We start from the raw sequence: 141334 nt of genomic DNA on the forward strand, positions 1-141334 counted from the left end.
ATTATGCAATGGATAAACACAATATATCGAATATCCTGAATGTAATCACACACCGTAAGCATATATTATTCATTTTTTATTATAATTTAATTTCCAATACAGCCTGCTGTGGAGGATCAGGGTGAGATAAATGGCTGTTGTGATGTTTTCTAAATGAAAATTTCTTCTCACAATTGATTCCCAAATTTAGTTTTAGCCAAAACAAACAAGAACATGTATCACATTACCTTTATATACTCACTGTTTTATTACTTGTTTACATCTCTGTATATATATTCTCATTCACTGCACAGCCTGTTTTCATAGAGCATAGAGCATAGAGCATAGATACAGCTTGATTCTTTTGTATTACCATCTACCACTAATATGTTATATTATTTTATATATTTTTTTATAAATGTTGTATTTGTATCCCTTTATTTAACATCTGAACTATCTTATGTATTGGATTCTCATTTGTACTTGCCTGATTTTCTTTCTAAACATTTTGTAATAGTATTGTCGGAGGGAGCCTGAGATCTAACAATATCATTGCCAATGACAACTAATAACTTCAAACCTGAAAACAAAACAAGAGCATTTCATATCTTGGCATTGCATATTTTTTGGTAAAGAAGTATTTTGTGTTTATTATACTGTTACAATCAGTGATCAATCTAACACTTTACCAATAAACAGAGGGCTGGTTTTGAATTAAAAAGCAAAAAAATGTAAAATCCAAGAGTGTCTCTCCTTTAAAGTTTTAGACTGTGTGATCATTCAAGTGAGTTGGCCTATACCTCCACCGCGCGGCAAACACGCGTGTGTGCGTGCACGTGTGTCGTTGGGATGGATGTCTGTGTTTCGTACAGTGTACAGTGTTGTTAACATGTATATAGTATGAAATACAAAACGTGTTTGGTAGCGGTAGATTTATTCCACCGTAACGCGATCTTGTCGGCTCACCAAAAAAAAAACACATTTCCCATGTCGGACTCGGAATCACCTTCACGGAAGTGACGTACGCAGTCTTCCGTTGCTGTCAAGGGCATCGAAAACTATCGTTAGCCGAACCTAGCAGTAGCTGTCCACACGTGTATTTACAGAAGACCGACACAGCTACAGTTTCGGTAGCGACTCCGGTGGAAATGGACGGGTTCGGGTCAGACTTCCCAGCAGGTGGATCGGGTGGTAAAGTGGACACCGGTACGATCATGGAGCAGGTTAAGGTCCAGATCGCAGTGGCTAACGCGCAGGAGCTGCTGCAGGTAAATCAATGGACACAGCTGCTAAGCTAGCAAGGCTAACCTAAAACTTGTCTAACTTACTAAGTTAAGTGGCAGAGTAACGTTAAATATAGTAAATAAATTAAGGGAAGCACCTTTGTTAATCCTCTCACACTGTTGTATGAAGATGTCGTCACCACAACAATGAAATATGACTTATAGAAACAGTAGTCATCGAAATGCTGTAGCCTAGACGTCCCAAAACCTTGACTCTTTAACCAGATGTGTCTTTAAACCAGATTCATTGAGTGTTTTCACCTAACGTTACCAGATGCACAGCGGGTGATGTTGGGGACGGCTGTTGTAACTGAAGTTCAGCTGTTAGTAATCACGTGAATAACGTTTTTGTCTTTCTGTTTCAGAGAATGACAGACAAATGCTTCAAGAAGTGCATAGGTAAACCTGGGAGCACGCTGGACAACTCCGAGCAGGTATGCGCGGGTCCACAATGAGCAGTTTAAGATGCACAAAGATTAGAGTTGAAAAAACTAATCAATTGGCAGATAATCTCGAGTCAATTTGGTCATCTATGATAATCTCATGCGAAGATTTGCTACCTTTCTGGGATTTCTATGAATGTGAAGGGAATGTGTTTGAGTTTTGGATTGTCTGGACTGACATAACAAGCCATTCAATTTAAGTTAACCAGCTTTTAATACACTATAGACCAAATTATGAATTGATAAAGTAATTAGCAGAATGATTTATAATGAAAATAATTGTTAGTTGCAGCCTTTAGAAAAGATCATGAATTGTGTCTCTATATCTGCCTTTGTCCTCACAGAAATGTATTGCCATGTGTATGGACCGGTATATGGACGCCTGGAACACCGTGTCCCGAACATACAACTCCAGATTACAGAAGGAAAGAGCTCGTATGTGAACATCCCTCTCTTCGTCCTTCCGTTCCCTTCGTCGGGCTGCTGCTTACGGCGAGGAGGAGTACAGTGTTTCCACTGGAGGCCGTGCACGGGTGTGTCGTGGCAGCAGCAGCACACCGTCGTCATACCAATACCTTACAGACAGACAGACAGACAGACAGGCAGGCAAGTGGAGCCCGTGGACCCTAGCCACAACAAAAGTCTCTGTGGACATTTTCATTTTGCTCTGAGGAACAGTTAAGAAACAAAGTCTGATTATTTGTGTTTTTATGTTATGAATAATTCATCTTCTGGTTAACAAGTAATCATACATTTACACCTGCATGTTTAAAGACATATAGGTCACGAGAATTGAAAACTCTAAATACCGGTTGGAATGAACACAAGTGTGATTACGTACTTATTGCCCTGTGATAGACTGGCGATGTTTTAAAGGAAATTCAGAGTAATTATTGCAGTATTTGTTTACTTAATAATGCGGCTTCAATAGAAACACTGAAACCTCCCTGCCTTTAAATTATGGTTGACTGTTTCTTGTGTTTAAGAGCCTGTATAAATGGGACGCATACCTGTAACTAACCACAAATTCTCATAAAATACTATCGGCATGTTTGTTACCAATTCTTTTCATTGTGTTGCTGCACAACTGGAGCCCTTAAGGGACAACGCAGGCTTCACTTAACATGCTTTTACACTAAAAGACCTACTTCAAATCAAAAGGAGGACTCAAGGACGAACTTGGTGTTTTCATAACCGTGAACCTGACATTCACAAGCCTCCAAAAACAGTCCTATATCAAAGTACGCCTGGAGAACAAAACTGTTTTGTCTGATCTGTGTTCTAGTTGTCACTCTATCTGCCGCCCTCCACAGTAGTGGGCTTGTTTCAGCAGGGTCTGCCTTGCTGTACACGGGGTACTGAACCTTTCTCATCTGTATGTGCCCCCCCCCCCATCCTGCTGAAATGATGTAGGGAAGTAAGAGCCACAAAAGCTTGTGAACATTATTTGCAGTGTGTGTGAATGGTTTTCATGAAAAATCAATAAATCTTGTTTATCAGAGTCCTCTCTTGTGTCTCATCAAAAAGAGTGTATGCCAATGAAACATCACCATAGGTTTATCAAACTTAAGTCAGAATTAGATTAAAGCTGATTCCAGGACCACTTTCTTCATACAGAACTATATATTTCCCAGAAAACCCACCTTTCAGTAACACTTATTACACCGCATCTTTGTCTTATTTTCTTAGAATAGATTTTTTTTTTTTTAAAGACAAGGAAATGTACCCATAAATGAACCACATATATTCAGAACCCCACACAAAATGAAGAAAAAAAATACACCATGTACGGTAAGTTTACCGGTCAGGAAAATAAATAACTGAAATAAATACTTTAAATCATGCATGTGCGATCAAAATGTCCACAATCCAGTTCAGTATTCTCCTTATTTCTTCAGTACATTATGAAAGAGGATGGTCCCAGTTCAGATAACTGCACAGTATTACAAACAGCACCTAAGATCAATACCGTGGAAACTATGTATGTGTGGCTTTTAGCATGACTTTGGTCCTTTTACAGTACAGTTTTCTGGAGAAGATGTATCAACAAAATCCACGTGCTTTGTCATCTTTTTGTGGTTTCAGCTTCTTTTTTGGTCTCTTCAGAAAGGCAGGTTTGTAGATATCCATTTCCTGACGGACGTAATACGAGTGTAAACCCCCGGGAAACCAATTCGCCCACATCCATGTCCCCAGCTGGTCACTCCAGCAATAAACCACTGGCCAGAGGGCTCGCGGCAGGTCAGCGGCCCTCCAGAGTCTCCCTGGATGAGAGGGAAGAAAGAACAAAAGATTGGCTTTTAATAACTTGTAAGAAATTAAAATAACCTCAACGCAATGCAGTCTCCAGCATGTAAAGAGAATCAAACAATTAAGGATGAGAGAGGGATCAGTAGAGTGAAGTATAAAGAGAATGTCACTTGGATCGCTGCTGAGATGCCAGGTGCTTTGACCGAGACAGGAATGCATGTGGGTTTCCTTACATAAGGAGATTACAGAGAGGAAGCGGGTGGAAAGGGGGGCTCTGTGTTTTTAGGAAGGAAAGTCTGCTCTCTCCCATCAGATTAGTATCTCTCACTTAAGTGTTGCAATGTTCCTCAATAAGTAGCGCTTGGCTTTCTTCATCATAATGTCTGACAAATATTTTCACAACCGTGAACTATTCATATGCTTTTTCTTTTTTCCAAAGACAAGTCCTTGAAACTTCGAAAGAATGAAGGGCAATATTGACTTTGCTCTGACCTGGTTAACCATCCACTGTAAAAAGATGTATCGGTGCCATGGCCCTATTTCCCAGAGCACTTATGTTATCTTGGTCCACAATCTTACCGCTCAGATGAGGCCAGGACAGTACCACCCAGATGTCCGGCCCAGTTCCAGGCTGCGTAAAAGGTATTTGGGTAACATGGTAGAATGTCCTGCAACTTACCAAACAGGTGTCCTTCCCTCCCTCCATGTAACCAGCACACATCATGTTAGGAGACAGCACGTTCCCATAAGACTGCTGGCAGTCTGTCTGGTCAATGATGTTCACTGCAGCTTTCTGCAGCAGGTTGGTCAACGAACCTGTGCCAAAAATGATATTAGTGGGTAATGCATTTTCACAAAGATCAAGTCTGATTCCAACACCGTTTCCAGAAAGACAAGTTGCTGTTGCATTCTTGAAATGCTCTTTGTTTTTGTTTTTTTACTACTGTGAGCGCCACAAATCAAATTCCGTTCACCTCCATTGTTCTGGTGTAGCAGCAGGGGTTTCAGTGGTAAATAAGTCAGAACCTCAGCAGGTAAAAGTGAAGCTACGTGCATGGCTACATACCAAAAGAGTAAGTGAGAAACACTGTGTGAGCAGGCCATTTGGTAGTGTTTAATATTATATTTTATCATATTGTAAAGGTGGTGGGATAATGCGGCGGTAAGGACTTGCCTCAGTGCAAAAATCCCTTATTTAAAAAAACTAGTTTGGTTTTATTCATTCTTTAGGATCATGAGGATGTAGAACTTTTGCTCCTCTGATGTTTTCTTGCTTTTACTCCTTATGGAGAATGATGTCAAATTGTCGAATTTGTTGTAAATTGTAACATCATTACGCAATTGTCCAATGTTTTCTTGGAAGCTGAGCCCGGTGCCGGTGACATTTGAAATCCCTCACCTCCTTCCCTCATGGATCCCCAGCCTGTGATGTAGCACTCAGTAGTCTTGAGGAAGCGGTGCACCGGTGAGGGGAGACAGAGTGACTGGATGGTGTGGGACATGGCGGCTGGGACTGCCAGCTCCAACAGAGCCACGTCATGGTGCATGTTGGTGCCATTGAAGGCTGGGTGGATGATGACCCTCTGGATGGGGATGACCATGGCTCCTACCCCAGAGCGCAGCACAGACCCCAGGCTCACTGCCCAGTTAGTGGGGCTACGGTCACTGGGGGTTATAAATGAAGACATGCTCAGTACCATCTAGGCTCATCCATTATTATTGATATCAATATTATTGAGGTTCAGCAGCACCTTTTGAAGCAGTGTGCCGCTGTGAGTAACCATTTGCTGTGAATGAGTGTGGCGCCGCAACGGTGCAGTCTCTGGAACTGGAGGCTACCAATCCAAGGCCACTCCCCCCTTCGAGCTGTTACTCCACCCACGATCCTGTGGGAGCCCAACGCAGGACGCATGCCGCAGTCTGCAACAAAAACATGCATCAGAAATATGTTCTTTAAATCCAGTATGTGCATTCCTTTACACATATGAACTCACCACAGTGTCTTTCGTCAGCCTGGTTGGGGCAATCTGGGATGCTGTCACACTCTGGGTTGACCTTGCTGATGCAGGAGGTGGCGCTACACTGGAAGTTTCCGCTGCAGTTCAAGGCTGGAGGACATGATGGACGGATTGTGTGGCATGAGTGTACACAAGTATTTGCGATACTACATTTATGACTGACATCATTTTGTTTCTCTTGGTAACACATGAATGAGTGATCAATAAATCAAAGTGTAACCTTTTTTGAAATTGGTTCAGTATTGAGGAAGTACGCTGCAGAGAACAGCCACTAAACAGGCTGCAGTGTAATCGCTAAGGGCTATTCCTCACTGTCAATTTACATCCGCTCAAAGTACTTGTTATTGCCACTGACATCATAAAGACAAAGGTAACGCCTGCCCACTACTCCATGCCTCAGTTTTATTTACTATGTTTCGATCGTATTTGACCTGACAAAGGTCCAGGTAGGATCAGAATGCAATACAATTGTGGCACGGAGCAGTGTGCAGGCTTAACCTTTTGCTCATTACTCGCTTACACACAAAACATTGGAAAATAAGGTCCAGGTTGAAAAATACCAGTTAACTGCTCACAGCATGACATTACCAGTCAGTGTTGGTGCAGATGACACATCCATGGCTATGGTCCTGGGTACTGGCGGATTATAAAAGCTTTCTCCTGGCACAGTGACAGGCACAGTAGGAACGTACTGATAGTAATCATGGACCAAGCTGGGATCTGTGTGGCTTAAAATCCAGTTGCGGAGCCTGGTGATGCGGGAATAAACCCCAGGCTTGTTGATCTGGGCACAGCCAACACCCCAACTCACCACCCCAGCCAGGAAGAACCTCCCTGGGGCCCCTTGACACACCAGAGGCCCTCCGGAGTCACCCTGCAGGGGAAAAAACAAGACCTCTGATTCTGTGATGTGAGAACAGTTAAACTTGTTAGTGTCATTTTTGTGACATTCCTGTTTCAACTTAAGTTCAGTTTAATGTCAGGTGATCAGTGTTCGTTGATTAGGATGCGCACTGTAATTTCCATGATTTCATGAATGAATACATTTACTGCGGTTCAAGCATAGTTGTCTCTATGCAAGAGCATATGCCTTTTTTTTTAATCAGAGCATCAACATTCTGTAAATTGAGCTGTAATGGGAGCTAGATTGAGCATATACTGGGGAGGAATGTCATATTTTCTCTGTGTATTATTAACAGCACACATCATGTACTGCTGAGATGAAAAAAATAGCAACAGCTTTCAGGACTCTATTTTTAGGGTGGGACCAGTGTTAACATGCAGTTTTGACCCTACTTATAGTTTCAACATCATCAGTGTCTGTATGCAAACGTTGTCCTGAGAAAAGAAAGTATTGTAATAAAATGTAATTTGATAGCTCGTGCCATTGTAGTCACCATGTGTGAACCAAGTAAAACAGCACTGACCTGACACGAGTCCACCTTGCCCTGCAGGAATCCGGCACACATCATGTTGTGAGAAACAGCTCCTCTGTACACTGATGATTTATTGCACACCTTGGAGTCAATGATTTTCACCACCGCCTTCTGCAGTGTGGGAGGCACCTTGGCTGAATGGCAGAAGAGCACAAGACGACAGAATTACTCATACTGATCACACTTCAACATGCAGTCCTGCAATCATTTCCTCAACTGACTGACATCAAATGCCATAATTGCCCTGTTTAGGTCTTGTATCCACATTATAAAGGATTAGTTTCTCACTATCAACTTCTTATCCCTCATTTGCTGATGTGTTGAGGTGTACTCCTGCAGGCGGACTCACGATTATACTGGTGTAGCGCACCCCACCCTGAGACCACGCAGCTTTGTCCGGGGGAAAACACGTAAGACGAGGAGGGCAGGCAGACAGGCTGGATGTAAGAGTTGAAGGTGAGAGGGGTATCCAGCTCCAGTACAGTAACATCGCTGTCAGTGGTCTCAGTGTTGTAGTCTGGAGACACAACCAGCGACTTGATGTTAATTGTTGTGGAGTCTGACTCATCCCCGCTCACTAGTCTGGCCCCTACAAGGGCCGTCCAATCTTTGGGGTTCTTGTTCCTAGAAAACAGATTATAAAAAAAGATTAAAATGTGGTTGTCCCTTACATTTTTAATGCTGATGTGGGAAGTTTAGTTAATCTCACTGATTGGGAGATTCATAAATAACTCCTCAGTGACTTGGAAATGATGCCTACCACGCAAAGCAATGTGCCGCACTGACCAGCCAGCGTTCGTTGATGATGGAGGCTCCACATGTGTGGCGTCCATAGAGTCTCAGACTGACCTGCCATGGCAGCTCGCCTTTCCGGGCATCCTCCCCACCCACTATACGACTCCCCATAGCGGGACGTGTACCACAGGCTGAGGATAAATGTTTGATGATGTTTTTATTTTTCCTACAGGTATGTCAGTAACCTAACATATAACAGTCAGGGATAGTTTATTCTTGTTTACCAATAACAACTGAGAAAATAAAATTGAATAACGAGGCTTAAAAGGACAGTAGCAGTGTCAAGTAATTTACCGCAACGAGCTTCGTCAGATCCGTCTGCACAGTCGGGGACGAAGTCACAATCCGGATTCAATTTTGTGACACATTCTCCGTTGTCACAAGTGAAGGTGTTGTCAGGACACCTGGCTGGAGAGCCCAGGTGAAAGAAAAATGTCAGGATGAGAGTTACAGGATAAGGTAAAATATGAAAATAGTACAAGTATCATTTGTATTAATATTTGTATTTGGAATTTAGATAAAGTATCATTTGTTTTCACATAACATTTAAGAAGGATGGTGATGCTTAAGTAAAATAGTACAGAGCTTTATTAGTCCCTGTATTCATTCCTCCTGTTCATTCTGCATGAAGAGATCCATTCCTAACGTAATCCACAGTCCTCATTACATACAATAATATACCCCAAATTTCCACCAAAGTTACAAAAAGGCTTTTTGCAGTCTGAGTTAGTCAAATCGCATATTTCAAAGTTTTAGTTCTTCCGTGTAAAATTCCCCTTTTAGTGTCCCTGCTTTGTACCGCCAGTGGATGGACAGCAACACAAAGAGGGAACTTTCTACTAAAAACTAACTTTGGACGACACCTGCCTGATTTGACTTACTTAGACTGTTGAAGACTCATTTTGGCTTCAGATAAATATTAGAATGCATTTTTGCACAGAACGACGACTGTGAATTTCGTCCCCCACATCACATCTTGCAATTACGTAATGAAGGGAAACATGGGCCAACGTATTCACTCACCTATCATCTCATCTCCAATAGCATAAAATGACTTCCCACTGGCTCCTAGGAATGAGGAGAAAGACAAAGTGAGGACTTTGGAAGCCCTGACACACAACATCACACAGCTGTGGCCTATTTCTGTTACTCCTACTACTACACACATCCACCACAGACTGATGACAGTATAGTTTTACTACCAAGTAAGACGATAGCGTTGATCTCTCCGAATTCTGGCACCTCCAGTGGTTTGCCGTGCATTACTGAGCCGAGTCCTGCTCTCAGCAGGTCCTGAACAAAGTTGTCTGAATACTGCTGGACCTTGGACACCCTGAAGACCAGTCTGAATGTTGCCATCACGTCAGCATTAATGTTACTGGGAAGAAACAGACAATGCTGTTTGTTTCATCTTTGAGACGCTTTTTCGCTTGGATTAAGTCATCTACTTCAGTTCAGCTTTGACTCACCCATAGGCAACAACACTGCATTCAATGTAGTGATGTGATATCGACGAGGCAGTGAAGATATTTTTGATCTGTAAGAAGGGAAAATGTAAAACTTGAAACCTCTTCAAATAAAATATTGGGCTCTCAACGTGGCGACAGTCTGCACTAACCTTGGACTTTAAAACTGAGGTCAGTACTATGGAGAAACCAGAGTTTTCATCCTGCAGAACTGGATCATACTTCAGACCTTTCAGCTCCACTGTCTCCATAAAATTATGCTGCTCCTGCACCAGGTAGGCTGGCAACGACAGAGTAGAAGTGGTTCATTCTTACAGAACAATTACGGTTAGAATAGTCTGTTTAACAGAGCACTCGGAATAGCTCTTGCAACTATGTTTAAGTATGTGATTATGAGGTGAATGTGATACTCACCAATAAGCAGGCCTACAAAGACCCCGATAATGAGGAGGAAGAAGAAGAGGAAGGCTATGAGGGTGCTCTTGCAGGAGGAAGGGTTGGAGGAAGCAGAGGAGTCTCCTGAAGAAGACCACGGGCCTCCTCCTCCATCCTTCTTCACCTCCATGTTGTATTCACAGCACCAACCTCACAAGTCACATTGCACTGTATCCAGTATCATCATGCCCTACAGACAAAATGATCCAGTCCTGGTAAAAGATACAGTGACAATATTTGGATATTGGAAATAACAGCCTGAGATGTTATTGTAAGTGAGGCATTGTGTACTAATGCAATGGGTGAGGCTGTACAACAGGGTGGATATCAATATTGCGGAATAAATAAGAACACATTTATTATTTATTTTGATCGTATATCACAATATGAAATATTTTGTGTTCCACAGCTTTTCATTATAACAGACAAAACTCTGCACGTTACAAAACAAAGAACATCGTAAATAATAAAGTCACAGGGATAGTCGACAAATACCGAATGACATTATCACAAATCAAATTATACAATGATTAACACCATGGTACCCAAATAAATGAGGGACTATGGTCACACTAATGCAATTACCAAAACAATTTAAAACTAGCGTTACTTTACTGGGATAACAAATTGTTTCATTAAAAGCCCAGGTGTTCCTATAAGAAAACACTCATTATAAAGTCGTTATGACTACACAGAAAATTAAAGCAGCGACTCTGTCCGGGAGAGCTGGCTGAGATTATAGGCTACGGGACGTGCGTAAAACAGACCAGGCCATGTTGCATGGCGACCACAATTCAGATGTGGAAAACGGTAACACTTAAAACATCCCTTTTAATTCTCAGTAGATAACAGCATTTCACCGAAAAAATGGACTCTGTGAGAATACTCACTGCACCAGCAAATTACGCACGGTGAGTCCAGGTTTATTACAGCGTGAAGCATTACACAATAGAGGCTCTATGTTCTGAAGTAAACTCACTCACTTCTTTCCTCTGAACGCTGCCATTCACGATCTCCCGCAGTCCTTGGTGTATGACTTGGCGATCACAAGAAAAGATACATGGATGGAGGAACACAAACGAGAGGACGGAGAGGTCCGCTTTTTGTTCCACCTGCCACGGGGCGTGCCGCACGTAGCTCACCTTTTCAGTTTACTTTAGAAAAGTCGGCTCGGCTTCACAAATCCCCGGCCGACCCTCCTCCCATCGGTATTGATCCTTTCGGTTCCACCCCGATGTACACAGGCATTTATCCTGTCACCTCAGAGCTCCCATTATCTCCAGCTACATAATAACTATTAGTCGTTTATGCAACGGACATTAAAGCACAATGAAGGAAAGTTAAAAAAAACAAACAGAAAAACAGGCATAAATGTCTCCACAGTGGAGCCCAGTGCTCCCTCTAGTCGCTGCCCGTCGGTGCTCCATTGACACAGTAACTGAGCAGCAGAGGAGGCGCGAAGCCTCCTGGAAATCTGGCTGCATGTCCCGGGTTCACAATAGCTGGCCAAGTATTAGGGTCCTTTTACAGGGATTACAGTTTCTCTTAACTACACTTAGTTTGACAACGAGGGAGGAAGTGAAGTTAAATAAAAGTATGTTCAGGAGGTTTTAATTCGCAAATCTATGATATAAATATGTTTTACACTCAATTCAGGATGTAAGAAAACCCCTCCATCAATTATAAGTGGCACACATATCAGTTAACAGTCCGTTATTTAAAATGACTTGGACTATTTTAGCAAAAATACATTGCCTTGTCATTTTTAACTCAAATCAAATACTTACATTATCCCCCCCCACCCTGCTTAAAGCAGAGCCGAGTTAGAGCCCTTATTACCACAAATGCCCCTTTGTTTGTGTGCAGACAGGCTTGAGTGGCTTATCTTCACAAACACTCCCTTAATTCCTTTAAACACTGTCAAAGATAATAATCGATTACTTCTGTTACTGCAAAGGAACAAGAGGATGGAGCTGTGGCCAATCCAGTGGTTTGTCCACAACCTAAATGTATCTATTAGGTTGTGTGGTTATTAAAAGGACTACACGCGAAAATGATCTGTAGCTAACTCATAACTTTTTAACCAGGAAATGTATTTGTTTCTGGACAACTTAGGCAACAATAACACCGAGCTGCAGAAAGAACACAAGTGACAGTAACTCTGCTGAAAAGTGTCGGATGGCTGAGAGAAAGAAAACAGCAGCTCGATGTTCATTAAAATGAGTCAAATTAAGTTGCGTCGACTTTCAAAAAGTTTTTTTTTTATAAATCAATGAATTAGAACAAGGGAGAACAAAATGTACCCAACACTCAACATACATTTTCATTTTATTTTCTTATCAAAAACAACAAAGAATAGTAAAAAGTTTCTTATTGTGGATAAAAGGAAAATGGTACGGTTAACTCTTCCCAAACTTGTGGGCTCTATACAACTCAAATCTTTGCAAACTTGCACACCACAGACAGAAACAAAGCTGAAGTGCTTTCAAGTGCCCCTCTGCTGTAAAACTTAAGATATTTAACAGAAATTTGCTCTGAATGAAGCGAGTGACGGACTGTGTATTAGCCATCCTGTTGCTGTACGAATGGGTTTGGAATAGCCTCCATGCCGTCCTGAGGACAGATTAGCACGACGGAGGTTCCTCTGCAGACCACCAGACCCAGCTGCCTGGTGTCTTCTGTCAGCTTCAGCTGGTCATCTGGATCTGGATAGACACCGACGGATTAAGGTTAAAGACACAAGAATCCAAGTTCACATGTCACAGATGTGAAGATCAATTTAAATGACCCCTTTTTATAACGGTTTATTTATCTGGTGACAAAACGCTGACTTATTGGGCAAACATACAAAACATATTGTAATGTGATTAAAGATCACATTTTGCTGTCACGCTGCCTCTGTGCTCGCTGCTTTAAAGCCCAAAGCTTGAAATCCCCTTTCGACACAAATGGAAAGATAACGTGAAAGCTTCATCCGCCCATAACTAAAAGATAGCATTCGGAAATAAAACCTTGGAGTGACATTTTGCTCTAGGGAAAAGAGCCACCATCATGTAACCTTTGGTTTGGCAAAACACACACAACAATGGCATATTGCTGCCCATCTCCCTATAATCCATACTTCTAGTCCTCAGTTTACATGTCACAGTTGGTGTTCCTGCCTTTTAGTACTGCTCTAGAAGTCTGTTCCCCCTTTCAAATAGTATTTCCGGAAGGGCATAATAGGCTATGATGAGGCATTGCAGAGATAGTTTGATTACGTTTTTTTACAGTTACGGGAAACAGGATATATACGTTGGTGAAGTCTGGAACTGTGCATGAACCTTAGTTTTCTCCCAGTCCTCGACATCTCTCGAGACAGTTTCATGGATGTGATAGTGTAATTTGGAGAAGAACAAGTTCCACAGTGTAATGTTGGCAGTTTTTTTACTCACCACGCATGTACTCGATTGTTCCGTCCAACACCAGGTTCAACAGGGGGTCAAACCCCTTCAGGACACCGCTGGCTGAGAGGGAACGACACACAGTAAAGCTTGCATTAGCCAGGGAGTCCCAAATATGTACACTTTCCAACGGCTACATGTGTTAGCATTGCCGTTAGCTTATTATCTTCAGAACTAATCCACCTACCCTCTCGACCTCCTTGGAACTTCACACGAATTGGCTTGTCGATGTACTTTGACAAGTCGAAGATGCTCTCCTTCTTCTTCTTTTCTTTATCCTGCACAGAACAAAGGGACATGCATCTGTAAGTCAGACGAAAGCTAGCCGCAAACAAACACGGACCCAGCCTGAGGTTAGCTTTGCTTGGCTAGCCAAGATAGCGAACGTGAGAGAAACGCCACGTTACTTCCGAGTACTCCTCGGACGTCGTGTTCAGAATAAACAACAACTGGCTAAAGGAAACCACCGTTCTACTTTTTGCACCGAATGCGTGTGGGTGCAAAAGTACAACATATGTTTGAATGAAAGCTAAAACCATATGAACTCACCGCCATGTTCGCTGTGTGACACGGAAGTGAAACTGTGACCTCAGAAGTATTCCACCAATCAAATCGTTGAGCGCCTGTAGCTGACGTTTCAGTAGACGTTTGTAGTAGTTTGCTGACTCTATTATTAATTTACTAATAGGAGAATATTATCACAGTTTAATAATCAAACAATTAGTGTTTGATTATGAGTCCCTGTGTTATAATTAGCATCTGTTACGCATGCTGACCTCCTTTTCCTTGTTGTTTTAGCCAGCAGTCAGTCAGGGGGAAAGTCTATTAATAATACCACCAGTTGGTGTGTTGTACACCAGAACGAGGAGGAGGCACTGTGCAGAAGACGGTTGGTGTGCCTGTGTAATGGCCTGCTTAACCGACACGGAGCTGAAACCTCAGAGCTTTAAATTCACAGTTTTCTCTGAACAGATACACAAACTTGAGGAGGACGAATCTGCTTTGCATGTGACAGACTCTAACTCTGCATGTAATGCTATTCCTGATGCTATTCTACGAGTAGAAGGAGAGAGTTTTTATGTCAACCGTCAACACCTGGCCCTCCAGAGTCCCTACTTCAGGGCTCTGTTTTTTGGCTGTGGCCTTGAGAGCAGCAAAAGGAAAATTGAAATCAAAGGTGTGAGTCTGCAGCATTTCAGGGTTTTGATGGAATACAGCAAGACATCCAACCTAGCTCTGGACAGAGAAAACATTCTGGGGATTCTTGAGACCGCAGACTTTTTACAACTGGAGCGAGCCAGGCTTCTGTGCTGCAAGTTCCTGGAGCGGGAGCTGCACCTCAGTAACTGTTTGGGAATGATGGCCTTCGCCTGGCAGCGGGGCTGCACTCAGCTGTACACTGCAGCACGACAGGTGGTGCTCACACACTTCTCTGCTATTGTCGCTGAAGAGGACTTCCTATCTCTGTCTAAGGAGACTGTTGCAGACCTTCTTGCCTGTGATGACCTTGCGATCCATAAAGATGATCTGGCCGTGGAGGCCACCCTTCGCTGGGTGTCATTTGATTCAAAACGAGAGGAATATTTCCTGGAGCTCATTCAGCTGGTGAGGCCTGAGTCGCTCTCTTTACCATTTATCACTGAACTTTTGACCAAAATGAAAAGTTCCGACCCCAGAGCCAAGCTCATCTGCACGCTGAATGAACATTTCCCGACATCTTGGGCAATGGGCAGGTCAATGACGAGGACCAGGGCCAGAGAGACCCTCTTTGTCCTGGGTGGACCTCACGATCAGGAAAAGCAGTCACTGTACCAATTTCACCCACTCAGTGGTAGATGGCAGAGCTGTCCCCCTCTGCAGAGGAAGAACCTCACACAGTACTCGGTAGCTGCAGTAGGTAATGTTGGATGTGAATGATAGTGATGAAGATGAGGGTAGAAATGTATTTATTCCTCATGTGGTGTGTGTACAGGATGATGCATCTCAATCATCTGTCGTTGTTGTTACATTAAATTCCAATTAACATAACATACGTATATTGGACATTGGAATTCTTTTATTACATTTTCTTTATTTCCTCATTCTCTCCTTATGTAGGAGACAATGTGGTCGTGACTGGCGGCTACTTCCGGGACGTGCTGTGGTTCTGTGCGGACTGGGTCAGGATATATGAATGCGGGAACCAGCGCTGGGTGGACGGGCCAGCCCTGCAGAAGTCCAGGCACAGCCACTGCTCCATAGGGCTGGACTCCTCACTGTATGTCCTAGGGGGTAGCATGGAGGAAGGGCTTGTGGCCGACGTAGAAAGGCTAGTGCTGGGGTCAGAGGAGGGTTGGGAGGAGGTCAGCCCCATGGTTAGGGCTGTGGAGAGAGCAGCCACTGCTGCTCTGGGGTCGTGCATCTATGTGGCGTGTGGCCTGGATGAAAACGGCGAGGTGTATGGTGGAATTCAGAGGTACATGGTGAAGAACGATCAGTGGGACGTGGTCTCCTATTCTCCATTTCCACGGTGAGTGAATTTTCAACAGCGCACTCTCTTCAGCTTTGCTTTCTGACAGATTCTGACACAAACTGATATTTCTTAATTAGAATATTGTTGTTTTCAAAATAGCTGCTCCTTAGAGCATTGGTTGGCCTGGTAATTATGTGAAAATGAAACCTTCTTGTAACCCCAGATATGACCTGGTTGCCTCAGAGCTTAACGGTGCCCTCTATCTGTTTGGAGGCCAAGCCTTGCGTTTTGACGTGGAGACAGACGAGTGGACTGTGCTGGAGGAGGAATGTCTGGACAGGAAGTTCTTCTGTGGCGGCACAACAGTCAGCGGACAGGTATACCTGGTCAGCGAGAGGAAGAGTAACAAAGCATTCCCAAACATGGTGCTTCTGGACCCTTACATAGACACTTGCATTGAGGTGGATGATGCCATACCCTGCCCTGTGCCCCTTAGAGGGTGTGTCACCATGAGAATGGTCACATGATGTGACTGATGAAAAGGCAATTTACTGTAATCTATTTTAATATATATAGTCTCATAACGTAAATTGAAGTTGTGTATATTAGAAATGTCATTCAGAGAACTTCCCAAATAGATTTTTTTCTGTAAGAGGTCATGATTTGGGTGAAGTTAGTCTTGCATACCCAGACCTATCTCCACAACGCTGTGTCAGCGCTAAAGAAAGGTCTGGTGCCACACGTTATCATTCTGGTATAGGGTGCCATTGCAAAACAGATAGCTGCGGGAGGAGAATGCCATCTCACAGTCACTATCCAGTGAATCAGACTAGTGTAAAATAAATAAAAAGTTGTTTCATAAAGAACTATAACAAATGGATTGAATGAACACAATACTATTTAAGTCTTCCACTTAAAATAAGACAGCAGTGCTAATTAATTGAATAGAAGTCATTTATTAAAACTTTCCAACTGGCCGACCTATCAGCAATGCATCCACGTGCACTCACAAGAGAACAGTCTAGTGTTACTTTCATGGAAATGTGACATTACTAATGGTTTTATATCTATTTAAAAAAATGAGTGCGTTATTCAGTGGATCAGCCCTTTTAGTGTTCTCCATTAAATCCCCCTCGTGTTGTGGGCTGCAGCTATCCAGTTTCACACAATCCAGTTTCTACTCTACTCACTAATCCTAAACCTAACCTGTGGAAATGTAACATCTGTTATTGGTAGTGAATGAACTTCTGTGTATACTGTGAGTGTACTGTGGATTATGATGCTCTCCAAACACGATCTCGGTTGATTATGAAACCTGGAGACAGTTGAAAGACACTGAGCCATGTCTTTCACTGTGTTTGAATACATGTTCAATCCAAATGACCTCATTTGGATTTTAGTGGCATTTCCTGCTAATAAATGCCCTAAATGGTACACACTGGCTCTTTTAAATGTTTACATTTCATCTAAGCCATAAAGCATTGGACCTTAGTAAACAACTCCTCTAATAAACATATCACATGTCACTAATACTCATCTGTGTGTGCATACCTTTCATGGCTTACATATTCACCTCACCAACATTTCAGTCAAAAGATTAAAAGTGTTTTGTCACAGAATAGTGTAAAAACAGCAGCCAAGGCACAAAACTAAAGCCCAGTGGAGCAAACTTGAACAAAAACCTTGTTGAGAGATCATGCTTCCTGTCACAATGATATTCAAAGTAGAAAAAGAAACACACGGTTTGAATCCATATTTCTATGAGCAGTACATTTCTTTGGAAGGGCATCGTTTTAGCAGACATGGGGAGTGCCTTCTCTACAGGATTATGTTCTTCTTTGTACACCAGGAGGCGCCATACCTCTTTTAAGAAGGGAGTTTAAACCTTACAGACAAAATCAAATCCTATCACAGAAAAATATAACTTTATCACCCCTAAGGGACTTCTGCAGTAGCCTTTTAGATTCTGCCACAGATTACAACAACATAAAAACTACCTGTTGAATAAATGGTTCATAAAAAATAGATATATAAAGTGGTTTATCAACAGATTTACTACAATCAATGTTCTTGATAGTCTATGTACAATCAACCATACCGTGTATGTGGATACAAAGCTGTGGGAGTGAATTACTACTAAATTAGTTTTAGGTTGCTCTCATTAAAACATCATCATACCATGAATTAGATAAGCGCATTTTGATTTTGGGGAAAATATGTGGAATTCCTTGTTGACCCAAGAACGGATAAATGCATTATACTAAGGTCCAGGCACTTGGATCCTTATGTATTTACAAACAAGTTATTAATACAATAAAAAGAAACCGCAGGAATACAAAATCTGCAAGAACAAAATGATTTGTCTCCTTGTTTTGCCAAATATATCGTTACAGTATGCAGCGGTATGGGTGACAGTAATGATGGCATTTCCTCCTAACGTCACACTGGGTGAGCAGATTTACAATCATCTTCGCTTCTTCGCCCTCTGTTTTTTTTTTTTTAAATAAGCAGGATGCAGGCATATCCTGTTCAGAAATCTTCGATGAACCGTGTCGGATGTACACAAGCCATGTGTACGCATCATATGTAGGAAATTACTAGTTATTCTTCAACAGGCAGAAGGACAAATATTTATATTTTCTGGCAAGGATCAGTCAACGTGGAAGGAGGCCGCTCCACTATCTAGCTTTGGGTAGTCTGCTGTTAATACTCCTCTGGTTGGTCAGGTTGTTCAGGACACAGTTGTTAGCCAGCGATGCCAGTTTAGAGTTGATTGTGCCCTTTCTTTGCTCCCAGCTGCACTCGTCCCCTTCTCCCTCAGGCTCCTCCTCTTCATCGTCAACCTCACTCTCCTCATCGCTACGTTCATCGCGCTCCACCTATGACGAAAGACATACGTTTAAATATACAAATCCTGGTGCCAAAGTGACTCATTCCCCCCGTTCCCTTTTCATTTGCAATCTTCTCACCTTGCCCAGGAACACAAACTTGTAGACCATACGCAGGATGAGATACGCCCAGAAGATGTGCAGTGCTTGCAGCACTAACAGAAGGCCGTTTAAGAAATAATAACCAAAGAAGGGCTGGAAGAATTCTAGAGACACCACCAAGGTTGTGTGGACCACTCTGGAAAACAAACAGTAAGACACCGTTTTAGTGTTGGCCCAGAACCAACTCTTCAAAGGAACACTCAAATACCGTTTTTCAACTCTTTGTTTGGAACAGTAAACCTTCTGCTTTCAGGTTAAGAAACCAGTGATGTCAGGTTGGTGGGAGAGAGAGAATAGGGCAAAGAGATCCTCGACAGTTCAACATAAGTAAACGGACCTACAAAAATGTGGCAGTGCATGATGTAATATGAAAATCTGTGTGAAAGTTGACCTATTGCTAGGACACGGAGTTGCAAACCATATGACCACTGCAAAAAAAAACTTGTTGACTCCCAAGTTTGAGGCTAAGTGCGATGCCATGTGTTTGTTGCAAGGGAATTTCAACATCTGGGAGAAGTTTTCTATTCCACCATGACATTTTTACCTGCCAGGAAACACCAGCAGCCTCGTCACCAGGAACACCAGAGAGAAGATGACAAACAGCGAGTCGCACGTCCTCGTCCAGCCAGCATAGTGTAACATCTTGGCAGACTTTCAGAAGAAAAGGTGCCTGTTAGTTATTCAAACCAAACTATCTTACATTTATGATTCATCTCTGCATACAATCCCAGGCTTTTCTCTGTTATTGTTTCTGGAACGACTTACAGTAAGCAGCCAAAAAGGGGTTCAGTGCATCAGACTTAAAGCCTTTTAGCTGCACGATAGTATCCCGAACCTACCTGACCTCATTTCATGAATTTTGGTTTGTTGGGACACAGAAAATATCAAAATCATTTACTCAAAGAAAGAATTATCACAAAAGATGAATATTCTAAATGTAAAAAAAAGTATATTTTGACATTACAATATACATATTATCACATGAGTGGCCGGACAGAGAGGAATGAATTACAATATAATATTCATTTCTACCAGTTCCCTTACTCAGAAACACATGCCTGGCTGTACAGGAGTTGCTGGCTGAATATGAAACCCACATCATCCCCTTCATGACTTTTATGAGAGCCCAGATGACACCCAGTCACGCCTGAGGTCACATGACTAGCTCCACATATTTCCTCAGCTCTGAGATGAAAGTAACAATCGTTATTTTCAGATGCTATCAGTGAAAGGTCACAGCCAGGAAAATCAGCCTCATAAAACTAGGGATATCTCGCTGAGGGACTTGCAGGAAACAAACAAAGGGTATTTGTATTTTTACCATACTACAATGCTCTTCTCTTTGCAGTTCAGTTCATACCGGACGTAGGTTTATTATGTGTTAGGTGTAAGAAAAGGAAAACTTCCGCAATAAACACACAATGGCTGTATTCAAGTCAAGACTCTTGTGCAATGTTTCAACACCTTGCCTGTGAGTTGAAGTACATTTTAATGATACATTTTCTGCTGTATATATATTTTCTCCTTCCCTTTTCTCCAACTTTAAGTACACAATCAATTCACAGAGACTGTGTGGTGGTTTACCTCGAGAAGGAAGTCAGAGGAGTCGTGCACCAGCATCACCAGAGTGCCAACCCTCACATAGTTGGCACAGTAGGAGAAACCGATGAGGAATATGGTGGCGATGTGATGAATTACCTGCTCCTTGAAGTCCTGGAAGGCACACATGAACACACACAGACCACACAGTATGAAGAAGATGTATAGCGTCATTACCAAGCCTTTGGTCTGCGGTCTTGAGTTGGTCATGAGTTGTGTCCAATTATTGGAAAGGCAGATGAACATGTTGTCTGGAGTGATTTGTTGTTGTGTTTCAAGCTCAAATATCTTTGATCAGCAGCTTGGAGCCTGAATCACACAAAACCACCATAGTCTTTTTCTCACTGAAATAAGGACATTTCCTAAGAAAGCTGCAGCAGCAGCAGCAGCAGTAAGCATCTCAGATGGTTTCCTTAAGACACAGAAACATGACAAATGAATTACATTCATTATTTCATGTAATTTCTAGCATCTTAGCAATATAGCAAAGTCTAACTGCATATTTTAAAAGTTGGTGTTCCTTCACATAATTCCTGGGTAAATGCATTTCTTTTACGTCATTGGATTTTACAGTGTGTGCTATTAAGATTTAGAATGCTATAACACTCTAAAATGAGAGCAAACGCAAAGTACACAAAGTTATGATGTTATCGGAGATAATCCAGTGCATAATCCGTATTAGCTATAATCGTGCAACATTCGGATTACACTGTGCAAAGTGTTTGAGTGATGACGTTTAGCTTTTTGGTGTTATTTGACTAAAAGTAAAAAACTCAGGCACAAAATGAGAGGAAATGTAGAGGAAACAATGTGAAAACCAGCAAGGTGTTGCTCTGACGTTTTAAGTTTAAATCCTTGAAAATCAAGCTCACGCTCACTTTTCGCTTGACGTCCACAGAGACGCTCAGAAGCAGCGACGAATAGAAGCCCATTTCCAAGATGTAATACCAGTAATGAGCCTCAGCCACGGGCTACAGAATGAGAGGAAGAGAGAAACAATAAGTCACAATGTACATTCAGTGGTATGTGGATGCAACAGAAGCATTTACAGGCAAAGCAAAACAATCCAAAAACATTCTGTGAAACTCTTCCCAGTTTCTGTAAAAATATATATTGTTTAATAGTAGAATTAGCTGATATTTCAGAGTAACTTTGGAGCCTCCGGGATGTGTGTTTTGGGAAAGATCTGAAGGTTTTGGGGGAATGTACAGTGGTGATGTCAAGCTCGTGTTTCCAAAGCTCTTAATGGTCATATAATAACTCCCTCACAGTCAAACACCTCTTGCAGAACACTCAACATTGAAAGTTTGCAGCAACACAATGGTAGGAAGTTGACTGAGGCCTTTAACCCTTAAATACACATCCTTTCTTTCGGTCAGCGGCCACAAGACCTCAGGAAAAGGAAAAAGGTCAGCGGCCGTGTTGCCTGCAGGAGCTGTTATCAGTCAGGCTGCATACAGAGAGATGGGGCTTTGCATTTTTGTCTCGTGTTTTCTGTTCGCGGTCATGACCCCACAAGTAAAGGCTGGCTTCTGCAGAGGAATGCCGACCTGCAGGCATACTTAACTGTCATCAACACAGCAGAGATATTAGCTTTACAAACACAGGGTAAACACATTAAGTGGGTGGAGTGTACTGACAAAACTGTACTATGAACAAAAGGTCTTCCTGGACTACTTTTATACGGACAAAAGACTTTGTTTTGTTGGGTCCCTCCCAGCTGCTGCTTTTCCTAATCACTTTTCTTTAAAAGGTGTTAGTGTTCGGCCCAGTTGTACTTGGTTGATATTTTGTAGGGCTGTATCTAGACATCCAGTGATAGAGCTGTCATTTACTTTTCAAATTGATTATTTAGCCGATAAATCGTCAGGAAATAATAAAAGAAATGCCCATTGCAAGTTAGAAGAGTCTAAGGAGACGTTTTCAATACCAGTGTTTAGTCCGACCAACAGTCCAAAGCCAAAAATATTCAATTTACAACCACATACAATTAAGAAAAGGAGCAAAACATCACATTTGATAAGCTAGAACAAGCAACTATTTGGCATTTTTGCAATTAACAACCAATTAACACATTATCAAAACTGTTGATTCAACCCTATTCTGTATCTAAATCAAAAGACACCAAAATATCAAGTCTTTAAAATAATGTCAAGTTCTTACTGGCTTTTATGGAATGAAAGAAAAGACAAACAAGCTACCTGATTTATGAGGCTACACTGTCTCTTGAAATCCTGCCTGACAATGTTTGACACCAACAAAATCAAAACTTGAATTTCAAATCAAGCTGTTTCTTGCTCACCTGTTTGGGATAACCCCTCCAACACTCCCTATGATCCCACAACCACGGAGTCTGTAAGAACAAAGAATCATCAGCAGAGTCCTCACATGCTACAAGCCATGGAAGTAAATACAGTTATACAGTGTGTGAGTATGACACCATATGATATTGTGAAATTTGTATACATTTCTGCTCACTTGTATTATTGCTCATATCCAATGACAAATCCAATACAGTTTCATTCCCACACATTGTATAAATACCTGTAATGTGTTTGAAATATTTTCAAAATAAATAAAAGCCACTAACAGACTCACATTAATTAAAGAGCCGAGCCCCGCAGTGAAGGATATGAGGTAAAAGACAAAACGCCAGCTGCACAGATACAAATAAACACCATCATTTGTTAGAGGCTGCGGAATAAATTAAATTGGTGAATTAGCTGAATTAGGAAGAAATGTAAGAAATGTAAAAGAGGCATGTTGAGAAGCAGGAATGTATTGACACGAATATGAAAGGTTTAATTTCAACACGCTGGATTTTACTGATGGAATTCCCACAAATTGTGTTAAAAACATAGAAGGCTCAGGCATAACATGGCTGTTAGTTTTTTTCCCCTTATAGGTAGACGTCATACCTCAGTAACAATATGTAAACGTGTGAGTGTTTAGGAAAATAAAAACTCACGAGGCTTCGCAGAACTTTTTGGTGTTGCTGGGTCGGTCCTGGTTCCTTCTGTGTCTGAACCAGGTCTGGATATTTCTCTGAGAGATTCCACACTGCTTCCCCAAACTCACCACCTCAATCTGAATACAGAAAAACACAAATACATATTTACACATGCACGCATAGAGGGTTAGACTTTTGCACAAAGCTGCTGTCTCACTCTCTGAGATGCAATATGTCACATATGAGACATTATCAGTCAAAGCCAGAGCTCACCCTGTGAGTTGTGTTACTACTTCATTACAGGAAAATGAAAAAAATCAACTCTGGCATGTGTTTGTGGCCTGGTATTTACATGGCTGAACAACAAAGGCAACAGACAGGTTCTACTGCTCCTGCTGCTAGACCAGGCCACATGGAAATAGACGATGTGCAAATAAGTCAGGGCACACAAACTATTTCCTATATTTCCTATTGTAGTGTTCTCAGTCGTGAAACTGAAAATGTACCCATATACTCAGAACATTACCCTCGGTGCTCTCAGAGTCATCTACAACGTCTCTCCAAATTCATTGTCTGTGGAGCAGTTTCAGACTTTATACTTGATGAGTTTTAGCGCTCTAGCTTTCGGATTTGGGAGAGAGTTGTTCATGTTTACTAATATTTTTGGACTTTTTTTAAATGTGCGTTGATCGTAAAGGAAGTTTACATTTTTCACACTGTAGAAGAGAAAATACCAAACATTTTAGTTTCCTGCTTAGTGACCAATGGTTGTATCTTTGTAACACAATCACTAAGCTTCAGTCTGACTTGTGAAATAGGTGAATTTATCTTGGGATTCGTTTGTTAACAGTTCCTTGTTCCAAGACAGCCGACAACCCATCCAAGAAAAACCTGCCAAACTATCATGCTCTTCAGCCAAGATGCAACCATACTCAGCACACACACACACACACTAATAACACATTTAGTACTACTCTGGATTAGTCAATCAGGCATTTCCAGTCCCTGTCAATTACAAACACACAAAACATGTAAATTATGTTTAAACTGCTGCATTATTAAAACTATATATAAAAAAATAAAATAAAACTACTTACAATAACTTATATAATAATACAATGGTGCCCTGTATGATGCATTTCACTAGCTCTAATTAAATTTTTATTTTTTTTAGGATGACTTTGTAACCAGGAACTATAAGAAGAAAAACAGCTTTTTGGCTAAACCTGGCACATTTACAGAAATGTTTATTAATGTGCACTGTCACCGTTGAATAAACCAATGAAACAATCAGTGTGATCACTAAGAAGATATCCTCCTTTACTTATTCTTTGAATTATGTTCAGTTCTAGTGTCTTTTTGGGGAGGATATTACTGAATATTACTGTGGTAATGTTTCTATTTTATTTGTATGTTTTTAGTATGGTATGTTTTTTTTTGTATATATGGTATGTTTTCTTCTAATGGACTTTGAGTATGTAAATAAAGATGAATTGACCTGGACTGTAGATCAAAGTATATATTAAAAATAGTCCACAAAATATAAAACGTAACGGCTGAATAGATTTTAGTCAGTAAATCAAACTGAAGGAATAAAAGTATGGCGACCTGAAATAGGATTTGGTACTTATTGGTAGGAGATTTTCTGTCGTAACAAAGGGAAGGCAGAACGGTCATACGAACTTGCGATGGTTGCCGACTTTTCTGTTTGTAGAAGGTCTCCAGCTTTGGGACAGAAGCGGCTCGAATCCGAATCCGGTCCTTTACACCTAAATGTTTGCTTAATGGGACAGCGATGAGCCTGAGAGGACAGAGAACAGGAGAGAAAAGAAGACAATGTTTCTTTTCATAACAACTCCAGTCTTGATAGTACAACAGGCTGGAATATAATTCTTGAGAGATTATTGTGGATTACATTAACAACTGTCCAATGTGATCCGACCACAGTGCAGTACAGAGTAATTGCAAAAAAATCGCTCCTTATGGTGCTCCTGACCGCTCCCATGGGCGTATTGTTATGTTTAACCACACAGCCTTTGTTAGATATGGCATCAAGAGACACTTGATCCGCATGTGTTTGTGTGTGTGTGTGTGTGTGTGGTGTGTGTGTATATATGTGTGTTACAAAAAGATGAAGACAGAACTACAGAGATAGGACAGTGTGAGTGTATTAGCACTGGAGAGGCTAATACACTCACACTGTCCTCTCTCTCAGTGTTTGTGTACTTGTACATCTATCTTTACGAGAAGCGATTTGAGTTTTCTACCTTCAGAGAGAGGACATTTTTGAACATTGAGGACAATTCAGCCCGGCCTCACATCTTCAAAGGCCTGTTTGAGGAGTCAGACTTGGTTTTAAGGCTCAGGATAGAATTAAGGTTTGGTAGGGTAAGGGTTGGGGTTAGGCATTTAGTTGTGATGGTTAAGGTTAGGGCAAGGTTAGGTAATGCATTATGTCAATGGGTGTCCTCGCAAAGATAGAAGTACAGGGAGATGTGTGTGTGCACATGCATAATCACATGTAACTCGATCTCTGAAATAATCATCCTAAAGTCGGCAGGGAGGGAGAGATAATGAGAAGGTCAGGCCAGCTTCACACAGAGACAAACATTGTCTCTGGTTACAGGAACCTCAGACACACACAGATACCTCAATAGAGGAAACAGCTGCGACCCGGGATGATCAAATGAGGACACACCATGTAACCTTCCAGCTGACTGATAGCCCCTAAGACTTAAGCAACACCTTCATACTTCACTGTCCACAACAACAACCAACACACAGTTGGACCACAGGCTACACACATGCCCAGCACTAACGCACACTGGTGCATGCTGGTATTTAGCATATGCTACAATTCACTGAACCCTGTTGTGCTACTAATACATCTAATGTTACTACTCTGCTAATAAATACCTGATGAAGGTACAAATGAGGCTATAAAGCAAACAATGGTACTGATCTTACACAGCTCACGCCAAGCAAACTCACGTTGTTTATCAATTAGGACAGGTAATACAGTAGCCGATAAGGGAAAGCATGCAAACACAAGCCTCCTGTTCACCATCACATGTGTCCGTCATTCTCAACCCTTCTCCTGTTACCAGTAAAACTAGTTAAGTGTAGAGGCAAGTTGCCTTTTACAGCAGCCCTGTTAACTTCTCAAGTTGCAGTCCCTTCACATAATACTGCACAGCAATACATTAAACTGACCTTGATAATGATTCATGTAATGATCAACTATAGCAGCAAATTCTTACATTCAAGAACCTGTAAGTATCACTTTTCTGCCAATGTTGCTTGTAAAATAGATCGACTAATATTGATTCATCTCACTCTGAGTGCTTTAAAGGATGACTGAGACACACACGCACCACTTTGAATCTTGTGTTTACCAACGATTTGCGAGTCTCTTGGAAATAAGTAATTCAGCATGAAAAAACACTAAAGGAAGAAATCTTAGTTAACGTCGACCAAAATGAACGATTATTGGCCAGATCGACTAAGAGGGGGCAGCCCTACATTTTAAAAGGCAGAGCCCGGTCCCTCTGGGAGAAAGGAGGGCTTTCACACAGTCAGCAGCTAAAACTGTCCACTCATGATGCCTGCGTTTCACTGCATGTCTGTTCCCTCCACCTACCGGGAGCACCAATGAAGGGTAAAGGAGCACATGATGCTGAGCTAGACAGGCAGCTTAGCAGGCAGAACACCAGCCAGCCACCATGACCACGGCCAAGAGGAAATGAGACACACACCATGTGTTTAAACATTTGCTTTCAGCTGGGGACAGACTCAAAGAAAAATACAATTTAAGATCCCCACAAATATCCACTATAAATATCGAAAACTTGCTGCTCCAGCGAGTCAAGTACACACAGACTTCCAAGTCACAGTAATGACGACAATGAAAAGGTAGATCTTGCAACTGTGATTTCATGGTCCAGTTGTGGATGGAGGCAGGTGCGTCTCACCTTTCAAAGACGTATCTGAGGGCTATAAAAATAAAGGCCAGTGGCAAGGTGTAGATGAGATCCCTGGGTAGAGGAAAGCGGCCTTCGTCTTCCTTCATCTCAATGTCCTGCCAGCTGATGCCAGGGGGAAGCCAGTACTCCTCCTGCCACAGCCACTCATTTAAAAGGGCCTCCATCCTGAGGAGAGGGGGACAGCAGTGTTTTATGTGAGTATTTGTCGAGCTTCCGAGCAGACCTGACCTTCTAAAACATTGATGCCTTATTCATATTTATGCTAAAAACAGCTACTAAGACCCTCACGATTAGTCCTGAAAGGGCACAGGGAACAAATCAGCATGTTCACACACATTAACTACTTCATCTATAGTTTTCTAGATGTTCTTAATTGATTAATTGCTGGTCTAAAAAAAGACAGAAAATACCAGTAAATAGGGGAAAATTCTGTTTAAATTTCACGGAGCTCAAGGAGGCATTTTCTAATTCCTCGTTGTATCCAACCAACAGTCCAAAACCCAAAGATATTCCGTTACAATCATATAAGAACAGAAGCTGCAACATAGAATCTTTGGCATGTTTGCCTGAAAAACAATGATGCTTTTTTAGAATAGCTGCAGTTTAACTTTCTGTCAGTTGACTGATCGATTAATCCACCAATTGATTTAGCTCTACACAACACGTTCATTGGTTTGACCAGAAAATCACAGCAAGAACTGTGGGCAACATTACAGAACGATTTGCCGACATAACGAAACACAAGTCTATCCCATGTATGAGTCTCTGCATGTATCCCAACAAGACCTGAACAACGCAGCCTTGATGCATGAATGGCTTATACTCTCAAAAAGCACACTCGCGCTTATACGCACGCACGCACGCACGCACGCACGCACGCACGCACGCACGCACGCACACACACACACACACACACACACACACACACACACACACACACACACACACACACACACACATGTAGGCTACACATTCATAGACGCAAACACGATTATGCAATTATGTAACCACATGTTCACATCTGATCGATTTGAGTTTAAAAGCTGTTTTTACAGAGTCACATTGATTTAGGCGGTTCAGCATGACAGCGTATAAAGCCTGCAGACTGCTGGCAGTACAAACCAAAGCCACCTGCGCGAGGCGCAAGCAGAGACATACCTACAGAGACACATAAATCAGGTTATATGCTGAAAACACGCCGCAAACTATCCACAATAATCCCATTAAATCTGTCTGCCCACCTCTCACATTCCGCTGCAGCCAAATAGCCTCGAGCTAAAAGCCCCATCAACAGACAGCCAATCTATTGAATCACATTTATCCATGTGATATTCCAGAAACTCCGTAAAACCGACCGAGCATTGCTCCAGAAGAGAATATAAATTGCGGTTACCTGTCCGCTCTCCAGCGATGGAGATGGGAAGCGCACAGCAGCAAATGGTGGGGGAGGAGCTTGTTTGACGCAACCTGCTCCTGCTGAGGGAGGAGAGAGACGCGCGCTGTCATCGACGTCATCTCATTGAGTTTTGTGTCACCCTGCATGAGATATGGTTGTCATTTCTTACCAGTCACTGTGATATTTTGTTTTAGTGCATGTTGTCATTGTCTGTTGTGATAATCCTCCTTGTCACCGAGACATTGGAGAGCGAGAATAAAAAGGAAGCAGCGCTTTCATCAATGATTAAAAAAAAAAAAAAAAAATATTTACACATGTGTCATTCTTCAAAGTATCTCCTTACTGTAGAGCACATAAAATAGTAGTAGCAAAACACTAAACAACAGAGAGGAGTAAAGGAGATCACACAAATGTATCAGGGTTTTGCAAAACATACACACAGCAGAGAAGAACATAATGGGCATGTGTTTAGGGGAAATCATATATTTTATATAATTTGAGTTGTCTAAAACTGTCTTTATGACATTAGGGAATATTACCTGAGTACTGTTAGTATTTACCAAAACATGGAACTTTCAACAACCATGTGTTTCATATTGTTACTCATGGGCTTAGGATATATTATTGGCATACAGTTTAGTAATGTTCATTTTTAACTACACTGTGGGGATATTTCCTATCTCTGATATCATTCATCAACCAGAGTTCACGATTAGAAAGCTGATAAGGTTTGGAGACATGCTCACATGACACTGCTTTTCATACCAATCATACTCTAACAGTGCTTACAGAGAGGAGCAGTTGTTTATGTAGACATTCACACTCTCCTTTCTTGTTTCTCTTTGTATAACAAATTGAATCTATGAATCCTGTTATGGTTACGAGGCAGGTATGGGATATATGATGCTGTATGTAATAGACATTCATGTCTTTAAAACATTCACTAGAGGGTGTATATAAAGGTGTAGATGTGGTTATAAAGAAATAACTGCCCAATGTCACACAATCTTTAACCTCTTTAAGTAATACAGTCAGGAAGTAGTGAGTGTTATTCCAGGTATTTCCCTCTACACAGACAATGACTGGCTTTTTTGCCTCTGCCCAATGTTCTATATAGAGCGTAAAGGGCCAGGCCCTGAAGGACATTAAATGCAGAATATTCACTGTTACCCTCCATCTGTGGGTGCCAACAGATTCTTGTCACCACCACCTTCTGAGTTGTTCACTTTGTGGATGCAGGGCAACCCTGTAGAGTAGGCTGCTCTGCTCTGCCTGTGCTCGTGAGGGTAACAATGTGCTATTTGCTTTCATTTTCTAAGAATGCCTGGCTCTCTGCGTGTGCTTCTCTAAACCAACATGAGTCTTTATTTTCTTGTCCTCTGCTTTCGTTCTGCAGGACTTGTTCAAGTCTTAGTATGTGAACATGAGCAGGAGTCGAGCATGATTCAGACAGAACATTTGACTGATGCAGCAGCTGTGATGGAGAGATGAAGAGGACTGGTCCTGCCACAGGATCAATTACGTACTACAATGTTACAATTGATTTGCCGCCTTTAATTACCAGAGTTGCACCACAGAAACAGATAAGCATTCTGTTTGACAGGCGTAATTGTGATGCCGTGACGATATCATCTCTGCAGCGAGGACAGGGACACTTTCCGCCAGCTGAGTGAGTTCTGTTATCACTGCATGTTTGTTGTGTTGGCCAGCTGTGGTATTTTTCACATTCCAGAGCTAACGCTTTTTTTTAATGTCCTCATACCCGAAGCATTACCCGTTTCCTATATTCTCACATGAGCACACCTGTACTAACATGAACCGGATGCGGCTTATAGAGTGGTTTTCTCCTGGATGCTGGTGTCAGTGTGTGAGTTTGTGTTGGATATTAATTTGTATATCGAGCGGCACATTGGTGCCAAAACAAATGTGACAACCACTGAGTTCATTTCCTGTTTAGGTAAGGTTGTACATATTAATTAAATGCGAACGTACAGAGCGACAGTTTGAATTTGTTCATGTGTAAATGTAGCCCAGCCTGTATAAATATTCAATCTACATGTTCAGAAACATTGAATCCCTGCTGCCTTTCCCTGTGTGTCATTGGCATTCACATGCTTTATTTTGTCACCTTTTTATTATTCATCTCCGCTGTGATGAAGCTTTCTCTGCATTCTACTGACTGAATGCAGTTTTTTTTATTGCCGTGATCTGCAGCCACAAGGGAGGCTACACCATGCAAAACAATTAGAATAAAATATATATACAGACGATCTTTGACAAAGGTAAATCACCCCAGTGGTGGTTGAGCTAAATGCTATTATCAACAAGTTAACAAGCTGATAATTACTGATAACGTGCTGGTGTGTAGCAAGTATGCTGTTAGCGTGTACACCGCTAATTAGCACTAAACACAAAGGTCAGATGGGAATGACAATAGTTTTGATTTAAATAAATGTATTGGACTTGATGATGGCGCCTGGAAACTTAACAGAAACTTCAGTCATTATATAATTCATCCTGATAGGATCATGAATGTGTGTGCCACATTTTCAGGCAATCCATCAAATAGTTAATCAAGTAATGTTGAGGTTGCACTTTAACACACAGATGTGGATCTAATGATTGTAGATGAAAAGTCAGTGGGGTCACTGTATGAGTCATCACCACCACTGTGAGCCAGGAATGGCATGGCAATCCATCCAATAGTTGTTGAGAAATTACAGTTTGCACCAAAGTTTTGGACTGACTTACAGACAGACTGACATTGCCATCCATAGAGCAATCCTGTTACCAGGGCTAAGAAAAACACAACCACCATGTTCATCTACATCCGGCTACCTTTCCCCGGGCTCTGCAGGCTTTGAGGATTTCGGGCCTTGAGGAGTAGGGACCGAGAAGGCTTCTGCAAGACCCCCGGTCCTTGGCTTTGTACCTCTCTGTCTGGGCCAAGAATAACACAGCCGGGGAGGTGGGGAATGTGCACAGGAAACCAGTGCTTTGCAGCAACAGCAGCGGTGGCGGCTCTGAGCCTGCTGAGCTGAGCTGCTGAGGACCTGGATAGAGCACAGCCACGTTTCAGCTGGGGCCGGGGGAGCTCCTGCAGGAAGCACATACATTGCTTTCCCACAGGACCCTTAATGGAGATTACGGTGTGCAGAAAAGCACACATGCACATTTGCCCATTAGCTGTTTGTCTAGACACACACAAGCTTACACAGGCATATTTCTATAGACACACGATGATGTTCCTGCATTTCATCAAATTGTGTTCATTCCCTTTCTTTCTCTTTCACTAGCGCACACGCATAGACACACAGTCTCAAGCTCCCCTGATCTTTGTGTCCAGTATCCCCCTGGTCTCTCTGCGCTTTGACAATCCCTGGCATCCTCTTCTCCTGCTCTCTGCCAGGTGTTTTGTCGGCACCCTGTGGCCGCCAACACAACAGGGCCTCTGTTCTCTGCTCCCGGTGGAAGAATGCATGCTCTCTTTCTGTGTTTCCCCTCTTACCTCCTCTATTAATGTCTCTCCCGGAGCATTCTCGAGCTCTCCACTGTTGTCTCTCATTCTTTTGTCTGTTGATTTTGGCGTCAGTTCTCCCTCGGACCCCCAGAGTGAAGCCAGTTAACTCTCCAGCTCTAAGCTCTAAAGACAACAGTGCACGGGCCACCACTTCAACACAAACTCTATCTGAGACCAGGCTAACACAACAACTGGAGGCATGCAGTAAGAAATGGTGGTGGTCCAGGGGTAATTGGAAGTGTCCCTAATGAACAATTTGTGACCTCATTCCTTCACTGGACTAAAAAGGCATACCACCTCATTCCAGCAGAGGGTGCCAGACATTACAGGATCTGCAGATGTCTCCAGCATGCAGTACATGGATGGCCTAAACCTAACTGTATATAAAGTAGCCTTAAGCATCAGTATAGATAATGTAATTGATCTTATAAAAGGTATTTTGAATACAAGTACCTTTACTTTTAAAACTGTAAATTTAGCTCATACAACTTTACTTGTAATTAAATATTTTTTCATTGTGTTATCAGTACTTTTGCTTGAGTAAAGGATCTGAGTACTTCTTTCATCACAGCTATCCCCAAATGCTTTCATGTCAAAATGTACTTGAATTTTTGATAACGAGTTTCTGCCGTGGAAGCAAGAAGATGTGACACACTACAACCAGCTGTATGGGTATTCCTCACGTTGCATGTTTTTGTGTGTCTGCGTACAGACGTGTGTTTGTGTGTTCATGTGCTTGTGTGCTTTGTGAAAGCTACATTTCCATCCTGAGGAGGTAAACATCATTAAACTTCAAGTGAGCAAGTTTGAATGTCACGTATAAAGTCAGCTACAAAGCCTCTCTCACCCACCTGTTTACAGCCTTAATTAACAGGCAAACTTCAAGTCAGATGGAGGCTATGTCATCGGCTGTGTCGGGCAGGGGGTCAGTCTCTTACAGCTTCACTCTGGAAGTATTTAAGAGACCCTGAGGTCATAAGACATAACGTCCCGGAGGTTGTTACTCTTATAAACTGTACAATAGAGGAGGTAAAAAAAAAGAAAAAGAAACACAACATACAAGTTTAATTTATTTTAACTTAATTAGAGTTTTATGAAGGTAAAATGAAGGCTCATTTTAAATTGTATGTGCAGGTGTGTCCTTCATGTCAAAGTGAATGGAAACATTGTCTGAAACAATGAAGACTAGAAAAGTAAGTGGTTGAGAAAAACAAGCTACCACCAAAACCACGACACAACAAAAGACCATTTCAATCCATAAAACGATCAACCTTACCGAAATGCTCTGTATAATCTGAACCATATTTGAAAAGGGACAAATAAGAACATCAGGGGAAAGGGAATGTTTTGAAAACATAACTATATTTCAATAATAGCAACAGAAAAGAACAAACTTGAGTCATGTCTTGCATTTCTAAATACTTAGTATTGTTTATTTCAATAAACATGAAACACAGATGTGAGGTTTAAAAAAACGCCAGTATGAGACAAGTTGAACGAAGCCAAAAGTCTGAAACTTCTCAACCTGAATTATGAATACTTTCTTGTGATTCTATAAACATTTTGTTGTTTCATGCGATTTTCTTTGTGGTAAAAGTTTCCCATTCAGATCAATGTGTGCTCAGACAATATTACCTGACCCAGGTTTGTATTTTTGACATTTGGATACCGGCGTCTTCCACCCAACAGCTCTGAAACGTCTGTAAAGAGAAACCAGGTGAAGCTGAGCGGTAACATCTTTGCTATCAGCCATTGCCTCCTTTCCCAGCTAACGGTGCACCTCCCTAATGACCTGTTATTATGTCCAGCTGCTGTACAGCTACTTTTGTTCGGGGTAAAGGTCACAGGTATTCACATGTATAGGTCTGTCTCGTTGCATTCTTCAGCAGTGAATGCTGTCCTATATTTCTGCTGAGTTCTGTCCCAGTTTCCATTCAAAATCCTCAAATTCTGATCATTTCAAGATCAAATGATTCATGCAAATCTTTCAGAGAAAGATAAACCTAGAAAAAGTGGATTTTTTCAAATGGGACAAAGCCATGATTGACAGATTTAGAACATGCCATTCGCATTTTCCACCTTTATTTGTATTAGTCAGTATGATACATCTGAGACCTCTACGTATTGCAATAAGGGGTGGACAGCTGCAGAAAAAGAATGTTTCTGACAGGAAATAATTCAACTATGTCCACTTATTCATAAACAGTTAGAACCACTTAATTCAGAGGATAAGGCTGGTGCTCTCCTCTAATTGTCTTATTGTCAACAAAGACACCAAACAGACAATGCATTCGTCTCTCATGTCGTTTTTACTACCCAACCCTCTCTGTGGCTCTCAGACACAAACCAATGTGTTCCTACTGAAATCTGGCAAGCTGGGATTAATACACACTCACACTAGTATTTCTGTCAGCAGGATGATGCATGAGACCTTGACTCAAAATACTCCGCAGGGCCCATGTTTATTGTGATGAATAAACATGTCACCCAGTGCCAAGTTGTGGCTCACTGATGAGTTTTGAATAATGTTTGGACAATGATGGTATACGGGACCTTGAATAAGCTTCCTGAGGCTTTGACAACATAGGCCATACCTTTGAGTTGGATGTGTTCTTTGTTGGCGTTGTTCTTTTCATGGGTTTTGTTGATTGCCTTATCCTTTAACATTTCTTGAGTGTTTGTGTGTTGTTCATATTGTTTAGGGCAATCACACTATCATTTGGAAACAAGAAAGACTCTGTGGAATCCATGAACTAAGATGCCAAAATCAAATGGAAACCATCGCCGCTTGCCATGTTGAGTTTGCACATATTGTTCCTTTTCGCTTTAATTTCCAGATGAGCTTAATTTTGTCATAGTTTAAAATAAAAATGTGCCCTCATCCAGAGAAAATGTTCCCTGCTATCCCAGCAACCTTTACCTTTTTACTCAATCATTCTCTGTCTTGTCCTTCAACTGTCGGCAAGGCTCCAGACCTCTTACTAATAACATTCGAGTCTGGACAAATTTCTTAAAGATTGGCAAAGACACCCCCTTTAAAGTCTGGATTCAGCAAAAATGAACGAGCCGGCTAACTTCCGGTTAACCCTCTGCTAACTTGAATGAGGATAAAATAATTGAATTGTGTGGCCCTTCTAGACTTTCCAAATGTTATCGGACCGAATTGATCAAATTCTGATAGTGAAATTAGTCACTTTGTGGACATTGTGATGCTCAAAACCATTTATACACGGGTTAACAGCCTCAACAGTAGCAATGGAGTGGGCTACGGCGGAGCCTTTGGCATGAGCCCAAGTTTAACTGGAACACGTAGAAAGCACACTCTCATGCGCACGCAAAAGGAGAAATGTAAAGACACAGACAGGCGGCTAGACGGAGGAAACGTAATGGATATTTTGCCGGTCCACCAGACCAGGATTTGTCTTTGTATAACAGACGGCCAGTACACCCCTGCTAGCAAACTGTGGTAAGTAAGTGTTATAACTTGCAATCGAGCAGCAGCACCACAGATTCTCTGTGCTCTAGTTTTTATATAGTGTTAGGGCAGGAGTTACGCTAAGGATGGCTCCAGTACGTCAACGAGCCATAATCAAGGCCTACCTAAAAAAACTGTTTAACTCCATTATTCAGTACCATACAGTTTACAGTCTTTTTATTCGTTTTCAGTCATTATTTTTCGAACATTTCTGACAAATTTCAGTTTTCGCTCTTCACAGACTTTAATAAACCTCTCTGTAGTCCCTGTCGCGTGAGTCCGTCTCCATCCCAGCTGCCTTCAGCCTCGTCCCTCTGCTTTACAGGTCGGAACTTGCACAGCTGCCTCTCCCCACCGCTTCTCATTGTCTTCCGGTGACATCATTGAATTACTCACAGCAGCACATCTTTCATCATCATCTCAGTAATGATTATCATTATCATACCCCCATTAAGGCCTCTGCGACTGCATCATATTTGGCTAACTTCCCTCCTGGTCAGGAGGAAGAAAAAAAAACCTTCAGTGGGGATGACAAGGAGGATAGACTGGGTTTGGGTGAGGAGGCATGTGGAGGAAGATCGAAGACTGGTGGGGTTGGAGGAGCCTATTTTGGAGTCTAATGGAAAAACCTTGTAGCCAACCGCTGCTTGTACTTACTCTGAGGAAAGGCTGTGGCAGAATCTGCCACCTGAAGACTGTGAGCATGATATTACACTTTCCCTCATGATTACCAAGTAAATAATAATCACTTTGATCATCTTGTTACCATTCTGTCGTCATCATTCTCAATACAGACATATCACTGCTGTCAGACACATAACCAGGTGCTGTCTTCATTCCTCTTTCCACCACCTCACTTGTATGTCCTTTTGGTTTCGAAGTGGTTTAAGGCAATTACATACCGCGTCATTTACATTATCTCACGAGTTTGATTCACGGCCATTGTTCAAGTAGGTAATGACTGTGTTGTCTTCACAATGGGCTGCGCTGACCACTCACAATGACGGGAACGGTCACTCCACAGCGGCGCTCTTATCTAACATCAGTAATGACAGTCGGGAATGTGTTGCAGCAGTAACAAACGCTGTTACCTTGTTTTCACAACCCTCCTGTAGCAAGAGGGCAGGGCTGCTTTGGCTTTCTGATGGAAGTATCTGTCGTGTTTATGCTCATGACAGAGAATGATTTGACTCACCATATGTTTTGTATAAAAACTAGCTCCATGTGTTTTCATAATGTGTATTTTGAATGGGGTTTGGCTTTGACATTGCTTCCCATGGTGAAAATGTAATGTCGAGAATCAAAGCCAAACATGAAATGTCAGTGGCATATGTTACATTTCAATCTCATCACGGCAGTATACAGCAGGGGTGCTCAACTGGATGTTTCCATGATGTGGCCTGCGATCTCTGCTGAGGTCTTATGTCAACAAGACTTTGCAGATTTTAAACAATGTAAAACCTCACACACCTCTTGAAATGACTCTTTCTGTTGTTTTTTTTCACTTGTTCTGACTCATCCTGTTAATATCCCCTTAGTTTTTACTCTTTCTTCCCCAATACTTATCTTTGATTGTTGTCATAAAAATCTATCCCTGCAATAATCAGTTCCTCAACGACGCATTAGGTCATTATTTTTCCTTTCCTTTCCTTTGTTTGCTGCTTCATATCTCCTCATCTCCTCTCCCCTTCCCTTGCTCCATTTCTTCTCTCTTCTTGGCTCCTGACCCCTGCTGTGTGTATGAAACTTGACTGATCCCACTCAGGAATTTGCCCTATATCGCCAGAGTTGGGGCCCGTAGCTGTAAATCACATGACCAGTATGTGGGAACAGCCGTAATGAAGATGGACGGACTGGAGAGAGAGCTGACAGAGCTGACTGCATTCCTCAGCTTAGTCCTCTGATTAGGGTGATCACACCCACACCCACACACACTTATGTATATAAAGTCATTTCAAACCACTACCTTAACATAGCCTAATATAACCTTATTATGAAATATTTCCACCATAATGAGGGCCCTAACTTGACTTTCAGACTTTCAAACTTCGCAGGGCACATTCAAACCACCAGCCTTCAACTAGTACCAGATGCGGGAGACCATGTTATAGAAAGGCTTACACACACCTCCTACGCGAGACCACACACCTCCACAGTCACGTCTCGGCACTTTTCACTTCCAAGTAACATTACAGGAAGTCTCGGGAAATTGATGGCCAAGTTTACTCTGTGTTAAGGATCCGTTTTAAACAGGTTTTTTCACAACTTTGGAGAGGCAACAATTCAAAGAACCACAAATATGATGATGGACTGTCAGTTCAGCGACCTCACAGGCTCTCTCAAGAGTTCACTGAGTCTATCACAGACTCAACCAGACACTCAAAGCAACAAATATTGACTCTAACAGATCCTATGTCTTTCCTTGGTGTTGGGCTGGCAGAGCAAACAGCTGGACTGCTGCGGCACCGCCCTTCATCCTGAGAAACCGCCCTCCCACCCCCAGGCCTCTGTCTGCTCGTTCACCTACAGTACTGCTTTCTTCATGTGGGGTGGGGTGGGGGGCCCTCGACACTTCAAAGCGCCCTGTGTGGGAGCTCCAGTGGGGTGACAAGCAGCCACAGCCCAGCTGAGCAGGATCGCACATGCAACGCCAAGCAAACACATGTTGGAGGCTGGGTGGGAGGGACTTCTAGTTTTGAGTGAATGAGTGAGTGAGTGAGTGAGTGAGTGAGTGAGTGAGTGAGACCCATGTCTATAAAAATACAGATTACTGTGAGTAATCAGGTTGAGGCAGGAACTGCATCGATTTGTTGTATTTGTCAAACCCCTCCACAAAATCATTTGACATCATCATCAGCTTTTTTTTTTGTCCTCCTTTGCGTTGTTTAATTGGTTATTACACAAAGGAAATGCTATATTTCATTCCTTTAGTGTAACGTTACTTCCCCATTCTGAGGTTTCTCCATGCGCACGTGCACACGTAATAAACCTATAACTTAGTTGGCCGAATAATAAGGGTTTGCCTGTGGAAATCCAGCTGTTAGCTTATTCTTAATCCCATTGTGTGAAAAGGGAAAGCAGTCTAGCAGCAAACTGAATGAAGATTTACTCCAGATTTTTGGCATTGGAAGTGTTATCTTCATATCCAAATAAAATAGAAAGAAATAATCAAATGATTTGGTTGCTATTTGAAAAAAACTATTGAAAGCATTCTTGAAGGAGTTCAACATACTGGGAAATATGCTTTTCTCTTTCTTCCACTCTAGTCTCTTACCTGTCTGTTAAATATCTAGCCAGGATACAGTTAGCTTAGCATAAAGAGTGGAAGCAGGACAAGAAATATTTCGGCACATAACGATATTTAACGCTTCTCTTTTTTTACCGATTAAACAAACCAGATATGTGTTTATCAATGAGTTTGGCGGTGCTGGTAGTTTTTTGACATTTGGACACATCAGCCAGGCTAAGAGAAGCTAAGCTAATCAGCTCCTGACTGTCATATTGAGAGCGGTCTTGATCTTCACATCAAATGCTTGTCAAGAAAGTGAATATGTGTAGTTCCCAAAATGCCAAACTATTTCTTCAAAACATATGTAATCACAGTCATTAAAGCCTACTCCGTCTTTTTCCAGGAAAAGCAGCGCTTGATAACATGACTGATAACAATCAAAGTGAGGAGCAAGTAGGAGAAGTATTGAGCATGAACGTAGTGTGAAAAGCGGACAAGGCATTTGGGTAAATGGGGCTGTAGATGAATGCAATTGTCCTCGACAAAATTAGACAAATGAGCTCAAACATAATGTGTGTATGAGCGAGGGCGGGAGAGGGAAAAAGGAACTGGTGGTTGTATCATGATGTAACAAACACAGCTGGCCACCTGATGCTTTCAACCCAAACTGACCCTCAGAAAAACCCACTAGTGACCATGCAGCCTTTTATTGTGTACGTGTGTTGGGACCATTTGTATATATTTAGAGCGTGAAAATTGACTCATCATCATCTCTTTAGATCTTCCCTCTTGTCACAACGTATGTTCTGCTCTGTGTTTAGGCTAACCCCCCCCCCCCCCCCCCCCTTTTTTTGGGGTTTGTGTAAAACTCTTGGGTGGTCCATTGATACACGGCTTTAATAGGCCTCAGAGCATATGCGTGTCTTACAGCAATAGAGGTTTGACCCTAAACAAATGTGTCACAGACAGTCGCGGGGAACAACAGGATCTGTTTGTGTTGATAGAGGGACATGAGTTCAGTTTCCCATAAGGAGGATAAGAGAGGAATATTTCTTTATTTGTTTTTTTGGATCATACACAGAGTATATTTTCTTTTATTGTAGCATAAAGTGGCATTATCTTGAGGAATCCATCACCCTCTTTCTCCACACACACTTGGAGCAAAACAAACAGCTGCAGCCGAACAAGCAGCGAGCGTGAGACAACGGCAGGAAGGACCGGAGGGATGGATAAAAGGTGGAAGGAATGCTGACAGGCAGGTAGGTTAAGAGGATGTTCCAAGTATCTTAGCATCTGTTGCCCAAACCTCTAATGAGCATAGTGCAGCAGCAGCAGCAGAGCTGGCTGCTTGAGCTGGACATCCTGTTCTAACATTTGTCTCAAGTACACCTGCTTTACTGGAGTTTCACACTCATAAAAGGCTTTTTGTGGCTTTTCCAACCCCCCCCACACACACACACACACACACTGACAACACAAGGACACACTTGCATTTCTACATGTATGTGCAAAAACATGCGCACGTACACAAGCAAATGAACAAACGCACACAAGTGGATGTCCAGATGCCTGGCGGTGTCTTATTGTGCTCTGGCAAAGTGAGGTGAACCAGGACTTGCATGCTATTTGACCTGATTATAAATGATGGGCTTAGTGGGCTGGAATGATACTAAATATGGTTGAAACAGCTTGAAGGAAATCATATTCAACTCAATCCTTTGGCTTTGGTGATCAGATTATCTTCACCTGTTCTGCAGACGGCGAGCGAACATTTATGGGTAAACATTTATTCTCAGCTGACAGAGATGGAGACGCGTTTGTAACGGGAGACGTCGAGTAGCCAGATGGAGGAAATTGGCCAATCTCGCCTGCACTTCTTCTGAGGGTGTGTTTAGACAGAAATTGTACTTTGATTGAGTGTTTTCAGTGTTTTTGGGTTGCAAACGTCTGTAGATGTCCAAGAGCTGCCAGTTCAAGCTTTGATTGTGCTGAGGATCAATTGCCACTGCTGGCATTTTGTTATCAACAAATCTGTATAAAAGAGAAGGGATTTTATGTGTTTACCATATGCATTTCTATAGTCAGTAGCTTTTACTGCTTCTTCTAATTACTCATTTTTGAGTTGTTCCTTGGTATTTACTATTGTTGTAAAGATAAGTAAAGTATAAAGTACATTTGCTCAATCACTTTACAGTTTATGCTCCAAGGAAAATATAGCACTTTTTACTCCACTACATGTATTCAACAGCTGCACTTACAATTTGCTTTCATTTTCCATACAAGTATGATCAACTTATAAGATATAATGCTCTATTAAAGAATAAAGGCCCTGCACACAACCAACACAGGTGTTTTCAGTCGCTGCTCGAGTTGAATTTACGCAAAATGATGCCAGTATTTACATGAAGTCACTATGTACGTGTACCAGGGAAGAATGATTAAGTTGTTACTCGTCCCCGCAACAACAATAACTAGAGATAACGTGAAGTCCAGAAAATGATTTTTTTCTTTTTTTATCTACTATAATAATAAAATGATAGGAAAATAACTTGCTCACAACTTATTCTCTTTGTTGTAAAGTCCAAAATATCAACTTGTGGGACCTCGATAGTCACTGCTGAAACAGGTCGTTCCGTCTACGAGTGCTTTTCACAATATTGTATTATTGCCACGCAACAGTGATGGAGGTTATTGTTTTGGTGCATCATGGTAGCTCAGTTCCAGTTCAAAGACAGAGAGAAGACAAAAGTACTGCTTTAGATTTCAGCCCAACAAACCGCGACACAAAAAAAGAAACACATGAATGTGATGATGTCAGATGCTTATACTCAAGTAGAATTTAATGCAGGATTTTTACCTTCAACAGAACATTTTGACATTGTGGTTTTACTTCAGTAAGGCATCTGAACACTTCTTCAACCAAAGATGCGGATGGATTCATTCAATTTGAAATCAAATATCAAATGTTGTGAAACAAATGTAGTTACGATGATAAATGCAGAATTTTCACTCAAACCTTTGATCAAATGTCTGTTCAGAGGGTGCAGCAGGGTGAAGATCAGATGTGTTCATGGAAGAAATTGAGGATCAAATGGAAAACATCTGTTTGTTTGGACATCACTACAGTCCACCAAAGTTGCACTGGGATCCTCAACAATAACAGCCCAATGAATGCAAAATCGCCACTTGTCTTGCTGCATTTTGACAGCAAGGCATGACTCACTTCTTCTCAACTAGGAAATCTTGCAACGTTTGTCTTACTATTATTATTACTATTATTATTGTTGTTGTTGGTGGTGTGCAATCATTTGCAGTTGTCTCACTCTCTGGGGATTGTCAAAAAGGCATTTTAAAAACATTTAGGAAATCAGTACTTAAAAGAGTAATTGAGTAGCAAAGTTTACAGCATTTAAAGTGTTACAACATTTCATCACAAAATAGCATAATTGGTTGAGGATATTTAATGGTATAGGTTTACAAGGGTTGTCCCCAATACTTGTGGATTCAATGAGTAAATCTTGACTTTTTAACCGTTAACATAAATTTAAGCCTTTTAAAACATGAGTCCACAGGACATTTCAGTGCATACAGGTATAAACACAGTCAGCATTGGGCAAATTATAGCTCGGCTGCAATGGAGACGACAACTTTATGGCACGCTAAAGTGCAAACATACTAAGAGAAGGGGAGGAAGGAGATATCAAAGTTGTTATATTCAGGTTCTGCTTGAGGGATTGTTTCAAAATCCAGACGCCATTTACCATGGCGCTGCTGCCCATCCCCCCCAACAGTCAACGGCAGGGGAAAAAGGAGGAATAGGCCTCATTTTTCAACCTATTCCTTTTTAACTCAGTGACGTAAATCATTTTAAGTGGACCACACCTCGGTGTGGACTGCCTCATACTCACCACAGAAGCTGGGTTTGAGGAACATTGGTGGAGGGTTTTTATCAGAAATGGCAAAAACATATTCTTTGAGCTTAGTTATAGTAGTTACAGTAAAGAAGGATTCACACTGTCGACAGGCAACACAAAGATGAGATCTGCTTTATTGGAAGTGTCTTAAAATAATATTTTTCAGTTTTGCAAGCGAATGATTTCAAGGATGAAGACTAATTGTTTGGTTTAGCAAACGGCGTCTGGTTAACCGCCCCACCTGTGTTAAAGGGCAATGCACAGCTGCCTCCCAGCTCTTTTCTATGGGAGTTTCCAAGACTGTCTTCCACACAGGGCATGAGACAGTCCTGAACGGGGCTAGGGGGGAACTGGGACTTGGAGGAGGTGAGCTCATTTCTTAGTTGTTAGTCGCTAGTTGCCTGGCAACCAGCAGAGGTTCCAGGACCTACTGGTCCTTAGACCTTATATATAATCCTGGACATAAAATGGTGAATTGTTGGTTTTCCGTTATCAGTTTTTGTAAAGACTATACAAATTAGATGTAACCTGTTGGTTAGTGCTGGTAGGTGGATATTGTCACCTTTGGAGAACAAGGCTAGCCGTTTCCACCTGTTCCCAGTCTTACTATAAGTTAACCGTCTGTAAAGCTGTAAACGAGATTCAAACTTCTCATTTTTTACAGTACACGTTATTGACTGAAATGACATTATAATTGTGCTTATAAACGGTCTGATAAATGGAGCCCCTGGTCCAACACGGAGGAGCCATAACATACATGGGACTAAGAGGGGAACAACCCCCCCCCCCACAGTCAACTTTACAGTTGGAGTGAGAAATGACCTCACCTCGACCAAGTCCCAGCTCCCCCAAGGTTTGAACAGGAAATAGGGAAAACACCACCCCCGCCCAGTCCCTGCATCCACTTCAGCAGTCGCAAAGAGAAAACATCAACATTAAAGAAAAGAACCCAAAAATGAAAAAAGGAAAAGGCCTGTCTGTGGATGTAAAACACACAATACTTGTAACATGAGCGAACGTGACATAAACATTTAGTTTTGACCGCTGTTGTGAATTTTCAGCCCGGTGAATTCCAGCCGTTGTTTGGATTCCTCTGAGAGGGAATGTTTTATGCTCCTTTGAAAATACAAAAGACGTCGCGCACATCTGAAAGCCATTAGCCCCTCAAACTGTTAGCAAGCAGTCTGAGGATTCTTTCCGCTCTCTTGGAATCCTGCTACATTTCTTTCTATGCGTCTTTTTTCTTTTCATTTCTTTCTTTTTTTCCGGGGCCTCAACCTCTGTCTTTTGCACTTACAGCAGTAATGGAACTCTTATCCAGAAAGTCTTACTCCATGGCCCGCTAAAACCAAAGTCATGCACATCGACCTCTCCCTCCATCCCTCTCTACGCTGTATGTTTTAACAGTCATTTAACCGTGGCCGAACGAGCTTTGGAGCCTTACAATGTGCTCTATCTCTGGGGAACAACCTCACGTGTATACCCGCCTCTTCCTCTTCTGGTTCCCACAAAGCAGGCAGGCCCTCCTTCTCCTCATCCTCTGCAGCCTAACCTCGCATAAATGGACCAATGTGTGTTGTGTGCTGTTTTATGAGATCACATATTCTCATCCTTCCATGAACACTGCCATTCTTTGTCTCCGCTCGTGTTATACTTTGAAGTTCTACATTCCTCTCCCCCTGCATCACCGGAGCAGCGCAGCTGCACAAGGCCAGGTCTTTACAGAGCCGAGCAGAGCCGAGCAGAATAGCGCTTCGGGTAAAATGATGCAAGAAATGCCTGCCTGGTAAGTAGATGATGGAAAGAAAGATGGAAGAAGAGGTAGAAGGTGGAACAAGCATGAGAGAGGGAAAGGGGTTAGGCTGAGGAAACATTGGAGAAGGAGGCTGAGAAACAGGAGGAGGATATTGGTTGTTCCTGCGCTCCGCACGCAAGCACATGTTCATGTCTATCTATCTATCCTACAGTATGTTTGCAGTTTCCCACTTTATGTGGTCTTGCATGTTTGTTTTTGTATGTCTGTTACATAGATCATATTTTCATCCACCCAGGGAAAAACCGCCAGTGGACCACAGGATTCCCAGCTGCATCATCTCTAGACCCAGCCACACTCCACTCTGACCCCACAGGCTCCAACCACGAAACCCCCAAGACCATGATGACACTACAAGAAACAACCTCTAATCTCTCAGCCCCACCTAACCACACACACTTTGTATGCACGCGCGCACACACACCTCCACGCTCCCACAGGTTGCCCTCTGCCAAAAGATCCTTCGAGCTTGAGAGACAAAGTGAATAAAGTCAGTGTGGAAAATGGGAACCGTGACAGTCATTACACAAACAAGAGGATTTCGGGCCCTCAAATGTTCCAATATTTGAGGGCTTTGAAGCTCCAGTCCACCCTCATCATCGTTGCCTCATTTGACTTGCTAAGCATACAAATAATAAAAAAGAAATCCTCAAAACTATCCCCTCCCAATCTTGCGTGTCTTTTTCTTTAACTCTGCAAATTCAAACAAACAAACCTAAACTTTGGAACATTTCATAACTTAACACATCGTTGTATCACCACTGGAAATCTCAACGGTACATTGACAGCTTATTTCCCACAATCAAGTAAAACCACGAGCTCGCACTAGCCAAGCTGAAGCTTCGTTTCTTTGGCAGGGCATCCAGCTTCTCCGCTTGTGCGAAAAGGCATTAGACTTCCAGAAACGCCTATATGGAATATCTTGCATCAGATCTGAGGCGAGCTATTTTAGAGTAACCGTACATTTGAACACCTTATAAAAGCACACACTTTCTGAGCATTCATATCATATGACATCTTTTTTAGAGTGGTCAACCTTGTGGTCAAAGTGTCTTTTTATGTGTTTGTCAGAACGCTTTCTCAAGACAAATGGCTCATGTTTTTTTTAAAATATGCCTGTGGGAACCTGCATACAGAATGAATAACGATCTTACGTTGTGTTATATTTTATATCATGAGGGAGAATATGGCAGTGTGCATGTAATTCATGCTTGTTCCCCCCTTTGGGACAACCGGAGCTATAAATATAGAAAAAACAAGTTATGGAAACAAATTAAAGCTTTAAGCGTAACCCCCCCCTGCTGCCGACGACCCACATACGTACCGGTTTACCCTTGAGGGCAGCAGTACAGTATGACTAATTCTGTCCATGAATCTCTCCCTGCTGAGAGGCTGTCATGGAAGTGATTTGGCTCAGTGAAGGCTCTCCTGGCTGGGATAAAGACAGTCTGAAAGCCCCCATCAGGCTCTGGTGGTCTCTCCTGGTTCTTTCTGTCAGCGCTGGGAGAGATCCGGCACCGCTTCAAGAATTCAACTGCAGTACAGAGCAGTGCACAAAAAAAGAGTACACGTCATCAAAGACAAGGAGACTCAGTTGCATCATGACATATCCTCCTATCAATGGATTATACTGATAATCAAAGTTTACATATAGAATCGGCGTTAGGGGTGGGATTTAAAGGGTAGGTGGGTTTTATGTGTGTGTGTGTGTGTGTATAAATGAAAGATCGTGTGTGTTCATGTGAGGACAATGCAATCCCCATCTGGTTTTTGTACTGGCTTGTCATCTTTTATACCATGTGAGCTACAAGAGGGACCCCAACCTCGACCGAGCCCCCGCATTCCTGCTCCGACTGGGCCGGGCACGTGTAATAATACTGCAGTCTGGTCCGTGAAAGACGAATTACTTGCTTTTATCAACGTGAGCCCGCGTAGTCACCACAGCGCTCCATACAAGTCTCACTGGGATCATTTTCTGCTCCTGGGTCGTTTATCCTGCTCCTCAAACCATATGTACTGTACTTACCTTAGGTCGTGTCTGTGTGTGTAAGAGTTTACATATGTGTATACAACTGTGTGCGCTTGAAAGAAAGAGATGGGAAGACAAGTGAGTGAAGAGAAAGAGGGGAAGGGAGGGCTAGTAAAAGTATTTCCCCGGGCTCTGAAAGTACAATACGCACAGACAGTGGTGTGTTTTCACTGTAGCCAGATCACTGCTTGGTGAAATGTGGTTCTATTTAGAGGGGCGAGGGTGGGACTGCTGGGAGAGAGAGGGAGGACACGCACACACACACACACACACACACGCACGCACGCACGCACGCACGCACGCACGCACGCACGCACGCACGCACACACACACGCACGCACACGCGCACACACACATACATGAGCTCGAAACTCCTTAAGGGTTTAATTTCTTTGTTACCATCTATCCCAGTCTTTCGTGGTGTCCATAAGAGACAGTGAGATTCTTTAAGAGATTCTGCAGCCCACCACAAATCATCCTGCAGGACTGTGTTGCATGTTGAAGGCTGGTCCTACAGCACGCTGCATGTTCCTCATTAGAATGAACGGCCGTGTTCAACAAGAAGACGTGAGAGGCCTTGCGAATGTGCAGTCGTGTGTGTTTGTGTGTAGAAGCGGGCATGTCTGTGTCCACGCACACAGACAAGAATGCAGCAATGCTAAATTCTGATTTAATTGGAATTTTCCTTGTTAGTTTCACTGTTGTTTAAATCATGTGGTGGAAACAAAGCGGAATATTTATTCATCAATAAACACAATGTGGACATGTTCAGGTTCTCAAGTAAAATTTAAATGCATCCACTGATGATTAAAAGCGGTTTTACATCATCTCTTCTCCGGAAATTCTAGTCCCCCACATTCACTTTGGTATCGTTACATCATGCCAAGTCCTGCAGAGACAAAAATGCACATGGTTGTAATTACCCAACTATCCCAATCCTTTTCTTGAAAGCTTGCCGAAGACATTACAACAGAACACGATGACCTTTAAGGCTCATCATAGGGTGTTGGAGAAAATAAATAAGAGTATTTCCAGGTAGCCCTCAGGTCTACATATTACCCTATTGTTTAAATAACTATTAATGACCCCTACAAAACCTGTGTGTGTGTGTGTGTGTGTGTGTGTGTGTGTGTGTGTGTGTGTGAACAGACAAAGGAGACAATTCAATCACTGACTGTCGCCGGCAAACACTGACTCTTCTTGTTGTCCTTCGAAGAAGTTTCCAGTGATGAAGAAGGTCTCTCCACTCTGATCACCAGCGAGTCTTCAGAGATCCTTTGAGAACTTGACATTGTTCATCAATACTTAAACCTTCAAATGCTTCTTTGCTTCTACTGGCAGACTTATTAGTTGTATATTTTTGCTATCTTATTGCAGTTTTACAGAAGAGCTATGGCCCTTTGACATGTGAAACGTTTTAAAACACTGCCTTTCAAAGACCTTATTCCACCTGTGTTAACTTTCTGAGTCTTCATTGTTAGAACAGTGATGAACAACAAGAATTAAAAAAACTTCTTGAAAGCACAACAGGGTTTAAAGGTTTTTAATATTGGATACATGGAGACGTTTCTGATTTGTGCAGTGAGCAAAAAGGAACTTGACCGATGTTTGACACTGCAGCAGGACAGATGTTGCCAAGTCGAATAAGGTCTTGGCAATTTGTTTGTCACAAGTTCCTCTTGACAATCTCGCCTCAAAGTAGAGCAACTTCTAACCTACATTACTTCCATACATACTTTAGTAACTGTAACAATGAATTTGCATGGAGAGCATGGTATCTTTACTCAAGCCCAACGAGTCTCCTTTCTGGAGCCACACTGAGCTGTTTCTGTTGAGAGTGGTGAAGTCAGTGCAGTGGGGAGAAACATTTGAGATGTGCTCAGCTGTCCTCACCAATATACCACCCAGATGGCCGCTCTCTCAATGTTAACTTCCTATCAGCACTTGTGGCAACAAAGCACAAGGATGCGTCAATCACAAGCACCAGTGGGCTGAGGCAGTAAATAGCGGGACTATTTGAATAGCCAGCATCAATTTGACACTGTGACAGAGTAACATGCTCTTTAATAGGCTTTGTGGTTGACTTGATTTATAAATGGGCCGTGATCTGTAACAGAAGTGCGTTGTTAATATCGTAGGTATTTAATTGTTACTATTTAATACTTTTGCTTAGGAGCCAACACGACCCCTGCTGTTCGTTATCCCATTGATTTGTCATTATTGGCTCACTTTCCACATCCTGAAGTTAATGCAAATTCTGCTGAGCAATCATCAAAGATCATCCACTCTGGTGAGACTCTTATCTCGTCACCGAGGTACAGCCTGAAGGAGAGTGTTTTCGCAGAGTGATGATAGTAAAGCCTCTCCACAGTGTGAAGGTTTAGCTGCTTGGCCCCTGTTATAACAACTCTATGAGTCTTGAGGAATGTGGGTTTGTCCTGCAGTCCGCTACTACCCCCTCTCTCTCTCTCTCTCTCTCTCTCTCTCTCTCTCTCTCTCTCTCTCTCTCTCTCTCTCTCTCTCTCTCTGTCTCTGCCTCACTCTTGTGTCCCCTCCCCTCTCCCAAACAAGGCTTTTCCCTAACTTTTCTCTTTCTCTCACAAGGCTATAGTTCAATATTCCATTCTGGGGCACATATCCTGTCTCAAATTCCGACTCTGGGCTCCTCGACGCCAAGGCACTCCAATTGTCTCAAGGTATTGTGTGCATTAGGGATCTGTTGACTGCAGCTCAATGGAGTTATCAATGGCTTTGATTGAGACTATTGTCTAGGAAGCCCGTTGTTACGCGGGGGATAACCTCCCGATGCATGTCTGTTAGATAGATGGAGCTCAAATCACATGATTAAGATGCAGGGAGGTTAAAAAACGTTTAGCGTTTGTTTTTAAGCGGGTGAAGTTGCACTTTTTTCCCCCCGGCGTTTTAAGAAACTGCATGAGGAGAAAAAAAACCCGACAGGCTATAGTCACGATTTACAGTTTGATGGCTGCTGGACTTCTTGTAGTTTTCAGATAAGCTTTCTTTGCAAGAAAAATATCCCCCCATCTGGGATTAACTTGATGTTTCAGCAAGAAGGCGCTGATGTTGCGTTTTTCTCCATTCATAAAGTTGCGGTGACATGCAGAGCTCGTTTAACTGCTGCAATACAGTGAAAAACCCTAACGTGTCTCTCTGTCATCTTGCGACTGCGTCAATGGTTGTTTTATAGCTACTTTTCAAGTGCGGCAGATGGAACCTCAGCTTTTTGTGGGTCTATATATACTTTATATGAAGTGTGTTGCTCAAGACTGCATTTTCAATAGAAATGAAGCCTACTACAGACTACTAAGTTGTTTTTGCATCTCTTTACCAATGAAATGATATTCTGTGGTTTTACTTCTCATAGCACTGTGTGATTGCAATCAATCTTATGTCAGTCATATCTAAAGGAATAGATTCTAAATGGATTGATTGATAATGCAGACTGGATGCTTTACCTGCGTTACTCTGACAGCAGCTCGGTAGGAGAAGTGCTCAGCAGAGCTCCGATACTCGGTAATTGATCAGGCATTTCTTTTGTTCGGCATTGATCCCGCCTCCATTCACTTCTCTTACTGCAGGCTGCTAACTTTTTTTTGTGTGTGTCTTGTTTGAGTGGAAAAATCTACTGTTTTCTTATAACTCGTGCCATAAGAAGCTTAATATGCCCATCTATGGAGTGCACTACACCATTGCAGTTATAATAGGCCACCACAACAAGTTGTGCCAGACATAGTCACATTTAAATACTTTCATTTGTCTTTTCTTTAAGAAAGAAAATTGTTAATGCAATAATTACACGCAATTATGTTCTTAAAAATGATGTTCATTTCCATGTCTTCCTGTCCCTGTCTTGTCATCATATTTTGTCTTCCTCTGCATGCTTGAGTGAGTTCACTGCTCATCTATCTCTCATCTTCCTTTAAAATTAATCAGTCAGTGGGATGCGGGGCCGTATTTCTTTTCTTTTCTTTGTCCAGCCCAGATGTATAATGTGGTTGGACCCATGGCTAGGTCTGCTGAGTTTATATATCACCAGGGGCCCACAGTTCACTCTTAAACCGGTGGTCTATAATGAGGTGGACAAGAGAAAATAAACCTCATGGCTGTCCAGTTCAGTTGGACTCTGGATGGTTTTTCAGTTTAATGCAGTTAGGACGTGCTTGCAAGACTTTATAAGCTGTGCATGGGGTTGGCAAATCCAAAATAATCTGATTTAGAAAAGCCAGACTCCATAATGAACAATAATGGTAGTAATTTAATTTTCTGCCTTTAGATGGATGAGTAATTGTTTTGTGTTTTCTCCGATCATGGTATGTGTAATTGAGAGAGAACATTTTGAGTTGATTGATCATCTTTACCTCACCCCTTAACTCTCTCTCTGGCTCCCCCTAGGCACAGGGATACCGTTTGTAGCTGTAATTCCCAACCTTGTTGGCTTCTGACTCTTTAAATTGAAGCAATGTCTCTTAATGACCACTTGACACAGTTTGCATATATATGACATGAGTGTGATGTTCCCTCTTTCTTCTACGTTCAGCATTTTTCAGAGGCCTAAAGGGCTTTCAAATATTAATAGCTTCTTTGATTTCATATGATTAGAATCCATATTAGCATCCCTTTTAATGTTAATGTTAATTCTATGTTTGGCACTGGACATGTCTCTCTAATCAGTTGATTACTTTTCTCTCTGTAGTGTGTTGTCACTACATACAGTATTTGGTGTCTGTGGAGTGATAAACCACTTATGAGACTGCTTTGAAGTGCAGTATAGTGAAAACAGATTGCTGGAAGTCAGACTTTAAGTATCTCTTTGATTTCCTTGCATGCTCTTCTTTACCCCCCCCCCCCCCCCCCCCCCCCCCCCCCCCCCGCCCCCCCAAAACACTCATATGTTTTCACTTTCCTCAATACAACCACCAAACATGTCACAAACAGAAAACAATCAAATCAGTGGATAATTGTATTGTAAACCATTTCACAAGAGAATTGTACAGTGTCTGCGGGAGGTATGTGGAAAGCTCCACTAATAATCTTTGATTTTATATGATTCGTTACACCAGTAAGCTGTCCTGAGTCATCCTGAGTCTGTGGTAACACATTAGAAACACGTGTTGCAAATTGAGACATGAAAACTAGTTACCAAGTAAGCAGAGAAGTTGGAATAGTCAGCTAGCTAAAGTTGAATCCATACGCCAAGAGTAATGACATAACATGTGAAATAATTAGCCAGCCTTGGTTCATTACTGAATTGTCCAGCCTCTCCAAGCCACTCCAGGTAATGCAGACCAAAACATCTTCAACACAGATGCTTAATTGTATGAAAACTTGGAAGAATATCCACTTAAATATCATTAAACAACAGTTACAACTAAATAACGTCCACCTTATGATTCATCCAAATGATAAGCTTTGTAATTAAAATATGAGTGATGATGCTGATAAAGGAGCACATGAGCTCATCTGACAGAGACGTTTGGGAACCACTGTCAGATGAGCTGAATCAATTTCACCCTCAGAGTAAGTCTGATAAGTACCTCTGCATTTCAAAGTGTTTCTTAGCTTTCATCTTCTTCCTTCCCCCGTGTAGCCCCTGCTCTGGAGTGCGCACCAGGACTTTTGATCTGGATCCAGGTCTAGATCCCTCTGCTCAGCCTGGGTCCATACAGTGAGTCAGTAAGAGAGAGAGAGGTGACCCGGAGATACTACGTTTGGAGGGATAGCCAGATCGTCAAATGGGATCAGGGAACCTGGCCCAGGTGCTGCTGGGATGGGCGGCATTCCATGTGGCTTGCGGTGAAACCGGGAATGCGCCGCTCCAAGCCAGCCGCTTCACCGGCGCTGTGGACCAGAGAGAGGTGCAGCGGGTTCGACGCCGTGGCCAGGAGACATTGAGAGGGTAGGAATGACAATCTGTGTGTGTGTTTGTGTGTGTGTGTCACCGACTTTGGCAAATCCCAAATGAGCAGCTTAATTCAGTTTGGTATTGATTTCATTCATATTTTACTGCACAAGCATTTATATGAAGAGTGGTGAAAAGACGAGGGCATGAAGTTTGATTTTGCATACACAAGTTTGAGCATTCGTAGCTGTATCTGGAGAAGGTTTAAAACATAAATGGCTTTCCCCTCTCACTTTCCTGGCAGCTCTCTTTCAACTGCTGTGCTTTCTGGGCTGAGGCCAAGCTCGCCTTATACCAAATTATGCCGCTGAATACTACCACATTGTTTTCTCAAAAACAGCACATGTTTGACCTTAACAGGCTGCTTGCCCTACTGAAATCTCCCAGCGTATTTACAGCAAATTGACATTTTCATGGGAAAGGGAGGGAAAAGCCGCTTTCTATACATCTCATGAGGGGATGATGAGTGAAATGCATGACCCAAATTCCACTGAGTGTATTAGTTAAGCTGGAGAAAGTAGCTCAGGACTGCAACCAGGAGATTGCTGGCCCCGGTGTTTCAGGATGAGGCCCGGAAAATCATGTGTGTGTGTGTGGGTGGGTACAACAGACATGTACGTGTTTTTTTAAGGTGTTGTGCGTTTGATTGTCTTTAAGTGGGGAGTATCCAGTGAAATGAGCCACAGGGATCACCTCTCACCAGCTGCACCCCCCCCACACCCTCCTCCGCCTCCCTCTGTCCCGTCTCTCTCCTGCAGACCAGCGCTTTCACTTTGTTCCCTAAACACCATGAATGGTGGGTGTGGGATGTATGTCTGTGCAGCAAAGAGTTTTCACTGTAAATTTTGCCACTTTCTCGAAAAACAAAGGATGTTTTGTTGGGGCCCGTGTTCAGTGTCTGCATCAGTTATTCCAATCAGACTCCCATCTGTCCCAGCTTATGGTTCCCCCGGTGCCAAGCCACAGGAAATGAGGTTTTCGTATCACCCGAGGGGGGTATGAAAAGGGGCATTTGTTTCACTGCTGTAGGTGACAAAGCAGCGGAGAGAGTAACAAGAGAGCAGAAAAAGTACGAAAGAAAGAGAACGCGTGAGGAAATGAGGGATGAGATGAGGAAGAAATTGGCAGCGATTGTGAAATAGATAGAAATAAATAACTAGTGAATTCTATTCAGTTGTGGCATGTTAATAGTGCAGGTTAAAGCTCACGTTGAGTCCTAGAACTGGTGTTTTCTCTAAAAACATATTCTGTGACAGCCCCAACTGCTTAATAGAAATAGATTTGCCTGCCTTGTCACTCATTTTGCTTAATATGGAAGGAATTTGTCCATGTTAAATAAAGGAAATTGTCCCTCTGTATTTATTTTAAAGGAGACGTTTTACACCAAAGCGACTGTGGTGGTCCTTTGACATTTCTAGTCCATTGTACTGTTTACAGTCACCAGTACAGAGTTATTCTGTCAGACCCAGTGTTCCTTGAGCCACAAATGAGGTCATTGGCATTGAACCCAAAACATTAAATATATGATCTGACTGAACAATAATTCGCATTCACAGTTTGTCTTACAGACAGTGAGCGGCCCGGGGAGAGAGTGAGGAAACCAGGAGACGTTGCACAATAGCAAATGATTGCCATCGAGTTGTGTGTGTGATTTCATGAGAACATGTAACAGAAGCCTGCAGACTTTTTCCATTACATTGTTAAGTTCTGGAAACACTGCTGTGTTAGGAATGAAATGTAGTGGTCGTTTTGTTCATTGAAGTAAATAGGTGATGAGATTACACAACATCTCTGAAACTTAAAAAATCTGTTGAGGCTCAAAAGATCGGTTTGCACGCTGGGATCAGGGCCAGTACACGTTCCACAGATATTTGACAAAATGTTGACATCTTTGTGGTTATTTTTATTGTTTTTCTAGGCGTTGCCTGGTGAATGTCACCCGAACCATTCAGAAACTTTTAAGCACCTCCCATGCGCTGTGGCAGGCCGGCCAAAGCAAACAGATGTCATGTGTTGAATTTATCGTCAGTTTCTGTTTAAGTGTCGTTGGCTGAAAATGATCCTAGTTTATCTGTAATCGGGTAGAATTAGTCATCTATGCGTGTTTTCATCTAACCTCTGGACAGAAGCCGTAATGGGGTGAAGAAATCACATGATGCTTTGTGTAGTGACAGACAAATGTTTCCTACACGGGAGTTGTTTGTGTGAATTTTTACTTTAACTCATTCACCCCAGCAAACTGTAACTCAGGCTTGTGTATTACTTTCTTTCATGTGAGCGCTGCAGCACTCACAGTGGACTGTCAGTAACTCAGTATGGGTTTCACAGATTCTCTGTGTGGGAGAAAGAGGGAGGTTAGGTTAATGATGGTCATTACGTTGGCCTTGTGCTCGGGTGCAGTGTTTATTTACTGGCTAGAACTCCATATCCCCTGGTCTGTCTCTGGTAGTGCTGGGTCTGATGCCGACTGACTCTGATTTATTGGCTCCCACCGCACACTGCAGCCTGGCATCAGTCCACTTAAGGGCGGTATCTGATCAGAGTTGGCTGGCTGGCTGGCCTGCGTTCCTCGATGGGTGATTGACCATCTGGTTGGTCGAACGAAAGAAGGAAAGCTTTAGGAAGAGACAGAAAGTTTTTGCTTTTGATTTCTCTTTCTCGCTTTCAAATGCCTTACCGACTTAAAGAGTTTATCGGGTTTTTGTGTAGTTTAATAAGATCTCTTGTCTGTTAGTGTTGAAGAATTTTTGCAGCCACACATCTTATTAACGTAGCCCAGTTTAGCCCAGCTTTACCCAGATCTGCTGAGGAGAGACGCCTTGGATGCTGGCTAACTTGGCAGACAGTCAGCCCCAAAGCAGAGAATGACTTTCAGCCCCATAGGTCCATTCCAGGTTAATGTCAATAGCACGCCGATGGCCTGGACGGGGTCCTCTGTATGCAGTCTGCCTTGGCGTATGCCTAATTTAAAAGAGAATGGATGTCACAGGACAAACTTTACCTCAAACCTACAGTATCTGAGTCTTATAATGTCTTATGAGTCTCAAAATACTTGAGAAAAATGTATATGTGAGATGAGTGAACAATTGCCAGTTTCCCGTTCTGTTTTATGAGCATTACGTTCCCTTTCAAGGTTTTTATGTGTCTGCATTCTATGCTTACTGTATGTGCAGGCTAAGACTGAGCCATAAAGAAGGTGTTATCTGAGACAGCTGATTGGCATGTGGTCTGTTAATAAAGTGCTTTCTCCTAAATGTCAGACTGTTTGAAAAGGATTCAGCCATCGGTTTACTTACCACATTTCACAAAACATTTTGCGTTTGCATGTGCATATTTCTGCGCAGAGCAATTATTGATTTACAGCTACTTCTTCTAAACGACACGTGATTATAAGAAACAGAACAATAAACCGACATCCTCTGCGGTTTGTGTGGTTGACCACAGTTTAAGTTGTTGTGTATGTATCTCCTGTTGTCTGTCAGCCAGAAGGGTCCTCACAACACAATATTTAGTGATTCACTGGTTTTGTTAAGTGTCTGTCTCCGTTAGCCAACAATCTCTCACTCATTCCCTCTTTATCTTTGTTTCTCAATTCAATTCATTTTCTATTCTTTAATGAGTTTAACGAGATACTATTGCCAAGATTAGTCAGTATATCTGTCTGTTTCTCTTGTCGCTCTCCCTCTGTCTTCCTAGCAGAGGGTTAAAGTACGTTTTAAAACTTTTATTTTGGAGTCCTATATTGATTTTTGATCTACTTCATTCACTTTTACTTCACAATATTTCATATTTAAATGTTATACTCAAATATATATAACTTTTATCTTATGGGTGTACAGTTTCTCTGTAGATTGGGATTTTACAATACTTTTACCTTTGATGCTTTTGTACATTTTGTTTTGAGTAAATCTCCCACCACTGATTGACATCCATTTTTCCTTATCACCATCTGTAGTTCAGTGCTTTTCTATACACTGCATTCCCTTAACACCCCCACTCCTAAATCTGATATGTGAGCAACGGTCCCAGGTGTTGCTAGAGGCAGCAATACGTAAGAGTTTTCCTGAAGAGGGTCAGATACCAGGCAGATGACCCTTGACCAATGACCAGTACACGGACACACACATACTCACAGACACCTGACTTGGAGCCCTAGCAAGTAACTTCTGCTCTCGGTCTTTATGGAAACAGACCATCAGTAGTCACTTTCCAAGCCTGCCCGGTGCTGCCCTTCCTCGTAGGTCAGTGCTGTGAACTGCTTTGACATTTGACCCGCTGGATTCCTGCTTCGGAAGAGGACCCCCAGGCTACAGCTGCAGAACATGTTGATTTTGCTGTTTCTAATTTTATAACTCTTTGAAAAAAAACCCTCAAAGAAACAACGAAATACACTCAAAACTTTAAAAGACAAAGAAGAAAATTAATCGGAATTCAGATTAACTTTTATTTTCATTTTCATGTTAGTGGAGGCCAACATGACTTATTAATATTGCTGGTTTTATCTCACGAATAGACCAAAATCCTCATCTCATATCTTGAAGTTAGAATAAATGCACATTGCGATACCGTACATAGTCATTTGGCCAACCAAGTCTGGCTTTAGCTTTCATTGTTCATATTTCCCCGTGGATGAGGTGGCAGCCATTTTCCTTTTATTACTATTAATGGCAGTTAATGAGCGATCCACGGGCCGGGAGGCAACTTCAAAGGCGGCGACTTGGCCACAGAAGAGTTAATCTCCTTTAGATTCAGCCCTGAGAACAGCAGGACATTTCAATATTGAGGAAAACCCCTGGGGATTAAACTCCTTTTTTTATGGTCTTTCATTCTGTTTTACTTCAGTTCATCCTCTAAAAGCCTCCTCTCTGTGATAGGAGACCAGGCATTGAACTGGAGAAGAGAGAGAGAGAGAGAGAGAGAGAGCGAGGGAGGAAGAATAACAAACTAGAGCACCTCAGGGTCAAACCCCTATAATCCTTCATATATTGACATCCCCGTGGTCTGTAACAGTGGAAAATCTTCAGCGCTTTGTGGAGAAATAGATCAGGCAAGACGTTGGCTTCTCTGCTCATTAAGTGTTGGAATGCCGATGTCTCGCTCCACGCATTTCTGAAGTTTTCTTTTTCGGAGCTCAGTTTGGTTTGTGTGTTTGTCCCAGAAATTCAACCCCCGGCAAGGGTCTGGCCTCTTCTTGCTTATGCTGCTCTCGCCTTCGTTTCCGTATCTCTGTTTTCCGCTCCCCACTCCTCCTCCTGCTTCCTCCTCTTCTCAACATAAACTTGTTTTGCTTTCCCTCCCACTGATCCCGTTCCTTTCCCACCGTCCCGGGCCTCCACCATAACCACCATTCTTCTCACTCTCTTCACACTTTCCCCCACTTTCTCCCCCCTATATCTAAGGGGTTTCTGTGAATCCTCGTCTTTTCTCCGCTTCCTGTTTTATTTTTATCTCGCGTCTTTGTCTGACCACTACATCTTCCGACATGAATATCTCTCGTCTGCTTGCCCACCTGTTTGTCTCTCCCTCTGTCTCCCCATGCCATCTGGTAATGTGGTTGGAGGTGTTCTCTGCTCTCCAACCATCAGAGATTCAAACTCCAGCTGTCATCTCCCTGGTGACAGCCCTGGGGTTACAACGGATACGGTCTGGTGAGGAGGAGAGGAAGGTCATCTGTTCCACGCAGGAGGAACTTGAGAAGTTCATCAGGGCTAACACTTTAGCTCCGGTCCTCTAATCTACTGGTTTGGACTGCATATCCAAGAGAAAAGCTGCATATTTCTTGATATGCGTACATTTATGCATAAAGTTCAGTTTACTCGTTATGATGAGGCGTATCACTCAACTTTGCAAAGTCTGCAAAAAAACAACTGATGATGTCATCAGGGTTATCTTGAGTGAGGCTTGAGACTTCAAATGTTTGACAGACAACCTGTGTTATAAAATGGGGACATGTTTGAAAGATGAGGACATTTAACAGGCAAGGAATGTCTAATGAAGGAGGCCATTGAGTTGCACCATGGGAAATGTCACACTCTGCACTAAAAGTCTGAATATCTATTGAAGACTATCTGTCTCAGCTTTATCGAAGTGCAGCACAAAATCCCTGGTGTGTCCTTTAATAAGTTGTCTCACTTCACTAATCCTCGGTCATCTTAAAAACACAATGGGTAATCTACTTTAAACAGTCATGAATTATGTCCTGCAGGCAGAAAGTGTCTGGACTCAAGAGATGTGATCCCTGTGGCAAATGACTTTCCCATGAGCTGCTAGAACAGGCGTTTATCCCAATTTACCAAGTTGTGGTCCCTCAATCCTTGGTCATGCCATTGGCAAATGCAAACAACTAACCACCAACACAGATGGCCGCAGATATACCCGTCATTATACGCTTTGAAAGGTCACTAAGGATATCATTAGTACCACCACATAGCTGGAATCATCCCTTCAGCTTGTTAAATAGCTTTATGCAGCGTCACTTGAGTGCACACACTGACTCACACGCACTTTCTTATAGGATTTTGGTTTTGGGGTTGATGCATGTTGGGAATTTTACTCCGTTTCTAAATAAGCCGAGTTAAAAGTGGGTGTGTAATTATTCACGGAAGATAAAAAAAACTGAAGTGTTCTTCACATTAGTTTGTCAGGCAGCTGGCAGACCTCAGTCCCGCTGCATGTTTGTGTGTGTGTGTGTGTTTGTGCGTGTGTGAGCAGAAGCCAGTCGCCTCTAGATGTGGTTAAGCCATCTCCTCAGAGAAAATCGTTGTGGCTAACCTGTCAGGCTGATCAAGTGCTCTATAAGCTGTGATGACTCTTGCATCTGTCAGACAGGGTCAAAGTTCCCTGCAGGCTCTCCACCAGTAAGAATCCCAGCTGAGTGAGAGGGGCGGGCAGCGATGGGAAGCAGCACTGGATATTTGCCAAAGAACGGGACACCCAGGCCTTGAAATTGGGAGAAAGGAGGACTTTATACATCCTGTCCTTCCAAGTTTAAATTCAGCCTTGAATGAAAACAAAATGTTGCTCCTCATGTTTTAGGCCCCTTACATTTCCTTCCCCTCCTACCCTCCCTGAAAATACCTCCATCCATCACTCGAGGAGGCTTTTTATCGAAGTTTGTTTTGCTTACTCTAAAAGCCTAGGCCATGCAGGTCTTGGGCCGCTCAGAAAATAACGCATGTGTGTGTGTGTTTGTTGAGGGGTTTTTACTAAAGTTTGGGAGGTCTGGGTGAGTAGTGAGTTTGTTTGTTTTTTCTTTTTTTGTCTCTGTCAGGCCCAATGTGTGTGGCTCTCGCTTCCATTCATACTGCTGTCCGGGCTGGAAGACTCTGCCAGGAGGGAACCAGTGTATTGTTCGTAAGTTCGTCCCTCCTTAAATCCTCTTAGCGGAGAAGATGACAAATACAGTAGACGTGGGGTAGTTCCGTTAGTGTCATTGTGTATAGCAGAAGACATGTTCACTCTCCTCTCCTGTCCTCTTCTCTTTCTCCTCTTCCTCTTCCTCTTCCTCTTCCTCTCTCCAGCAATTTGCAGGAATTCGTGTGGTGATGGCTTCTGTTCCAGACCAAACATGTGCACCTGTTCGAGTGGCCAGCTCTCTCCCAGCTGTGGAGCAGGAGGAGGAGGTCAGTAACAGTGCCACTCATCACACACGTACAGTAACTGAAACGTCATCAAACATACCTCATCATCGGTGGGTAAGAGACAAATATTATATGACAGTCATTTGACAGTTTAAGCAAAAGCCCCTAAGATCTCTTCCCCCACATACTCATCAGATACAATTTTGGGTTCAGTGTCATGCTTGAGGACATTTTGATTTCTGGGGAACCAACCACCAACTCTTTAAGAGCTAAAAAAAATAGTCGATTATACAATTAGTTGATTGACTGCAGCTGCATTTAGAGACTCGATTCATCGTTCAAGTAAGCAAGCAAGCAGTGCTGCATGTGTGTTTGTTGGAAAAAACACTTGATGATATTAGGGAAGCTTGGGAAATACGCTTATTGACTTTCTGGTGGAGCCTTAGATTAGAAGATCAGTACCACTCTCACATCTGTCCATTGAATATTAGCCTTAGCTTCAACAGATACCCAATATCAGCCTTGTAAAATTCAGACAGATAATACAAAACTAAGGAGTGTAGACAACGGAAGCAGCAGAATTGTACAGTGTTTAGAGAGGCTTCTTCAACTGTGTTCCCAGATTGAAGCATCTCGCTGGAGAGCATTTGGTTTATGGGTCACATTATCTGTTTATTTACTGTACACGAGGATTGTTAGGATAAACAAACATATCTTTGTTGTAATGGAAAGTGTAGAAATAGTAGGCCCATAGTCTTATTCTTCTAAAAGACCTTACGCCTGACTTTACTGTGTGATCCTGCTGAGTGGCCCAAACAACTGATGAAACGATATTGGATGTTACACTGAGCAGTTTCAGTTCCCACTCATCCAATTGCTCAGCTTTTCCAAATGTAGTGATTCCAACCTTCTCTCGCGGGAGCCAGAAGAGTACCGTAGCCAGCGTAATATTAGTGTATAGAGTCCCAGGCCTGCTCTACAGCCTGCAGGTCACAGGGTTTGTCAGGATTAGAGTAGAGAGTCTGGCTGCCCCAGCTCAGTCTGCTGGGCTTAGTTACAGACCACTCAGGATGTGTGGGTGTGTGTGTGTGTGTGTGTGTGTTTGGAGCGAAGCGAGGTGTTTTACTGCACATGCCGACTGTGTGAAATCCCGTTTGTCTTAACGAGATTAGTGTAGCGCGTGTAGGGTTTAGATATGAAGTTAATATGTAGCGGACATGCAGAAAACATCGTCGTTGAGCACCACTTTGGGAGCATCCAAAGTACGTGTCGATGTGTGTATCAAGTAGCGTGCAGTGTGTTCGGCTTTTCTGCTTTATTCAGCTCGTCAGTCACGCCTGGCCCCTGCCAGACCCTTTACACATGCTCACATTCCATGAAGTCCGCTAACGCACATTTTCGCTCACGCAGCTGCACACACTGACAGAAACACAGACACTCGGACTTTTATACTAATGAGACAGACACAAAAAAAGAAATGAACTGGCACACGCAAACTAACAGGGAGCATCAGATGGCTGTGACCCAGATCTGGTCCAGCCATAAGTAAGGACGAGCCCTTAGAGGAAGGGCATTGAGGGTGGGGTGGAGGAAAATCAGCCTCCGACCTGAATTGGCAGGATGCGCACAGATCTCCTGCAGAGTCAGGGCTTTGGCAAGAGCTATGCTCTTGTTCCTTCGGGGCAGGAGTGGGGCTAGAAGGTGAAGCGATACATTCGAGTGAGAGCTTAGCCAGAGCTGGACCGAACCGATCGTCATACTCTGTGGTTCTCGGCTTTCCCCAGCAGGGATTTATTGGGGCTTTTCAACAGGTTTACAGGCAGTGGAGAGGCAGGGAAGGAGGCTACTGAGACACTGTATGATCTGAATAATCAGAGACAGCTTTATCGGTCTATGATTAGTGTATGGGGAATTTGTTTTAGTGCACCGTTAAGAGTGTGTCACTGCGAAAAGATCTTACCGTGGCAGCTTTCATGAAAGTCAGAGGGCAAACAGCTTCATGGCCTGAGATAAACATACAGCCATCAGTGAACGCTGAATGCTGTGGAGCGACCCCAAGTAAGCGAGGAGGTCACCTTATTTTGTAAAAGTTAGTTCGCTTCTATAAATGATTGGTCTCAAGCGGAAGCTATAATTCTAGTAAACCATGAAAAGTAATTCCCTCACTGTTCTGCATGTAACTACTCCCAACTCTACTGTGTCTAAATCTTTGTTATATTTGGGTGAGGTGTCTGCAATTGGCTTGTATTAAGTCGTAAAGCTTTGTTTTGATTTGAATTCTCACAGAGCAATACTGACATTTTTTAGGCATTAAACAAATTATTGGGTTTAAAACTGTTTTCACAACGTTATCTGTGTCGGATGCTTCGGGCCAGGAGAAGGCAAACCCTCCTCATCGTAGCTCTTTTCTGCCTAAACGTGCAGACTCCCAAATTCAGCTTTTGGACAGAGTCCACCATTTAACAGGATAATTTAGTGCAGTTGGAAACAAATTGCAGTTCTATCGAGATCCGTCTGGAAATGCCAATTTCCTTTGCCTTAATTATACAGCCTGATTCTAGCACCCTGGTTCCCTAAGTTATAGATAGCATCATTCTGTCTCACATCTTGCCTGTGGAATGCAGAGGTTGAAATAAATCAGCAACACATTTGTGCTCTTCTACATTTAATCCAAGTGTCAACTATGGATACTATGGATACTATTGTTTTGTCCACACACATGGTTTTCGATGATTTCTTTTTTTGACTCTTCCTGGAATCTTTGCTTTTTGCCAATGAACAATATTAGCTTGTGTTTCTGTGGATAGCCTGGGAGACCTTTCAAACATTTTCTTTAATTTCCTGAAATAGAAAAGTAAACAGCCAAAGTGGCTTTCTAACTGCACTGATAACCTGGAGTTACATGTCAGTTCCCGGACAACAAAAGTTCACGCTGCAAGTCTCCCTTGTAATAAATACATTGACAGTTTAGGGCGGAGCAGCTGTGCTGAAGATCGCACAGGGTCATCTTAATAACCTTATCCTCCCATAACCATAATTAGGAAATCATTACCACAGATGTTCTTGCCCTAATTCTGAGAAACAGCTGTCTCTATACTGACAGGCTTCCATTGGCTATTGACTAGGAGCAGAGTTAGTCCTGGGAATGCAGAGAGAGGCCTTTTTAATTAGAAGCCATGCCACTTCTTCAACATAGTCAAAACCGCAAAGTATTGCTTCATCCTGAGGTCTGTAAGAAAATAAATGGGTCTAATATACCCAGAAAATTGCTGATGTGTGTGAGGTACAGTGTTAACTAAGTTGGAGGGCTGTGAGTTTCCTAGAATGGAAAGAAATCTTTGTATGTGACTCTCAACCAGCGTTGACAGCATCTCATGCAGCCCTCTGTTTCACTTCATCGCCCATCCATGCCCAAACTGAGGCTGTCTTGTCACTGATCCCTGGGGTGTGTGTAAACCAGGACAAAACACAGCTATAAAGCTCCTCAGTTTTCCATCAGACACACACAAATGTGCCCGCTCGACACACAAGCCTGGACTTCCTGTGTTTCGCAGCCTCTCGTAAAAAAACACCCAGATGTGAGCAGCTCACTTGCGACACTACCAGAGTACAGAGGTGCATTGTGGTGCCGCAAAGCAGCACCCAACTCCTTTTGCTCAATGTCTGGAAGACACACACACACACACACACACACACACACATATGCACATCCCCCTACCCTATTGCTTTACACGTGCAGCTTTCCAGGCACGGGTCATTGGAGCAAACCATCTCTCTCCACCTGCGGGGGATGAAGTGCCATGAGGAGGGGGAGCGAGAGGCGAGGTTAACCTGTGAGATCATCTCCTTCTGTCTCCAAATGTGCTTGTTTGCTTCCTCCTCCTCCTCCTCCTCCTCCTCCTCCTCCTCCTCCTCCTTCTCTCGTCTAGTTTCCGTTGCAGACATGGTACCTTTCCAGCACCTGTCCCATTAGCCTCTGTTTCTGACGGACAGAGAGTTCATTGACTTTAAGAACATATCTTCTTGACCAATTTAGAAACACTGTTTGTGGGGTGGGTTTTCCATTGACAAATGGAAGAGTTAATCCAAGTTGTCCTCAGCTTTGGAATTTTTCTCTACAGTTTGCTCCAAGGAAAGGAAAGCTGAAATCACTCAGTGCAATCATCATTCAGGTTTCACATCACTGCTCCTATTATTGGCCTTAAATGAAGAAAAAGAGTCATTAGAGTGTACAGCGTTAACCTCGTGTCTTGGTCTCAGGAGAAAGACCTGACACATCTCCTGTGAAAGTGACTGCGATTAAGGGTGAGAAAGAGAGAGACAGCACACTAGTTCACTGAGAGATAAACCCAGCCTGCCCCAGAGTCCCAAATAATTAGCTTTAATTTATCACCATATGTTGCCATGAGACACAATCCAGACAACAAGTTGTTTCTGCCAAATCTGTAAGTAGAGTCTGCCAAGTGTTGCACATGAGAAAGTTAACTGGAATTCCTTCCAGACTTGAGATGCATTTCAGTGAATTACACCTCTGCCTCACATTTACTGAAACTACAGAGGGTCCGCATCCAAGATTCGTGCTATTGTGCTTTGACTCATGTAACTGAAGTCTGAAATGTGTAATCTGCCAGTAAGGCAGGCATGAGTAATCACAAGGAATGGCTACCAAAGAGTAGATTCACTCATCCTGACTCACACAAGTCATATTTAGTGTGTTTGGGTACAGTCAGAAGAAGTGGCTGCATTATAGTGGCTGAAGTACCTCCTGTTTGGCAAATGTGCAAACTCAGAAAGTCTCATTAGACAACCTCAGCTACGAGGAAGCTCAGTCATTTCCCTTCTGCTGCACAGCGCTGCATGCCAGAAATTTTAAAGAGCGAAGGATACACAAATAGACAGATGGAGAGAGAGAGAGAAAGAGAGGAAATTAATGTTGAACTTGCGATTAAGATATAGACAGAAGAGCTTGAAAGGCGCTGAGGGAATAGTGGAGCAAAGAAGTAAAAGGAAGGCACAGGGAGACTAAAGTACAATAAACGATCCTCTTGAGTCAGCATGAAAGAAAAACGGATGCAAGGACACATTAAGTGAATACAGTTCTTTAGCATCCAGAGCTGTAGATGTCTTCTCCCCTCTTGTGTTCACTAAAAGGCTGTCTGCCAGAAAGTTAGTCAATTAGTTCGAAAGCTGCTGCTACGTGTTTGAGTCCTATTGGTCCTCTCACAGTCTGTGTGGCAGTCTGCCAGCCAGGAGTCTCCTATTTCACATCATACTACCTGTACCACCTCAGCACAGCACTCCTGGTTTGTTTACCCACAATTCCAAGTTACTCCTTTTCTTTCTAATACTTTTTACTTTTTTTTTTGCCATTGTACCGTACTGCTTTCCCCCCCTCACCCAGTTTCCATCTCCTCTCAGCTAAATTCCTGACTGACTAGCTGACTGTAGCATACAGCTGGCTCGACTTATTGCCTACCCCAAATCTGCTTGATTAAATTTGGTTTTGTGGCCTGGGGGTCTTTGAGTCTTGTCTGTTCATCTAAAGCTGCCAAAGAAACACCGGACTTGTGCAAACCCGACTAAAGTGGAAAAAGCCTCTTAATTTGTTAAAGTGTCACTAGAGTTGGGAAACAACTCTTAATGCGTTTTTCCAATTAGGTCATAATATAATGAAGGAATCTGACCACTCAATCGATTCATTTTCCCATTTCATTTCCTAAAAGTTGAGGTTTGGTTGATAATACCTTTAAAAGCTTTTGAATAAAATAATACTGTCACTGTCTCAAAGCACATGTACTGTACATTCGCAGCGAGTGTTATTCGATGGAACAGCGGATGGGAACGCTTAATCATTTTTGAATTGCATCTTGTTGACACTTGTCTTTCTTTGTGCCATTCCCTCTCATCATTCCTCCCCATCACCCCCAACTCTCTCTCTCTCTCTCTGCCTCTCTCCTACAGTTCAGTCCTGTAACGTCAGGTGTATGAATGGAGGCAGCTGTGCAGAGGACTCGTGCTCCTGCACGAAGGGCTTCACAGGCAGCCACTGTGGACAGCGTGAGTGTAACCTGCTGCACACCTGGGTGTGAATGTGCGAGTGTGTGTGCGTGTGTGTGTGTGTGTGTGTGTGTGTGTGTGTGTGTGTGGGCGGGGGACCAAATGTCTAAAGGATGAAAAGATGATAGAAATTCGGCAAATTGTCCTCAGTTTGAAAGACTTACTATGCATGCAGACTATACTTATTCATATCTTTATATTTGGATCTCATAAATATGCTGTTGCTGTACAACGCTTTTGGTTTCAAACTTTTTAAGACTATTGGTCCGGCCTTTACTTGCTGCATGACCAATCAGAAACCCAGTGCACTCAGAGAACAGAGTCGGTGTTGACGTCATATTCGTCAACATACATAAGAGGTGACGTAATATACGTCAAAAATACAATACAGTATGGATTGATGCGTTGGTGATGCAAGTGATTAAAAGGGGAAATCATTTGAGGCTTCATGAAATAAATGTGTTAGCGTTTCTTTGAGAGTGAGTATGTGCTTAAGTGTGTGATTCTTTGTCTCCTGTAGCCGTGTGTGAGAATGGCTGCCAGAACGGTGGGCGCTGCATCGGGCCCAACAGATGCGCCTGTGTCTACGGTTTCACTGGCCCGCAGTGCGAGAGAGGTGAGTGCTCATCCTCGTTTCTGTGTTCATATGGTGATGCTCAGTTTGTTTCGACATGAAAGAGTCCTGCTGGTAGTAGACTTGGCTTGGTATCAAAGGGTGATGAAACAATGTATGGGGATATTGAATTTCTTCTACAACCTGGGTATTTGTTTTTTGGTATTTGAGATCTGAGATTGTCCGCTTTGTAAAAGAGCCCACAGTTTATACACCCTTTATGGAGATAAAAAACGAAGAAATATTATTGCAAATAAACTGTCAATTGTTTTGATTTCGTAGATCAATTTACTTTTAACTTTGACCTACTATTCTGAACACAGATGGGCCGACACAACTCTACAATCAGGGGTTATCACCTCTAAATGTGAACGGTTGTGTGTAGCTTGTGTGACTGCTTGCCTTTCTTGTCCTGTTATTGTCAGCAATTCATTTGGTGTGTGAAACTTTATCATAGCTGATGAATAATACTACAAGATGAAATTAAAACAAGGTTTGTAAAAGCGCTGAATTCTTTCTTTAAATGAAACCCCACCGTGCAACTTGACTAAAATAGCCTTTATCAAGCCTGGGAGACAGCGACCCTGCTTTTATCAATACTCCCCACTACCACACACATACTCTAGGGTTAAGGAAGATATCAAACCAGGGAGGCTTTGATGTGGTCATGCAGTCATGGGTGTTGCTCCTATCAGCACAGATATACTCTGTTAGTTCATTTTTTCAGTGCTCGGTGAGCGTTCAGGCTCCTTTAACGGGGATGACTTCATACAGTTCGCTCAGACAGACAGTGGGTGTTCGTCTCCTGAGCTTTGAACAGAAGGCTGAGGTATGTGTGTGGTGGGAAGTGATGGAAGGGTGTGGGAGTAGGTGGCACAGACCCGTGATTGCAGAAGGAAAAAAGATGATGGCTGCGCTTTCACCTCAGTTCACCTTTTTCCGGAGAAGGAGAAAACCTTCACACCTTCAGATATTCTCCACCGCCAAATTCAACTTTCTGTGACACTCACCTTCCAATTCCATCATCTTCCTCCTGCTGTTAATAGAGGAAAGTTCTTGTCCTGTAATTTCACTCACCTCATGCCTTTTACCCTTTCTTCTGCATTCCTTTTCCGAGCTATATACCGTAGTTTTACTGTATGTAAAAAAACGGCCTTCTGTTTTTCTTTAAATACTATCCTCCCCACTCGGCCTTTCTCCGGTCTTCTTTTGCAGTGTTGACTTGTTTTCTTCCCTATGTTTTACCACATTCAATTCTATAACTTTTCTAGCCTTCATCTTACTCTCCATCCCTCAAATTGTTTCTCCATGGCACTCTGGGGATTGTTTTCTGGGAAAATACAACATTTTGGCGATTGAGTTTGTAAGACGGAGCCTGAAAGACATCTGGCAATAAATACCCCCTCCCCCCCGACATCCCCACAGGACTGACAGAATAGACTTTCTTTGTAGAGTGATCGTGGACATTTCCTGATGAGGAGCGGAGCAAGGTATGAGGGAAGCAGAGACAGAGAGAGAGAGAGAGAGGGAGAGAGAGAGAGAGAGAGAGAGAGGGAATGAGGGGAGGAAGAGGGAAGGAAAAGGGTGAAAATGAAAATGGACTCCCCAGCTGTGTACACAAAGCCTGGTGGAAGGGAGTACAAACACTCTCCATGTTGCAGGAATGGGGAGACTGCTGGACCTGCAGGTATAGTCACAGGGGAACACTTATAAATCTTTGTGTGTGCGTTTTTGGTGCCAAGTATGCTTCAGTTGGGCTAAATTTGTCAAATTAACAGCATAATTGAGCCTAACGACGGATGTGGAAATTGAAAGTTGTCCCTATATCTTTAGCAAATAGGTCACTAAAGACATTTAAACATTTGTCCTTCAGTTTGCCAGAAAAGAGCTTAGAATTGTCAGCGCACTGATTCTCAAATTGATTAAACTATCCTCTGAGATATTCAATAATTTTGATAAACGACCAGTGTATTATTTTTATTATTGGGTTTGGCCTGGAATGGATGCGGTGTCCCTGGTGTGACCTCTAGTGTTCTTACAGCTCTGGTGTGTCTTGTGGTTTGAAAGTTTGTGCAACTGAGGCCATGAGTCAGTAGATTTAGTGTGTGATTCAGTGAGAGGACTGCCGATGAACTGTGATTGTGAAGGCAGTGAAAGTCAACCAGTATGGGCGAACTGGATGTGCGGGATGGAGTCATGGGAAACTCCTCTGTTTACGCGTGTTTGTGGTGTGTGTGTGCACGTGCAGCTGTGTGCGTGTGTGTGTGTGTGTGCATGTGCGTTTGCCTGAGGTTCATTGACTTTGGTTTACAAGAGAAAGAGTTAGATTTAGTTAATCCTCCTTAAATGAAAAACAATTCCCACCATCAGCCCTCTGTCAGTATTCAGCAGCTATACAGTATATACGTGTCACCGTTTGCTTCTTTATATGTGTGCATATACATACTGTTATGTTTTAGTTTCAGTCTCACAGAGCCACTATAGCAGGCTGTAGACTCTTGCTGTACAATGCAACATTAAGTGTGTGCATCACACTCCCAATATGAGCCCCATTGCACTTGTTTGTGTTAATGTATGTTTTCACATAATTTTCCCCCACATGTACACTAGAGCGATGCTGATGTATGTCTGCAGATCTTTGGCTCATTTATCGGGTCTCTGTTCCAGCACTGCTCAGTCCAGTCTGTCTCCGTGGACCTAGAAAGGCTCCGTGGTCGGGTCCCAATCCGCAGCCAGAGCAAATAAACCCATATTCGCTGAGGAGCAATTTTGCCCCCCCCAGCAGGCGGTGACGTCAAGGGCATTTCGAGGTGCTGGAAGAGTAGGAAGCTGTGCTATTTCTGCACTATGGACTCTGGATAAGAGTGGACAGAGCATGGCTGGACAGGATGGCTGTGCTGGTGGAAGGGTGGGACTCAGGGGCAGGCACAGGTCACTCTGTGGAAAATATTCCCAACGACAATTTAGTTTCAGTCAGCCAGTTCGCAGCCGTGCTAAATTTGATTTACAGCAAGTCTATAAATTATAATCTAATGTAGACCCCATATGTTGTGTGTTTTCCATATATTCAGTATCATAGGAATTTCTGCAAGACACACCCTATCAAGACACAAAGGAGCAAATACTATTTCAAGAACTGTCTGAGAGTGTTAAAATTCTCCAAGATGACGTTTTAATCCACGTCTGGAAATGTGTCTCACTGGGCTAACATAATGAGGCTTGCGCTTCATCCAGCTACTATGTGTGACTATGTGCTCGCAGCATTAAATCACCATGTTATGCATTAAGTGTAATTAGGAACGTCACATTTAACAAGCTGTTTTTAGCGTCTGCTTTTCATGAGGGTACTAAATTTTGATGATCCGTCTCATAAACAAAAGTGGAGGAAATTATTCACCAGTGCCCAGGCCAAATTTTGAGGCTCTGGTTTGTTCCAATCAATACTTGAGTAGCCTCACGGGATGGCGTTGAAGGCCGTCTTTGATCTGGCCTGATAAAAAAAATGGGCCGATTTACTCTCGCTGCACTTAAGAAAGCACTAGACTGCTCCCTCCGAAGAAGTAAGTCACGTCCCATGAGTGGTAGTTGTTGATGGAGCCTGGAGCCCACTTGCTCGACTGTGTTTTTGGCTGGCGGTGTCTGCGTTCAATAGAGTCTGCATTATTGTTCCACTGCTCGACATTATTGTGACGGGAAGTTTCCCAAAACACACCAGAAGAGCTGTAGAAGTCAAGATAGATTTACAGCACAATGGGTGAGAAACCATGTTCCTCAGAAACCATGACTGAGGAACGACTTGATGCCACAACATAAGACGTCACACAATTGTATTCTATTTATTTATGTATTGTTACAAAATGCCTGATAATTACTGGTTTTAATAACTATTTTGTGTAGATTTTTCCATGTCCTCATGTCACACACAGCAGTTAGCTACAGGCTTCAGACTTTCAGATCTCTGTAGATTGCGGAGCGCTTATCTCCCCCATTTCCATTCTCCCACAGTTGTTATACCCTGTGTGTGTGTGTGTGTGTGTGTGTGTGTGTATGTGTTAAACATTTAGTCACGTTCGAGCGACTGCTTTTGGTGTGAACGAAATGAAAAGAAGCAGACTCCTCGAGAAATGATAAGGGATAAAGGAAAAGAGTGATTTCAAGCTTGTTGATAATGGCGCTGATAAGACTCACAGAGACTGTTACGGTCGGCTACAATGAGGATAAACCTCCCAAACACACAGGCACACACACACACACACACACACACACACACACACACACACACACACGCACACAAACATATGCGCACATGCAAACAAACAAGCCCACACATTTGAATCATTTATTTAAATCCACATCAGGCGAGGACACACGTACACAAACGATGCAATCAGTTATTCCACAAGATCTGCCAGACATTTGCTCAGTCTATACACACCAACCAAACATGAACACACACACACACACATGCACAGAGGATAATTAGGAAATGTCTCTATTTTCAAACAGGTGAGTAACATTATGACGTTTAGGGTCAGAGTAAGTCTTCCAGCTGTTTGAAGTCTAGAGAGGATATCCAGTTTTAAAAATACACACACACACACACACACACAGGCAAGTGTGTCTGTATATATATTTCTTATCTTGATTCATTTGACCTATTGACCTCTTATAAACGATAATAGCTTCATTCTCATGTGATCAACTCATATTTCAAATTTCTTATCTTCCCAGAACTCCTGTCCTGGGAGGTTTATAAATACTTCAACAGTTATTAATGAATCTAAAATGGGATATTTCTTCTCTTCTCTGTTGCTCTTGCTATTTCCCTCTCCTTCCCTTCTAGTGCTCAAGTCAATACCCCCGCCCCATCTCTCCGATCCCACAGCTGGCCGAGGTTGATGGGAAAGTGTTTTCCCAGAAGGGTTTGCGTTCCAGACAGGATTAAATATTGTCTCACCTCAGCCTTTAAAGTATTTCATCTTCCTTTTATCCAACTTTCATGTGAGCAAAGAGTAATGGGCTTTGATGTCTGATAACATTTATTTTTTACAATATTAGATTATTATGGGGTTGGCTTCACCACAAAAAAACATCATCATAAGTGAAGGGTCGGACGCCATTAACGTCCTCTGATAAGATTTATGTGGCCTGATCTCGGTGAAAGGTTACAAGTGCTTTAAGCAAACTCCCGGGGCTGAGTTACAGCAATTCCTTGAAACATTCCTTGAAAAGAACTTTAAACTTGTTAGAATGAGAAGACTCCAGTAAGTCTAGCACAAAGTGGACAAGTTCTCATTGAAGGAAAATGACTTAATTCATAGTGATGTGCGCTGGTTATGAACCAAACCGGAGACATCTGGATGAGGGACAGAGGTTGCTAACAGTGGATAAAGGAGTAAAAAGTGGACCGCGGATAAAAGAGAGGATCTGGTGAATGTTTTTCATCTATTGAGCAATTTGAACACTAATTAGACCAAATTACTTCCGAATGTTGTCAGCAGGACCGAGTCACGATGTTGGATCGCTCGCTTGTCCTAACCTGCCCTAGCCAATGCTCGTACGTGTCCGCTGACGTTACATGCATAACATACAGACGTGTAAACCAAACAAAAGCCTGAACACTTGGAACACACATGTTGATTGGGACGCTGTGAGACAGGCAGCATTTCTTCACTGTTTGTGTTTTTGGGGCTTTTAAAGAAAGCTGTGTTGCTGCTCCAGTCTTTAGTTTGGAGATTTTGTGTTTTCTTTCAGGTAAAGACATGTGTAAGAGAGAGAAGAGTGGGGAAGTGCACATATATTTAATTTAGCGCAGATGCATAGTCTGCTGAACTTGGCTGCTGTGTGCTACTGTCTACTGTTGCTGTGTGGGAGGGTCCGGTCTCCTCTAAGAAGGGAAACAGTTCTTTCTTTTCTTAAATCAATAACTGAAGGGTTGGAAGCACCATTCAATGTGTCCTTTGCTTTTCTTATTTATTAGTCTTCTTTCTTTCTTCTTTAAAGTCCTTTGAATCTGTTTTCAGTATGATTATTTTAACTAGTCCCAAAACAAGATTGTCAATTGCTTCATTGCAGACGTGTAAGAAACAGTAACAGAAGTTGCTGTCGGAATATTTAAGAGCTTTGGTTTTAAAGGATAAGGCTAGCAAGACTTATATCTGATTTGTCAACAAATCCCAGGAAAATACCCAAATCACAAATAAACTGATCAACAAGTGTGTAACCAAAGCTTTTTGTAGCTTGTTTCTTTTAGTCAGTTGCACATTGGGCTACTGGTTGTGGTCCGCCTTCAATCAGAGGACCAACGTTCGAACCCCGGCTCCGCTAGTTCATGTCGATGTGTCCTTAACCCCAAATTGCTCCCGTAGGTGTATGAATGATTACATAGTGCAGGTGGCACCTGCATGGTAGCCCCTGTCATCAGTGAATAAGTGGGTGTGAATGGGTGAGTGACATGTAGTGTTGAAGCACTTTGAGTGGTCGGAAGACGAGAGAGGCGCTATACAAGTACAGTCCATTTACCATTTACATACACCTTCCTGCTATCAGACAAGCTGATGAGGAGGCAGCAGGAAGACGTATTATTAGAGTTATCAGAGTTCATTAATAAAGTTAATAACATAAATTACTTACAGCTTGGAAGTCCAAAAAGCTGGCAGGAAACAGAAATAAATCCCCAGAAATGCTGGAACCAGTATTCCTATTGGAGCGCTTAATACAAGGAACGAAGAACAATGATGAACTGGCACGGAAAAAGGAGCACAGAGATTAAACACATCTCTAAAGGAGGGTGTTAACGATGGACAGGTGTCAGCAGGGCAAACGAGGTGGGAGAACACAAGGCAGGAAGTAAAGTCTGCAACAAAAGAGACAGTACCTATTGTTGGTTTGGGTCTTTTTATGGGATTTGCTGAAGAGGAAAAATATTAAATAATGGTCTATGAATCACCACTCCCATGTGCCAACCAGGCAACAGAAGATCAAATAGCGTCTGATTGGCCGGCAAGGAGAGAGTAGGAGGCAGACAGACAGGAATACCTAAAGCAGGCGAAGAAAAGACAGATGAGGGAGAACTGGCGTGAGCCCCCAACCTGCACTCTGCATGCTCAGTTTGACCTACTTTACTTTCTTCTCGTTCTCTTTTTTTTCTTTCTTTCTGCCTCTCCTACTCTTTCTCCCCCCCCCCACCCCCACCCCGTTCTCCGTGATCCCATTTTATGTAGCACAAGGAACCAATAAGTCTGAAGAAGGACTCCCACCAGACACCACCACCGCTGATTCCGATCTTCCCATGTCATTCTGTCCTTCAGAGCTGGGCCGCTGTCTTTCTCCACATCTCATTGTCACAGCCTTGGCTAGCCAACCGTGCAGCTTGTCTCCCTCGTGATCTAACGATCTACTTCTTTTTAATGGAGGCTATATTAAGTTTGGCGCCACTGCAGAGGGTTTCTCCCACAAAGGAAGCCATCATTAGGCTATATGTGATTGAAAAAAGACGAACATCGTATTGCTGAAATGGTTTCAGCAGGAGGTCATTGTGCCTGATTTGTGAAGTGCATTTACCGAGGTTATGCCATGGTTTTACTGGCAAACGGCAATGCAGCAAGTACAGGCGAGATGATCACTGAAGACAGGGACGGTTTTTTCTCATAATGTGTTTACTTGCAACATCTGTTTGCTGTGTGTATTTACTTATCTTCACTGTTGTTATCATCCTTTCTAAAAAAGATAGGATCTTCAATTGCAACACATCTGTCTCGACTTCCATGAGACATTTGTGTTTATTGGCAACATATGTTGTGTGACGTGACGTCGTATGTGTTTCTGGACACACAAATGGGCATTGTCCTGAAGATAACATCCAGATGCGTTAAAATGTCATGATCACTTTTGGAGCGAATGATTGTCACGGGGTGATTGTTATAGACGACCACACTGCCATGAGCTGCTTGTGCTGTCACATAGATGGAAACAGAAACCACCACTGTTCAGCCCACCACCAACTCCTAGTTGAAGTACTGGAATGTGCTTCAGTCAATCCAATGGGTTAACTTATTATCACAGAGACTAAATGCATAGCAGTCATTCAAATCCTATTTCTAAATTCCTGCGGAAAGAAACAATCTGGCTGTGTTTTGCAGTTTAATCTGAGCTGGTTTAATAGGGAAATGCATGAAATCACGTGCTCTGACATGAGCCGCTATGCTGCTACCAAGTCTCATATTGTTCTTCTTAAGTCCTGGTAAAACCTGCTACTTGTAAATGCTGTTCCTTGTGAGCCAATTGTTGATTCAAAGACTGAACACAATTAAACTGTGTTTAAAGGTCTGGTGAGTCATCTCTCTCAAAATCATCCTCTAATGCTGTGCCAGTTTCTTTTTTTCCCAACATCCATTCCTCCATTTGTTGTTTGAGTGAAATCAACAACGAAAGAAAAGATCACTGACTTCGATATTACAGGAAATATGCCTTCTTAAGAAAAAGAAGAAAATTCTCAACTATGTACTTAATCTGGTTTCATTTAATGGTGTGCCAGATGTGTTGGAGGAACAGAAACGCTGATTCGCTGATCTATTTAAATCAATCAAAAGTGAAATAAGCCACTAACAAACAAAGGACTTTTGTCTCTTTCACTCCACAGACTACAGGACTGGGCCATGTTTCACCCAGGTGAACAACCAGATGTGCCAGGGCCAGCTCAGCGGAATCGTCTGCACCAAGACCCTCTGCTGCGCTACCATTGGTCGAGCGTGGGGCCACCCCTGTGAGCAGTGCCCCGCCCAGCCACACCCCTGCAGGAGAGGCTTCATCCCCAACATCCGCACCGGAGCCTGCCAAGGTCAGATCGGAGCACATACAACCACATACGTCTCTCTCTCTCTTTCTTGTACACACACCTGGCAGATCTTCTTTTAACCAGTGATGAAGGAAGACACACACACACACACTCAGACTCACGTACACAGCCAGAATTAACTACGATAGTCAGTGTAACCATTACTTCATCTGTCATCATCGCAACTGCGATTCCTGCCCACAACATCCCCTTGGTAGTGTTAACAACACAGATGGTGTTAACATGTACGCAAGTACATGTAGGACGAATACTAGCTTGTATTATCCTGTTAATTAAGGTGTTATTCAGCAGAAGCTGTGTACAAGCATCTCTTATTTTGGCTCATTTGATAGGGACAGAGCACATTAACGAACATCAGTATACAAATACAAGATTACATCCTTTGTCCCGTAGTAACAAAAACAGAAACATTATAAGGGACAATATACAGAGGCAAATATACAATACACAAGTAGAAACAAATAAATACATTATGCAACATGTGATGTTAAAAGTAATCACATTTCTGGTTTGCCTTGAGCATATTAAAAGTAGAATATGTAGGGCACTCCCTTATTGCATCCTTTTGTCCAAATGTGGTGCATCTCACAGTCCCATCTAGTGGTGACCCTGGTGTCAATGCTGCGGTCAGCCCTTTAATTGATTCATTAAAGGAGGTGGGGCAAGCCCATTTAAAAAAAGGATATTTTACATTTTTATAATTCTTAAAGCTCAATGAATTATATTTTTTCAGAAATGTTAAATAATTAAATAATAAATATTAAAAACGTTAAGGGCTTTCTTTAAAAGTAATTATATTGATTTAAAGCAGTTACATCTGTAAGTGACCAGTTAATAAATCAATACTCAAAATCATTGAGTGTAAAAACATCCTGGCATCTGTCAGAATTGGCCTGATTTGCATAAAACCTGTGGATAAAACGTTTCACGTGACTTTTAAAAGTAAAGGCAGAGTCCAATGTGACCACAAGGTATTTGAACACATATGTTCAAGAATATGTCACCTCTACTGGTTGTTTTGTGATTTAGTGAGCCAGTCCTGAACTCGGGTCATTGCAGATGTCAGAATTGAAGGCTTCTTGAATTGTTTTCAAAATACTGCATCATCAGTCTTTCTCTCTTTAAGTCAAAATGTGAGCTTGTCCTCGCCTTGCTTAAACCGGTATGTTCCATACACAGTGCATCATGTCACCCAATGATACCAGCGTAATAGCAGAATTTTCACTAACAAGGACCACGCCAATAACAGTATGAGTTTCGAGAGGTGTATTGCATAACGGAATGATTGATAGATTAGGAAGCGGAAGGGGTAAAGGGTAGAGGGATGAAGGGGAGTAGGGTAGAGGGATGATGGGATGTAGGGTAGGGATGCAGAGATGAAGGGATGTGGGGTAGGGGTCGAGGAAGAGGGATGAAGGGGAGTAGGGTAGAGGGATGAAGGGATGTAGGGTAGGGATGCAGAGATGAAGGGATGTAGGGTAGGGGTCAAGGTAGAGGGATGTAGGGTAGGGATGAAGAAATTAAGGGATGTAAGGAAGAAGAAATGAGGAGGGTTTGTAGAAAGGAGGTTAGGCGATCGATGTGGTTGGTGTCCCGTTGGTGTCCCGGTGGCTGGCAAGAACAGGGGGAACAGAGATGTTAGGATGGGGGCTATCTCTTCGGAAGCTCTGGCGGTGCAGAGTCCCCTGTCGTTTCTGTAATCCTGCAAGAGAGAGAGAAAATAGGAAAACAAAACGGGGTTGGGGGGAGGGATGAGAGAACAGAGTCGAAGAGGAAGTGAACGGGTTCGTTGAGCTTAAATACTTGTGCAGGGGAAATGAGCCGTGTTCTGGGCGTGGTCCCGTTCCTGAACAAAGTTTATAAAACTACATTTAATGTGTATGTATTAGGCAAAGCAAAGATACTTATAGCATTAATTGTATACACGTATTCACTCAAGAGTCAAGCAGCTCTGACTAAAAGGGGTCCACAAGAGTGAGATATGGAGGTTATAAAAGAGAAACTGAGGGAAATATGAACTGGAATGAACCTTCTTCCATCAACATTCCTGTCGCTGGTGTCCAAGAACCCCCTCTGATCAGACCAGACTCTCTCTGCATGCCTCTCAAATAACCTATGGCCCTGACTAGACTAAGGAATGAGACTGCATCAATATATGACACATGTGGAGGTCGTGTCCCTTGTTAAATGAGCCCAGCCAAGCTCTTTGTTGCCTCAATCCAGCTTCTCTCACATTGACACACCCAACACCACCCTGGGCACATTGTGATGGTTGACGTATTGCTGGAGCCGCCACAGAGGGAGACTGTGTTTTTGTTCCGAAGCTCATTGCACCTGGCCACACTTCAACAGTATCAGCGCTAAGGACATTAAATTCATGTATTTATGCTGGGAAGTTGGTAATTATAGCAAACTCACGAGTTGTTTACGATTGAAAGTTACTCATGGTAGGCTTATACCAATACTTGTTAGACTTCATTGGCAGATATGTTGAAAGGGTGTTTGTTAAAAGCCTGGTTCCAGTCATCTGTATCCCAGCCCACATCTTCCATTCATCCAGCGATTCAAATAATTAAAAAACAAAAAGGCCATTCAGTCTGTTTATCAGGCTAGTATGTTGAGGTATCTGGCTCTGTCTTAATGTAGGAACAAATGTAGCGGTGGTGAATATATGTACGGTCACATTGTTATTTATTTTTGTCAGGAGCAAGTCCATCTACCAACTTGTGAAGAATTGGGTGGAATGACCCGTCTGTGTTTATGCAGATCAAGTGGCACAATCCTCTTTTGGGCTCTAATTATAGCGAAGACACCAACACAACTTTATGTTGAGAAAGTGTTTAAATTGAGTTCGATGGCCATAAGAATTTTTCAATTCAATGTTTTACAAATCCTGCTCATTCTTAACTTTTGGACAGGGCCGTGGAGGAAGTAGTTTCCAAAGCTATTGGCCGTAAAATATGGGGATGTATTGTGATACCACAATCCATCTAGCTATATATTTAAGTGTGCAAAACATTATTTTTCTGAGGGTAATTCAGAAAGGTAACACATCTGGGATCAGTAGCTGGTTCGTATTTAGCTCCATGACTTCCTGACTTTTGTACGTGGCTGCCAGGCTGCTCATATGTTAGGGGTGAGACACTCACACATCTCTCTGTGACTAACTCCTCTCTTACTCTCTTTTTCACTCTTCGTCTGTTCATCCTTCCTTCTTTCTCTGAATCTCTGTTTCGATCTTTTCTCCTCTCTCTCTCTAACGCCCCACTGTCTTTCTCTCTCTCACGCACATGCCCCAAAGACCACTAATCCCTAGAGAGCCCAGAGCAACATCTCTCTGGCAGAAGTACAAAGCACACCTGACCATGAATCCAACTATGAGGATTGCATGCACTCCAGGCTCCACATCAGGTTGATGGCTGGTAGATCATTTATTTATTTTTCTCTCAGCCTTTTGGACAAAGCAGCAGAGATTGAATGTATTCAAATGAATAGAAACAGGCTGTTATATATCTATATCTATATCTGTACCAATGTGTATGTATGTGTATGTGTCATACGTTCATATCTCCAGGCCATGGCACACACTGACAATGCCTGGGTCATGCTTGGTGACTGGCAATGTGGTGAATATAAACCCACTGTGTGTGTTTGTGTGTGTGTGTGTGTGTGTGTGTGTGTGTGTGTGTGTGTGTATCAGAGGTATCCACAGTTTCTTACAGGAACCCGCCCTCTGACATATGCCCAATACTGGGGAAAGTGACTCACATTGAATGCTGGGAAAAACTTACATTTAAAAAGCCATTTCCTGTTGAAACGAGAGCTTGACTGGGTCTTTCTGGAAGTGGTCTTAGACATCACAGCCGGCGCCAAGTTACGTCTCGCTTTTTAAGAGGTTGAACAAAAAAATGAAGAACAGTGTTTTAGCGATAGAAAGTGTGCCAGAAACATGCTGTAAAATGTGCTTTGAGCCATATAACTAATATATACGTATATTTTTATAGAATAGCTTGATGCTAGTCTGAGTCGGTTTGGGGTGTAACTAACATACTGCAGGATGCTTCATCTCTCAAATCAATAATATGCAGACGCCAGTAATTATTAGAACCGTTATCCTTTTCTGCTTCGGCCTCTTCTCACAGATGACTATGTCTTTCTGTCCTTCTCTTAGATGTGGACGAGTGCCAGGCGGTGCCAGGTCTTTGTGCCGGAGGCAACTGCATCAACACTGTGGGATCCTACGAGTGTAAATGTCCCGCGGGCCACCGTCAGAGTGAAACAAGCCACAAATGTGAAGGTGAGTGGATTTAACACAAAGACATGTTTAATGATTAGAGAACAAACCTGCATGATGAGGACCGAGGGTATTAAAAAGGTATCAGAAAATGGATTAGATTAGCATCAGCCTGGGTAATAAAGAAAGCATGAAGACTAGCGCTCTTTGATGCGATGCCATTATTGTCTAAATTGAGTTAGGGGAAATATTATTAAGGGAGATAAAGCAGCGGTGTGTGAAGTGTGAATTGGGTCTAAAACACAGTTTTCACTAGAAAGTGAAGTAAGTGTCCTTGAGCTAGACATTGATTTCCTGAGAGCTTCATGGTTGCTGAACTGTAGCTGATACTCTAACGTCTTTATTGAGAATGAAAAAGAGAAGTTCACTCCGTGAGACGTTATACTATATGTAGCAGTGAGTGCAGCTGTCTCACATGTCCCATAGGCCTAACGACATTTTGGCTTATTATTATCAACGACAAATAACTAAAATGATAAACTTTACTGTCATTAATGCAAAACAATCCAGCGGAACTTAAATTAGATTTTGTTGACTTGCTGGTGAGACAGTAATGGACGATGCGCTTTATGATAACTTTGGGTTTGCTGGGTTCACTTTAGCAATCTCTACGGGCGTTTAAAAAGTGACGACATGTTCAGAGTTAAAGAAGTCTGGACGTGTGCACATAAACACACACACACACACACACAGAGTGGATTCACATTACAATGTGTTGATTGGATGGAATTTAAACAATGCCCAGGCTAAACAGTCTGATAGTTAGCCAGGCAGGGGCTGTGTCTGTTGGACTGAAGCCGATGTGTTCTTAGTCTTTAGGGAGGATTACAGAAAGCTCTTAAACAGTTTCAGCCAGATAATATCTATTCCACTGAACAAGAAGGCTGAACTGGCTATCGCAGTGCCTCATTCTATGAATTATTATCTAAATTCTAGTTTTATTAACTTCTAGCATGACTGAGGGATGCACGAGATACAGAAAGAAAACAGATTCATGGGAAGCAATTATCGTGACACACCAAAAAGTGATTTATGTCACAGTGAATAACAGAGGAAACGGGGAGGATGACTTCATTAAATTCAGTCCCAGTTTCAGTTGTGGTTTTGGGTGAACACCATCAACAGTTCAGGACTTACAGTCAGGAGAAAATATGATGCTGGGTGTGGATGTTGTAGCCACATTCCAGCACAGAGAGGGCTGAGCAGTTATACTACAAGGACGCTCTTAGACAAGGTTTCTTGTTTCCACCACTTTATGCACAGTGTGAGCTTCATTTTCCACAGCAAAGGTGATGAAGGTCAGAACAAGACTAGAGCTGCAACTAACGATTGGTAGAACGTGTGCAATCTAAAAAAAAGAAAAAGAAAAAGTGAAATATGTTTTTTGTATGTGCAGTTTCCCATTCTGATGTTGCCTGAGAAACAAAGAATGCAACAACAACAACAACATAAATGTGAGAAGAGAAAGAGTTCAGTGTTTGTAAAGCTTGTAAATACAAAAATACGTGTATCTGAAGTCATGGATCGGCAGGAAACCCATGTTTAGTGAAATCTCGGAAACAATCAGACATGGCCTTTTGGGGGAGTTTTATTGAAATGTTCTTCTAGCTAATGCACATACAAGCCTCACTTAGAGCTTTCACAGTGAAATTACTGAGGTTTTGGAGCAGTTAAGATAAAGTGCAGTTAAGATGTCATGGGCTTCTGATCGTTTCGGGCACAAAGCACCTAGTTTAACGGCCTGCTTTTAGTTCAGACTGCGCTTAACAGTCTCTCCTTTTTCCCCTCCTCCTCCTCTTTCTGCTTTTTTTCTGCTTCTCCTTCCATTTTCCTTCCATAAATATGGTCATTTGGCTGAAAACCAGCTGTTAGTGCTGAACAAAGAAATACTTACGACATCTGGGAGACTTTCTCATTACGCATGCGGACCTCCCTCTGACTCATGGATTCTCACGCACTCGCGCTGTACAAACACACACACAAACAAACAGTTTGACACATCAGAGTTTAGATTAGATGAAACAACGGAAACTGTATCTGTGTCTTTTGGGGAATACATTATAGGTATGTACACACAGTTAAATATGGCAGACTTGATGACTCAGTTGCAGACGTTTATCCAGGTGACACACATTTCCCTCCAAACACACGGTCGGTCCCAGAGTGCTACGTCTGTGCGGAGCGTAATGTCTGGCGTGTTGTTGTTGCTGCTGACACAAGGTTTATTTGACGGGGCTTTTTACAGCCTCACCGAGGCCTTCTGCCACTGTGCTGTCAGACAGGAGTCAGCAGGGGTGGAACAGCAGGCAACACACATAGATGTAAGCTACACACTCCTAGAAAGACAAACAATAACACACCCTTCACTTTTCCGCAGGTCACACACACACATATTACCTCACGCACTACGTCTGCTCTATTGCTGTAATTATACCCCGCAGTGGTGCAGTAATTACGTATGCATATAAATAAGTGTGACACTTAATAAAAACCCAATACCTTCTGGAACTCCACTTTGCGTTCCCCCCGTCATGGAGCAATGAGGCCCCCTCCCACTGAATAATACAGCTAAATGCCATCATAAAGGTGGGCCCTGCCAAGCACCGACCCAGGTACTCTCAGCCATCGTACACGTTTATGAGTCTACATGGCATGTTTAAAAAAAAGTCAGCTTATTCACTGTAACCTTGGAAGCTTTGTTGCTTTTAGCACGGCCATTTGTAGACTTAAAGCAATTGTAGATACCACAATTGCACATGTGATTAAGCCAAATGCTGAGTGGTATTATACATGTTTTGCCTTATAGCATAGCAGGTTTCCTTGCTACCCATATATTTGGTTTCTGTCCACATTTGGGGTCCTCATAAGACTGCTTCGTTTTTATCATGCTGTACAACAAGTAGTTTTCAGTACAACAATCACTTATTGTTGTCTTTATAGCTTCATACATTTGTCTCTTATGCCCTTTGATAGCGCTGGGTATCTTTCAATTTCATGATACCTTATTTTTAGATTTTACTTTGAGGAATAAAAGAAGCCAAACTTCCCAAATGTCACAAGCAGCAGACCAAAGCATTTGTCTGAATAAAACACAGTCAAAAAAATTGGCACAAAGATATTGAAATTGGTAGAGTAAAGAAGTAAAGAGGACTACCAAGACATTCAATGCCAGGTTTCACTTATTTACTCTTTCCTACATACACATATCGGTCAAACTACTTGTAGAACTAGACTCTTGTGTTTGTTTTATATATCGTTTGATTGGTTATCATATTGTGAGAGAGGTTAACCTGATATATAATACGTCAGAGCTATTTTAGCATCCTTCGTAGGAGCCATTCGTTGCTTCTGTTCTTCTCTCACTGAGCTTTACAGTTTTAGCCTGAACAGAACACACCAGAAGTATATCAATTCTACTTAAGTTGACTGCAGATCTATTTGATTTGCTTCATTATTCCTCAGGGAGAAACGGTTGCTCCAGGGCAATACAACTTGTACTGCAGCGTGCTACTGTATCTTTCCAAACAAAAAAACGTTTTGAACTTTGAAAAAAATGTAGTTCTGAGCTGGCGTGAGGAGTACTTGACGGATGTGTATTTTTGATGTAACTATGTTTCAGACATTGATGAATGCAGCACCATCTCTGGTGTGTGTGATGGAGGAGAATGCACCAACACTGCCGGTAGCTACGTCTGCACCTGTCCACGCGGCTACATCTCCAGCACAGATGGCTCCAGATGTGTGGGTGAGTCTCACACACATCAATACACACACACACACACACAGACATACACACAAGCAGATTTCCAACACTCTGAGCATTTCCTTACTCACCGGCTAGCTAAAAGCTACACATCTGGCTACTAACTTCCCTCCCTCCATCACTGCTTCCTGTGTGTGGAGTCCTGATGAGTCAAGCTGGCCGGTGGTCACCATGTGCAGACAAACACACTTGCACGCACTATTTGGCCTTGACAGCATTAGTCTACTCTAATGTTAGTGCCCCTCTGGCTCATTCACACACACACACACACACACACACACACACACACACACACACTCATGCCCATACAGTGCATACTTATCTGACATGTCCCATGAAACATGACCAGGTGTTAATGTATTCCTGCAATCCTCACCAATCATGGCAGCCACAGTGGAACACAACCAGGTGTTAGTACATTATTTCAAGATTTCACCCCAAAGCTGACAGCTCAGGGTCTGTCTGTTTCACCCTATCTGCATCACAGGCTCAGCTCAACTCTCCTCCAATAAAAGCTCCTGTAACAAACTAAAACCTCTTGATTGTTTCCTCCCGGTTATTTTCTAGTTTTCATGCAATCTGTCCTCCATCACCTGTGGTTTTTAACCGTTTAAGAGGAAATTGGTCGAAAAATACCAAGAAGACTAATGGACAGAGTCTCACATGTGCCCACACGTGAACATAAACAGAAAACAGGCTAGGGCTGATCTCACAGGTACTATGTGATTGTTTACCTTCAATGTAACAGGTATAGGGTGTATGTATAAAGGAAAAAGAGGAAAAAAAGATCAATCAAGTTGGTAATGGGAGAGATAACATATGGAAGAAGAAGAAGAAAAAGAGGATGAATAGGTGATGGAAGATGGGTTGTGTTTTTCCCCAACAAACAGGTGAAGCATTGGAAAGAGGAGTGAAAGATAGTGTGAGAAAGATCATGGCAGCCTGTTGTGCCTGTGTCTGTACCAATATGTTTGTATCAGGGAAAGTGGTTCTCCAATCAACCAATCCCAAAGGTTCTCCATCTGTCATCCGTTATGCGTGACCAAAATATTTTTTTTCCTCTTTCCACTGTTATCCCCCTTTTTTCCTCCTTTGTCCTGAAGTGATATGTTGCTCTCTCTCTCTCTCTCTCTCTCTCTCTCTCTCTCTCTCTCTCTCTACAGATTTTTCTCTCAGCTAACGGTTGAGTGATTTACAGTAGAAAGTCTCTATGTTTACTCTTCAACTGTGCATGTCTCCATCTCTGTAAGGGTATTTTCTCTTGTTTTCCGTCTCCTCTGGCTGTTGTGTTTTTTTTGTTGTTTTTTTAACTCCTAATCACCAAAACTGAAGCGTTCTCGCGCTCTCATCCTCCTTATCTATCTAACTGTTTCCTCTGGACCTTTTTTTTCCATCCATCCTCTGACATCTAGATCCTGCACCTTGTTTCCTTCAGTTGTGGTTTTCAGTTGCTCTATTGCAGCCTGCTGAAGGGAGAGAGAGAAAAAAAAAAGGGAGAGCAAATAAAACAGGTGCCAGACACAACCTTCCTCCGTCTCTGTCCTGCATCCAAAATGGACAAGACTAGATTGGTAGGAGACAGAGGTATAGATAAGTAAACCCAAACAAAACAAAACTAGACCGGGCCAGGGCCAAACCACTGATCACACTTAAATAACAAACCTGGGCCTAGAAACTCAGCTGGTTTCCTTCTAACGTGACTGACACACTTTTACGCAGTTTCCCTTACTGTCTGATCTCTTTGCCTTTTTTGTGGTCAGAGCATAAAGTGAATTAAAGAGAGTACATTGTTTTTTATAGGGCTGATCTCTCGGGCTGATCTCTCGCCCCCATGCTTTAGAAGCAGGACGTATATAGCTCTGGTCCTGGAGGCCATACTATGTGGCTATTTGCCTGTGTTTTGTGGGATGTACTGTACCATGGTAAAGTAAGCCAGCGGGAGCTGTTGGGGGCTGTGACAGTAATCGGAGCCCAATGCCCTGTCACACGGTGGACCTGTCCAGTCAGTCAGTCTGTAAAAACACCTCATCAAATGAAAGCATATGCTTGTGTAGTGGAGCAACACTAGCGAGCAAACCAAGGTCTGGATCCAATTTAAGTCATCATCCTCATGAGCCACTCCCCCCCCCCCCCTCCCCCCTTCTCTCCTCTCCCCCCTACCGGCCTCCAGCTCCGTCATTCCTACGGTATTTTTTTCAGCTTGCGCTTGTGTGTATTTGGGTACATTGATGTGTGTGTGTACATATTTTGTACAAGCATATGTGTGTGTATTTCTGCATGTTTTTGTGTACGTGACCGTGGATATGTATGGGAATGCATATCCGTGTGTCTGTGTGTCTGTGTGTGTAATTGCGTAATTGTGTAAATGTGTGTGTACTGTACAATATGTGCTCCCAGACACAGGGCCTCATGTTCTATCTAATTGGCAAGAATTGCTCCACATGGAACTGATTAATTCCAGACTGCTGGCTCATTAGTGTGTTAATCGACTTGTGCCCCTCCCTCCACTCCCCCCCCCCCCCCTTCATTCTGCTTTTCCCCTTTTCTCCCCCTTTTTTCTGTAGATACACTTTTAAATTCTCTTTCACACATGCTGCTCACTTTCTAAAATAATACTCATGCATTCTCTCCCTCTCACTCTGCCTTTTCCCCTTTCCTGGTATTTTCCTTAAATACCCAGAAACCTCCGGTCTTCCTCCTCTCCATTTACTCCTTACACACGATCTTTGAACCCCGGCCCCCTTTCCTGCCTCATTGACCCTGACCTGGAAAACTGTAACAAATAAGACCCCCTTTTGGAGGCCCTTCTGATGCTTGCAGTTATTCGGAGACCCCATGCAATCTTTCCCACTGCCAGCCCATAAAGAAGCTTCCTCCCCAGCCACCATGGAAAGGCCAGGCCAGCCCTCTGACTAACACAACTGCTAATTTAAGAGCAGCGATTACCTGTCACCTTTTCCCACATAAAAAGCTGTGTCAGTGTTGGTAATGGGGCTTAATTTGTTACATGGAATCCCTGCATTTAAAGAGTAATTTATAGCCAGCTGAAAAGCGGTGTTTCATTTTATTCAGGTACAAATTTAGCAACATTTGAAATTCAAAGATTTTTTTTCTACTTTAACACTTTGAATACATTACATGTTAGATGTTTTATTTCATCTAACGACGATATGACACTGCTGTTTGTAAGTTTAACCACTTTTAGATAGATATTTTGTGTACTTTTTCCTAAAAACGTCACAAACCGTTTTCATCTTAATATCGACATGAAAATACTCAACTAAGTACCAAAATATAGTTAACTTATAGAGAAAATATATTATGTTTTTTTCCAGGTCTGCATATTAATTTGATCCTTCATATGTCCATACAATAGAAAGCTTACATCTTAAATGATGTTGTGCCGAAAACACATGAGCCATATGTATTTATTTTTTTTAAAATTTGACTTCAGTTCTGATGGCTTCGAGCTTAAACGTATGTTGCTGCCTGCTCAATCGCCTAATTATGTTAATGCATCTCCTCTTCCCTCAGATCAGCGCGTGGGCACCTGTTTCTCCGCTCTGGCTAACGGCCGCTGTGCTGCGGAGCTGAACGGTCAGTACACCAAGATGCAGTGTTGCTGTGACACAGGACGTTGCTGGGCTTTGGGACAGATCCCTGAGATGTGCCCCGTCAGGGGGTCTGGTGAGTACACATGAAAACAAGATACACAGAACAGAGGATACACGTTTCATATGCTAGCCGTTCCCAAACAAAGTGACGGATATGTGCTTTGAATCCAACCATCACCTTCTTCCACTGCCCGAAGAACAAACTGGCAGTCTCCACAATAGATTGTCCATGACTTGAGATGAGCATAGGCGGTAAATAAAGCCATGAACATTTCACAAGCCAAATTAGTTTAACAAACACAGTGATGTTAAACTAGACAACACTGACGCCGGGAGCGCTTTGAGTTTGAGTGTGTGTGTGTGTGTGTGACAGTGAGGGAACAGCATCCCCTCAAACTAATGAGCATGATGTCATGAGCACAAACTAAACAACAAAAGATGGGAAAGGTTCGTGTGAAGATAATGACCCACCATCTCCTCAGTCAAGCTTAAAAAAAAAACGTTTTTTTGTGATTACAAACTGATCTGCTACAGAATGTTCTGCTGCTTTCTCTGGCACCGCCACAATTAGATGTGTGTGTGTTTGATTTAGTGGAACTGTAGACTGAAGAACATACAAATATACAGTACTGTGCATGTATACTGCGCACACATAGACATATAAACATATGACTACACAAATACGTAAATAAAGTACCTGCAGTGTACACATACATGTATTCATATATACAAACATACACTTTACCAATACACTAGACCTACTTTAACTGCATGCCAAGCAGAGTAGAGTTGATCATTAAGAATGCACATTTTTCTCTTATTACTTGGTCAGGCCTTGCTCCAGTCAAAGCATATTTGAAACCAGTAGAACAGTTAGATAGTCAACTTATTAAGAAATCTTCAGCAAAAGAACAGCAAAATGTACAGCAAATGGCTTTTGTATAATCTGCAATTCCAGGAAACATTGAGTACATTTCAAATGTGTTACACTGTAAGACTTTGAGTGATCCAAAGAACTTTTCTTGGTTGGCATAACTTGAGAGCCTATGAATATGTTCCTCCTCAGCTTCACCTGGCCGGAAACAAATGAAACATAACCTACAGTAGAATGCATAGACCGACTTCTACCCTGTGATCTTGGTCTCCCTTGTAGACGAGTTCAGGCGTCTGTGCATTGTGGGGGTTCCCCAAGGACACGGACTCCCTCAAGTCTACCCCAATGGACACTTCCCCAACACCAACGGTAACGGGTACAACTATGGATACAAGTTCCCCAGTGTACCAAATGGTAATGGTAACGGGGGCATCGGTGGCAACGGCGGAGGAGGCTTTAATGGGAACGGTGGGAGCTTTGGAGGCAACGGAGGAGGACACCAACATATAGGTAAGTCACGCTGTGGATTTCCATAAACCTGTACTAGATTAAAGGGCTCATTTCTCAGCACAAAAACATGTATTTCTGTGTTGCATTTTTGTTTTGTTAATGTGTCTGTCGTGTGTTCTCAGGCTCGGTTTCTGTGAACGACACCATTGACGTGTGCAGACATTTCACCCACCTGTGTCTCAATGGACGCTGCATTCCCGCACTCACGAGCTACAAATGCGAATGCAACACGGGCTACAAACAGGACGTTCGTGGAGAGTGTATCGGTGAGATACATGCTCTACGCTGTATAAGTGCACAATGCAATGTATGCAGTCAGTTCTCAATAACCCACCAGAGCCATTTAGGCAGACACAGTGACTATATGTGACACTAGAGCCAGACCAAACCAATTCCATGCACTGCACTGCCATCTTCAGCCGATTTAAGGAACTTAATACAAGTGTAGGTGCAGGTGAAATCTGCTAAAATGTGAATGTTGTTTTCTCTCCCCAGATGTGGACGAGTGCGTCAGTAATCCATGTAGAAATGGAGACTGTGTCAACACACCTGGAGGGTACCACTGCAAGTGCCATGAGGGCTACAGCGGAACCCCCACCAAACAAACATGCAATGGTTTGTCTCACTGTGCTGTCAAGCTATATTGGTGTTCCCCAATGTCTCTTTAAAATACATTTTGGACATACAGGACTGTCTCAGAAAATTAGAATATTGTGATAAAGTTCTTTATTTTGTGTAATGCAATTAAAAAAACGAAAATGTCATGCATTCTGGATTCATTACAAATCAACTGAAATATTGCAAGCCTTTTATTCTTTTAATATTGCTGATTATGGCTTACAGCTTAAGAAAACTCAAATATCCTATCTCTAAATATTAGAATATCATGAAAAAGTATACTAGTAGGGTATTCAACTAATCACTTGAATCGTCTAATTAACTCGAAACACCTGCAAGGGTTTCCTGAGCCTTGAAAAACACTCAGCTTGGTTCAGTAAACTAAATCACACGTATGGGGATTATCACAATATTCTAATTTTCTGAGACAGTCCTGTATGTGTCACTGTAGTACGTTTATGACTGGTGGTTAAGATATAATACACTAAGCCACCTCCTTCCTCCCTCTTCCCCCTTTCCCTTTAGATATCGATGAGTGCATTATGAATGGTGTGATGTGTCGCAACGGCCGCTGTGTCAACACAGAGGGAAGCTTTCAGTGCATTTGCAATGCTGGCTTCGAGGTCACTCCTGATGGGAAGAACTGCATTGGTAAGGAGAGAACACAGGTTGACCTTCACATGAACTCTCACCTTTTACACACGTGACCTGACTTTGTCCTCCTGTTTCCCTCCAGATCACGACGAGTGCGCGACCACCAACATGTGTCACAATGGCATGTGTATCAATGAAGATGGCAGCTTCAAGTGTATCTGCAAACCCGGCTTTGCTTTGGCACCTAACGGACGCTACTGCACCGGTATGAATTATTTATTAATACAAACACAGACCTCAAGTCTTGGGCCAAACAGCCTGCTGTGAAGACAGATTTGGTGTTCTTTGAAATCCTTCAGATCCCTTTTTAAACCAATTCGTGCACACTTGTGTCCGACTCTTTGAATCAATCCAGAAAGTCCACAAATAGATAGATGGATGAAGGTATGAGTCTCTTTTGAGTAGAAAGTATCAAGAGTAGCTACCAGTCTATTGAAGTCACACCGTAGCACCAACAGCACAGTATCCCAAATACAACACACATCAATGTAGTTATTGCTAACTCCCCATGACCTGGTTCCTCATCAAGCTCTCTGTGCTTGTTTTTTAGAACTGCATGTTGCATGTTTCCGTATTTCAGACAGAGCAGAGTTGTACTAGGAACTAGGACTATTTTATTTATTCTGAAAAGTGAAAATAAAAATTCCTTGCATTTTGCCATGTTGCTCACAAATTAGCTATGAGATTAGTGAAAATGTTTTCCTAAAAAAACAGTGATTTGCATAATCCAAGATGGCCGAAATGTAACTTTATAGACAATTTCTTGTCATTACTATTTGTTAAGTATCCAGAAAGATAAAATAAATCACCATTAGATTTATTTTTAAGGAAAACTCATGTCCTTTGCATATTTCTCCTTCAGTTTTCTTATAGAAATAGCCCATTCTGTACACACCTTAGCTCATAAACTGAAGCCGACATGTGATGGATACATTATGCGCTCGCTCTCTCCATCAGACATCGATGAGTGTCAAACTCCTGGCATTTGTATGAATGGACGCTGCATCAACTCTGAGGGCTCCTTCCGCTGTGAGTGCCCTCCGGGCCTGGCTATCGATGTAGATGGGAGAGTGTGTGTGGACACGCACATGAGGACCACTTGCTACGGCGCCATAAAGATGGGCACATGTTCGCGGCCGTTCCCTGGTGCAGTGACCAAGTCTGAGTGCTGCTGTGCCAATGCTGAACATGGCTTTGGAGAGCCTTGCCAACCATGCCCCTCAAGAAACTCAGGTACAATCTTTCATTTGCTTCATACTGTTCATTTCCATTCTTAAAAAAAATGCAATCCGGCTCATCTGATGTTTCTTTCAGCTGAGTTCCAGGCCGTTTGCAGCAGTGGTATTGGCATTACAGCTGATGGCAGAGGTGAGTATATTGTTCATGAATGTGAATGTTCCGACAGTGCTGTCTAGAAACACTCTAATCAGTATTAATCTACATAACACCTGTCCTCTCTTAGACATCAATGAGTGTGCCCTGGACCCAGACATCTGTCAGAACGGCATATGTGAGAACCTGAGAGGAAGCTACCGCTGCATCTGTAATATCGGTTACGAGTCTGACACCAGTGGCAAAAACTGTGTTGGTGAGTCAGAGTGGAGAAGAGTTTATTTTATGAAGTAAAACTATGTACCATTCTGTTTATAGAGGCCACTGTGGCCACAAGTTACACAGGTAATTACTGTTAAGACACAGCAGCACGAGGAAAGAAGAGGACAATACTGTAGATTTGAGTGATAGCCCTTCAGTTAGAAATGTCTTAAACCTTTCATTATTGTCCTCTATTTTCAAACCATTTCCTTCTCCTGCCTCCCTTCAGATATCAATGAGTGCCTAGTGAACCGTCTGCTTTGTGACAACGGCCTCTGCAGAAACACTCCCGGCTCCTACACCTGCTCCTGTCCTAAAGGATATGTCTTCAAACCCGACTCAGAGACCTGCGAAGGTGAGCTCTCACACGCACACATTCTGCCCGACTCACAAACACACTCACGTGTTTGTGCTGCCTCCCATCCACACGTGTTTTGTCATTTTTTTTTACCAACAATCAAGGTCATTACGAGGTGATATTATTACCAGATGTGTTGCATTTTGTTTCCAGTAAACATGTGGCTCATGGAAAAAAGTCACACACACTGTTTGTAGCTGCCAAATGAGGATAATGAACCATTCGAATCGGCCTCTCAGCCTCGACCTCAAGTGTGTGTTTGCACTTGTTTCAGACATCAACGAATGCGATTCCAGCCCGTGCATCAATGGAGCGTGTCGCAACGTGGCCGGGTCCTTCAACTGCGAGTGCACCCACGGCAGCAAGCTGGACTCCACCAACACCATCTGCGTGGGTAAGACATCCGTCCACCCTAGTGCCCGGCGCACATTACAGCAGCCCGGCAGGGTCCGAGAAACTGCTTGAGAGAATGATAACACACTGAGAATGTCAACCCGGAAATAATTGGTGCTGGAGTCTTTCTGTAATCTTTCTAATCGAGGTTTACTCCCCCCTTTTGTAAACAAAACACTGAGGCTGTTCAGGTTTCCAGGAGCCATCCATATACATTATCCTCCTCAGATGTTGGGCAAAATGGCACACACGTAATTTATTAGAAAAATACTTGCATGCATGGCCTTGGTTCACACGGGGATTGCTTTACTTCACGGAGATCCGCCGCGGATTCAAAATGACATGTGGTATGTAAGACTCTGTGCTGAGGTTAAATATTCCACTTGTTTGGAGGTTTGTTACTTTTTGGGAAATTCATTCTGAGAAAGCTACATGCTAATATAGAATACAGATGTTTTTGGAAGGGAGAATGAGTCATTAAATAAATACACTAATACATATTGCATGAGCTGGCTCCGTCAAAGATCTACAAATTCCTCTGGTTTGGTTCATTTCTGTTTCTGTTTTGGAGCCCATCACTCAGCGGGGAGAAAAAAGTGAGAGCAAATTGTGGTTTTGTGTTTGGGTGGTCTCGGAAAAGGTGTCACTCTCATGACTGTACACTCTTTCAGTTCATTAGTAATGGAAAGGCAAAGGATTAACTGTAATGACGCATGGGCTTTACTTTACTTAGCTCAGCGCGTAGCCACAGACATACGTTTTATGGCAGTGAGGAAAGTTAAAGGTGACATTTTGATTGTGTTTGTGGAGTATTTTGTTGCCATAGTTAAAGGTACCCTGTGGAGATCTTGACATTTTGGCCACTCGTGTTGCTGTGGAGTTATGTTTTCATGAGCACATAACTGTTTTGTTTGTATCTTGTGCTCTCCTAGCGCACGCATGTGGAAAATACTTTGCAAATGTTTCGTGAAGACGGAACTGCCCGGCCTGAAGGGTAATGGACGGGGTTAACGCTGAATGTTAACTGTGTTTACAAGGAAACTCCACAAGGTTCCTATAATCAAGTCTTCTCTGTTGTAACTTCGGCTCCACAGACAGCATGAAGAGCACATGCTGGCTGACGATACAAGACAACCGCTGCGAGGTCAACATCAACGGAGCCACGCTGAAGTCTGAGTGCTGCTCCACACTGGGAGCCGCCTGGGGCAGCCCCTGTGAACCCTGCGAGATCGGTCAGTTCTCACACAAGGATGCCGCTCACTTTTCCTGACAGTTTTAGATGTTCTGACCACTTTAAGAAAAACTTAGATCACATTGAAGAATGGTTACAGTTGCACGCATTATAATAAGTACATTATTAATACATAATCAAGAGAATAAAAGACCAAATTAAATGATATTGAAGGTTTTACACGTTTTCTGGCTGCATTGGTCAATAAGGAAGTACCAAATTTGAAATGAAGGCCAATACCTCCTTAATATTGGTGGCAATGTATGCATACATACTCTACATGCTCTCATTCATATAATGTCATTATTACATCTCTTCATGTTGTCATGTCCCCTCAGATACTGCCTGCTCTCGAGGGTTTGCTCGTATGAAGGGCGTCGTCTGTGAAGGTAAGAAAATGTGATAATTTGATGAATGGTGACAAACCTGCAGTGCTCCCTTCATCCAGCATCGTCACCTATGAAATCATCTTTCTGTCCTTGTAATGTGCCTTAATGTTCTCCCTGTAGATATCTTTTAAAAAAAAAAGAAATATCTGTGTTTCACCTAATTACGGTTCATAAAATGTCCCGCTCCCTTTAGACATTAATGAGTGTGAGGTGTTCCCCGGAGTGTGCACAAATGGCCGCTGTGTGAACACCCAGGGCTCGTTCCTCTGCGAGTGCGCTGAGGGTCTCACCTTGGACAGTACTGGACGCACATGTGTGGGTAAGAGGACTGCACAGCACGACAAAGACATCACTTCCGATGAAACTGTTCTTTCCAGAGACTATCATGTCACTGAACTATTAGGACAAAACTTAGAAAGAGAGTCGACTTTGCTTTTGATTGTTATCACAAACTTTTCCAGATACACGTAGTGAGCAGTGCTACATGAAGTGGCACGAGGATGAGTGTGGCGAGCCGCTGCCAGGGAGATACCGCGTGGACATGTGCTGCTGTTCGGTGGGTTCCGCCTGGGGCATCGACTGCGAGGAGTGTCCCAAACCAGCCACCACAGAGTACAGAGCCATCTGTCCCAGAGGGCCCGGCTTCGCCAACAGAGGAGAAATTCTGACCGGCAGGCCGTTCTACAAAGGTACCAAGATTATTTGACACCATGAGTGTGTACATTTGTTGGTAGAACCCAATAATCAAAGTGGAAAATATGTCCGAAGAATCTGATCTGTAATGTTCATACTTATCTGTATGAAAAAATATTTATCCAGTAAATCGTATCATTTTGACCAAATGAGTTGGTTTTTTTTGTAGGCGTGGCCATTTTAACTTTATGTCTTCCTCTCCAGATGTAAATGAGTGTAAGGTGTTCCAGGGCCTGTGTACTCATGGAACTTGCCGGAACACCATCGGCAGTTTCAAGTGTCGCTGCAACAGCGGCTTCGCTCTGACCACAGAAGAGAGGAACTGCACAGGTACGAGAAAACGAGTCGAAATTATTCAAACTAAATGAAACATTTTTGTCACGATTAGTGAGCAGTTAGTGAGTGTTTCTTTGTGTTTCAGACATTGACGAGTGCCACATCTCCCCGGACTTGTGTGGTCACGGTACTTGTGTCAACACACCTGGAAGCTTTGAGTGTGAATGTTTCGAGGGCTACGAGAGCGGCTTCATGATGATGAAGAACTGCATGGGTGAGTTGGGAACAAGTTCACACTCATAAATACACAATTTCAAATGATACACCCTGTTTGAATTCATGTCCATAGTTTGAAATTACAGTCCAGTTTGGCAGATCACCTGATCTTTCTGTTACTTCCACGTTCTTTTCCTCTCGTTATCTCCTCTTTCTCCTTCTTCCCTCTTCCTCCCACCTTCCCTGTCTTCCTCTCTGCTAACAGACTTTGATGAGTGTGAGAGAAATCCCCTGTTGTGTCGTGGAGGAACCTGCCTGAACACAGAAGGGAGTTATGAGTGTGAATGTCCTCCCGGACACTCGCTCAGCAGCGATGGATCTGCCTGCGAAGGTGGATCATACGTCATAATGCACAAACACACACACACACACACACAGGCTCACTTGGTGTTATTTATCGTACTTTATGCCAAATCTATTTTAAGAGCTAGCGTGCTTGAAGTCAGTCACAAACTGCTATGCTTCACAGAGTCAAACTTTTCTCCTCTGCATCTTTTAATTTCTATAAACTTATGTTATATCTATCATTCATTATTACCCTAAAGTACAATACACAAGATTGTATATACTGCCTATAACTTGTTTGCTTGTCCTGCCAGATGTGAACGAGTGCCAGCTAAGTGACAACTTGTGCAAGCATGGCCAGTGTGTCAACATGCCGGGAACCTACCAGTGCTCCTGTGACACCGGTTACCAGGCCACACCAGACCGACAGGGCTGCGTCGGTGAGTGGAACGAACTAACAAGGGGATTTTCTGTTTGTGTACTTCACCTTCTTATCTAATGAGACGCAGATGCAAACCGTAACCGGGGACCTTCTTTTTTGCAGATATTGATGAATGCACCATTATGAACGGAGGCTGTGAGACGCACTGTACCAACTCAGAGGGCAGCTATGAGTGCAGCTGTAGTGAGGGCTACGCTCTCATGCCTGACCTAAGGACCTGCGCAGGTAATCAAACACAGGATATATTCGGTATGCCTGTATTTAAATTAACTATTTTTACCTGAAACTAAAACTATGAAGAGATGCACCAATGTCATAATGTGATCGTTTCCATCACGTCCCATAGGTATCCCATGAAAGAAAAACACTGACGTCTTTCTCTCTGATCTTCTACATTGTGTTTCCACCTGTATCCCGTTGAAATGTATTTTCTGCCGTTTCTATTAGATATTGATGAGTGTGAGGAAACTCCAGACATCTGTGACGGAGGCCAGTGCACCAACATTCCCGGGGAATACCGCTGTCTGTGTTACGATGGCTTCATGGCCTCTATGGACATGAGGACGTGTATCGGTGAGAGGAAAAACAATACTCAGAATAAGAATGTAACTTGTAACTTTTCTGTCCGCCACATTCATTTATGCATTCAGTTCCTCTGAGCTGATCTATGGTGACTTCCTCTGTCAGACTCATTATCGTTCACTCTAATCTCTGAAGGCCAGAACATTCACATATTGTCTGCGTCTGTCCATCCCTGTCTGCCCAGATGTGAACGAGTGTGACTTGAACCCAAACATCTGTCTCCACGGCGACTGCGAGAACACCAAAGGCTCCTTCATCTGCCACTGTCAGCTGGGATACTTTGTCAAGAAGGGATCCACTGGCTGCACAGGTACACACAGACACACACACACACACACACACACACACACACACACACACACACACACACACAATCACTCATACACACAAACATCAGTGGCTGAGAGGTTTGGGCCTCTCTCATCTCAGACAGTTCACCCATGCATACACTAGTTCCAGGTCTACAATTTTTTTTTAAATGTTAATTATTGACTCACTACAAATAGAACTAGAAATCTGCTAATCAAAAAAGCTAAATTTGATTTTGTCATTGTGTTAACGTTTAAAGGGAAATGTGTGTTACTGCCTGCTAAAGGTATGGGCTAATGGATCTCTATACCTCTCCAGATGTTGATGAATGTGAGATCGGGGCTCATAACTGCGACATGCATTCTGCCTGCATCAACGTGCCTGGAAGCTTCAAATGTCGCTGTCGAGACGGCTGGGTGGGAGACGGCATCACGTGTGTGGGTGAGTACATATTCAGACCAGATAGTTTTATATTACAAAATACGTTTTTTAAGGCAAAATAAAGGCACAAAATGATCTTCTGTACCCAAGAATATTAGATACTTCTGACTGCTTTGATTGAGTTCTGCTATCAAGTTTACTTTTCTCACACCTTTTTTCTCTCTCTTCCTGCAGATCAGGACGAGTGCTCTCTAGAGGACCACAACTGCAACCCCAATGCAGACTGTGTCAACACACCGGGATCCTACAGGTGTACATGCAAAGAGGGCTTCAATGGAGATGGATTTTCCTGCTCTGGTAAGACTGCTGAAACGTCCTTAATAAATCATAAACTGAATACTTGCCACTGTGTGTGCCCAGTGAGCTCCATGCACACTAAGTTTAATACGCACTTGTCCGCTCTGTTTCAGACATGGATGAGTGTGCAGACAACGTGAACCTGTGTGAGAACGGACAGTGTCTGAATGCTCCAGGTGGCTACCGCTGCGAGTGCGAGATGGGCTTCACTCCTACAGAAGACAGCAAGGCCTGTCAAGGTGCTGCACTCATTCTGACACATTTTATTCTCTTTCCCATTCTTTTTTTGTTATTCGCGTAGTGTAACTAACATTCTTTCTCTCTGTGTCGCCTTTGCCACAGACATCGATGAGTGTAATTTCCAAAACATCTGTGTGTTTGGATCGTGCCAGAACCTTCCAGGGATGTTCCGCTGTGTGTGTGACGATGGTTACGAACTGGACCGCAGCGGAGGAAACTGCACTGGTTAGTGTTGCGCTTCTGTAACTTTAGCCCTTAAATCACTTAGTTCAGACGTAGAACAGACTCAAATAGCTTGGCTGAGTTTCATTGACAATAACAGCCTTCATTCATGCATCGTATTACCATTTCCATTACCAAGAATCTTTGATGAAAGATATCCGACATATGCAAAGACCAAAGTCTGTTTATACACCTTCATTTCTCAGTCGTTGTACAGATCGCCTTTAAATCATCCCTCTGTTAGTTTGGGACACAAGCACGATTTTAAATCTTTAAAAGAAGTATTTGTTTACTCTACTTACAGCAGCATATAAACGTGTAGGTTGATACATTTCAGAAAGGTGTCTGTTATCTGGTGTGTGTTGCTGAGCTTGTGTGTGTGCTGCAGACATCAACGAGTGTGCGGACCCCGTCAACTGCATCAACGGGCTGTGTGTGAACACTCCAGGGAGCTACCTGTGTAACTGCCCAGCTGACTTTGAGCTCAACCCCACAGGAGTGGGCTGCGTGGGTGAGTCACACTTAAAGCTGGCCTAACCACTCTTTATTACATTCCTGACACATGAAAGTGAGGCTCCCATGTATTGATAAGCAAATATTTGTCTTAGATACCCGTGTGGGCAACTGCTTCCTGGACACTCTTGATCGTGGTGATGGAGGAATCTCCTGCAGCGCGGAGATCGGCGTGGGCGTGACCCGGGCTTCCTGTTGCTGCTCCCTGGGAGGAGCCTGGGGAAACCCCTGTGAACTGTGCCCTGCCCCCAACTCCAGTATGTACCACAGGACCTCGACTGATCAATCACCTTTATTTACTGCAAATCCACATGTCTTAGCTAAAGTTATTTAATCAGACTTTTCTGAAATGGAGAGTCACACTAACTTGCTGTGTGTCTTGTCCGTAGCGGAATACAAGACTCTTTGTCCAGGAGGAGAAGGCTTCAGACCCAACCCCATCACTGTTATCCTGGAAGGTAAATCATCCAGCTTTCTCCGTTTTTAAGTCTTTTTTTGGCAATGGCAACCACCATTACAAAACACTAAATGTTGGCTTATATTTTTAGAATCAACTAACACTTTCAATTATTCTCTAGATATTGATGAGTGCCAGGAGCTGCCAGGTCTCTGCCAGGGTGGCAACTGTATTAACACCTTTGGCAGTTTCCAGTGTGAGTGTCCAGCAGGCTACTATCTCAATGAGGAGACTCGCATCTGTGAGGGTAAGAGCTGGAAGAGAAATCACACTGAATTAGTTTATTGAAAATTAACAACCTGCTCTCCCCTCACATTTTCTTTCATTATCTGTTATCATATCTTTACATACAGATATCGATGAGTGCTCAGCCCACATCGGGATCTGTGGGCCTGGTACCTGCTACAACACTCTGGGCAACTACACCTGTGTGTGTCCCCCTGAGTACATGCAGGTCAATGGAGGAAACAACTGTATGGGTGAGTGGGGAAAGACCTACAAGAAAATGGTCATCTATGTCTTAAACTTAAAAAAAAAAGCATTCACCGTTTGAAAAGGAAAAACATTTCTAAATGCTGGCTCTCAACTTTTGGATTTAAAGGCCTGTCTTCCTCTTTGTAATGCAGACATGAGGAAGAGTGTGTGTTACCGAAGCTACAATGACACGTGTCAGAACGAGCTGTCCTTCAACATGACCAAGAAGATGTGCTGCTGTGCCTACAACGTGGGAAAAGCCTGGAACAAGCCGTGTGAGGCCTGTCCAACTCCCGCTACCAGTGAGTCTCAAGAAACACGAGAGAGGCATATTCTGAAACAGCCGAAACGTCGCCAGACGAGTGCATTTTCATTCCTGCCGCTGAGCGTCTCCTGTCCTTGTCTGTTTCAGATGAGTACCAGTTACTGTGTGGTAACCCGGCTCCTGGCTTCATCATCGACATCCACACTGGCAAGCCGATCGGTAAGGTCAAAAGGGCTACGGTAGCAAAAGTGGTGCTGTAACAAGGTACACTTTGCATACTGACATGCTGGGGTGTTGTTTTGTACAGATATCGATGAGTGCAGGGAGATCCCTGGTATCTGTGCCAGCGGAGTGTGTATCAATCAGATCGGGAGCTTCCGCTGTGAATGCCCTATGGGCTTCAGTTACAACAACATACTGCTCATCTGTGAAGGTAAGACTCTCTCCCTTTTTCTTCCTCTTACTGTGTTTGTTGCAAGAGAAGAAACGGCAACTATCTGTGATTGGAAAACCACGCCCACCTATTATGAGACGATGAGCACATGGCGGTGTTACATAGATTTTACACACACAAAAGTAAGTACCACACACATGTGCACACACTTTTACCTCCCCACAGTTTATCTCCTCTTTTGACCCCGCTGCTGAATCATCGCATACGTATGCCTTTCTTGTACAGTATAGAGTACTTACTTCTGGGACCAACACTTACCACCAGTTCGACACTGAATCACGCCAACACACCCGACACACACACAAATACAGGTTACACTCAATCACTGGCCGAGAGGCACTTTTACAAGCAGTCCACTCAGTGGAGTTAATGCTGCCTTTCCCCACAGAGTTATGCCCCTGTAAAGACAAGTATAGTGGCTCTGAAAGAGAGCACCTGTCTGGACCTTCAATCATCCAGACCAGAACCTGCCAGCGACTGACTAGCGTCCGAACTGCACCAGAGCTAAAATGGAGCTGTTGTGTTTCCTCTCCTGCTGTCCACAAGCTGACTGCCTGCTTTGAACAGACAGTTATGGAGCCTGTGATTGATGTTCGCTGTTTCTCTTTTTCTTCCCCCCCTGCATAGATATTGATGAGTGCAACAGCGGGGACAACCTGTGCCAACGAAACGCCAACTGTATCAACATTCCAGGCAGCTACCGCTGCGAGTGCTCGCCGGGCTTCAAACTGTCCCCCAGTGGGGCCTGTTTGGGTGAGTGCAGCCTGTCTGACAGGCCTTACTGAGGTTTCCTATCTTAAGATGCCAGAGAGTTGGGCCAATTGTGTTGGTGATGTGAGGAAAATGTAAAACATGGACATCCCTTGTTGAGGGGAAATTATTATGATTTGCATTTTACGGGGCAGTGGAAAATCTGCTGAGTTAATTTAAACCAGCTTTTGAATTTGTTGTTGAATGTAATATTGTTTTAAATCTTTAATACGTTTATAATATGTCAACTTTTTTAATTTTTTTATAATAATTTGTTTCTTGTTCAGACCGTAACGAGTGCCAGGAAATCCCTAATGTGTGTAGCCATGGAGAGTGTATTGACACACAGGGAAGCTATCGCTGTCTCTGCCACAACGGCTTCAAGGCGACTGCTGACCAGACCATGTGCATGGGTGAGAAGCTCAACCTAAAAATACACAAATACACACAGCGGTGTGTTGCATGTAATCCTGCATAGTAAGTCTAAATGCTGTTCCTTCTGTGTGTATCTTAGACATCGACGAGTGTGACAGACAGCCATGTGGTAACGGTACCTGTAAAAACACTGTGGGATCCTACAACTGCCTCTGCTTCCTCGGCTTCGAGCTCACACACAACAACGACTGCATGGGTATGGATCATTTACTGTACTGCTCTACAAAGGTCAACAGCAGTCAGTGTCAAAGTCTTTATTTCAGAAGCTCTGGATGTTTCTGGTTGTGTTCGTCAATGGATATAAAAAATGAGAGGTATGTTTAGAGAGTCCTTATCCTCTTACAGACGTAGATGAGTGCAGTGCCCTCCAGGGCCAGGTGTGCAGGAACGGACAGTGTATCAATGGACTCGGCTCCTTCCAGTGTCTCTGCCATGAGGGTTATGAGAATACTCCGGATGGGAAAAACTGCGTTGGTAAGTCGGTGGCATCATGGGGTATTGATTGACTTTCATACACGACAGTTTGTCTGACATACACAGACATAAACACACATTCTCTGATTTGTACATTGTGCCATTTTTCACAGACATCAATGAGTGCCTGAGTCTGCCCGGCACTTGCTCTCCGGGAACCTGTCAGAATCTGGACGGATCTTTCAGATGCATCTGCCCTCCTGGCTATGAGGTGCAGAATGACCAGTGTATAGGTAAGACACACACACACACACACATATAGACAAGCTTCAGTCCAGACTAAATTCTCCACTCATACTCAAAACACACACACTGAGCCATCTGCTCTAACACACTCTCACAAATACAGCACCACAGTTTCCCAACCTCCCTCACTTCTTTTACGTTCCAGATATCAACGAGTGTGAGGTGGAGCCTAACATCTGTCAGTTTGGCACCTGCACCAACACCCCCGGTAGCTTCCAGTGCACCTGCCAGCCGGGCTTCGTACTCTCTGACAACAAACGGCGCTGCTACGGTGAGAGAAGCATCTTGAATGAATATGCTAATGTGACATATTTTATCTCCCTTACTAAGGTGGTGGAGGAGGTTTCTGTCTTTGCGTGTCACATGAATACCAGACCAATTACTGTCCATTATTTTTCCTACGGCAGATACCAGAGAGAGCTTCTGTTTCACCAAATTCGAGGCAGGAAAATGCTCCGTCCCCAAAGCTTTGAACACCACCAAGGCCAAGTGCTGCTGCAGCAAGATGCCCGGAGAGGGCTGGGGACTTCCCTGTGAGCTGTGCCCTCGAGAGACTGAGGGTGTGTAACAACGACACTCACACGCACACAGAGCTTTAATGAAGACATCAGATGCACCCAAAGACATTTGTGAGAAATAATAAAGCTGACCTTTTTTTGTTGCGTTTCCAGCTGCTTTTGACACTCTGTGTCCCTTCGGCCTCGGAGCCCTGCCTGGACCGGGAGATGCTCGTGAAGGTGAGGGCTGAAGCGTACATCAACTCTCTCGGATTTAGTGGCCGATGGTGGACATCTTTTATATATTTAAAAAATATGCACATTTCCTCCTGCTTTCTTTAGATATGAATGAATGTCTGGAAAACCCAGGAATCTGCCAGAATGGTATCTGCATCAATACAGATGGTTCGTTCCGCTGTGAATGCCCCTTCGGATACAACCTGGATTACACCGGAGTCAACTGTGTTGGTGAGATGGTTTCTGATATTAAAGTTAACAATCTGCAACATTGGAATCATAGAAGACGAACTGAGTGTTTTGAGAATTCATACTGAAACAGCCGCAATGGAGTAGACATCAAATCAATGACTGCCGCTTGCAGGACTTTTTTTTAGGGACTTTATTCCCCGTGTCTCAGAATATATAATTAAAATCAGCGTGGTGTTATTTTTTATCACCAGTAGCAGCCTTTTCCCGCATTAGAGCCTGATCTATTTTTGGACTAACATTTAAGCTGCTAATGAGTGCTTTCACAGTCTCAGGTATAGTAAAAATGTGTCATTGGTTTTAATTGCCTGCTCTATCTATACCCCGCTTCTCTCCAGACACTGACGAGTGCTCAATAGGAAACCCGTGTGGAAATGGAACCTGCACCAATGTGGTGGGAGGTTTCGAGTGTTCGTGCCAGGAGGGCTTCGAACCCGGAGCCATGATGACCTGTGAAGGTCAGTCACTTACTCAGTAACACAGTGGCACAGGTAAAATGAGAGTGAATTAAAAGAAGCTGTCTCTCTTCTTGACTCCAGACATCAACGAGTGCTCCCAGAATCCTCTGCTGTGTGCGTTCCGGTGTGTTAACACCTTTGGTTCCTACGAGTGTATGTGTCCTGCTGGCTACGTGCTGCGAGATGACCAACGCATGTGCAGAGGTGAGAGAGAACCGCAGAATTCATTTCTGCAATGTGTCACTTTTAGCTGCTTGACTCCTGCCGACTCCTTAATTCTTTGACGCCACTGAAACAGGATATAGTTTTCATTTTAGCTGACTGTTGTGGTTTTACTTAATGTCCCTCACCAGACCAGGACGAGTGCTCTGAGGGCCTGGATGACTGTGACTCCAAGGGTATGACCTGCAAGAACCTGATCGGTACCTTCATGTGTATCTGCCCTCCCGGCATGCAGCGCAGACCGGATGGAGAGGGATGTATGGGTGAGTGAAAATGTTTCAGCCAATGTGAGAGGTTATCCTCAGTCCTCTTCGCTCTCCTCATCCTCCCCGTCCTTTTGCTCTGTACACTGGCAGACCTGAACGAGTGCCGCGCCAAACCTGGCATCTGCCAGAACGGACGCTGTGTCAACACGGTGGGAAGCTACCGCTGCGAGTGCAACGACGGCTTCGAGTCGAGCTCCACTGGAACTGAATGTATTGGTAAGATCACAACTTGCTGAACAACATTGTTGTCTAACACTGTTAGGGTGAAGGTGTCGTAACCTCAATTGTGATTATACTCTTAAATTCAGTTGAAGTTCAGCAATACATATTTTTTTTCTTCCACCAACTAACCGCGAACCCTCCTCGTGTCCTGTTATCCTTTCCTTCAGACAACCGTAAGGGCTACTGTTACATAGAGGTTCTGCAGACTATGTGCCAGCAGTCATCCACCAACAGGAACAGTGTGACCAAGTCTGAGTGCTGCTGCAACATGGGCCGAGGCTGGGGGTCACAGTGTGAGCTCTGCCCGCTGCCTGGCACCGTACAGTACAAGAAGATGTGCCCGCTTGGACCTGGCTACACCACAGACGGTAGAGGTGAGTAGCGCGCTGAATTTAGATTCAATTTCATTACCACAATCTTTTACAGTAAAAACAATACAAAATAAACAGCGTCGAAATATAAATTCGGGAAGGAAACCAAGCAGGTTTGAGGTACATCAAGTTCAATGCAGCTCCCACTGTCATAAAGAAATGAGACTGGCTTGTGCTGGCTTTGTTGAATTATTTGTTTGGCAGCAAGAGTACCTGACTAATCCAGATCACTTTCTAAAATGCCTCCTTACTTCCAGACATCAACGAGTGCCAGGTGATGCCAGATCTGTGTCGGAACGGTCAGTGCATCAACGCCATCGGATCCTTCCGCTGTCACTGTAATGTGGGCTACAAAACCGACTTCACTGCAACCTCCTGTGTTGGTATGGCTGATCTCTGTCCTGCTAATAATCTCTCTCGTTACCAGACAGTTAGGTTTGAAAGGCATTCGGTTTTATCTATACTGAACAGCTGTCTGTTTTTTTCCCCTCTCTGCATACTCCAGATATGGATGAGTGCACTCTGTCTCCGAAGCCGTGTAACTTCCTGTGTAAAAACACAGAGGGCAGCTACCTCTGCTCCTGCCCCAGAGGATACAGCCTCCAGCCAGATGGAAAGACTTGCAAAGGTAGGCGGACTCTTAATTAATGTTCGCTGGTTATTTCATAGCTCTTTTTGACTGCTCCCGTAGCTGTTCCTATGGTATGTTAGCATCTGAATTGTAAGTCGCTTTGGATAAAAGCGTCAGCTAAATGACTGTAATGTAATGTAATGTAATGATAGTTAACCATATGAGTTTGCAGTTTGTGCACACAGGCACATTTTCAGGCTTTTCTCAACTTATTTCTCAACTATTCTTTTAAAGCCAGCAATAGCACTAAAAGGCTTTTAATGGTTCAGAACGCTGCAGCTAGAATCTTAACAAAGACGAGAACATTTGAGCAAATTACACCAGTTTTACCTTCCCTTCATTGGCTACCTCTCCATGCCAGATCAGACTTTAAGGTGCCTCTGATAACTTTTACATTTACAAAATTGTAAATGGACCTACCTCAAAACAAAAGCCCCTTTTATTGAAAATAAAAGCCCCAAACTCTCACTGTACGTTAACAGAACTTTTCAACAGCCATCATTCATACCGGACAGGCCATTTCTGCAGAAATGGCCTGTCCGAGTTACTACTATTGTGTGTTACAAATGAAATATTGTTCTCATATAATTCTATATCAACAAGCTTTATGTCTTTGAGTGTCCATCCCTCTATGTAATCTGGTGGCCGTTAAGTGCTTTCTTCATTCCCTCTTAGATCTGGATGAATGTTCGTCCAAGCAGCATAACTGCCAGTTCCTCTGTGTCAACACCATTGGAGGCTTCACCTGCAAGTGTCCTCCCGGCTTCACACAGCACCAGACTGCCTGCATCGGTGAGTACAAGAGAGGAGGACATCAGTGCTACCCCGCACAGACAAAACGCTTTTTATTAAGGAAGAACAAGAAAAACAAAAAAATGCATCTTTAATTCAAATCAAATCCGTTTCTCCTCTCTTTGTAGACAACAACGAGTGCTCCGCTCAGAACAGTGGGTGCGGTACCCGGGCCTCTTGTGTCAACACGCCTGGTAGCTTCAACTGTGAATGCACCAAAGGTTTCTCCTTGGACAACACAGGAGTGGAGTGTGAGGGTGAGCAGACACAGCAAACCTTTACATTTAGTGAGAAGAAGGTGTCTCACACGGGGGGCCTTTTCAATTCCAAAGTCACGGGAACATGGATGAAGTTCTGCTGACGCGTTTGTGATCAAAGGCGGCAGCAAATAGTGGTTGCACCGATTTGAAACCGATTTGGAATTAAAACTCGTAATTTTCATGTTCCTGCAGATGTGGATGAGTGCGGCAGCAACCATCGCTGTCAGCACGGCTGTCAGAACATGATGGGAGGTTTCCGCTGTGGCTGTCCTCAGGGCTACGTGCAGCACTACCAGTGGAACCAGTGTGTGGGTGAGTTATAGACTGTCATGTTGACAGTAATGAACAACAAAGGCACCAGTACACAGTAGTAAAGAGGACCTGGGGAATCCATTGAGGTTGTAGTATTTTAAGGCTGCAACAATTTGTTAATCTATAGTATCATTTAATATGCTATAGATTAAAATATTTATCGTATAATACATGTATTTTCTTAATAAAATACAGAGGAATAATACATTTCTTGATTGATCTGATTTCATTTTGACAATAAAATATCCATACATGTCTACTGTTTTATAGATTTCTATATTCGTTCCTGGTCATTTCATGTTAGTATATTACTATTTGTATAAATAAATCCTGAACAACATGAAACCGGACAGAATTATACTAAAGCATTTGTTTCAGAAGTAATTTGAAAGCATGTTTCTGTTAACATTTTGATGTAAGAATGTTCTAAAGATAATCATCTCATGATGATATAAGCAGTAATGCTGAATTATCATCATCAACATGCAAAAGAAATGTCACCAGATATGTACTGTATCATCTCCTGACACGCTCTCTCTGCGCTTTTTTTTGTCTTTCCTCCACAGATGAAAACGAGTGTCAGGCATCAACAGTGTGTGGCTCGGCCTCCTGCTACAACACACTGGGCAGCTTCAAGTGTGTGTGTCCCTCTGGCTTTGACTTTGAGCAGGGCGCTGGTGGCTGCCAAGATGTGAATGAATGTAGCAAGAGCGCCAACCCCTGCATCTACGGCTGCTCCAACACCGACGGAGGCTACCTGTGTGGCTGTCCTGGAGGTTTCTACAGAGCCGGACAGGGGTGAGTGAACAGGAATTCAACAGATCATTGCAAACAACTGGTATTTCTTGAGTAAAAACTGGTGTCACTAAACATTTATTTTGAATAATTCCTGGTGGCACCATCTGACCATAAGAAAACATTTTTCAACAGAGTTTTGCTCATGAATTTGAAATGAACTTCCAGCCCTCTTAATCAACATGCTAAACTCTCTTGTGGTTTCCATCCAGTCACTGTATGACGGGCTCAGGTTTCCCAGCCCAGTTTGAGGAGGGCGATGAAGATGATAGTCTGTCTCCTGAGGCCTGCTATGAGTGTAAGATCAACGGAGGAGGAGGAAAGAACGGACGACACAAACGCGACGCTGACGGAAATGAGCTCCACCAGGTAACTGTGTTGACAAACTGCTTCTCGGTGCTTGTCGCATTGGGTACGACAATTCACAATAAGTGTGCTCGGATTCATAGAAAATCAGTTGTTGAGGTCTGTATCTTCTGCTACCTCGGGTTTCATCTCGCTCCTTCTGTCCCTTTCCTCGCTATAGGAACCAGCAGTGAGCATGGCCAGCATAGACATCCAGGCCTCCATCCCCATGAACCTTTCTCTGTCCTCGCTGCACAACAAGGAGCCTCTGCTAGAGCTTCTGCCGGCCCTGCAGCCCCTGGAGCACCATGTACGCTATGTCATCACCCACGGCAACACTGATGAACACTTCCGCCTGCTGGAACGACGCGACGGAAAGAGCGTGCTCCGGCTCGGCAAGAGGCCGCCTCCAGCGGGATCCTACCGGCTAGAGATCGCCAGCCTGCGGCTGTTTGGGCCCCGGAGACTACACCAGCTGGAGGAGCAGCACGACAGTGACTACCTACAAGGGGAAATGGGAGACGCCCTGCGCATCAAGCTGCTCATCCACCTGCACTGAGCTCAGGGCACGCTCACAATCCTGTTCTGGACTGATTCCTAAAGCCTTTGAGTTTTAACCTTCCCTTTTATCCAATAACTCCTCCCCTGCAGGACCATCCTCACCAACAGGGGTAATCAAGGGCTACGAAAGACTGAGTCAATCAGCCCAACTCTACCACCACTTTGTTACTGTTTATGTTATTATATGTTCATGTTTGGTTTGTTGGTTTTTTTTTACCCCCTTACACTCCCCCCTCCACTTGTATCCGACCCAGCACTCATTCTCTATTGAGAGAGCCAGCGGAGGAGATGGCCGAGAGGTGCCCTAGTGCTTGGACCATAGTCCTCTAATAAAGACAAAATGGCAGACAGATGGTTCACAAGCCCATGAAGCATTTTTGTAGACATGCAAGACAAGGAATTACACAGAAAAAAGAAATGAAGTGCTGAGAGTGGCCAAAACTGTCTTAATGCAACTTGTGTTGTAGTATTAAAATCACGTGCCGGATATTAAGTGATGTCTTTCTGTTTAGTGTTCTAAAGAAGTGATATTACGCCTTAATATAAGGGGTTAGGTGCCATCATGGTGGTCCAAGGACTTTCTCACCTCTCTGTGATCTTGGTAAAAAATCACAACACTGGGGACTGCCCCTCTCAGTATTGTAGTGTGTCATTTAATGTATTTGTGCTGTTTGAAAAATGTTAACACGAAGGACTGCAACATTTACACAGCATTTCAGGTTCTTTGGTCCATAGCGGTCTGTTTTATAGCTCGATGACAACTCATTTTTAGACGAGAGAACAGCAAGCTGGGTTCTACTCTGATGCAACTGACTTTTGTCCTGCCTGCGGGCGGCGGCAAGCAGGGATTAGCGTGTTTGCGTGTGTGTGCTGTCATGTTTGGTTATCTCAGTACTCCTCACAGAGTGTGGACACCATGCTGTGATGCTGACTTTAAAACAAAAGAGCGGGCTTAGTGTCGCTCAGCATGCATCACGGGCAGGGAAATACACCTGCTAGTAGCTTTTAGACGTAAAAGAAGATAGATCAGGTCACGTTGTATTTATCCTTGTAGGGATTTAAGACTTCAGGTGCACTGATTCTCGACCTGAGAGACAGCTTTTTCCTTAAGTCCAAAGTTGTTTCCGCTTGTTGGCTGTCAGAGGCTTGTTGCTTCTCCTGGGTTTTGCATTTTTCAAACAAACTCCTGGACATAAATGCTTCAGGGTAACAGAGCTGTAGCTGACAGCCCGTGTTGGGAGGCTGAGCTTGACTATAAGCTGTCTTTATCTGACTTCTTTGACTTGAGCTTGATGTCTTGAGGTCTGAGCCTCGTTTACAACACAAAGAGACACACAGCTGCTTTGAGTAACAGTCTCAAAGGTACAAGACATGTTAGCCTAAGCTGTAACTAAAGGTGTTGCTTTACAGTGTAGGCACGCACAGGTGAACACGAAACCTCACAAAAAAAAAACAAATGTCCATCAGGTCATCCTTCATTTCTCGTGATTTTTTTTTTTCTCTCAAAGAGAAATACGGTGCTAGATAATACCATCTCATACGCTGTACAAAGAAAGTGCAGTCTTGAATCGGGATTGCAAAATTTACTTTCTTTTTTGCTAGGATTTATTTGTATTGTGTGTGTCTGTCTTTTGTATTGTCTCAGTGCTGAAAAAAAAAACAATATTATCAAACTTGCTTCTTGAAAATTAAATTGTATATTTTTAAGTGAAATGTAGATGTTTTTTTGTTTTTTTTTTAAATGCCAAGGCTGCCGAAAACAAATGCTTACAGTAAACCCAATATTGAAGGCCTTTATGTGCTGTTGACTTTGTTTTGTTGAGAAAAAAAAAAAAGAAGCAAAACCAACACAAAGTAAACGCAAGACATTGTATTTGTTTGTATCGTTTGAAACCACTGTCACCATTCAAATCAGTTGTCAGCAAGTTAAATCAGAACACGTCAGACTTAAAGATAATTACCATTCCCATCATCTATTATCTCATACAAGCTTACACTGTCTGTACAATGCCATAAGGATCAATGACCATCTCCAGCTCCGGTCTATGGTGCTGAACAATAATCCTTCTCTCTTAACAGTCAAGGTTGCTGCACTGCCCCACAGCCTAGGCAATGTTTATAATACATAACCATTTTTCTAACCTGGGAACCTTTGTATACTTTGTATCTTTATTGTCAGTTTGTAATGTTTCTTTTATTTGCCACTATGTTTAAAAAAGGCAGTGTTTTGCGTGTGCTTACTGTATCTCAGCGTCAGTGTCAAACTTGAAACGATGCTGTCGTCGCATTGAAATGTGTGCTTTATACTTTAGAAATAAGGAGCCTGTTGTAGTTCAAATGTCCACCATAAGCCTGACACTTGTTGATACCAGAGTCCAGCTGAAAGCTGAAATGACAATCATCCAGTCACACCATATCTACCAGCTGACGATCAATAAATCAATCAGCCATCATGGAACATCTTTTAATATGCTGAATGATCATCATTTTTGTGCAAAGTCAAAAACCAAAGATTTCTAACACCAAATGGTCTGTAAAATTAGAGTGATTCACATAATATTGTAAACTTTTGTCCAGTGACATTAACGGCAATAAAGTATTGTGGGGTATATTTTTAAGTCTTGTGTCCTGAATTCTTTTCTCCTGGGCTTGTGTGTGAATGTCGACGGCTAACAAAAGTCACACATAAGTAGTAATCATTTTATTTAATGTACAACATGAACAATGTGAACTTTCCACACAGTCCACCTCTCAGTGGAAATTAGGAAGAAGAAAATCCTTTTTTTTTTTCATTTTCGCTGATTTAACTCAGTGTATTAAAAAAACAAAGCAGATAGTCAGAAAAATATTTAATTACAAAACACAAGAATAGTAAAGCTACCTGCTTTGCCTCTCTCTACGCTGTGGCTGCATGACTACCTCAAAAATCCACAGTCTAAAGATCGATACAGTAAGTAGGAAGAGGGCAGAAAGATAGCAAAAAGGAGACTCACAAACTTGAGTCAAGAATAGAAAAATAAAGCTTTCTTTTGCCTAAAGTTTGCCGTTTGCTTCATCACCACACTTGGCAGGCTGACTAAAGCAAAAAACACAACCAGTGAACACAAACTCTACTTGCTGTAATAAGAGATTATAGTTTCAATATGGCTTTTCAGTTATAGACACAGTAACACACAAAACATACACGGTTTTATGGAGACTCAAACTACCTGCTTCTTAAAAAGCATCTGAAATTGCAGTTCTGCTCCAGGATCAATGTCCAAAGTGAAAAAGAAAAGAAAAGTGTGGATTTGTGCTCCTTGATCAGCACTTAACACTTTAATAAGGTTTTAGGTTCATTAAAGGGGCATCTGCTTTAGTGTAAACTCCTTCATTTAAGTTCTGCTTGTGTTCTTGAATGTCGAGTGTTCTCATCAGAAATCAAACTATGTGGTGAGCAAAAGGTGATCTTCCCAAAATCATATTGTGTTTTGATACTGGCAAGCTCTGGAGTTTGGAAAACCTACCCCTAAGGTGATGCTGTAGCGTGACGTAACATGTTGAATGGGTACAGTAGGTCAGGTTAAGGCAGCTGTGCAGCTCATTATTTCTGTCCTTCATGGTTCAACATTTGGGTGTTTGGCTCGCAGGGATTCCGGTGGTCTGTGTGTCTGTTACTGAACCAGACTTGTTATGCTTACATAGCTTCCTGCAGCCTCATATTTACATCAGTAGACAAGCTGCAATACAGTGATTAAAAACCAGCATTAGGCACACCCTCCTGTAAAGAGTGCATTCACAATATCATGAATTGGTACAGTCCATTTCCACATCTAAATTGGTTTTAAATATCCCGTCTATGTGCAATGAAACATTCCCCTTTCCACTCTCTCTTTACACATCAACCTACACCAGTGCATAATCAAACTGGCCCCTCTCCAGCCCCTCCTTGTGATCAGTCCAGGACGATGCAGGCATGCGGCTATAGGGGTCCAGCAGGATCCTGAAGCACCTGACCAGCAGGAAGACCAGGAAGAGCATGAGGAGGCCTACGAAGGCCAAGGCGGTGCGCTGCTCATTGTCCGCGCCAACCAAGGACAGAGGGGGGCTGCTGCTGCCACCGCCAGGACTGCCGGGGAGGGAGGAGCTGGCCGGGGACAGCAGCAACTCGTAGTCAAGTGTGGGCACATTGTTCATCCTCCAAGAGGCCCGCAGGCAGGGCTTACACACTGACTGGATGGTTGGTGTATTGGGAGGAGGTGCGGAGAAGGATGAGAACTTGTTCATGAGGGGTGGCGCAGAAGGTAAAGGCCTCACTGGAGATTGGGGAGTTTGAGAACAATGCTTAATAACTTAACAAGTTGTATATTGTATTCCCTGTTTGTTGGGTGAAGGACATGCAGAGCTTTTTTTCAAAGTCAGAAAGTGAAGGTGTATAAGATGTGTGTATTCTGATCACGGCCGGACTTGTACACACATCTTCCTCTGCTGGCCAGTGTGTCGAGTCAAATCAAGGTGAGTTAAAGCGACATGACCCAGAAAGGCCCCGCCCTACTGTGCTCTGACAGTGCGACAGGCACAGACACACACACACACACACACACACTTAGTATTAATTACTTTTCAGTATCACACATTTTGAAGAACCGAATAAACAGTGTAACGAAGCTCTACGCCTTTCTTAGTCGAGTGACCGACCTTAAGGCGGTAATGTTTTTAGAGTGTTTATCAGGGCCACTCTGCCACATCAGCTCTCATTCTCACTCTCTATCGGAGCCGGCAGGACGTGATACTGCCTCCTGCTAATGCAAACACAACCAACACGTGTCTGATCACAGTCAAGGTCGGTGTTCTCAATGGGAGTTAATAGTGTTCAGATGGACTTCTAACACCCAATTGGGTATAACTGTTTAAGTGTGTGTGTGTGTTGTGTCACTGAACCTGAGCCAGACACAAGGCTATTTAAAGCATCTGCCAGCAACACCAGGTGTGTGTCAGTGTGTGTGACTAATTCAATCAGGAGGTCAGTGGATCAATGGCCCCGACTATAAAACAGTGCATCACCTTTGCTGGTGTTGCCTGATAAATGCAAAGTTGTCCCTTTATGCCCGGCTTGCTGTAGCGCGATAAGTGGTTCACAGCTGTCAAGTGTTAAAACAGGTCCTCAGAAACTGCCTCTCTTGACAAGTCGAGCAGCAACAAGAGGTTCTGAGAAGTTTGTTAAATTGTCAGTCATGAATGAAAAGTGGCTTCATCCAGTTTGATCTTCAGTCTACTGAATGTCTATTCTGTGTATGGGGCTCTTCGGCAGACATGACAGAGCATCGTTAACAGACGTAGTGTCGCCAGATGTTCCTCGTTAAGCCGAGCAACCAGTGAGTGACTGCAGCTCCACCCGCTGAAAAGAATAAGAGACATCTGGTTAGAAAAACATTTAGATTAATTGACACTAATAAAGCTCTGATGAGGACATTTCATTTTCACAATATCAGTACACAGTGAAATCCCTTAAAAACAACACTGCCTGCATTGCACAACTTTTCCTTTGAGACCGATTATTTCTAATGCGGAGCATAAGGAGAAGATTAAGTAATTCCTTCCTCATTTCATCATACGACGTGATCATTGTCACCCTTTGCTCAATAAGTAACAGTGACATTAGCCATCTGTGGGGAGAACACAGCACCAGCATCCTCTGTAATGACACTCAATTAGTGGGCTGATTACGGTGTCATTACAGCCACATTAGCAGTAATGAATACATGATAATAAACAGTGATACCACATTACATCACCCTCATTTGTCAGTGCACTGTTACACTGGGTCTTTTGTTCAATTGTTGACCCCCTTCATTCATTCGCTCACATGACGGAGGGGGAGACAACGTGTTGTGGAGCCTCATTAATAATCTAAAATCACATCTCCCCTGGAGGACAACGTTTCAAATCATTAAAAGGAAACGCAATACGCAAACCATTTTTGACCCGCTCAAACCTCTGAATGGAGTGGTGACTGGGCTGTTTGCTTTGACAAACGTGATAGCAATAGATATGCCGAGCACCGAGTGTGTGTGGGGGGAGATGTTTAGGAGAGACGAAGGTGAGAGGAGGCAGAGAGACGGTTGGAAACAGGAAGAGAGAAGGGACTTCAGAGGAAATGAACTGCGGTGCAGAGATTTGGTTAGATTTGAATTTATAACACATTCACAGTGAATTGGTTATTGTATGAGTGAATTATAGAACAATGCGAGATTAATAAATAAACAGTGCAGCAACTCAATGTATTGAGCTAAAAATAGGAATGTAGGATGGAAACAAAACAGAGGAAGATGAAAAGCTAATTATGTAGATGGTTAGGAGGAGGTAAAGATGGATGAATAGAGCAGAAGTTCCTTTGGTGAATGGGCAGCAGTACAGAGAGAAGAGGTTTGCTGGCACAAACCGGACTGACTCTCCTCTGCATGACCATGGTAAAATGCCTTTTCATATTCTCTCTCTCAAAGGTTTTATATCTGCTACTTCATCAGCCAGTGTCTCCAGGGTAGTTGGTGCAACAGAGTCAAGCTGGCAGCAGGATGACACACCGGGGAGGTGACACTGCGAATGAGTGTGCACTTCTGTGTGTGTGTGTGTGTGTGTGTGTGTGTGTGTGTGTTTTCCAGCTCGGCGCTGCCTCTGACTGTTGCAGAGCCCAAAAATAGGTCAGGAAACCTTGAAACTGTTGTCAAGGACATTGTTCCGGCTGACACCGTCACACATCTGCAGCTCCAGATCAGAAAGGCTCTCCAACTGTTATCATCTGCTGTGAGACTCTTTTTATCGTTAGCTTTGAAACCACACTTATGGCTCATACAAAATGTTTAGCTTATTAGGTAAAATGTTGTTCAGCAGTCACTCTTCACACCATTCTTTTAGTTTCTTTTGTATTCTATTCCTTTCACTTCACAGAGCGTGTAGCTACTAATACAAGCAGCAATTAAAGACCTTAAACCACCACATAATCAAATACCAAACCTTGCCCAGGACGGATGCTCACTGCACAGGAGTAAACTCATGAAACACTGCAGTGATGCAGACAGACCAGTATAATCCAGCCGTGAGACGATCAACTACCCACGCTCACTCACACAAGCATTAAAGCACACACTTTTGAAATATAAGTGGGCAAAAAAGAACATTGCTGACGAAAACCCCACAAACGGATCATTTCCATTTTGAATGTGAGAGGAGCGGCTAAAAAGGTACACACATAACCTCCTCATCTGATCCTATCCACCCTGTAATTATTTAGTGGCAGCATTTTCCATTATCGCTCACTAACTCATTATGGAGAGAGTTAAAGCATTAGTTCCCTTTGAAATGGTGAAATGCCTCATTGTATACAATAATAGGTATACCATTACTTCTACATATTGTATATTGATTTATTTAAGCAATTAACTGTGGTCACAAGTGTAAAAATGGTAGATTTTATAAAAAGGAAGTTAAAATGGCAAATGTAAAATGGCAACAAGACTTTGTGGAGTCAGCGGTCAGAAATCAGTCATGGGCTACCAAGTGCGTGTGGGTGTGTGTGTGTAGGTGTGTGTGTAGGTGTGTGTGTGTATGTGTGTAGGTGTGTGTGTGTGTGTGTGTGTGTGTATATGTGTGTAGGTGTGTGTGTGCGCATGCGTGCTTGAATAAGTCATTGGGCGGTAGAGGGAGGACAGACAGAGATTGCTCAGCTTAGTTTCCTCCTCGTTAAGTCTCGCTCCCACCATCGCCCTCCATCAGTCTCTCTCACACACACACACACACACACACACACACACACACACTGTCGTCCATCAGCCATCGTCTTGCTCGACTCGCATTAGCTCTCGCCCACTCCATTTCTCCTCCAGGACACTTCTTCAAAGCACCGTCGAGACCCCTGAGTTGAAGGGAAGTGAAGCAAACACTCGTCAGTCTTCATCAAAAAGCCCTTAAATGGACAACTCTCTCACACATGCATACCTGCGCATGCGCACGCGCACACGCACACGCACACGCACACACACACACACACGCAAGTGCACCATAGGGAACTCATTCGTTGGAATGAAAGCACACACACTTAAGCTAACTTGCATACATTGAGGACCGAGATGGACAGAGATTCACTTAAAAACGTACAGCGCACGCGCACACACACACACACACACACACACACACACAGCGGCACCACTGTCATCACTTCCTCACAGAGCCATTGATCCAGCTAACGTTGACAGAACTCATCAGGGTAAATGAAGAGAAGCTGAAAATAATGTTGTTACCTCTCAGGTGACCAGGGTGTCACCTTTTCCCTCATCTATCCGCCTCCCACTCTCACTGACTCACGCACAGTTTTAGTGCAGTTTTAGTGCTTTAAACCAGGGGTGCCCACACTTTTAAAATGACCAAGTCCAAATGATCGACCTACATCAACATTGCTATATATATATATACACACACACATCAGCATCATAGTTGCCGGTCGTCAGCGGGGGGGGGGGGGGGGGGGTGCTTGCGGGAGAGCGGTGCTTGCAGGAGAGCGACTGCTGCATCAGGCTAACTAATTAGCTCGCGGAGTTATGCAGTAGCTCGCGCGGTTCACTGTGCATACGTGGTGACCCGTGTGTTAGAAAAGAATGGCATGCGATCTACCGGCACTAGTGCACTGCCTCCGCGATCGACGTATTGGGCACCCCTGCTTTAAAACTCTTTAATCTACAATCAAGTTCAATTGAGATATTTTAAGCATTTACTAATGAACACTATTTGTCAACAATTCGAACTTCTGCTATGGAGACATTGAAGTCAAGTTTATCCATTTAGGCTCGTAGAAGTAGATATTTTCGGGTACTGATCATATTTGACATCTGAGCTGCATTTGGGTGAAAAGGGCAAATCTGTGAGGTTTCATTAATACATTTATGTGGGATGGAAGTTTTGTTTTCTGTTGCAGTGCCAAGAAGAAGAAAAACAGGGACATTTCAACAAAAACCAGACAGACATTGTGTTTGCCTTGTTTTGAAAGCTGTTTAGCTCTTTTTTGGATGTCTGCTCTCTCTCTCATCTCTCATGCACCCACACAGACACTCAGCCAGAGTCACACAAATTTCACATTACAGCAAAGACATATGTTCTTTTCAGAGAGGAAACCACAGACCACCAATGTTCTCCGTCTTCAAGCACACAGAAAGCCAAAACAAGCCAGCCACCACCAGGGTCAGTGCAGAGACAGCCTTGATTTGTCATTATTTATAGCCTGAGCAAAGCCACTCTCTGAAAGTAATTAGGCCTCAGAAACAAAGAGAAAGGGTGAAGAGAGAGAACAAGGGGAAAGCGCAAAAGAACAAGTGAGAGAGACGGTAAATGTTCCGAGTCTCAGCCACAGCCTGCTGGGAATTGAATTAACCCTTTCCAATTTGCTGCTTACGAAGATAAAGTGGGCCTGAAGAAAAGGCAAAAGGGAGCTGCTTGAGATCCATAAGCTCAGGTGGGTAGCCCCCTTCCTGTCAAAGCCATGCTGTTCACAAAACAGACGTACAGAATTACAGAAACTGGACATATTGTCAAAAGGGGCGGGTGGACTCAGTGAGAGCGAATCGATACCATCCATCATTAAGCCTTATAGATAAGTTTGATTCCTGCTGTGATTTGTGGGCGTTTGTCTGGGTTCATGCGTCACTTCAGGGAGCCGACGACTGCTGTGCGTCTGTGGCTAACACGGACGATGGGGACCCAGGGTCACCTTGAAGCTGCGAACAACAACAAACCGACTTTATCTGACTTAACCTAAGGCTGATAATACATCTTCACACACGCACACACATTTGTACATGTGCACACACAAACTTACAGACCAAAACATGCCCGTCTTAAAAGGTTGGGTTTTTTTGTAGCGCCTGAAAGAGACAAAGTGTCGGCGGAGTCGTTTCTCTGTAGCAGCTCCGCTCAGGGCCAGCCAGCTCCTCAGATAGCCCCCTTCATAATTAGGCTCAGTAGCTACAGTAATGGTGATAAAGTTGGGCAATTAAATATTCTGCTGTTTCGACACAGCCGGGCATTCGGCTCCGAGTACACACTTGCTTATGTATGTGTATTTGTGTGTGAGAGACGGATGTAAAGACACATTGAGAGAGAAAGACCCTGTTCCTTCACTGAGTACATGCAAATGAAAAACTGTGGGTGTGGAAAACACTCAAGACTGCTGACCTTTTCAAACCAAAAAAAAGGGTACAGCAACAGAACAAAGAGGGCAACGCACTTTATATTGATATATTCTTCAAGGACCTGTCCATTGTCATGAACACATGCACTTTCTCATCATTCCTCATCAGATTGAAGTAAGGATCTCACAGCGGGGATGCTTCTTTAAAGAGAAAAAGTGGCCCATGACTGTAGGAAACTGTTCACATCAGCACACGGAGAAACTCAGTGAACCAGGAGAAATGAACAAGGGACGGAGATATGGAGAGACAGACAAATGCAGTTGTGCACAGATGAAGGCGCAACGGGGGAAAAACAAGCCCTTTGTGATTCTCAATGCAGCTGAGCAATTCCGTCTTCGCAGCTGCCTACAATCTATCATTTTATCACTAGCCCAGATGAACACGAAGTCTATTTTCTCTATCGGCATGTTTAGGGTTTTCAAGGTCACTCCAGCATCAATATTCAAAGTCTTCAAGATTCTAGATAGTATAGTATTCATTTTGTGCAGGACGAGGTTTCTGATTTACCTAAACACAACGAGGCCTGATTAGGCACAGCTGCTGAGCAAAAAGTCTGCCCTGATGGGGTCACCTGCTGCAGGTTTTCTCCCAAAAACACCAAGTGGGATCAGACAGAAGGGAGGAGCAGGGGGGGGGGGGGGGACCTCCCCTCTATTTAGTTGTGTCACTCGACCTGACAGCCTGAATCACTAGCGTGTCTGACTGCCACTGGGAAATGTGGAGGAACTGGATGCTGGACGTCGTCCTGTCAATCAGGATGATCAAAACTATCGAATGCATTGTTTTGAATACTGCGGGATGCAATATATGGACACAAAACTAATTTGCTGGCATGCAGAACACCCACAGAGACACATACTGTACATAGAAAGATGTGCAGATGCAAACTCAGCTCTCACCCTGTGACTGTACGTCATAAGTGCATTTGTATTAGCGTCCTGATAGGCTAAGAAGCACATCGTTGACTGTGGTGTGTTCACAGTATTTGATCCGTAGCATCCTGTCCTTCACTCCAAGTCACAATCTGCCCTGTTCCTCAATTATGTTTTTCCCTTTGTTATTCTGTCAGGTTTAGTGTTTCCCGTTTCATTTGGTTACTCACCTGTTTCAAATCACTTCACTTCCAGCTGCCTTTGTGTTTTCCTGCCAATTTTGATTGTCTGCTCCGCCCTGATTAGCACCACCTGTCATCATTAATCCTTCTCTCCTGCCAGAGTTCTGCCTATCTGCACACCTGCTCTGAATCAGCCTCGTTAGTTCATCCCAGCCAATCAGCTCCTTTCCTGTTCCCAGTGTGTTTCCCCTGCCAATCAGCTACCTGCCCGTTCTCTTGCCTATTAACCTCATTCCCTTCACCTGAGCTTCTCCACCCATCTCTCCACCTGCACTTCATGCTCTTGTCACATCAATTTGTGTTTAAGTCCTGTTTTTTGTTATGTTCAGTTCTGCCTTGCCTGCACTGAACCTTGAATTAAAGTCATTACTCTGTAGCCTGTAGTCTTCTGTACTTCCACATTCTCCACTCTTCATGACACTGACCTTTGTTGTGTTTCTCTCCAATGAGCCAGTGCAAAATATATAAATTTTACTTTGCTATTTAATTTCCATTTTTGCTTAAGAATCAGCCTTACCAGCAATGGACAACAAGAGTGCAAGGGTGTGTGGGAGCACAAAGACTGCTTGAACGACTATAATATTGTAATGTAAGTTACTAAACACACAGCAGGTTGTTTATGAACAGTATATGCATGTATATACATGTACACTATATACTTCGTGCTTAGTTTTATATTTGACAATAATGGATAACACCTGGACCAAAATAGCTACACAGAATTTAAATGTGAACACTAAATTCCAGTGTTTTAAACTAATTTCTCTGAGGTGTCTGACAGATATAAGATAGAGTATGTTCTGCATTTATGGGATACATAGAGCGCTGCGTGCATTCCTTAAGCATAAAAAACCAAAGCATAAGGCACAACTTTGAAGTCTAAAGGCAAAAATATTAGACTTCAATGTAATTTCCCTGCTTTAAATTTGTAATGAGATGCTAAAAACATATATTTTGATTCCTTCATTTATTTTGTGCTATCTTAAATGCTGAAATAACTTGTGGTCTAATTCTAATCACACCTTTCCAGAATGTTTCCATGATTCACAGGCTCACAAACAAATGGCATAAAAACCACAGAAACGATTTCAGGTCATCCTTTCACGAGCTCAAAAGACCTTTATTTGAGAACTAAGAATATCACATCTAGTATTCGCTGGGTCTGCTGAGCCCTCTGCAGTAAAGCGAGCATGTCAAGAAAAATAATAACGGCAATAAAAATGAAATAAAAAAGACTAAATGCATACACTCACAGAGCGAACCTATTTGTGAATTTTATTTCACCAAGTCATGACTCGAAGCTCTAAATTACTTTTTTTTTATTTCTTCCTGTTGTGAAGCACCTCGGGGGCTGACTCAGAGGGAAAAACTGTCCTGAAACACATTTGTCGCTTCCAGCCATCTAACTCACTGATGCTGGCAGGAAGCAAAAGCAGCAAAAGCTGCTATATGGACTCATGAGTCTGAAATAAAAGTTGAACAAACCACCGTTCTCTCCTTCACCTCCACCACCATAATCAACTCTGTCATATCTGACCATCATTACCATCAATCCCTTGCAACACTCGCCCCCCTTCTCGTCCCTTGATTCCTCTGTTTTGAAAGAGTCTCCCCACCCTCCTTTCTAAAAACAATCCCCTCTGTCCCACCAGTCAGGGTGAACAAATGTCAGCCCAATCATATCCAACTACATTCTACATTCAACTCACAAATCACACGCATGAAATATTCACGTACAGTGATGAGGACGAAGTGGTGGCAGGTTGGAGTGTGTGGTTGAATGTGTGGATGTGAGATTGATGAGTCAGAAAGAGAAGAAAAAGTTTTATGTCAAGGATTATTCTGTATTCATTCAGGGAGAAAAGGCAATAGAGATAACAGAAGGAGGGTGCGAGTGAGCATGAGAGCAGCTAACACGGCCCATCCAACCCTATAATTCACCTTGGAAGAACCCCCTGCTGCTGTCACGATGGCTAACAGCGAAACACACCAACGGTAAAGACCTGGCGGTGAGGTGAGAGGGATGTCAGATGAAAGATGAGGTGAGATAGGACGGCGAACGGGCAGAAGGGAAGCCGAGACAGAGCGAGAGAAAGGATAGAAGCAGGGAGGAAAGTTGGAGAGCAGAATGGTTAATCCCTATGATTCACGTCTGCATTCAGACAGAGCAGAGGTCTGCAGCTAACCGGGGAGCACAGGGAATAGGGTGGCATCAATCAGATACATCTGGAGGTAAGAGGAAGAGGGGGAAAATTTGGGGAGGGTGGATATAGAAATGTCAGCACTCTTGAAGTCAGAAGACAGCACTTTCCTTCCATCAAGCAGCCATTCTGTCAAGTCCAGTGGGACTGAGCAGAGCCTGTGCCAGCCAGTCAACTGGCCCACAATGAAGGCCATATATATTACATGCCCTGCCCGCACGACACTCGCTCAAAATCAAGGTGGCAGTGGGCTTAGAGTCAGCATTAAGGAAGGCTGAAACTTTTCTGTAGACGGTAAAAGGAAATGACCTGAGACGTCGGAGCGAACTTGAGCCAGGATGTAAAACAATGCTTTTCAGTCCGGGATGAAAAAAAAACACTTGTACCACACCCATGAATGTGAAAACACAATGGCCGGTAAATTCTGTCCACCTTTTGAAAAGAATTGGAGCTTTAAATACTCGACAGTGGCAAAGTGCTGATTCAAACGGTGAAGGTGAAATAACTTTGCTCAGCAGGGTGCTGCCGACTGCTCTCATCCCCACCGACAATTGAAGCCACCAGTTGGAGTCCTAAGCACGGATTAAACACCAGAAGAGAAGTCATCACAAAGGCACAGATACATCACCTTGCTGAAGTGGAGGAAGTCATTTCAGCTGATTTGATTACCGAGCTTAGCGAGGTGGAGAGAGAGAGAGAGAGAGAGAGAGAGCCTAAAGCCTCGCAGATCAGAAAAGGGATGGCCAAACGACATCTGGGGCAGATGAAAGAAGAGCTTATCTGCACACTTTACTTCATGGTCCATCAGCAGATTTCATTCCAATAAGTGAATTGGCCCCCTTCTAGTATTTCCAGGTGAGTTAATAGACTCGCGCTGCTCTGGGGTCGAAGGGGCTATCTGGGGCTGACACAACAAATCCCGTCATTTATGAAAGGTCTATAAATAATGGGGTTGATGAATATTTGATGGCCGATCTTCACCAGGAAATCAAAACTGCAACATCTTGGAGGATCGCCTCACTCTTGCCTGTCAAGCTTGAAGGGCCCACGATGACTCCGCTGAGTCTCCTCTGTGCAGAAGACACAAGTCATTTTGCACAGAAGAACGCTCCACCTTCCTGCTGCCTTAGTGCTTCATGTGAGCAGGAGGCGTCTCTCCACGGGACAGCAGATAGGAGGTTTATGAACCCATGTGCTGCGATGCCACATTTCACACAGCCAAATTGAATCACGCTCAGTGTGACAGCGCTATTATTTCAGGGTTAATGCATTGAAGTGCCACAAAATGTGCGGGTGATTTCTTGTTCGGCGCTTCAGCGTGAAAAAGTAATTTAAGAACTGAACCGTACTACCGCATTGGAGTTTAAATGATGGCACTCGGAACATCGCAGCGAAGACACTCTAGTGACTTTACTTTGTCTCTCGCTCTGCTTTCAAATGAGGCCCGAACAACTTGATGAAACAACCACGTTGGTGGTGAGCAACAGAGAATAAATGATACAAGATATGGAACCTAATAACACAGAGAGAGAGAGAGACCGAGTGAGACAGCTGTGTGGTGGAGAACCTGATTCACTAATGTGCTCCATGTAATACTGTATATGCTGACAGGGATGTTAGGAGGGCTTTGTGGGTACACCCTCCAGGGTTTTCTCTTTCCTCTCCATCTCTCCTCTCATTACAGGCCATTACATGATGACACTGATGATGAGCTTCCTGCCGATCAGTGTCACCGTACCGTGCTGTCCATTTATCACAAGTGGTAAACGGAGAGTGGTCAATAAAGTAAAGTAGCCCCTTAATGTACAATTTTCCACTTTTTGTTTTCACATTCACGTTCTGTTCTGTATCAGCTTGTTCCAACTCTGCAAAGCTGTTTACATTGAGTAAACATTGAAACCCAAGATCTTTGCCTTGACTGGAAATATACTAGATGTGTCATTTTGTCTTGACATGTTTAATTTTTTTTTAACACTTTGGGCGTATTCTAAATGTCGGGAGTTTAGAATCAGGTTCTGTGGGTTTGAACAATGTTAGAATGCAGAGCATGTCTTTGTAATGAGTGGCCTGCCAGAGGGCGACTGCTTTTACAGTAAGACACCAACATTTCAGCAAACAGCTTTCATCAGGCCAAAATAAAGGCTCATTTTGCACTCTTTTTGCAGTGCTGTTTTGATAAAAACTCGTGAAAATGAGAACATAGTGTGCAGCTATACATAACCTTATTGAAATGTAGCCTTCAGCACCATACTGTACATGGCTGAGTATTCCTATAACTTATTGATTAAACAGAGAGAGTTGACCAGCTTTCCACCAGGGGTAATGTGCTTAGATTTTAATCTAAGAACATCAGAACGCTGCCCGCTGCTCAACAACCTCAATCCAGATTTTAAGATAACAAAAACTCAAGATTACTCATTACTGTTCAAAAGACGTGCTTAATTATTTAGCAGTTGTCACTGTTACACGAGACGATGTGGATGGAAGAAGCCAGGAAGGCCGTGGTGCATCCATCGCCTAGCACAGATTTCAGAGTCCTGGTGGGTAAATGATAAGCTGTAGACGAGCCAAAGTCAACACCTCCATGGCTAGAAGGCGGATCACATTAGACAATAACCGAATGGAGTGCCAATGCAGTGCTTACAAAGGGTTTTTTTTCCATATCCGCATCAATAGCAAACCTGAAAAAGCCAATGAAATTCAAAATACATTATGTGAGGAAATTAGATTTTTACTCTGAGTGACAGTTTTAAATTGAATTCCGGTATGTAGCTACTGCTATCTGTTGGATGTTTGCATCTGTGCTCTCCTAATGACCTACAGGGGAGTTGATACACACCCAATCTCAGCAGGGTAATTCTATCCACATTTCCTGAAGGTGCACCTTGCTTGAAGCTAAAAGGAGGAGAAGGAATTCTCTCTTGCCACACAAGCATTGTAGTCATTTCATGGCACATTTGGTCTATGATGTGGCAACCTGGTGATTTCAAATAAATCAAAGTCAGCAGGTTTGGTACAGTGATTCCCAGTAGCTGTCAGGTAGTGTTGTCTATTTCTGGCTGGACACATATCACCATGATATAACGTTAACAGGTACATTGTGTCAGCCAATAGCAATTTTTAAGTTAAAAACAGACACAGTAGACCGGATTGCAAGAGAATTGCAGAAATGCAAGAACTTCAAAAGTTTGACACAAATAATACCGGAATCGACGCACAGCGATATCTAAAATTCAAAAGACATGCAAGTCATTTTCAACGGTGTTTCGCATCTCAATCTCTTATAGATCCATGTGCGATAGTGATTGATCTTGCTTTAACTGCGCTGTTTTTGTTGTTTTTTTAAGATACAGGCGTTATAAACATTGCGATTGCAAATAGAGTCGAGAATATTACACAAACCTGACCAGGCGTGTTACCGCGGTGTCCGAACAGCTGCAGCTTCAAACTTTGTGATGCGCTCGTCTCTCCTCCTCCTCTTCCTCTTTCTCTTCCTCCTGGTGCTGCTGCTGCTGCTGAGCGTTGCTTTGCGAGGAGACGCGACGGGAAGCAGCCCGAGTCTCTTAAAGGTCCCCCACCCACTCCACCGCCCCCAGAGCGCACAGCCAATCACAATTATGCATACATAAACCATACACAAAAATACATGTTATGGTGGGGAAACAACTGCGGAAGTACCTCTGGTACATTTTGCAGGATTTGTCACTGCACAATTGATTAACTAGTATTTCTTGTTTGGAAACTGTATTCTCTTCTTTCTTTATAACATATATTTAGTAAATTAGGGGAAAGCACATAAAGTCTTTAATTTCAATGTTAGGTTCTTTTTTACAAGCCCTCTGAGATTTGTCTCTTATTTTTTGTTTTATTTTATCAAATGGACAAATAAGGAACCAAAGAATCAAACCTCCCTGAGGAATATTACTGTCTGTGAATATGGTCCTGCATAGATAGACTTGTACTCCTGGGGTACCATTAACTGACAATTAAATGTCTGTTATATAATGTCTATGTATCTTGTGTCTGTGTTGCTTTAAACTGTCACACTATTTCACTTCAACCCACACCAGACTGGTGTAAAATCAAAATGCGGTTGGTGTATAATATGCTTGTGTTCATCGAAAAGAAAATCCCAGCCATGCATTAATATAAATATTAAACCCTTATGATCCTGTTATACAAAGCTTGTAATGCAGGAATAGCCCAACACCGTGCATCTCACAGTTAATGTGACTTCACACAAATGACCCTTCCACTTACTTCTTCTTGTCCTCAACCATTTTGTTCTTGAGCAGCTTGTTTCACTCATCACATGCTCCTCTGCTGAAGTCCCTTCATTGAAAGACCAGCCCAGATTGCGTGGTTCACCTCAAAACTGTAGCTGTGTATGCAGCTTATCAAGTAAACTCACACCATTTTTAACCACTCTGCAAAAAAACTTCTTGTCTTGAATCAATATTTAAAAACCTCTTCTCGTCCCATTGGTTCATAAGCCATTGGTCCACACGATCTCTTCGTTTCTCTCCTCAACTCATTCCTTCCTCCCTCCATTTCTTAAACTGCCCAATCTGAAATGCTCCGTCCTCTTCCTGCTCTTGCAGTCCATGTGGGGGAACCAGTGGGATCCGTGCAATCTGTTGCCACCTGCTGCCATCCCTCCATCCCTCCATCCCACTGCCAGGTGCTACTGCTGCCAGTCGCCTCACCCTTGCTCCGAGCAGAGCAGGTCAGACCTCGAGTGTTGGAGCAGGTGGTAAACGGGAGAGAGAGAGAGAGAGCAGTGGCAGACGAGTCGTACGTGGAGAGAGGCCTTAATAAGATCTATTGCTGTAATTCTTTTGGTCCTCACAGAATCACCTCCACAGTTGATGAGTAGGAATGATGCCAAGAAGTAAGAGATGATGCTCCATGTGGAAATAACACTTACTAAACCCCTGCACTTACTGTATGACTGGATGACTGAACAACTGGCAAAATGGTAGAATCTGAAATTGTGCAGCGTGTCCAGCGAAGAAGCAAACCAACCCAAGCTGAGGTCTGATGACTTTTTGTATCCTCCAATATACATTTCCTCTGTTTACAGCAATCTCCCAAAACTCTGAGCGGAGGCCAACAAAGTGCAGGTTATGTTACTGGACAATGTGAGATATGCCCCGCTGGTTCATCTCACAATGGCGAGAGTGTGTGTGGGCGAACATAGCGGAGTGTTCAAACCTTTGTTAACCCAGTTGGACGTACTTCTATTACCACTGTGCTAATTCTAATTAAAGCCATTTTCTCTTGGAACAAAATGGCAGCTTCACATTAGGGGCTGGAAATGTGTGTGTGTGTATGTAAGTGTGTGTATAAGTGTGTGTGTTCATCCCCTGTGGAGTGACTGTGTGGGTGTGGGCAAGTACATTACGGATGTAATGAAAGTGAGTGTGTCACTTTCCCAGGCGTGTTTTTCAAATGTATGTGTGTGTGTGTGTGTGTGTGTGTGTAGGAGGCTGTGAGTAGAGCTACAGATCCCACAACTGACATGTTGACTAAAATCCGCTGGCTTGATAGCCTGATAGCATATGTGCATGATTGTGTCTGTGCATGCGTAATACTCCTGTAAGTGAAAAATTCTGGCTCTGTGTGGGTGGGTGGAAGCGCAGTTGGCCATGACCAATCAATAAGCCCTGATGATGAGATCTGAGGGGTGTCATTATGGTGGCCCCTCAGGCGTTCAACGCCTCCTCTTCCGTAAAGAGCATCGTTGTCTCCTCTGAACAAACACGCACCTCATTAACCTTTTGAGGCAAGACAAAGCCGAACAGACGCCACTACATGTTCAGTTGTTGTAAGCAAATACACTTTTTTTCTCTCTTTGGAACAAATACTTGTAATTTCTCAAAAGGTCTAAAAACAAGTTAATCCGCCTGGTTGTGTTTTAGCAGCAGTTCGGACGTTTTTCATAAGGTTGAAGGCTTAATTTCCTCCACTTATTTAAAGTGTCACAGTGAAGAAGTCTGTGATGAGATTTCAGCAGCATCATTTACTTATTGCTCCATTTGGAGCGTAAAGGTCCTCTCTAATTCAGTATCTGTTAAAGTTACCAAATAAAGTGATTTCTGTCAAGCTGACAGACCGAGCACAAAGCAATATGCGGCATTTTATGATTGTCAGCAGTGGAAATTAGTTTCTGAAAATATCCCACAATAATTCCAGCTTTCTGACTCACTATCTCACCAAAATAAACCTTACACAATTTAATAATACTTATATTTACAGTAGAAGCTCAAATAGGCATTACATCATCTGTAGACACAGTTTTTTTAATTGAGCAAACCGTTCAGCTCTGATGACAAAGTATGTTTGAGGAGAGTTTTCATGCAAGGCATGACCATTTCCTCCTCATTCCTGAAACCTAATCCGTCCCATGTCGACCACCAGCACATGGATTATTACACTAATGTGCTGGAAAATCAGTGGCCGCTGTTTTCAAAGTGAAAGTGGAAAAGTCAACAGGGTGTCTGAAAGCCATTAATAGCTCTGGGAATCAGAGCGGTTTTGTAGCCAGTGACTTTCAGAGCCATGTCACTTCCCCTGTGGTGTGTTACTACACATACGTGTGTGTGTGTGTGTGTGTGTGTGTGTGTGTGTGTGTGTGTGCGTGTGTGATCTTCACTGTAGGGGTTTGGCTGATTGAGTGGTATAAAGGGACCTTGCTAAATTGAGTGTAGGAAGATTGTCCTGACTCCTGAAACCAGAGTTACACAAGTGTAGTCCCCTATGAAACTCTGTGGGTGCATTAGCCGACCATGTGTGGCACTGGAGCAACGTAAAACATGAACCGCTTCGTTCTCATCCATCGTGAGCTGTTGAATGGGAACATCAACTAAATGCACAAATATAAATGAAATTCAGCAAAGATGCTTCCGTGGCTGAAACACAGTGCTGGATCAGCACATTTCTGCAGCATGCATGTACACGTAATCTGAACAAGCAAAGGAGTAGACGTCTAATTACACGAAGCTAAAGACACAGAATTCCAAATACTTCTTCGTGACAATTTATAGAATGATCTTTGAAGTTTAAACCCACAATTCAGCAGTTGGAAAAAATAAATACAGTTTGAATGTGTGTGTGTATACGTGTGTGTCTCTGTGTGTCCTCTGCTGAGAGCAGAAGCGACGTCTCCAGGGTGGTTTTCCTACAAGCTGCAGGGGAGGTGGTCGGTGAAAAGGGTTTAATCGTTCCCTCTCAGTCCCTGCTATGGAGCAACATTCATCATTCAATAGCTTTACCCTTGATTGTCCCAGCACCACCACTGTGCAAGCTCACACACCCTTCCAGTCCCTGACAGACAGACACACGCCTTCACCTATCAGTCCCCAAACTACTCCTCTTTGCTGTTCCACGCTGAACGGGCCATTTCATATTCTATTTTTCTTAGTATGCTGTGTGTGTGTGACCGTTTCACAACAGTTGGATTGTACTGTTATTGAAGGAGTTGCGTAATAGCCTACAATGTAATTTAATGCATTGTGTGTAAAGTCCAATAATGGCCATATTTTTCCATTGTTTTTTAATACATTTTTTAATGATAGTAGGCATCAATCAGACATTTACAGATGTCTTTCAGACAATGTACACCATATATACAGGTCCTCAGATGATGTCCATTTTAGTTCTACACATATAGAACAAGGAGTGAAAAAAGTTTTCCATTGTTTTTAAAAGATTACTCCACAGATTTAGCATAGCACTCAAACGGCAACCTCCCATGTTGAGAAATGAAGCCACCGTGGCCCACGTGTTAAAATGCCCAACTTTATTCTAGTTGCAGCTATTGTTGCCTAGAGCCACTATCCTAAAGCAGAGATGAGGGGCAGGGCTACAGAGGTCAGGTAAACCATAATTCCTTTCAAACTCCACACCTCCAGATTGTTTTCATTTTCAAACTTTTGTCTTCAGTCCCAAGGGACACCCCTTGAGGCGATTCATCCGTTTCTTCGCAGTTCCCAGTGGTGCTACAAAGGCTTCGTGTATATTATGGTTGCAGTTCCCCTTTACGTGTAACAGTTGCAGATCAATACCTTGAGGCTGTCCATCAGCTCAGCTTAGTTTTTAATGAGGCATTAGCTCAATCCCTGACCTTGGTGAGAGCATTCTGGGGATTTATTTTCTCTCCCCAGAAGGTGTGTGATGTGGTTAAATGCATGGTCTTAGATATTCATAAGTGCTTTCGTTATGAATGGATGTCAAACTGTAGAAAACAACCCTTGAGTAGAGGGAGAAGGACTTTTTATCTGCTCGATGTGATTCTGAGCCTGGGGACATTTATCACTTCAAAAACCTAAAGCAAAATGACTGATGACCATTTGATATCAGCTTTGGAAATGAAGTGTAAAGCTGTAAAGGTCTGAACACGCTGACGAAGTGGACAGTGATTGGAGGGCTTTGTTGGACCAGGCTGCCAAAATCATTTTGTACTGCTACTCACGGTGTAATTTTCCTTCTCGGGGAACAAGAGAGAGAGAGAGAGAGAGAGAGAGAGAGAGCAAGTGAGAGAAAGGGAGGTATCGTGAGGGGGGGAGACTGAATTAAATTAAGATGAGAGGACACTTAGTTCAGATAACAGAGTCTGATGCAGCCAGTTGACTGATGATGCACCGTTTCAAACTTTCTCCACACGCTTAGCATCGCCAGAGGATTCATTCTGGCTACATTTGAAGTGATTGATCATCCCTATAAATTAATGAAACAAATAGTAAATATATTAATAACGAATGAGGGATCAGCCTTGCCAGAGAGGCAACCAGCCCTCCTGCTGCAATGCATCACTTTCAAATTTGTCATTTGCATTTTTTTTTTAAACAAGATATGCCGGTCCACCGTATTACACACACGCAACTCTTTTCAACACCGACTGTACTTTCTCACACTCACTCAGTGCTCAGTAGTCAACGTGGCCTGTTTAACCCTACTTGAAAGCCAATAAGTCAACATGATCCCTCTACCTGGGATTAAAGGCCAAAGATCAATCTCCTCTGATCCATGTGAGACTGTGAAGGAAAAATGCCACGCAGAGTTGCTCCTGTACGAATGAAGATATCAGGCTTTGAGCTGCTGAGTGATTGACCCATTGAGCCTTTCTGTCAATGGATCGATGGATGCCCACTGACACTGGAGTGGAGTACAGTTTTCCACAGCCGCACAGAGAGCGACCAGCCAGGAAATTACATCTGCAGGTCAGCATCGCATCACCGCCGCTGCTGCTCTGCATCCAGCCTGCATGAGGCAAGTCCACTCACTCAATACAGCTGACGTCACATCAGCACAGTGAAAAAGCAATTACTGGACCGAGCTTGTGATCGCAGCTAACTAATGAAAATTGGAATTTTACATGTAATTATGATCGTTTTCAAAAATGAAGTCATAGTGGAATGAATAAGATGAATAATGACAAAATAACACATTCATCATTTTTTGTCCTATGGTAATTATGGAATTGCCAATTCCATTCATTCATGGTTCTTTCATATAATTGATAAATTGATAATCTTATTTCACAAATTAGATATATTTATTCTACTGTATTTCAGACTGTTTCATCCAGTACTTGGAGTTTGAAAGAGCTTCCCAAGAACTGTGTTCGCCTCCGTGTGTGTAGTCTGACTCATCTGTACCTCATGTTGTGGTATTTAGCTCCAGCATGACACCTTCAAGTTATTTACAGCAAGAGGGGGACAGAAGTACAACATGAATCCCCCCCCTTACTCCAAATTAAGTGGGGTAAAATTCTAAAGTTCTAATATGTACCCAGGAAAATGTCTTGCATTCATATGGATGATATACTACATTTTAAAATGCAGGAACTTAAGAAAAGTTCCAGGAAGGAGCACCAGGTGGATTCTCACATGAGCTCCAGTGTGACGTGTTCATGGTCCATATTCAGTTGAGTTGAGGGAAATAAAAAAAATCCTGCTCTTTTCTTATTAATGAAGCTTGCGTAAGTTCATGCAGGACACGGAAGTTATACGCCCCAGCTGTAACCGGCTGACAGCCAGCCGATTGATTCATAGCTTCCAATCGGCCACGCACCAATCACAGCCCACTCTCACTTCAAGGTTTATTTAAATATGGCTTCCTTCTCACTGATTCATTCTACATCTACGCTGTTACAGACCCACACTGCTGGCGAAGCTTTGCCTCCTCCACCCCAGCCTCCACCTCTTTGTTAGTTCATCTTCTGGCAAATGGTTGAAATGTATTTTAAAAATGTACCTCTGTCCTGTAAATCCGGGGGGGGGGGGGGGGGGGGTTGTTGCTCGTGCTCCCGGTCTTAGCTCAGTAGCTGCTGGCTAATCCGGGGAGCATTCAAAGAGCGGAGCCATTATCGCCAAGTTTAACTGTATTCCATTTGTTGCAATAAATGGTTAAAATCTATAACGAGAGTGTTCCTGACTGAAGTTGTGGTTTAAAATAATTCACCAAATTTTGGTGGATAATAAAAAGTTTTTTATAGTTTATTTCTACGATGCTAATGGTGAATACCTGAGGAAAACTGAATGAGAGTCATTCAGAGATTCATGGGCAGAATCTGAACTTGCCTTTATAAGAACACCTGAACTGTGAAGTGAAGCAAGTGCGCAAGTACTTTTCTGCTGAGGCTAAGGGAGATACAAAGACCAGACATTGTGCTGGGGACTCATTAAAGATTGCCTCTGCTCTCTTCATCAGTCACTGAAAATAGAAGGTGGGTGGTTGGAGAGCAGTTTTGATATTTTTGTCTGGGATTTAATTTCCTCCCTTTACATATTTTATCAAAAACTCTCGCCCCCACTTCCTTAATCCGCCCCTTTCTACCTTCCTCTCCTCTTTTTCTGCTGTCTTCTGCCTGCTCTCCATCATGCAATATGAATTGAATATGCTTTGTTGAGAAATATAAGCCATTCATCATAGTGTGGTGAGGCCCAGGACACCGCCAAGCTGCACGTTTCATAGGCCAGTAAGCCTCAGCAGTAGCACGGGCCAACTGTAGAGCTGCTAATGCCTCTATTTATTCCACCAGGCACGCCTGATACAATCCGTCACTCGAGGCCCGACTACCCTGACTCTGTGTCACACGCTTTATGCTGCTCCTTAACAAACATCTCTCCAGTCAACAGATTGGTCTTTGTAAGGATGGATGGATGGGTAGATGGATGCAGAGAGAGCGTTTCCGAATTCTGACTCGAAAGACCCATTGCACTTTTTCCTTTCGGAGGTCGTTTCTTTCCTTTTTCTGAGTACAGTGGATTGCAGCATAGTTCATAATCAGACCGGCAGACTCCAGAGCAGAGTCCTTGTTACTGGCAGGAAGTAGGGTGTGGAGGATCACAGGGAAATAGCAGTCTGTGGGGAAGAAGAACTCATATTATCAAATACCATTCACGCATGGCTTTTAAATGACTGCAATTATTCTTTGAAGCGCGATTAGCCCGTGGAGGACTCTCTTGAGAACGGTGCGGTGGATTAACTATGTCACCCTGACACTTGTGAAATTTGACAGGGGACCGCAAGGAAACACTGCGAGCTGAGGAACACACAAGTTACAGTATATCAATGTGACTTATGTTGCGAGTTTCCGTACAATAAATCTTCAACCGATACATTTTAGTGATCAAAGTTGAGCAGACACACAGTCAAACAATAAAGAAAGCAATAAGAAAAAGAACAGACACAGACCTTTGGGCTAATTAGCCGTGCTGAACCATGATTTATCGCAGGTCATCGCAGTCCCAAATCCTCACATTATCTAATATCACTAATCCTCAATGAGGAACTCGTTGGGTAAGGATTGCTGATAAGGGTGGACATGTCGAACATACTTGATTAGTGGACTCAAAATCACCAACAAGTGACCTCTCTCTACCCATCTGACTTACAGCTGAAGTGAATTGCATGGAGGGACTTCAAACTGCTCTTAACACTTCCCAGTGCACAGCGTCATGTGTAGGTGTCTCTGCGTTTTTGTCCTCGCATCTGTCGCGTTGTTCCGCTTCAGACTTTTCATTTCTCCTTGTTGTATGCCCTCACCTTTACCCACTTTCCCTCATTCACGCTCCACCTTCTGCCTCGAGTAATAAATCACGCTACCTGTCTGCCTCTCTGACCCTGACCTTGATAACTATTGATGAGACGACGGAACTCTTTATTCTCAACCTCATCTACCCGTCATGCTGAGGGAGAGAGAGAAAACCAACCGCAGTGTGCGGACACACACACTCAGAGGCAGAGCGTGAAAGAAGGAGTATATACTGTGTATAGACTATACCATCTGTCTTCACTGCTGGGTCAAAGGCTCCATGTGCTGGATGGACCTCTGTTTTATCTGGAGGACAGTCAGAATATCCTCTATCTTTAGTGATTAGCAGTCTTTCTACTATGCAAATGAAAACCTCTGACAAGCTAACATTCATTTCTGCAGCTCACTGAGCTCCATGCCTGACATGGTAACAGTGTGGAAAGTGAATCTAGCAGGTCCTCCATCATCATTAGACTTATTGAAAGGCTTTGGAGAGCAGCGGAGAGCAGACCAGCCAGGGCAATTCCTGTAGCCCACTCCAGCTGGTCAGCTTTCACTGGAGGTGAGGCGATCTGACACAGTGTCGTCCCACAGGGCCCATGAAAAAGAATGGGTCGAAAGGGAAACATGTATTAGTCATGGTGTGCTCACTGAAAATGAGCCCTATTATTGTTTCTTGTGAACTCTGGCCAAAATACCTCTTCAATTCTACTTGTTTGTCTGTCCTTTGTCACTACACACTTTAATTCTCTCCTTTATGATGTACTGTGGTATTTTCCTCAGAGGTTGTCTGTGGGCCAGAAGTTAACGGCCATGTTTGAAGCTCCTCTGGACAACTTATAAAGCCGTGTGCGTCTGTTAAGAAGATGAGCTTATATTTACAGCCACCTTTATCTCTGCTCGTCCACTGAAATATCTTCCTAGAGAGGCTAATATGGGCACCCAGGCCACTAAATCTTATGACATATTAGACCTCTGAACGGGAACAGTAAACACAGCCGGCTGGAGGGAGAGCAGTGGCTGATCAATAGAAACAGCATTTGCTTCCATTGTTTTTCCTCCTCTCAGCAGAATCGCCATTCTCATAAAGAATCTGCTGCCTGCAATTAGGGTGGGCTTGCTGATGGTGTCTTGGGTGGACAGGGGATTCGATTTAGAAAAAGGGGGGGGAGGGGGGGGGGGGAAGAGAGGTGATAATGGAATTGAAACGCTTGGAAAGTGGCTAATGCATGAGATTCAAACGGATGGGAAAGCATGAAAAACGATAAGAAAAGATTCAGGTATTTGGTGGGTGTGAAAATGTACACTGGGAAAGAGGCAGCAATCTTTGAACAGTAACCTTAAATGAAGGAAACGTAAATGTTGATATTTGTGCATTTATATTGTATCATGTACAGGATATGTACTGTATGTAGTGGTGCCTCTCTTGGCATACAGTTGTACTCCTACATACAGGGGTGTGTAGGAGTACAAACAGTGAATCAGTCCTTACTTAATGTTGATATACAGAAGGCTATATTTCCCTATTGGTATTAAATATATTCATTATTGCCAATCAAAGGTTTGATATTTTAACTACTTCAGCAACTTTCAATGCCTCACCAGTAGACCTAAATAGATTGGCTTCATTTGAGTTTACTTGAAGTATTTTAAATAGATTAAAGAAGTGGTCTCTCTCAAAGAACTTTGGCTACGCCTTCAGTTTCACACCAAAAGTTAACTTGAATTTTGATTTCTAAATGAACAGTTTCGTGGGCATTTTTTGCTCTTGTCCCATTTTTCTCTCTGTGGCTTTAATTTTCACTGCAATATTTAAATCCTGCACCTCTATGCAAAACGTACAACCATGAAGCTAGAAGTAGAGACAACTCAAAAATGTATTTTGTGGAGTATAACATAAATCATAAAAAAAGAATAGAAATGCTAGTTGAATTTATTTTTATTTTATTCAGGGAGAGATTTCAAATGATACATGTAGAATATAATGTTTGTATCTGCCATACACAGATTTAGCGTTAAAGTCCTACAACACTATGACACAGACCCAACTGCCCCCGGTACCTGTAAAACACCAGATAAAGACTCCTAACTCCGTTAAAAAGCTCTTGATAACTATTTTTAACTAAACCAAACAAATGCAACAACACGCAATTAAATAAGCACACAGCAAAAACACAGACCCCATGTCTTATATAAATGGAACTAAACAAACACATGACACTATCACGCTGATGAACCTTAAAGAATAACTCAGGTCTGGTTAGTGGCAGTGCAAACAGGGCAAGGTTTTCTCTTCCCAGTTATAAGAGCACTGATCCAGGGCAGACAGAGTTCACCTGTGTCTAACGGACTCCAGACAGCACAGGTGAGCCCGTGGCTCCTCCCAGAGCTCATCGGAGTCAAGGCAGACGTCTATTTCAACACAGCCATAACACTAAATTATGTCTTACCTTTGCTGCTTTGTGTTTGAGAGATTCTATACGGATCACATCCAATTACCGATATTTTCTCTGCATACCTTTTCTGTTCTTTTCTATCTAGGTGAGATATAAGTGACATTGGTGGTGAAGAGTGCAAGCATTATGTAGGCTACCTTCGTGCGTAACAATATCCCAATTGAATCCATACTGCATGCAACAGTGTGCACTTTGTAAGGGCAGCAGCAGTACGAACAGTAAAAAGAAAAAGTATGCTACTTCACTTTTCCATCACACTAAATGCCACTCGACTCCTGAACGTTTGGTTGGCGATTCGGGTGTGCTATGCTAGTAGCGGCTAATGTGTCCTCAAGCCACTAGCCTAAGTGATGTCACTTGAGGACATTTATCAGATTTTGTGCAGCTCCTTTTTTTCGAGTCACAAGACCCACGGCACCGAGACTTGTAAACAGACTTTGGTGTGTCAAATCTTACACACAGTCCCCCTTTAATTGAAGATGGATTTGAAAGTGACAGAGAGACAGACGGAGGCTCAACGGCTTAAAGGAAGAAGCATCGTTCAATTAGGGAACTGTAGTGAATATGTGAGAAAGATGAGTCTGTTTCACGACCTGGAGTAACCGGCCTGTGCCACTACGCAGAGTGTGATCCAGCCACGGTGAGTATTTATCAGCACTGACGCATGCAGACACACAGAGAGCTGTGTCTGACACAGCAGTACTGCGACCACGTTTCTGTGATAATGTTGGGCCTGGGAGTTCCAGCACGTCTGCCACGTCCTGCTGGTCTCTGGATGTGCATGCTTGGGTGAGACAGGGGACTGGTTAGAGCACTCTCATTGCCCATTACTGCTAAACAGGCACACCTGACCCTCCATAAATTTGCTGCCTGCTTTGCCGCTCATTTCCAATGCTAAACAAGTACTGTCTGTCTGCCTGTCAGTCCCTCTAACTCGCTCTCTCTCTCTTTCTCGCTGACAACACTTCTCTTTCTCCTTCCCTCTCATTTTTATTAAAGGTAAAGGGATTTTTTTCATAACACATGTCCACATTTGGTGTCGCTGTCTTATCTTATGGGACCGGCGCGATATATGAAAATGAGATAAGGATATATTGACCACTGACTTTTATAGGAAGACACAAAAGCTCCTTTATTAGACCCACTGTTATCTGCAATAACAAGGGGAGCTTTATGAAAAGATGAAGAGGATAAACTTTAGAAGGAAAATGTGATTTTAATGTGAGGCAATATCCCTAAACAAAAGCCTCAAAGATAATTGAACCGTCCTCAGCAAAAGGTACAGAAGCTGCTCCAGCTTTTTGTCATAATATGCTTGAGAAAAAACAATAAAGTGCATTGATCAGGAACACATAAAAAAACATTCACAGCAAAGATGACTTTTGTTGGTTCATCTAAAATACAAAGAACACATTTGCTTAATTTGCTGCGGAGGTAAGTAGCCATGCAGATGACTTTGTTTTTGGGCTCCACCCAAATGCAATGGAGGTTAAGTAAACAGCCCCAAAAAGGCAGATTGCTTAGACACTGTGATGTTGTACCTGGTCTAAAACCCAGAAAACAGAATGTTTTTTGTCATTGTTTCTGTTTTTATATATATATATTCCCTCTCTCACCGGAACACCCTCCTGACCTTTCTGACCCTCTGTGGTCTGCACGTATGAATGTGAGTGTGTGTGCTCTTCCCTGTGTGCCCATGAATTGACATGTTGGCACAGTGCCCCACTGCACTAGAGCGAGCACCTTACACATGCATGCACATGCTCTTTCCAAAAGACTGACTGTGCACGGGCACATCAGAGAGTTCTTACAGCCAGTGCTCAACTTCAGATCATATAAGAACAACGTCATGTTGCATTAAGCTGCACCTGAAAACACCGTTACCGTTGCTTGCCATCATATTGCCTCTGCTATTTGCTATAATCAGATACAAGACAGGATGCAGTTAAGCTGTATAGACTTAATTAGATGGAATGAGGACCAGAGAAAAGGACAATGCTGGTAAAATCGCTCTGAAGTAGAATGGGTGCCAGAGGAGCTCAAGGACAGTTAATGGGGCATCAGACAGACGACAGGAAAGAAAGGAAATGAAATAAAGGATGGCTGATAGGCGAGAGACACGTGACATGTGTTGTAAAATGTCCATTTGCGACATAAGTGGTGGGGAACCGAACACCACAGTCAGTTACTTTAACGGCATCGCTTTTAAAGCTTGTACAGTCGATGATATTCGGCCTCACGTTGCTTCGTTTCTTTCACTGTTCTTTGTTCACTGTTTGGTCAAAAAAGGCCCCTGGGAATCATTTTAACATTTAAAAAGACTTTAAGTTGTGTCTTACATGTTGCTTCCATTTTGATGATGTTTTATGACTTGTGTGGGGGTTTTTTTGTGGTCAAGCTCTTCCTTCTTGAGCAGTTGTCACTCAGCTTGTTAGTCCGGCTGCAGCTGCCAACCTGGATCCCAGGCCACGGCGTGATGTCAGCACTCACCCCCCGACTGTGAGAGTCTATGCGACGCTTCTGCCCTACTTCTTTGGGACTTGGCCTAGTACCGTGTGTGTGTGTGTGTGTGTGTGGGTGTGTGTGTGTGTGTGTGGGGAAAGACACATACATGTGAGAGTAGCCCCTGGTTGGCCAGCTGCATGGCTGTTACCTTCTTTGCTCTTCAGACAGTCATGCCGTTTGTAGTCTGTATGTGTGTGAGTCAGAGTAAATATCCCTGTTTTCATAAAACTGTTAACTACCCGTGTGTACACGTGTGTTTCCTTGAAACTTGCGCAGTCAGCATTTAAGCATAGTGTGAACAAATGTGTGTGTGTGTGAGTGAGTGAGTGCACTCATCATACAGTTATTCAGTAAGATGAGATAAACCTTTCAAAGAGAAGTCATCTGTGTAAGCATAGGTTATTTCTGGGGTTAGTTTTAGGGCTTCAACCAGGTTTACAGTTGCATCTAGTATTAAGGTTAGGCATTAGTATTAGTTTTAAACTCTATTACCAACCATTTTCCAATCCATATCTTTGCAGTAAAGATTGAATCCCTACATTCTTAGCATCGGGACTTTTTTTTTGTCTAACGACATAATATTTACGTGGTAACATTGTTGCGAGCTTCATCAATTTTCTTGTTGAGGCGTTTGCATGTCTCAGGTTCGCCACAATCTACTTGAGCATTAAAGCTGCAAGCTTTTAAATATAATATCGAACGTATTATTTTACAGTGTCCAGGTTAGGTAACGTTTGCTGACAGCATCTCAAAGTGCAACACGTAGCTTCTTACGTCTCAGGTGTAAGTGTTTGAATGCCACATTGAATCAATGGAAAAACAGCTCCGGTTGGAAACTGCACCCGACAGGGAATAAAACACAAACAAAAAATACTAAAGGTGACCAAACATTTAGTGCAAGCTGATTATCACACATGTACAACATGTAAATCAATCTAAAGTCAGCTCGTTGTAAAAGGCCGTGGTGCAAACTCACAAATGTGTGTCAGATCTTCTCTTGGTCAGTGGCTGTCTGATAGGATCCAGCCGACTGATCACATTGCCCAGTAGTGAATTCTCCAGGGTGGCTCCTCTGAATACCTGTGTTGAGAGCATTGTGTGTGTGTGTGTGTGAATGAGAGTTGCTTGGGGTGCATCTTGAGCGATGAATGCTACATTGGGGAGCTGCAACCTCAGCGCAACTCAGCAGCCTAGAGGATCAATCATCCAGGACAGCCCTGGAACAGTGGAGCTACATGTACAGACAGACGTACAGCACAGCACAGCACATATGCAGACGTACCTACATTCTCACCCAAGGCTGCTGTGATCAATCGTGCCGCGTGTGAGCTGCATGCTGCTCTGCATCCCACCATCAGTACTGAGCTGTCTGACTGCTACTGTGCAGAGATATCGCACCCTCATCTGCACCCTGTACCCAAAAGCATCTCAGGCACATGTCCCGAGTGATGCACAGAGACCCCTCCGGGGGGATCCAGACCAGATTGCATTTTTCTCTTTTAAGATCATATCATAATAAAACCAACCAAAGCAAGGGTACAAAAAAAGTTCAGACATTTTAATTGAGGTGGTGACATCTTACAAAGTGGAAACGGGCAAAACACAGAGAAGAAAAATCTGCTACAGACTTTCCTGTTGGTTTGACAATTGAAAATGTGTCAATGTTATTTAGCTTTGTATTTGCAGTCTACATTCTCTGGCCTTATATAAACTATTGCCTGCAGCAAATCAGAAGTAAACGGTCGGGTTACCAACACAAAATCAACACCATTAAATCTTTACATGAGATAAGACTTGTAATGAGGTGTAATTGTCATTGACATGAATCCAAATTACTTGTCAATAGAGCGTTTAACTCTAAAAGGTGTTTCAGTGGAATATATTTGCCCACAAAGCCAGCACAGGATCTCCAAAGAGCCCATCATGGACCCGTGATTTGACAAAGATGAGAACTGATTGGTGAGACCTGGGGAAACGGCTGACATGCAGCCTTTGTACGATAGGAGTTTTGGGTTGTTGATTGTGGGCCACATGACTCTGGTGTGTAGGGCAACGACATGGCACATTGAACACATGTAGTGGTGATGTATAACCCATCACAACACAGAATGTCAAAGCTCTTTCATCTGAACACAACCGTGTGATGGCACATGGTGTTAATGCCAGGACTGACCGCTGACGGTGATACTCCTCAGACCAAGGAAGCTGTCAAAATGGCCATGTTCATTTTCATGTA

The 141334-nt window shown here is 43.0% G+C and overlaps 7 protein-coding genes across 8 annotated transcripts; 3 read left to right on the top strand and 4 right to left on the bottom strand.

Annotated features, from left to right (window-relative positions):
• The first annotated feature begins 1026 nt into the window (after positions 1-1026).
• On the top strand, positions 1027-3204 carry timm13 (translocase of inner mitochondrial membrane 13 homolog (yeast)). Its single transcript, XM_079158353.1, has 3 exons — positions 1027-1247; positions 1628-1696; positions 2050-3204. The coding sequence occupies exons 1-3, from the start codon at positions 1128-1130 to the stop codon at positions 2146-2148; spliced, it is 288 nt and encodes a 95-aa protein (XP_079014479.1). The 5' UTR covers positions 1027-1127; the 3' UTR covers positions 2149-3204.
• Positions 3205-3807: 603 nt separating this feature from the next.
• Positions 3808-10235, bottom strand: tmprss9 (transmembrane serine protease 9; the record flags this gene model as incomplete). Its single annotated transcript, XM_079158603.1, has 15 exons — positions 3808-3969; positions 4635-4771; positions 5355-5620; positions 5707-5875; positions 5950-6063; positions 6562-6847; positions 7401-7543; positions 7759-8033; positions 8170-8335; positions 8499-8612; positions 9228-9272; positions 9407-9582; positions 9674-9741; positions 9823-9950; positions 10085-10235. The coding sequence occupies 15 exons, from the start codon at positions 10233-10235 to the stop codon at positions 3808-3810; spliced, it is 2400 nt and encodes a 799-aa protein (XP_079014729.1).
• A 2154-nt stretch (positions 10236-12389) lies between these two features.
• lsm7 (LSM7 homolog, U6 small nuclear RNA and mRNA degradation associated) lies at positions 12390-14118 on the bottom strand. The gene is made up of 4 exons (XM_079157443.1): positions 14098-14118; positions 13736-13826; positions 13540-13611; positions 12390-12810 (listed from the first exon to the last, which is right to left on the bottom strand). Exons 1-4 carry the CDS (start codon positions 14101-14103, stop codon positions 12668-12670), a joined length of 312 nt encoding a protein of 103 aa, XP_079013569.1. The 5' UTR covers positions 14104-14118; the 3' UTR covers positions 12390-12667.
• Positions 14119-14454: 336 nt separating this feature from the next.
• LOC306694571 (kelch-like protein 23) lies at positions 14455-16527 on the top strand (the record flags this gene model as incomplete). The annotated part of the gene is made up of 3 exons (XM_079157478.1): positions 14455-15445; positions 15646-16057; positions 16224-16527. The coding sequence occupies 3 exons, from the start codon at positions 14455-14457 to the stop codon at positions 16525-16527; spliced, it is 1707 nt and encodes a 568-aa protein (XP_079013604.1).
• A 2029-nt stretch (positions 16528-18556) lies between these two features.
• cers4a (ceramide synthase 4a) lies at positions 18557-27686 on the bottom strand (the record flags this gene model as incomplete). The annotated part of the gene is made up of 10 exons (XM_079157257.1): positions 18557-18879; positions 18970-19126; positions 19535-19641; positions 20575-20703; positions 21468-21560; positions 22892-22942; positions 23188-23245; positions 23558-23676; positions 25223-25340; positions 27511-27686. 10 exons carry the CDS (start codon positions 27684-27686, stop codon positions 18679-18681), a joined length of 1209 nt encoding a protein of 402 aa, XP_079013383.1. The 3' UTR covers positions 18557-18678.
• A 24965-nt stretch (positions 27687-52651) lies between these two features.
• Positions 52652-111167, top strand: fbn2b (fibrillin 2b; the record flags this gene model as incomplete). Of its 2 annotated transcripts, none has more annotated exons than XM_079157851.1 (64): positions 52652-52815; positions 60089-60171; positions 60339-60440; positions 66360-66455; positions 66976-67071; positions 75710-75907; positions 80097-80222; positions 83839-83964; positions 87517-87669; positions 88750-88992; positions 89103-89246; positions 89476-89595; positions 90124-90249; positions 90335-90457; positions 91210-91485; positions 91567-91620; positions 91715-91840; positions 92075-92200; positions 92478-92597; positions 93691-93828; positions 94166-94216; positions 94410-94535; positions 94678-94905; positions 95114-95239; positions 95331-95459; positions 95667-95792; positions 96061-96186; positions 96291-96413; positions 96636-96761; positions 96955-97080; positions 97398-97520; positions 97695-97817; positions 97931-98056; positions 98160-98282; positions 98668-98790; positions 98888-99049; positions 99182-99250; positions 99371-99496; positions 99603-99728; positions 99876-100025; positions 100136-100207; positions 100296-100421; positions 101070-101195; positions 101480-101605; positions 101707-101823; positions 101973-102101; positions 102215-102334; positions 102493-102618; positions 102755-102907; positions 103019-103084; positions 103187-103312; positions 103669-103788; positions 103870-103992; positions 104142-104273; positions 104367-104492; positions 104666-104872; positions 105127-105252; positions 105375-105497; positions 106176-106292; positions 106421-106549; positions 106745-106864; positions 107431-107662; positions 107872-108028; positions 108186-111167. In XM_079157851.1, the coding sequence occupies 64 exons, from the start codon at positions 52652-52654 to the stop codon at positions 108561-108563; spliced, it is 8655 nt and encodes a 2884-aa protein (XP_079013977.1). In that variant the 3' UTR covers positions 108564-111167. The 2 variants fall into 2 exon arrangements, with proteins under 2 accessions (XP_079013977.1, XP_079013976.1); XM_079157850.1 differs by having other exon boundaries at positions 88750-88980.
• Positions 111168-111409: 242 nt separating this feature from the next.
• ctxn1 (cortexin 1) lies at positions 111410-112841 on the bottom strand. The gene has a single exon (XM_079157486.1). The coding sequence runs from the start codon at positions 112829-112831 to the stop codon at positions 112451-112453; it is 381 nt and encodes a 126-aa protein (XP_079013612.1). The 5' UTR covers positions 112832-112841; the 3' UTR covers positions 111410-112450.
• Between the last annotated feature and the right edge of the window lie 28493 nt (positions 112842-141334).

The sequence above is a fragment of the Pholis gunnellus genome (genome assembly GCF_910591455.1).
Source record: "Pholis gunnellus genome assembly, chromosome: 4".
NCBI classification, from domain to species: Eukaryota; Metazoa; Chordata; class Actinopteri; order Perciformes; family Pholidae; genus Pholis; species Pholis gunnellus.

Bases quoted from the DNA above. Each gene is read 5' to 3' on its own strand.
- timm13 (XM_079158353.1), top strand. From the start codon at position 1,128: ATGGACGGGTTCGGGTCAGACTTCCCAGCAGGTGGATCGGGTGGTAAA. The intron at 1,248-1,627 runs GTAAATCAATGG...TTTCTGTTTCAG, and splicing joins ACGCGCAGGAGCTGCTGCAG to AGAATGACAGACAAATGCTT. The intron at 1,697-2,049 runs GTATGCGCGGGT...TTGTCCTCACAG, and splicing joins CGCTGGACAACTCCGAGCAG to AAATGTATTGCCATGTGTAT.
- lsm7 (XM_079157443.1), bottom strand. The intron at 13,612-13,735 runs GTAGGTGGATTA...GTTCCCTCTCAG, and splicing joins GTTCCAAGGAGGTCGAGAGG to CCAGCGGTGTCCTGAAGGGG. The intron at 12,811-13,539 runs GTGAGTAAAAAA...GTGTCTATCCAG, and splicing joins AACAATCGAGTACATGCGTG to ATCCAGATGACCAGCTGAAG.
- ctxn1 (XM_079157486.1), bottom strand. From the start codon at position 112,831: ATGAACAAGTTCTCATCCTTCTCCGCACCTCCTCCCAATACACCAACC.